This window comes from Anoplopoma fimbria, chromosome 17 (genome assembly GCF_027596085.1).
Source record: "Anoplopoma fimbria isolate UVic2021 breed Golden Eagle Sablefish chromosome 17, Afim_UVic_2022, whole genome shotgun sequence".
NCBI lineage: Eukaryota > Metazoa > Chordata > Actinopteri > Perciformes > Anoplopomatidae > Anoplopoma > Anoplopoma fimbria.
In genome coordinates this window covers 5,113,702-5,257,880 of record NC_072465.1, presented here as the reverse complement: position 1 = coordinate 5,257,880, position 144,179 = coordinate 5,113,702, and the positions used below count along the sequence as shown (strand labels likewise).

General features: G+C 40.9%; 1 protein-coding gene across 1 annotated transcript; it reads left to right on the top strand.

The window, feature by feature from the left end:
* The first annotated feature begins 31,110 nt into the window (after window positions 1-31,110).
* Window positions 31,111-123,749, top strand: suclg2 (succinate-CoA ligase GDP-forming subunit beta). Its single transcript, XM_054616804.1, has 11 exons — window positions 31,111-31,232; window positions 49,838-49,979; window positions 67,882-67,981; window positions 69,014-69,104; window positions 71,293-71,445; window positions 72,519-72,608; window positions 73,919-74,015; window positions 77,847-78,008; window positions 79,245-79,387; window positions 113,100-113,220; window positions 122,727-123,749. Exons 1-11 carry the CDS (start codon window positions 31,149-31,151, stop codon window positions 122,837-122,839), a joined length of 1,296 nt encoding a protein of 431 aa, XP_054472779.1. The 5' UTR covers window positions 31,111-31,148; the 3' UTR covers window positions 122,840-123,749.
* The last annotated feature ends 20,430 nt before the right edge of the window (window positions 123,750-144,179 follow it).

Sequence of the window (144,179 nt, the reverse complement as noted above, 5' to 3'; positions counted from 1 at the left end):
ACTTTTTTCTTACACTTTCTCATAGTCATCACTATACTTAGTGGAAAATCATTGAATGCCTCAAACTATAAGGATCTACTCAGTAGATTCTTGTCTGCCCCTGAGGCGTGTTTCCTCCCAGCTCAGTCATGGGTCATTTGAGTTGGTCGTTACACATCAGTGTCTTGGAAGTGGAGTTCCCATTTAGGGGTGTAATCTAGCCATATAATCTGAGTTAAAAGGTGACTGCAGATCCCTAAACAATAAGGCTGTTCCCCCGTGACGCGCATTGTACACCCGGCTATGCTGAGGAGTCGACGCAGCACTCTCTGTCTGTAAGTGGGATGCACTGATGCTCACTGACATAAATAGGTCCTGCATATTTGGTAACACATCGCCTGGATATATTTGGATGCATTGCAATAAAGCCTCTATTTTCTCTCTCCCCCTCGCTTCCTCTCTGCTTTTTATATAAGACTGTCACAACTAAAATGTTTTATCTCTGCACAAATGAATTGTAGCGGTACATATTCCCGTGCGTCACACATATTAAACTCTTGTGGATAAAGTGATCAGGTTCTAATTAGGCTAGAGTAAGTGGTCCTCTGTCTCCCTCTTTCCTTTGCATCATTCTCTCTCCCCCCATGTGATGTCAATACTGTAAGTAAGATGAAAGGCCTGTTTAGGTGAAATACAATAAAGACATTTCTGCCTCCTGCTCACTGGCTCGGGATCGATGTCTGCCAGGCATGTTTTCCATTAACTAACATACATGAATAACATTAGAAGATGGATCTGTACTTAGTCACGAAGGTTTTCCTCCCATGATTTGAGACCAGCCATGCATGAGGAGAACTTTATCTTGCTTTATTGTGATCCTTATGGTTCCGGCTGGAGATTGAGGGCATCTGCTAAATGTCAGAGAAATGATTCTTTACATAGACACACACTACATTGGATAATCTTTGCTTGCTATAGGAGCCTGTGCAATGATACACACAGCTCAGCACTTTGAAAAACATATTGATCTCTCTATAACAGGCTAAATACAAGTTCATTTGACAGCAGTTATTCCCTCTGGCTAAAAGCTATTCAGGTTTTTAAATGTGGTTACTTTGGATATGACTTGAGACCTTTCATGTCTGATTTGATATTTTTATAAATATATTTCCACTTTTGCTATAAATATCAACAATGCTGATCACATGACAGTGTCAAGCATTGCCTGGGTTAAAATAAGAAAGATTCGAAAAAGACAAAAAAAACATGCTCCTAAACATGCTTTCACACTTCTTCACTCTCCTCGGCTGAAGAATGCTGTGCCAAAACAAGTTTGCCTCAGAGTGAAATCAATATCAGAGATGAGAGCAGATACATGGCTGAAAGATACACAAAGGTTCCACCTCAACATATTGCCTTAGAAATGTACTGTAAGATAAAAGAACATGTTTTTTACAAAACATAATTGTATTACAGAATGGACTTGTTTACAACAGATCATTGTTGTTGTTGTTGTTTTTATATAGGTAATGATGCATTATACATTCTCCAGCTCGAGAAATATATGTAATACAAGACTAGTCCACTAAATCAGCTCATGTGTAAAAATGTACCCCACTCTGTAACCTAGTTCATTAAAATGTTCTAAAATTTGTAGTTTACTCTGTGAATATTTGTATGAATTAACATGATATAATGCATTAATTAATGAAAAAAAATGTGGCACAGATAAATGTCTTCATGCAAACTATTTAACAATGAAAAAGTAATTTAACAAGAAGGTTCACCGCCCTCCTGGGGACCCTAACATAAACTAAATTGGGATTTTAATCCAAACCAAGATGTTTTTCTAACCTTAACTAAGTACTTATTTTAAATGAAACCACGTTCTTTCCTTAAACTTAACAAAACCTTAACCATGGTGTTGTCACATCATAATACAGTTTTAGTTTTTCAACAGGGACAAACCGACATAGGACTAACACCAGGACACTGCTGTCCCAAAGTGTTTGTTGAGATATATAGAGTTGATGTTTCTGGCGTGTATTCCGTACTTATCATACGTTTACATTTTACTTAGTATTCATAATTATTTTAAGCCTAACCATGATGTTTTTCCTAAACCTCAGTAAGTGGTTTTGTTACCTAAACCTAATCATTGGGTTTGGTTTTAATTCACAATATTAACCAAGTTTAAAGTGACTACCCAGTGCCTTAGAAAGTGTGGGATCAGACAAAGCGTCAGTATGTGAGGAGTGACAATGTGTTGCCTACCCATTCTTGTGTTGAGCAAGAATGTGGTGCTTATCCACCATTTACTCACATGCAGTTTAGAGTCAAAATCAAAGGATACTTTAGATACTCAAACACAGATTTGCTTTACAGTCATGCTCAGATCATTTGATGTGAGTTACCACTACTAGCTTTTTACAACATAATCATGAAGAACAACTGAACGACTGAAAAGCTATGTTGTGCGATTTATGTTTTTATCCTACAACAGCTTCAGTTTATTGGCATCAGTCTCCGCTCCAGCAGCAGTCTGTTAATTTGAAGCAATGAGATGGAATGACTTTGGCTTGATGTCGGTGTGAATATCTGGTATTAAAGCTAAATATTTGTCTGTTGTCGTCTAGTCTAGCTTATTGTGTTTGTGTGCATATCTTCCTATGCATATTCCTGGGCATGTTCCTGTTCCTGTGGATTCTCCATTATGTTACTGTCTCTTTTTTTTTGGTGTGAATATTCTGTGTGCGGATATGCCTACAAGACACAATTCCTGTTTTTATTTCCATTTCTGCCGGCAACTGAAGACATCTTCTGAAAGCACATGGCTTTTAAATGAGCCGAGCAAATGTTTGATGTGTAAATGTGTATTCCAGACATGTCAATAGAATGCTATCAGCGTCTCGCCGCCTGTCTGTCAGAGTTTTTACTTGTCGCCGACGTTCTTCCCCTTCATCTATGCGCACGTCTCTCTTATGTACTTTTTCCTTTCTGCCTTGACAAGAAAGCAAACTGGCAAGTGTGGCCTGAGGCAGAGCAAGTGAGCCTTTGTTTAAAAGGTTATACATCTGGGCTCATGCTGATAGAGGAGGTAGCGACATAGCAGCTGTTTGAAATTGTTTCATCTAGGACAAAGTCATCACATATGCACCTGAACACGACTAAGAAAGCATAAAGGCTAGAGGTGTTCTGTCTTGTCATCAATGGAAACGTTTTATTACTAAGATTATATAAATGGGAATAGTTTTAATGAAAAGATAGTTTCACAAGTGTATGTGTCATCGTAAACACACATACTCATATATACTGTAGACACACATGCATCTATGGCCATGAAACTGACATTTGGCTAAACATCAAATCCTTGTTTTAACATCAAATGATTTCAAACCTTGACCTTAAAGTTACTCTCCACCCGTAAGTTTGAAAGCCTTTGCTTTCCTCTTGGAAAATGGAAACTGGTCAGCTTGGATTTGTGACAGTTGTAACAAATGGTAATGTTTTCCCAGTGGAAAAAAGTATTTAAATGGCCAAAGCAACCTCATTACAATGCAATTCCACTCTCCATCTGTGAATTCAATATGTGTCAAACAAAAAACGATACCACAGAGCAGTTCTCCTAACCAGTGAATGATTGAGATTGCCCTAAAATGCACAAACCAACACACAATCCTGCTCATCAGCTCAACATACTGGAAGGGCAGAGGAGGGGTGGATGATGCTTAAGAGAATTTTATGTATAGGTTTTAACTTTTGTGCAATAAAAAAATGTACCTATTGAAATTTGAGATGTTTCAATACCTTTTATTTCTTTCCCCATACAGATTGCAATACCTGAACTTCATATCAGCCGATAACATTGGATGAAAAATGCCACCATTTTGCTAGCTCCGGCTAACGTTACTCTATCTGCTATTGTCTGATCGGCACTGTGCGTGTGCAACAGAGACGAGATATAGGCAAGGTTGCTCACTAGTTAGCTACTTCCATTATCAACCTCGGACACAGCAGTTGTCTTTTTACGGAGCTGATAACTGAAGTCACTAACAGTTGAGCCATTCTTTTTTTCTCATCCCTGTTGAGAGTTGCACACGCTCAGTGCTGATTGGGCAGGATGTATCAATCAGGTAGTGAGTGATATGTATTGATATGACAACATATGATAACATGATCGGATCGGTGCATAGACCAGGGTACTTGCTAATACCCAATCAAGAACTTTAGGCTGTATCAGAGGCTTTTCCTACACTGTTATTGGTATAGGAAGAACTGTAAATAGTATTCATTGAAACTGACATGACCCCAAGGCGATCTATGTTTTCTATGAAGGTGCAAATTAAAAAAGTTTCAGATTCACCAAATGAACAGGAGTTGAGTGTCTCAAAAGATCAATTTTACGTTATTCATATATTCACAGCTATGAAAACGACTAATGCAGTTATTCTGACTAAGTCTAAGAAAATGTTTAAAAAAGAAATAACATATTATCTATTTCTTCGTTTTCCCATCAGACAGTCAGGCCTAGTTTTCAATATTTTAAATATTAAACGTAGAAATTTTACTTCTAATCTTGAGGACAATGTTGTTTGATCTAACACACACACATAGGCAACACACACTTATACACACTGTTGACATTTAAAAGAATATGAGTGAAAGGAAATTGTTGTACAGTTCAATTCAGAATTTCTTATTATTCATGGATATCTTTCTGTACACACAACCTTCCAGCCGCATTACTACAGCCCACTGGGTAAAGTTTTGTACAATTGCAATATATTTCCTCTTTTTCTCTGCATACCTATCTCAAATGAAAACTGAATGAATGCCCCTGTAATTCCCTCAGGGCCTGGTGCGTATGATATGTGTGTGTGTAGTGCCTAAAGAACAAGATTAAAACATATATGTCTTGTATTCTTGTATGCTTGTAAACACTTTCTGTTGTAAAACACAGCCCTGGGAAATAGGCCCATATGAGCAGAACCTCTGTTTGGTGATATGAAAAGCATATTAAAGGTCATAGACAGCCAACCCTCCCTCCCTCCAGAGTCACCACTGTGTGCTGATGTTGCTACCATAGCTGCTTACTACATAACCCAAAATATTTGTTCATTTCATTTGTGGCGTTTAGAGGAATGAAATATCCCAAAGATGTTTGGCCCTTTCCAATGTCTGATCTTACCACGAGCTCATTAAAAATACATGATCTGCATTCCAGCTTTGGCTGTTGAATAACTGCTTTTCTGTCTCCCTCTCTCTACCATCTGATGGAATGGTCTCATGGTTAGTTCTTATTAACATGACTAATTCCAACCTCAAGGGGATTTACAAACCCACAGTAGATGGCAACGTGTCAGGACGCACTAATAAGTGGCCGCTGTATGTATATGTGCAGTGATGTAAGTCCAACTGTGTCATGTGAAATGTACCATGAACTTTAACCAGGGCATTAAAAAACGCAATTTTGTTAAAGCCCTGCTTATAAATTGTTAATATAGATCCTGTGTGCGTTGGGTCCTCAGGATGAATCCACTGCAGCTAATCATTTTGTAAAGCTGACTTAAACAGTCAAGTGCATTTTATTTATTTCTAGACCACATTTAAAACCAACACATGTTGATTGAGTGCTTCACAGAGGAATTAGATATTAATTTTTATAATTAAAATGAAAACAAGTAGCTAAGTAGCTTTAGAAGTTTAGTAGACACAATGAAAGCCTTTATGTACAGGATCACTAAAGTCATTAGGATTCATCCTCTGAGCACAATATATATCTGCACCACATTTCTTAGCTATACATCCAGTAGTTGCAGAGACATTTCATTAGAAAACAAACATCATGTCAACGTCAGTGTTGTTGGCACCAAACAAAAAGACCAAAGTCATTAGGATTCATCCTCTGGGGACCATGGGTGACTGTACCAAAATTTCATGATAATCCATAGTTGTTGAGAAAATTGAGTTTAAACCAAAATGGTGGACTGACTGAATGACCAACACCACGATCTGCATACTGACCGACATACACGCTTTGCCATACCTAGACCTGTTTTGTGAGGGATATTCAAGTTCAAGGGTAAAGATAGATGTAGACCCACCTACATGTGTCATTGTGTTTCTGTGTGTGTGCGTGTGTGTGTGTGTGTGTGTGTGTGTGTGTGTGTGTGTGTGTGTGTGTGTGTGTGTGTGTGTGTGTGTGTGTGTGTGTGTGTGTGTGTGTGTGTGTGTGTGTGTGTGTGTGTGTGTGTGTGAGAGAGAGAGAGAGAGATACTCCGATTTCCGTATTGATATCACAGATTTCACACACCAGGCACCAAACTGTCTGAACACTTTAAAAGAAGCTCCTTGCAGCAATAAAGCCTCCGTCTTATGCCAACAGAGACTCATATGCGTTCAATCAATGTCTGACTTTTCTAATTGTTTGAAAAGCATTTGCTGCGCCCCCCTGAGGAATAGGACTTCTGCTTCTGACATCGATTCAAAGCAGATGCCTCCTCCTTTATTCGTCATATCATTTTGGTCGTTTACACACCCTCTCCAAAACAGGAAAGATCCCAGGTCAATGGTCTAAGATCAAATGTTGAAGGATTAATAAAAGAGTGGAGGGCAGGGGAACCTTTCCCATTTCCTTCTGCTGTGGCATCCATTATATATGACCCACTATCAAGGCCCATCATAGCTGAAAAAGACAGACTTTGTACAGTGCCCCGGTCATTCCAGGTCACAAATCCAGTAATCTATATTCCAGGAGTCCTCTTGTGAAAGTGAAGCCCCCTCTGTTGTTTATGATGAGTTATAAAAGATTCCTTTTTGTTTTCCCAGATACTTTTTTAATCTTAGTTTTAAGTGCCTCATCAATCTTTCATGAGGCCGCTCTTCCTGTCTTTTGTGTGATGGCTTTGATGTTGGCCTGCACTTTCCCTACCTGATTCCCATGTATTTTTCATATCCTCTCTGACAAGCAGTATGCATTCACAATGCACTCACCATTGTGTTGTCAAAAGTATTGGTTTATGATAATGCAGTACCGTACATATACACATTGATAACATCCAAGGAATTAAACAGGATACAGTTCCAAAAACAAATTGAATTATGCATAAATCAGGGTCAAAAGCCCCCAATTTCACAGTACTTGCCTTTTAAAATAAAAAAAGCAATTTTCCCAGCATGGCATTGCATCGACACTGAAAGTTGTGATTACTTGTTGCAACTAAAGAGACGATCACACTGAGAATAATAGGCAAATATTGCAGCCGTAAATTGTGGTCCATTAGTTCAATTCAAGGATGGATGCACCAAGTCCACGCAGTGCCAGGGCAATTCTCTGCTTGACGCTCAGGGCGCTCCGGCTGTTAGCAGAACAGCAAAAAGTAGTGCAGGGTCAGGTGGGGGTATCATTAATTAAAAGCATGTGCTCCACGGAAGCGCTTCTCTGCAATGCAATAAAACAAGTTTATAGGCCTCCGCTGCCCACATTCTTTTTCCCCCTCTTTTCATCTCTATGACAAAATGCCCTCTCGCTGGTCAGAGCATAACTCTCCACCCCCCTGACAGCTCCAGGATTACAACTGTGGGAAAAAAAGGGTGAGGTGACAACCGCGCTCCTCAAAGTCATCATGGCAGTATCCTCTCCCTCACTCGTCTTGGCAGGTGCGCATGCATGCTGATCAGTTGTGGGAGAGACGAGGCAGGAAGGACGGGAGGACAGGATCGTATGGCCTGGGACCTGCAAAGAACCGCCACCTGATCCCACAGCTGCTGGTGCAGCCCAGGCGCCTCTCACTCTCCCACTCAATAAGTGGAGACAGGACGGGCCGGCGTGAGCAGAGTGATGTGACTGGAGCCATGGCTGTGTTTCCATCAGCTCTTTGTGTCTGCGTTCACACCTAGGCTCTACACATCTGGCCACATCAGCTCTTACATATACAGTATCACTGTCAAAAGTCATCGGGGTCGCTGTAATCCTACAATCTGCAGTATGTGTCTATAAGATTTGTCTTAACTGAGGCTCTCCAAAAGCCTCTGAGGTCAGCTACATGACTTTCATTGCCTATGTTCTTCTTTATGGTCCTTTTCATTAAAGCAACCCTAAGGCCCGGGGCCAAGCTGCCTGCATGAGCAGCACTTGTGCTTCACAGCACCTGTTCTTTTTTATTTTTCCGCCCATGTTAACAGGTTAGAGCGTGCTGCGTGCGGTTCACAGAAAAAATAAAAAGCGAAATGATGACAGTATTTTAACATAATACCAACAACATTGCTATAGTTTCCGTTTTAAAATAAAAGCCTTCGAGGGTCTTTCTGTGGATAGGTTCCCTGTGAACAATGTTGTGGAAAATGCAGTGACATGCATGGCTCCATAAATTAATAAAGTACCAGCTTTTGATTGTGGATTGTTATTATTATTATTATTTTCAAATGAGCACAGACTTCTTAACTTTTTCTTCTACCTAATGTAAATTAAAATGGCATTTAAAATGAAATAAAATGAATGGCAAACTCTACGTTGAAAGCCGAACTAGCAGCAGGAGCAACACTGTCTGTGTGGACATATACTCTTGTGAGAGGGGCAGCAGTTCAGTGAGGCAGCTGTCACGCATGCAGTGCGGCCCGTAGCGTAAGTAATCCTTACTGAAGCAGTCACTCTTGTCACAAGCGCCACTTAAAGGATAAGTATAGGCTAAATGATCAAATATACCATAGTGTAACAGCAGAGGGGAGAACAGGCATTAAGTCAGTTAACTAACCCAGCTATGTCAGTTTCACAGAAATATCTTCTGTAAAGTTTGGTTTGTCATACCAGACCAAAAGCGGGATTTAACTGATGTCCCAGCTCATTGGTAGGTTTTAATTTAAAGTTCATCCCTTTAAAGCAACACTGCAACAGTAAATGTCAGTAGGCCATATCCTGCTTTAATATATACAATACCATAAATGTGTTTACTTTGTTTAGTTTAGTATCGGGGGCTCTACAGTGCCAGCAGTACTTAGGCTGCCCCCCACAGCCGGTTCTAAATTGGAACCAGTTCTGTATTTATAAGAACCAGGAGCATGTTATCAGTAGTTTAAGAAAGCAGTGAGTGAGATTAATGGATTGGAAAATACACACACTAACAAACATACACACTCTCACATGGAGGCAGTGGCGGAGAGAATTGAAAGATTTTACACTTTAACAACTACTGTGAGTGCAATAAGGCCTTCGCAAGAAAAAAGCAAATAAGTGTAATTTATCAAAACATCTGTAACAAAGCTTATCTTCAAGTATAAACTTGATTTTTTTTCAACCCCTTTGCCCACAGACTGACCCTCCTCGCTCTACCTGCCCAGGCAGTATTCCCACATCAGCAGTAGGAGGGAAGGTGTCAGTGAACAGGATTAATAATAATGACTGATTATTCTGATACTGGGTCCTTTTTTTAGGTGTTTATATGTCTGTCTGTCTGTCTGTCTCTCTGTTAAGAGATTTTGTCACTACAACAGCGATGCAAAGTAGATTCACAAAGTAACAAAACTGCAAAATGCAGGCAGAGTTCAAATACTGGTGTTGTCCCAGCGAGGATACCAGAAGTAGGATGGTAGGCAGTAGTGAAAGGGCCAACATGAAGATGAACCGGTTGCTTGCAGCTTACAGTGCAAACAGCGCTAACAGTGCAAACAGCGGTGCTGGCAGAGCTAACAGTGCTAGCAGCTGTAACAGCCATATGAGCACATTTCATAGCGGCAAGCCAGTGGGGCACGGTATGTAAACAAAGTACAGTGAAGCTTTGATTACAACACACACAGAGGGAGAGCAAATCCATTCTTTGCTCCACTAGGCATTACTACACTGTATCTTTACACAACAAATACTTGTTTGCTGCCATTTTAATGCTCTGAATCCCATATAGAGAACCTTGAATGTCACAAATTTTATTTAGAATTAAGATTTGTTCCCAGAGATATGATGTTATCACCAGCAAAGTCAATATATAAACTAAAAAAGTTTATATATTGACTGACTTCACTGTAAATATTGTTGCTCTAGAAAAAAAAAGAGCAGAGAAGACTATCAATAAGGTACAGGACCAATAGTATTGATAAAAGTAGGATAGTAGAATCACTCACATAAACGGTGATCATTGTGCCAAAAATTACAGCAGCTTCTCGTTTTTTGTCGGAGCCAATCGTCACTTTCATCGGTTAAAATGAAAATCATATAATATCAGTTATCGCAAACTAACCTTCATGCCAGGAATGACTTGATGAAAAAAAGAAAATTCAACCTTGCTCCTGTCGAGTTTGTGTGATCTCTGCAAAACAAATCTTGTGTCAAAGTTTTAAATGGTGTTTCAATCCTTATTTATTTTACCTTATTTCCCCCAAAAAAGGTGAGAGAAAGGGGATTGAAACAGATTTCAACTGAAAAGATTTTTTCAGTTGTTTTTTTTTGTTTTTTTTACATTTTAGCAACGTTTAAAGTTTCATCACAACAGGTTTGAAAAGATTCAAAATAAACAAGTGAATCGGATGCTGGATTCAGGTGGGATACAATGCTAAAAAATCTAAACCTAACACACTAGCCAGCCATGCTAGTTAGCTCAGTCACAGTTTATGTTGATGAGCGGGAATCGGATGCTGCAACAAAGCTTATTTGCTACAACAGCATCCTCCATTTTGGACTCTCTGGCCCTCTGTTTCCTCAGAGGTCAGCACTATCAAGACAGCTAGCTATTCGTCAACAGCACTAATCTGCATGTCAAACTTGAGCACCCCTGCAATAAATTGATTGAGCGGGCCTGTAGCAACAAAATGCCCCTTTGTACTGATATCAGTATTGCTTATGAGTGCAGCTTTTCATATTGTGGTATGAATGTGCTATTTATTAGATACATATCTTGCTTTAGCCCTAGCTCAGCCAAGCAGGCATGGAAATATCAGCTATCAGATGAATTATATACTTTTCTTATCGTCATGGCAGCACTGTCAAATTGCATGCCAGATGCATTAGAGCCTGGTTTTCTGTGGTCCACAGGTTCACACCAGAAAAAAGAAAAAGATGAGATGCGACTCTTTGCATCACATTGACTAGAAAAGTACAAATCTGTGCTACATTTGACATGTGACAAAAATCTGAATCCAGGAGCTTTCCAGCTGCAGTCTGAATGTGAACTTGTCTTTATATCCATCTATCTATCTGTTCCCTCTGTTGGCTGTAACTGTCGGCCTGCATCTTACCTGTGCCTGTCGCCCCTCATTTCCTCAGTGTCTTTTTCTCCCTCGAATGGTCTTCTTCACCGTCCCATTTGAACCAGTTTCCTCGCCTTTTCTGCCCACCTCCACCTCCTCTTCCCTATCTCCTTCTCTCTTTACACCATCATTTTGTCCCTTCAGAACCTGGCTCCCCTTCTACCGTTCCCAGATGGATTAACATACATTACACATTTCACAGTGACTCTGTAATAAAACACTGTATTCAGCTTGTTTCTCCGAGAGCAAAAACCAGTATGCACATCTCCCCAAGGTCAGGACAGACCTGAATAGCCCACATTAATTCCTTTCTGGAGAGCCAGTACTTTGGCATGCCGTCTTTTGCATTGCCTAGTGGTCCAGGTGTTGCTTTTAGATTACACTGTGAGCTCACACAGGCAAGGAAAAGGTCTGTAATCAGGTTAGTAAATAAAGAGACACAGCTCCTCTCCCTCTTCATAAAATTACAGCCATTTTGTCAACACTCAGGACCATTTATCCCTTAGGCTCTCTGACGAGCAACATGGAGCCGTGTCTGGCTGTGTCTGGCTGCGTCTGGCTGCGAGTGTTTCAAGGTTGACATGATGGTGCCGCAGCCGGAGGTGCACAGAGGTTGGAATAGACAGGACAGCAGGCCGCCGCGTAGGTGAGAATAGCCAGCTGACTCACCATCACGAAACGAAAAAGACATGCAATCATACGCCGTGTCTCAACACTCACCCAGACCCGACTCCCAACCTCCTAGACAGGTCTCCTCGGAGGCGTTCGGCAGACAGTAGAGCATCTGCTATTATCTCCAAATTTAGTTAGGATTCCCTCGTTCCCCCGTCACTGATTCGTCTGTCTGGGTTATGCAAATCGCCACAGCAACACACACACACACATATAGTATATTACAAATCAAAGCGTTGTCAGTCTGTCTATTAGGGGAAATCACTCATACGATCTGGAGAAGTGCCATTTCACACCATGACCTCGCCACCCACAGCCTCAAAATAATTGATAGTGTTGTGGGAAGACCAGGCACACATCATTAACGTTCATCACAGTGTTTCTGACAATATCATGTGGAAACATACAAATATCTCTCTCTCTCTCTGCCTTGGGAGAGTGGGGAATTTGGAATTATTGATATTGGCCCTGAGCTTGTACTTGCCATTCAAAAATATATTGAAGTTGCACACCAAAATGTATATTTAAAAATATTTTTTAAACAAACATGTAGAGACGGGGGCTCTAATACCGGAAAGGAGAGAGCACAAATCCTTTTGATTTGTAACTTAAAGGGGCAATGTGTAAGATCTGGACAGAATTTAAGTTTAAAACATTCAAACAATTAATTAACATTAGTGTGAAATATGTATGTATTGTGTTAAAGAGATATCTACTGAAATGAGCATGCTTCAAGCAAGCCCCAGCCCGTCTTGTTCCGGCCATTTTTTGTCAGGTTGTGTTATATCTCATGGTTTTTGGTAGCTAAAAACAAAAATATTAAATAAACAATGACATTGAGCTGTTTAAAAAGAAAGAAAAAACTACCATTCTTAACTAGACTTGCAAAGTCAGACTCAAGACATTACTTAAAAAAGACTTCTAAATGTTTTTGTAATTAACATGAAATAATTCATTCATTCATTCATTTATTCTTTCAAATGTCAATGGGATTTTGAAAGAGTTTGTACAAACAGTCCAGAGGCCAAATTTGCTTGAATAACAAAAGATGAAAATTGACTTTGTGATCTGTCTGAATACAAGAGCTGAAACAGACATTTATTTTCTCCTCATTAAGAAACATTTCATTTGATGGGCAGTCCAAACTTTGATTGGAGATGTGCATGCTAAGGGCGTGTTAACATTGTGATGGCATGTAAGTTATGAATCTATGCCTGATACTATGGTGTGCATGGAGGTGCTCTCATTTAAAATGTTGTGAGTTGCTGCTGAGGACTGTTTGATTTATCTCGGTAAAGATCCTTTTTTTCCCCCACTGGTTAATCCCATCTCATGAAAAAGTGCCAAGTTGTGTGAAGTGAGCTTCACCCAGCAGGAAACACGCATCTTCAACATTAAGCCTCATAGAACCTCAGGATGTTCACTTCATGCCACAGATGTCCCGCAGTTCTTACCTTTTCCCATCACACCTTGTGATCACATGAGCAGAGACCAAGGAGATCGCAGGGATTTGTTTTGCGTGAAGTGTTAAAGATTGTAAAAGAAATATGCATTCTGTTTTGTTTAAAGCACTAATGGCCATTCATTCAACACCTATAATAATGTAAAAGTTTGAAAAGGTGCTATACACACATCTTTTGATACTGTTGTAAAGATGTGCTGTATAAGGCATCTCGATTATGCATCACAAATTACATAAGCACAAGATCTGTATGCAAACACCACGCAGCCAGAGTGGCTCAGTAATTGGTTTTATGTAATAAAACTTTTTCCCCTAAAGTATTTCGTCTCCTTGTGTATGCAGTGACCCAAAGTTATCAACTGACAACCAGACGGGATCAGGGATTTAAGACGAATAACACAAATCAGCTTACTCACAATAACACAAAAGGTCTGCCGAATACAGAGAGGCACTGTCAGCACTTTGCGAGCGGCGGCGGCGGGAGGAAACGAGCTCCACTGACAGTGTAAATCATAGATCAGTTCATTAGCAAAATGGCACTGATGGATTTACATTGGGGTCAGAACATTACCAAGCGCCTGGAGGATCCTGACTCTCTACTACAACCTTGCGCAATGTTTCACCTCTGTATCCTTTTTCGCTGAACATTTCAATTCTCTGTTCCACACCTCGGGCACAAGAAGAAGAGATTTACTCTTAAAAAAAAAGGCCACGCCAGAGAGGAGCTTTCTCTCATTCAAAGTATAAAAGACAGGGTCCAAGCACAGCACAAAGAAAACTAAATCATGCAATGACATACATGACGTATTTGCATTCTGTCAAAGGGACATGCCTCTAATGTTGTCACATAATCTTTCACATTACTTCTCCATAGGAAGCTTGTTAGTGACAAAATATATCCGCAGATGTATCCAGGCAATGATCTCTGTGTACTGCTAATGTATGTTGATGCCACTGAGTCAGAGGCGTATCAGGCACTCCTGCCACCCTACAGCAGGACTGCTCAGGGCTCGTGAAGTTTTGCGTGTTCTTCCTGCATTAATGTTTCAACAGGTGGGCATCTCATTATAAATATGTGCGCTGCGCGGTGGATTGGCAACCTTTAAATCAACCTTTTGCAAGAAGGATGCTGAAAGCCAAGTTATGATGCAATTATGGAACATAGAATTCATAAGTGATTTGTGCTTCAGTGAAGAAAAGGCTTTGGGTATGTATGTGTGTGTGTATATGTGTGTGACAAGGAGTGGAAATCTGACTGTGAGTCACAGAATAGTTACTCCTGCCTACACAAAGGTTTCTTTTCTTTTCTTCCCTGGCATGAATTACCTTCGCCTGGAGCCCTTTCTTTTGAAAGTCAAAAAGGGCATTCATAAGACGTGCAGAGACTCTTCAACAGAACTGCATTTCCATTGTAAAATACAGTATAAAAGCCTTTGAGCTTTGGGAAATTCTTTGATTCTGTCGGGTACAGTTTCATATTGGGGAGGTCTGGCTGTGAATGACTCCTTTAATTCCACCGCATTACATTTATGCACAGCTCAGTGCTTAAACAACCACTGTATTCTAATCAGTTAGTTATTTATAACAGACCATCACCTGTATCTGAGCCCAACATGTAATATCATTCAACCTCCCCAAGCCGATGTGTGTCTCATCGTCTCTATCTGCGCCGCTGCTGCCATGGCTGTGGTCTGGCTCCCACTCTGTATTTCTTCTCTTGACGGCAGCAGCAGCAGCTTCCGGGCGCTGCCTGCTGAGAGCAACTTAGTCCATACAAGGTCAAGTAAAGGTGAAGCACTAGTCTCTTTGGCCACGGTGCAGAGTCTGCTTTGCTACTGTGTGAGAAGTGTATTCCGGGGTCTGCTCTCACTCCACCGGACTAGAGTGAGTGTCAGTCCCCCGAGAGGAGCTGTCACAGGCAGGAAATGTGCTCTGAGAGGAGGAAGGTACAGTTTCTACAGCGGCTGACCAACAGCCGACACACACTAAACTGTGAGGTAAATGAATGGGATCCGGAATAAGAGCAGAAAAAAGGCAATGCCTTTTATTTAGAAAGGTGTAGCTATGTGGCTTTTTATCAAATGTTGCAGCAGGTGTTTATTAGACATGAAATTGATTCTGCTCAGAGTTGAACGCTCCCCTTAAGGACCTGGAAGAGCCACAGAATTAAAATTACACACCTGGAAAATTCTGCACCGGAATTCTGTAAACATGATTAAAAAACATTGAATATGAGGCGGTCTCCCATGGATCTTAATTTTAAAAGCACTGCTATGGTGGAATTTATTATTGTATTATCTCAAAGTGGTTTTAAATGTTTGTAAATTAAGATCACAATCATCAATTTGATATTAATTGGTAAGGTTTACATTTCAGCTTCTGTTCAAGATTATATTCTACCTTAAATGCAAAAGGCCCCATTATTTATGTTGTGCACTGAATGGCTGTTACATATCTGTGGTATAATAAATGGGTTGAATGGGAGGGACATTTTGCATAAAAAAATATTTTAAGAATTTAATAGTATGTAATTGAACACAGAATTTTCTTACAGAAAGTCTACTGTTACCACCGCATCACAAACAATGGCCTTAAATCAAAATTATCTGAAACAGGTGTTTGAATTAAAACCTTTATGTTTTAAATGTTTTGTAAATGCTTGGCTGGGGACAAATTATATGCAGTATGTTAGTATGAGGGGGTGCTGGAAAAATGCTAAAGATTTAAGTATTTAATCCAGGGATAACCCCTTGTGACATCAACAGGGTTATTTCCCCAAACCTTTGAAACCTCCCTCCAGAACTGCAGAACACTTTTTTCATCACACTCCTCATTAAGGATAAAGATCTCTTCACGTTTGCATTTTGTGGACTGGCTCTTTAACTCTATTCATAGAACAAGTATTTAAGTGTGTAGAGAGGGCGCAGTGAATGGTGGCAAATGATAAGGAAAAGTACACATTATTAACAAAAGCCAATTGTGGACATGCTGCTGCTTGGTGACGTCATAGCAGGTGTGTTTGTGGACAAAAATAGCTGACATGTGATGTCACACGCATGTTGAGACAGGAAAAAACACAATTCACTGAGCAAAGTGCTCCTTACAACCCTGCAGGAGGGGTAAGAGGTTTTACAGCTCGTCTTGTGACAAAGTAATGGCTTCCAGGCCTTTTAGAGGGTTCACACTGAACAGTGTGTTTAAACAATATGAGGCCATGGTGAGGCCATGCTTTCCAGGTCGACCCGCTTTGTTCTGGTGAGGATTTACTCTTATAAGACTGGAGAGATTAAGAGAAATCATGCTGGTGGCCAGCAGGCATTGGTATTGCTGAGGATCGCTTGTAGCAGGACGAGTCATATAACTTTCCCTCTTGAGCTCCTGGTAGGTTCTATCATTGAACCACCATTCAGCTGCCACTGATTGTTAAGACTCGCTGGTTTGATCCCCTCCGACTTTTTCCCCATCTCGGAAATTCCCGGAAATCTCTACTTGCGTTCAACCAGGAAAAGTCATTGGTCCAAGCTGATTCACAACCCATGGTTTAGGCAATGTTGTTGGACAAGCCATTCAACTGACATAAGCAATAAGCTATTTTCTTCCTGCAGAGAGGGAGGACTTAACTGCTAACAGCCACACAAGCAGAATCATGTTGCTGCCAACTGACGCTGCTGCATTTCACTATCTATTTATCGCCCTGCTGCAGGGGAACAGGACGCAGATGATTTATGTGAACAAGCTGGTCAGAATTCATCCATAACATCTTCAGGCAGAAGACCTTTTCCCCCCACCAGCACATCAATGGAAGCGCGTTGCAGTCCAGACAGTCAAAGAGGTGCTTAGAGCCAGCGGCTTTAAATCCCATGCAGATGTCTGAAGTCTTTCCCTCGTCTTGTGCTGCCAGAGCGAATCTCCTAAACTGTTCTAATAAATTTTAATCTTTCCATTCACTTTGGATGCATTTATGCTGCCACACAATTTGTTGCCTCATAAAGTTTCACCCACGTTTAGCAATCTCCAGCAATGCAATCTTTATATTCAGTGCCTCAACAGGAAGTAAGGTTGAAAAACTCAAACCAAACTTAAGGCATACAGTCAAAGAAAGTGCATTGTTGCTTTCTTGCTGTCTCTTAAATCTGGTGAATAAACCAATGTCAATAATATCATAAACAGTATAGCATAATCTATAATTCATGCAAAACATAAATGTAAAAATTCTCGGTTTCGACCTCTGAGGATTTCTTAAATGGCTGTTTTTGGGAGAATATGTGCTCATAGTTGCATGTTCCTATTGGATTCACATATTAAAGAATGTGTGCCTGTGTGTATTCGCTGTGCACTGTAAGCAGGAGAAACGTGCATTGGGAGCAGAGTGGTGGAGGCGAGGGCAACACGACAGCACGCTTGGCTTGTTCAGCTGGTGACCCCACTCATCACCTACCTCCAGGCTCTCCCTCCTCGAAAAAAATATTTTACTCGGCCTCTCCGAGCAGTGGGCTGTGGATTGGCAGCTGCCCAAAACAATGCAACTTTAATAAAATATCTGTACGTGGGAGATTTTGTGCATAGAGGGGCAAAATAAAGGCATTAAGTGCTGGATTTAGCACCAACATTCCCATTTGTGGAAGTTGTGTATTGATGTGTGGGGGTTTACACATAGCAGGGGATCATTTCAATACTGACAATGTGTATTAAGGTAGATCGTTTTGCCATTTTGCCATTTCTTCATTCTTTTTTGAATGAAAAACATACTAATACTCCTAACTACAAGGACCAGGTGAATATTAGGCAGTATTTGCATTAATGTTTGAACTAAACTAGGGTGTTGGCTGTGTTTTATTTCTAAATCGTTCCTGGGAAAGAATCATCAAACAACTATGCTGTTAAGTAATTATGAATACCAAGATAACACATTAGTCGCAGTCTATGAGACAAGTGGCCTATGGAAGCGAAATAGAAATAAAAACAGTGAGCTATGTGCTGCTTTTATTTTGACAACACCCTGCAGGCCCTTCTTTGTGCTCTAAAAGGTTTTACTACCATAGCTTCTTCTTTTAGTTGCCTCAAATGCATTTTATGATGTATATTAATTACAGATCTTAAAGATCAAGTGACATACTTTTTATATCATATATTAAAGTAACTTGGATCTCATTCATTTGCCATGATAAAATATCATAAGGTAAGAATTATGGCCTCACTGGCTTCACAGGACCTCACTGCTAAAATTTCCTCTACATTATCTAACACAGTGGTAGAGATTTTGTTCACCTGTCACACCTTCTGAACTGCATGGCATTGTCTTGCAATAGCAAAGTCAACTGAAATGTCAGCCATACGGTGTAACTAAAGCTGAGTTTACATGAATAGAGAAAACTGAAAAATCAAAGGCAGATGGAGTGAGGGAGCGTGAGTGGGAGGGTGAGGGGAGGGTGCACAAAAACAAAACAACATAAATATGATAGAACCGCACTGGGATCCAATTTAGAGGCCTAATCAGAGCAATGCTAAAGGAGAGAGACGAGCCGAGCTGAGGTGGAACGGCGTGTCTGATGAGATTCTGTGAGCACACATCAGCAACCATCTCGCCCTGCCTCATGGATAAGATTGTACGCTAGGCTGTGAAAATCTCTCTATGGTGGCAAATCTGACATAGTTATTTAACACAAAGGGTCCATTGATATGAATCAGGGATTGGATTAGACACTCTCAGAGAAATAGTGCAGTAAAATTGTACCTTTTGGAGAACAAAAGCCGGTTGCTGGAGCAACCATTTACATAGCCTTTCATGCAAGTCAATTTTGTAACCCTACTATTTGTACCTTCTAAAGTACAATTATGTACCTCAAGGACCAAAATGTTCCTTTATACAGAACATGACACATTATGCAATGCTGAAAAATTATTTCATTCTTTTTCCAAGTACAGTCCCTCAGTTCTAGAAACTATGTTTATATTGAACCATTCTGCTCTAGAGGAAGTACTTTGCAATTTATGTATGAGTTGCAATCCCCTAACAAACCGACTATTAACGTTTGCAGTTTTATCAACCGCAGCTGCAGTGTTTGAATAACCTGCTCCAAGTGTTTTCGTTGTCTTACCCGAACCATACCTAAACCATAGCTTATTAGCCAGAACCATAATATTTCCTAACCTTAACCATACCATTCATGTTCTATGCAGATACTGCAGAAAGCAAGGATTTAAATAAAATACTGGCATTGGGCCTAGCCTAACTTTTCTTTCTCTGCCTGATGGATTTCCTGACGTTCCTTTGAAGTTTTTTGATGTAAACTACAAATGAAACGTGCACTGGCCTCAGTGTGTTCAACCCTCCAACACTCGGTCAGTTTTGCATAATCATCAAGTGTCGATGCCCTTTTTCTTGGCCTGGGCAGGGTGAAGGAGTTGTTAATGCTTCGACCGCAGGTCATGATCCCTTCCTGATTTCCAACCAACTGATTGTATTTGATGTGGCCGACCTATAAACACTGGTGCCTGGGGTTGACCCTCATGTCTCCAAGGTGATGGATGACTGCTTTGTTCCCCTGCACCATCAAGGTGCTCTGATCAATGTGCTTACTAAATGATTACAGTAACATTACCTCTATGTAACGCTGAGATGTTACCAGTTCTGTACTTTGAACAAAGCTTATTTGTACATGTACTGTGGATAAGACAGTATGCATCTAGGTCTGAAAAAGACCCATTACGTGTTATGGTGCATCTGTAACAAATGTACTATCCAGGATAAAAATGTTCTCCTCTCACTGGGCTCTCTGCTCAGCTCTATTTTTGAGTGTGTACCTTCTTATTTTTTACTTTAAGAGCTGCTTTGAACAGTAAAACCTTTCCCCATCATTATTCTCATGGGCCTGCTCTGAGAGTTCATCAATCAAATAGCCAATTTTCTTTACACATAAAGAGCAATAAATCCCAGGTTCATTAATTGGAAAGCAGAGATGCTTCTTCTGAAAATACATCAAATCAATTCAATCTATTCTTCAATGCTTGAATGCAATTCAGTGTGCCTTTAAAAATAAAATGTCCTCTTTTTTTTGTCGTCACAGGGTCATCATAGGAATAATATCATGCTGGATCCGTCACTGACCTTTCGTGTTGCCCTTATACTTGACACTGCATTAGAACTGGTTTTGTAACCGTGCCTTAACCTCAGAGAGCACCTCTTGTTAATGTGCTTGTAAGTGTCCTACAACTCTCCTGAAGCCGGATCATATTTCATGTTTTTATTGAAAAGAGTGCACATTTGAGTTCATAATCACCTCTGCATTACGCCAGGGGCCCATTCCTCTCTCGCTTCCCTGATTTATGTTTCACTTATCTCTGCTGTGGGCTTGTATGGAGTGTGAATGTAGCGACTGGCTGACCTGGATATCTCAGAGCGTTATAAAGCACTACAGGGAGTCTCAGGGTTTGAGAAATTGGGTGGTTGGGGCATTGCTGTGAGTATACTGTTGTTAATACGTCCTCTGCCCTGAGGGCCACCTCCGGGGGCACGTTAGGGTCTTCATTTATCTATTAGCTCCAACTTGTTGTCAGTGAAGAATCAAATCACACAGTGTTAAAACCAGATTGGGTTGTCTTGAAATGTCTATCTGCTGTATACTACATACATTAAAAAGGAGGGGGTTCAAGAAATGCTGATGTAGTTTTTTTGTTTTTTTTATGTGGTCCGCCTGGGGTCCATGCAGACTGGTTTGGAGGTTGGGATTCTGTAGACTTAGTCCGCTTGGGCAGTGGTTGTTTTCCTGAGTGTAATTTGCACATCAGGGAGAGCGTTCCAGCTGTGATGAAAGGAAACCGATTCATAATTCATGGAGTTGTAAATGTGGGCAACAGGCTAATGGGCTATGTGCTGTTATGTAATGAACCACAGCGTAATGAAATTTAGGGAATATTCTATGACCCCCCCTGTGAAAGAAACTCTGGTTTGCCTAATGAATTCTGAAGTTCTGGCTATACATATCAAGTTAAGTTAATTTCACTCTAATGCAAAATGACCCCCTCTCAGTTCAAGGTATCCGGCTGCCAGCTAGAAAAGAAATAAGTGTCACTGGAAACCAAACAGTCACACTTAATGGTTCATATGCAATCTTGTCGTATCTCTGTCACTGTCTAAGATGGAGATAATTGACGTGAATCTCTTCTTTTGAAGTGACACTTCAGCCTCGTGAGAGCCCAGGTTAGGTCATTCTTGCAAAATATATCATAAAAGTGGGACATAAAAGCAAGGTAGGAGAACAGATTGGAGAGAGAGGGGTGGATAAACAGAGGAGAAGGAGAAAGAGATGGCAATAGCATGCTAAGGAAGGACTATTCCTTTGTTCTCATGCCACACACAGGAAAAGGCCACATCAATGATGTTGGATGTTTCCAGCAAATAGCATAAAAGAGAAACGGAGAGAGAGCTAGGCGAGAGGAGGGAGAAAGTAAGCGTAATCCATTTGAGACTCTGGAGGGGACTCAGTCCTCCCTGTCACTCGTCCATCCTTCCCAGAAAACACAAAGAGCATTATGCATGAAGCCCAGAAGGTCTCTGAGCACGCACCCTTCTGTCGCCCAGCTCCAAGTACAAAGTCATTCCGACAACATTTCTCTGGCAATTCACAAGGCAGCACGACACAATAAAATATGTCCGAATCAATGAGGGGTTAAGAGGTGATAATTCTTACACTTTCAGCCTTGACCACCTCCTCTGTTCTCTCTTTGAAGTGTGACTAACAGCCAGGCACCTCTCAGATATGACATATCTCTCCTCGTGGGTGGAGGATTGAATAAAGAAGGGAGAGTTATAAAAGATATTCAAATGCACTGTGTCCTTTTCTTTTGAAGTTTCAAAGTGCTGTCTTGGATTTTTCAGATTTCTGTGGATTTTTCTCTCGGGTAGAAGTGCAAAACTTCCTTATTCTGCTGTAAAGTTTCGTGAAGGAAAGCGAGCGAGGGATGTGGCAACCCCCCAAACATTGTGCAGGTGTGTTTTGCAGATAAAGTAAAAGTAAAACACACTGTAGGGAGGGGAAATGAAGAAAAAGATAAAGGCTGCATCAGATCATGCACAGAACAAGCGATATGATGGCATGTCCTGATAAAGAGCTGCTGAGAGAGAGAGAGCCACAGTCACCTTTTGTATGCATTTTTTATTACACTTCTGCTGGCACAAATCCCAGCATGTCAAGCAATCTGAGATAAAGCCAGTCAAAGATCTTAACTTCCACCTGCTGGCAGGCATGCGTGTTTATGCTGACAGCTTTAAAATCTTAGAGGGATATATTTCCTGTCCTATTCCTGGATTCATCGGCACGACTGTTCATAATAGAATATGTTTTCTTTTTCGATAATTTCCATGTCCAGGTCCAAAAATATCATCCAATATACATAATATGACAGTTTAAATATTAATAAAGGAAAGGATGACTGCTTTAGATCTATATATTGCCTTGCTAAACTTTTAAGTAGGGTGAAAGAGCATTATTCAATATGGTGTGACAGTGACTTTAGACTGACTGACACCTTAAGCATCAATTGTATTCCATTTTCAGTAACACAGTATTTATATGGATATTTCTTTTCTCTGTGATGTAAATAGTTACCATTCAAGGACATGACACTTTGCCATAGTTCAAATTCCAGAGTCTGTGCCTAGTTGAATATATACAATCCCAACAGGAAAAGAAGATCACGTGGGCTGCATGCAGTTGGAGTGTGAATCATGACACAGCGTTTAAGAGGACACTGTTCACCAACCACGAAAGAAGATTCAAATCAATGAGATGTACTGTTCCCAATGGACCCCGCTTGAGAAATGCTATTTACATAATACCATTGGAATATGTGCAAAATAGGTTGAAAGATGAATTCATTCATGTGGGGTGAAAAGCTCTATGCTGAATGGTGCTTGGCAGTAAACCATGTCATCTCACAGCATAATATTCCTCGATTTGATTCCCAGTTTATGATTACACATTCTCCCTGTGTTCACACTGGTTTCCTCCTACAGTGCAGTAATGCAGGTCAGGAGGAATTAATGGATCTATAGAATGATTTCTTCAAGAATATGCATGGGAAAAAAATCCCCTTCTCATAATATAACTGCCGCTGAGAAAAAGGCTGTGTGATGGCTGAGCAGTGGGAGAGGCTGAAACACACATGTCACTTAGAATTCAGCTGTGTCACACCCCGGACCAAGCCAGTGCAGACACATATTGGTTTTGTGTCAAAAACCTACTTGAAAGTTGGATGTGTTAATCTTCCTGCTAATGGCCTGGCAAAGGCCTCCTTATTATTCCGGCCCAAGCCTCCCTCTACTGAGGGTGTCTCCACAAGGTTAATTAGTGGAAGGTCCCCTGAGGTTCCCCACACGATGTGGGCTTAGCATAGTGGAGGTGCCTCTACACAAACAAGGTTAATGGAGCCTCAGATAACACCCTCCTTCTCCTTTCCCTCATCCACATGCATCCACATGGAGAGTGTTACTGTGCCTTAGTTATTCATCAGCCTTTAAGGTGGAGGGGCTGGCTGCCTTGGGAGTCTGAACTGTAGGTATTAGCCATTGAGCTGACATTCACATCTGCTTGCGGTCATTGCATTATTTAAGTAATACTTCAGCTGGCAGTGGGAAATGGCAGTATGGTAAACAACCAACTGCTATTTCCAGCTATATTATGTGATGAAAACCACAAAGTTTAATCATCCTGTGTCAGTGTGCAGAAACAGCAACAACAGAAATACATTTTTGCTACTAAAAAATGCATTTGGATATCATTTCAGTCGGGAAACCATTTTAGGAACTACCATCCATCAATGATCTTGCTGCGTAGCAGCTTTTCTGATGTAGGCAATAATGTCGTATTGAGCTAATCCCGAACCCATGGGTGTATCTGTCATCATTTCCCCAGAGAGAGAGGCAGTAACGCAAGGCTTAAATCAAAGAAATAACTCACAGCGAGAGCGGGGGGCCCTGCAAAGGTCACTGTGTCACAAATGACTTTGCATCAAGAGTCACACTGTGAATCGCACCTTTGAATAAAGTGTGTCTCTGAGCCGTTACCTTAAGGCATGTGGTCGAGCGCTCACCACTTTGCCATGCTCACCCGTCTTCCCCATCTTGCCTGCCCCACCCTCCTCCTACCTCCCACCTCTGTGACCTCCGTCAGCAACAAGATGATTTATCACACCAGCATTCCCCCAGGCACCATCCTGATTGCTTTGATTTCTCTATTGACATTTCCGACCAGCCCACCTGAATGATTTTTTCATGCTTGACCCGGGATGGCGAGCGTGCATCCACAGATGACAGTCATGAAGACACCTTATCTCTCATAGCCTACCTGGCGATTCATGTGCAAACAATCATGTTTGCTTTTTGTTCCGTGAGTTTATAGTCCGGCCAATACAGCCTCGTCCATCCCTGCACGTCTTCTTCTCCATGTGAAGATATCGCCTTCAGAGAGAAAGAGATGAGAGGCATCCCGCTGCTTCTTCGAGGTCACAGGCAAGGAGGGTGCTGATATATGCTGGAGGTTTGTGAGAGGAATGAAAGGCAGAAGGGGAGCAGCTTAAAGTTTTAAAGCATGACCCCAGTCCTTCTTTGGTGACGAAGGTGGCACAGCGTGTGCTGAGAGGCTTGTGAAGGAATCTGGCTCCTCTTACTCTCTCATATGCACATCTAAGCACTTTCCTAGCCTCTGCTGGCCCTGCCACTGTGTCTGTGACTCTATGTGTGTGGGAGGGATGCGCATGTTCTTGTTTGTGTGTTTATCAGGTGCAGTGTTTGGTTTTGTTTGTGGTATGAATTCCATGCTCCCCAGTGCAGTGAACCATGCTGTGTGTGATACCGAAGCCTGGAATAAAACAGGGCCATCTATTGAAGCCAGCATCTCAGTTGTCACCTCTTCATGCTGTTGAAGTTGAGAATTTGTCAGCATTAGTTTTCCATTGTGGCAAAGCAAAAAGCCTCCTTAGCCACCTCCCTCTGCGGTGCCGCTGAACCCTTTAATGAATATTACCTGCATGGCATCTCTGTGTGGATGTTCTGAGAGGCTCACCAATGCGTCACATGCATACGTGACCAATAGATCAGTCACTGCCATGAGAGCTTCTCTCCCTTCCCACTATATGTAATGTCGCGATAATATGTCTCCCCTGCTTTGATCCAAGCTGGTGATTCCCATTCAGGGATATCTGCTGCAAAAAAAACCTACAGGAACATCACACACTCGCAGACCCAACACTTCACAAGCCCTGTTTGATGCATCTGTCTCCAAGCATGGAGACCCACTGACTATGTTATTCCATGGCACATTAATGGAGGGCCTCCAGCTGAGTGTGGCTGGCAGACAACCAGGGTAGACAGATAGCAAAGATGTGGCAGCTCCTGTCGCTGTATTGATTCACTCTCCAGTGCTGACATTCAGAGCAGACGCAAAGCAAGGTTTGACAATCCTGTGTTCTTAGGCTGTTGTGGGTTTTATAGTGGAAAAGTGAAAGTTATTGTGGCTGATGCCGAGGTATGGCATCCAGCACTGGGAGAAAGTCTGCCCTGCTTTCAGTCTGGAGAGAAAACCGTTTACTGGGTTATAATCTGTCCAAACTCTTTGGAAGCAAATGGAAGGATGAAAGCAAGGGCTTAGGCTCATACATATGCATGGATGTGACATTGTGAACTCAGAGGGTTAGCACAGAAGATGATGACTAATTATGTTTGCCGTCTGTCATATCAAAAGATGTGCTGAGCACAGGGTGGCAGTGACCGTCCCCTCCTCTGCCCATCTCTTTCACTTTCTCTCTTCTTGCGATCTCCGTCACTCTCAGGTCTTCTGGGTGTCTTTCTTGCCTATTTTTAATTTCCCTGTCAGGCAGTCTGCTTGCTGTCTGTGCGACTAAGCCGCCAGATTCCTTGCTTGTTGACTCAGCAGTTAAGTGTATTAATTCCCCATCTCTCTCACTCATTTGATATTCTGGCGGATAGAAAACAAAACTGTTCTCCGGCTTGCTAATGCCACATGAATCTAAATGTAAACATATCATAAAACAGAGTTAAAACCCCAGCTTTGAATAGAGTCACAGCACTGTTTCAAAGCTGAATAGCTACTTTCAGAACTTATTCTTATTCTTATATGCACTGCCTGTGCGCTTGACCTCAGTGCATCATATACATATATTCACAGAGGTCAGACCAAGTGAGTTGGTGCTTGGCCATGTCTGCTTTCCTTAAAGGATGAGAGACGGCGTGTGAGCGCATCAGCATTCAGTCAGAGAAAGGGTCATTAAATTGTCCAGACTCTGTGTGTGTGAGAAAGAGAGAGAGAGAGTGAGGCAGACAGACGGACGGAGAAGCAAAACCTTCCGGATGCTTGTGGATTCTTCTTTCTCTCTCTGGTCATCTGCTATGCCGTTCAGCCAGTCATGGTAATGAAATGGGCAGAGTCTCGCTGTCAATGTCTCATTGACTTTTGAGGATGGCCCTGCAGTCAGGATGGCTGTGCTGCATTCACTTTTGAACCCACATCTGGGAACCGTGGTTAACAGGCCGGTCAGAGAGAAGAGGACGCTCAGAGAGAGGAAGAGGAAAAAGGGAGAGTGAAAAGAAAGAGACCCCTGGGAGAACAACAGAGGGCAAGCAAAGAAAGTGAAAGTAACACAGCGAGCTGAAACACGCAGCGAGAGGGAGAGAGTTGAGACAGGAAAGAAAAAGAGACGGGGGTAGGCAGATAGACAGAGATCGACGTGTGGTCCAGGCTCTGGGCAGGCTTATGGTGTCAGCTCCTAGCAGTGAGCCCTGAGGGTTGTTAGCCAAGCACCACTGCTATTTAAGTGTGAGGGAGGGGTCAGAAGTGACCACACGGCCTGTTGGGAGCTTTGGCTCGCCGTCTCTGGTATTCTGACAGCTTGCAGCTCACTGAGTGGAAACCGACGATAGATTATTGAGGGAAACCTCAAATTAGTTGCTCTGCCTGCACATTTGCCCACTTTCCTCAGGGGAGGGGAGCAGAGGGAAGAAAAGATGGGCAATGCAGCATTATTATTACCCTCAGGCCCACTAAGAGTGTACAACCAGGCAAAATAACCAGAAAGTATGATGAAAATGGAGGCTAAACGTTGTAACTTACCATATGTAAGTTTGGTGGCTGTAATCGAACATCTTGATTTTCACAGTTACAGCAATGATACCTACGCACGCATTGTGTTTTGAGTTTTAGTCTCTTGTATTACACAGTGTTATTACTAAAACCTTAGCTATGTGCTGCATATATTGTTTCAATCCCATGCATTACTTTCTCCACATTCTGTATTGCGTGCTAGTTGTAAAAAAAGCTTTCTTTCCGTATAAATGATTGGATTTCATGGAAATATATTTGAGGATAATGTATCTTAGCAAAACATGTTCTACAATGTATGATTTAAGCCTTATACAGTGGCATAAACATGTCAGTTACACAAAAACTGAAATCATCTAAAAACGTAATCATAAAACAGCTGATTTTTTGACAATGGCTTGATGCTTACTTGGCAAACATCTTTAAGATTTAAGTCTGGTATTTAGTGGGTTGACTTAAATTTGTTTGATTTGATTTAATGAACACTTAAAGCAAGAGCTGAATATCTATATGAATAGCTTTTGTTTGCAGTACTGATAATGTTGTTTTTCTTACATTTTACTAATTCTGAGAATGAGCATATATCTGTAGTAGCGACCATGACATTTTTGTAGGAAATGGTATAAAGAAAAAGAAAGTAGTACCTTCTTTGTAAAGTGCCCATTGAAATCCAAAATTTGTCAGTAAACCAGAGAAGGCGGCACTAGTTGCTTTGTATTCTAGAAGAATAATTACATGATTGCTATCCCTTCAGACAAAAGAGACAGTTTTTGTTCCGCGAAACAGGACAACATCACAAATGAGAAACGTTGAATTGCATTAGTAAGGGCTATTGATATTCTGACGGTCCTGTCTGAATATCAATCCTCTTGAGAGGAGAAAATGTCCCTGGTGAGACAAAGAAAAAAAGAAACATAAGCCGGAAATGTTCAAGTGAATCATCTTTTAGTCATTCTGCTTGTCTTTGGCTCTCAGTGAATAGTTTTACTCAAGTTGAGCGCCACTCTTCACTGACACAAAGAGACACGTATTTATGTATTCAGAAAGCTTTGTTGACATGCCGAAATATTATGCCAGTGCAGCACTTTTCACTTAATTTGTGCTCTTAACCGTCAAAGAATATCTCACTGTGGAATATGGATCACTGACTATCAAAAGCTCTCACCCAAAAGAACGGGTTGAGAACAAAATATCAAATAAACATGAGATGGATTCCCTCCCAGCTGACATTAAAGTGGTTTACATTTGCACATTTCAAAAGTTTGTCATGGTTTTACAATGTAGATTTAGCTTTTTTGACCATAACAGGGCTCAGAAAAAGATCTCTTGGTTGTAGCTGTTCATCATCATCATCATCATCATCATCATCATCATCATCTCCCCTCTGCCTCGTCCTCCCTAGCCTGCTGACACTGACGGTTTCTAAGTGAGTATCTCATCCCTCTCTCTCTCTCCTTCTGTCATAATCACTGCTCTTTATGATCGGTTTGCCCTCTCTGCCCTTTCAAGATGTGGCATGTAATGAGGGCTCTGGAGGGCTGCGTGAGTGGGCTATTTAGCTATTCAGACAAGATCAGCTCACACATCCCACGCTCTCTAATTCGACGGACGACCAATACCTCTCAGCTGAGCACAGTGATTGTTTGTCCCTCTCACAAGGTCACACACTGGATGGAGCTGGAGCGGCTCGGACATTCAAAATCAATGTTGGGCTTTTAGCGTATACTCAGTTCATGACTATCACGTGATTAAAATGAGCAATTTGAATATTTAACCTCTATCACATTGCCAAATATAAAGATTAATTCTGACTGTTTTACAGAATTGAATAGCTACAAAGACAATTTAGAGGGTGTGTTTTTACCAAATTACAAACCCCCTATTAAGAAACCAACATCCACTCAGAAACAAATTGCGAACCTCACTGTCAAATGAATGAATAAGTTATTAAAATAATGAATGAATAACTTTTTTTATTGCGCTTGGGGTTACTAAGACACATTAATCAGCAAAAAAACTTTTTAAAAACCATTTTGGAAGAAGTACATAGATCTTTTACTAAAGTAATAGTAGCAATACTACTGTTTTGAAATACTCTGTATTTTACAATCCTGCCTTCAAAGTTACAATCCTGCCTTCAAATTTTTACTTTAGTAAAAGTACAAAAGTACAAGCATCAAAATATACTGTAGCGACCCTTGGTAAGGAAAGCTATGAGACATTATGTTGCTTATTCCAGTTTATTAGCGGGCAGTACACAGGCTACTGTGGGCCGTAGCCTACGCCAACACAACAGATAACACCGTTAAATACAGTCTTAACCGGCAGGACAAAATGTTCCAGCACACAGACTCCCTCTTTTAGGTTAGCAGAACAACACAAATACATCCTACCTAACTGTATCTGCCAATCCCAGGTATTCTCTCTTGTGCCACCTAAACCCCATAGGAAGCTCGAATGATTGACAGGTTTGACAGCTATACAGGTCATGAGACCTTCACTGACCCGCTGAACTCAGTAAATGTCATAACTCTTACTCTTAACTTGAACAACTTCTTCTTGTAACACAATAACCCTGATAACATAACAGTTGAACATTATATGTCCCTCAGTCCGTTACAAGTTCTCACAATGCAGAATGGCCCATTTCAGAATGATATACTGTATATCATATAATTGTATTATAATTAGTGATGCATTCATGTTCGTTAATGTTAGTAAAGGTGGAGATAACTTCAACTACTTCATATACTGCTGGGTGGTTTGTAACTTCTTCCCCGGGGATCAATAACATCCTATGCTAACATATAACATTACATCATCCTTTTTCACAAAGAGACAGATAGAAATGTAAACCTCTGCCAAAGTACTCAACACCACTTGTGTGCTAGTTACTGCCGCAGAAGTGGCTCCAGGACCAAATTTAGCTTTTTGGCCATTATGCCACACACAGACTCACAAGGTGTAAACAATCTCATTGTCGCTGTAGTGGTCGGTAAATACACTTTCTGCTAATTCCATCTCTCTATATACTGTTTCAATGGCTTCTCTTCAATGCCAATTATATATTTATGGTGGTGAAATACAAAATTGCTGTCTTTCATTTTGATTTTTGGTCTAAAACAGTCAAATTTAAGAATTTTGACTCTATAAAAATATTAAAACCAGGCTTATAAAACACACATTGAATGTAGTGTAATTGAAGAATATAAACTCCTCCTCAGGTCCATAAAACCCACAGATGACCTTGACATCACCTTGATGTCCTCAATGGACGCTGTACTGAACGAAAAATGCAAAATATTATTTTTTTTTTTTTTTAAATAAAAATAATTGGGTGGAAAACGAAATATAAACAAATAGAAAAATGTAACATTCAAATAATTTTAGACTGCTTGTAGCTGCTAATAGAACATTTTAAGTTTTGAGGGGTTTAGATGTAATTGCATTGTAGCCTGGATTTTCAGACATAAACATTTCTCATTTGATAAAGCAGGCTAACTTCATATTTCAAACTCTACTACTACTGCACATTTCAACTGTGCTGTATTTAAATATGAATGACACGCACACTGGGCCTGCACACATTTCAAGCACCGCCCACTTCTGCCGGATGACCTATGAACGGCTCCGTGTCAGCTCGCACATGCTCCCGACGTCATCTCTCTTTGGTCTTCCGTGTCAACATGGCGGCTTCCATGGCATCCCAGGCTGCAGCGAGAGGACTGAGAAAAGCAACCTCAAAGCACATACTTCTGGACAAAAGCAAGGTACTGTTACCAGCTCACATCGCCGACACAGCGGGTTGGGTTCCGCTGTCGTGAGCTGTTTGTGGAGCTGTTTGTGGAGCTACGTGGCTAGCAGGTTAGCATGTCTGAGCAGAGAGGTTTGACAGATCAACGTTGAACAGGGTGACAGTCCACTGGTGGTGTTACGACACTCTGTTCACTTACGTTACGTCATGTAACGACTGCTGTTTTTCAAATTGACAGTTATTCGACACGAGCTTTACTAAGGAAAACTTCACTTTACTGTTCACCAATGATACAAAATGTACAGCATAAGTACAGCATTTATCTGCCACTCTTGTCATTGACTTGCTATGCAAAGCCCTGTGTGTGTGTGTGTGTGTGTGTGTGTGTGTGTGTGTGTGTGTGTGTGTGTGTGTGTGTGTGTGTGTGCAATTTTAAGTTGTTTCTTCATTCTTTACAATATACATTTTGTCTGTTTAGATATAATACTTCTACCTTGGGCAATGTGAGCCTTTGGTTCATTATTAACAGCACATACATGTCCTCTTAGTTCTAAAGACCTCTATGTAGACATACCTGAACACTGCCATCAGCACAAAGCTCAAAGTTTTCTAACTGCCGATAAGACCACAGTCACAAAGGTTAACTCTTGCACTTTGATCCTCCAGTGTCTGTTTGTGAGCCGAGAACAACAGCACGCAGAACTTATCCGATTTAGGTTCGTCTACTTACACAGTGGCGAAGGATTACACTAAAAATGTCATCTCTTTTGCAAAGAAAGCGTTGGGCCTAATGTATAAAAACAGAATGAAAACAAAACTCTGCAAGAGCCACAAAAAGGAAGCACAAATAAAGCCCCCTGCCTTGTATTGACTAACAAACAAACAAACTCTTACTGAGAGGAAAGCAAGAGTTGTGTTTAATGCATTTCAAAGCTTCAGGAGAACTGGATAAACATATCAGCATGTTCCGCTACAAGCAACGCCTATTTTTGTTCTCAGACAGCATCCAAGATCTGGTCTTCATTTGGATTGTGTCTGTATAAATGTTTGTATTGTTAGTGGCAGATGTCCAGACTTAGCAGATAGAGCAGAGCAGGAACCTGTTGATACTGTAAACATTGGTCCAGTCAAGTTTGGCACAGTGTTAGCACTACAATGCATCTTAGCATCTCTGCCTTTCTATTCTTGCTTTGACAATTGTAACAAGTTTAAAATTGAGTGGGATATGTTGGGTTTTTTTGACAGCTGGTTGGTCCTGGAGCACACCCGTTATCATGAAACTCAGGATTCATATTGTGAATACCAATAAATGATAACATTTAGCATTCTGATTCTCCTTATCAGAATGGCATATCCCTAGCACAGCATACATGGTCATCAGGATGTAGCTCCTACAGTTTATTTTTGTTATTTAATAATTTATAGATATTAAGTTTAAGGGCTATTTCAAGCGTTGAGGTCATGGCAGCAGGACTTACTAATTGAATGCATCATTTTAACTATACCAACTAACTAACTAACTAACTAACCTAAAATCTGGACAAGAAATATCACAAACGTAGTTTATGACCTGAAGCATCTTCATCCAAAAAAGCTTTTTGAGTGACAGCAGTCTGCAACACCAGAGATTAGACACATTTCATGGAACAAGTAGTGAGACAATCAGAGAGACACCACTGCAATAAATCTAACAATGTATCTTCTTTTTTCCGGCATTGTCGCATCACACATGCAGTTGCTTTTTTTTTTTTTTTTCTGCATACTGAAACCTACAGCACAAATCACTATTCAGAAGACTGTAAAGGCTGCTCTGAGGCAAAGGGTGACAAAGGTAATTTCAGGTATCAAATTATATTGCTATTATTATTATAAAACAGATATATGTAGAAATTGTATGGACTGTGTAAAAGTTAGTAGTACTTTTGAATTCACCCCACATTTTCAAGCACTTTTAAACTCTCTTGATCCCACATCAGAAATTAATTTTATTCATTAAAAAATTATGTATGGTCACATTTAAACAGAATTAATCTATCATAGCCAAAGTAAATAATTACAAATACCACATGTAGGTATCAAATTCCTGTGATATCAGTTATTATTTAGGAATTGGTGTCTCAATTTAACCTATCCCCACCCACGTGAGGAAATTTCAAAATCCATCTGCTATATTAACGAGAAACAGCCTAGTGTCACTGCTGTTTGTGACTGTGGTTTGTAAAGTGCTTTGCAGCACTTCCGCGTCTTATGTGAACCAGGCACAAAATGTATTTCCCAACTTTGCCCACCTACTCTGTACCGTGTTCATTCATCAGCTATGCAAGACTCCATGCAATCTGCAGCAATCGGTAAGACTAGTGTTTCCAATATGTATTGTTTTACTCAGTGGTGTATGCAGTGGCATCCCATTAAAAAGTAAACTTTAGCAAAACTCGCTGTCTCACATTTACTGGTTTCTGTACGTCTCTTCCATTACTTTCATCTGTGTGCGTCTCTCCCACCTTTTTTGCTCTCTCTCTCTCTCTTCTCTCTCTCTCTCTCTCTCTCTCTCTCTCTCTCTCTCTCTCTCACACTCACACACACACACATTACATTTACATTACAGGCATTTAGCAGACGCTTTTATCCAAAGCGACTTACACAGAGCAGGTAGACTACTTCTACTCGTGGCTGTTGGGAAAATCAATGACTGTATCTAAATAGAAAATGAAGTTGTTGGATGCTTTTTCAAGAAATAACACTGAAAATAGCCACACCAAATACAGGTGCTTGTAGTAATATAATGTACACACACACACACACTCTTGGGCCAGGTGATAAGAGTACTGATCAGGGATTCTCTCTGGTTTAAAGCTGATTGACAGCTGTGTATCTCTGCAACAGAATCCAATCAGCTTTGGCAGTATGTCAGCCAAGCCGAGGAATTCAATTTGCCATGATTTGTTCGACAACAATACAAAGGACATCACAATATTCAGATGGTTAGGCTCCAGGATGCTCTTAAAGGGGGAGTGGGATGTTCTGTCCCCCCCCCTGTTCTTTATCTCTCTCTCTCTCTCTCTCTCTCTCTCTCTCTCTCTCTCTCTCTCTCTCTCTCTCTCTCATAAATCAAATCTCCTGAATTCTTGTCTGTGCAGCGAGATAATCCTCAGGCTGTTCTTCACTGTCGCTGCACAGTGGTGAATTTGTAAACGTTTGCTAAGTTTCTATTTTTTTGGAAGGTGTTCCTGCTTAGCAATAACCCAACAGTGTCGGTGCCCAGCATGGTTTTGAAGGGAACACACTGGGAAGAGAGGTGGCTCAATGAGACTCGGTCCTGAATATTTTACAGAGGGGGGTGGAGAGCCTTCCGCTTGCAACGGCTTCTTTCACTGGAACTTCAAACGGCGGGCGGCTTCCCCATCTGTCTCAGCAAGAACACATTTACATTTCCTCCCCGCAAGGAATACTGGAGGACGAAGTTAGCTCTAACTGGATTTGAATATCGCTTCACCAAGGTTAATAGCCATTTCTGTAGCTGGTGAGGTGCTTAGGCTTTTTCAATAATTTAGAAGGGCTGCAGTCATTAGGATATGTTGGCAGCCTCTGAAATGGGGAATGCAATGAGTGAATGCACTCCTATTAGCTTAACTTCTGCTGTTGTTTGAGTGCAGATAATGAGGGAGAAGTGGGAGTGATGCTGGAAATTAGTTGAGAAAACAATGCCAGTGATTGCTGACAGCTGTAATTCATTAAAAGTGGAGTATGTTGAAGATTACGTTCAGTTGCCATACAAGCTCATCCATCATCTTTGAAATTAGGCCTTCAAACATATCGTAAGTGGGATTTGGATTTCATAATTGAGTTTGCCTGAGGCCGCTCCCTGTAAACTTTTTTATTTTTTTTAAAGACATGGAGACCTGATTGCCCTTATCAATGTGAGGGAATTTCGACAGGGTCAATCCAGTATCGTTATTTTATGCTTTTTGTGTCGTAAAAACAGTGATGGCAGTTTTAAATAGTATATGTACACACTTTGTTACAGGGCAACATCGCTGCTGCTGGTGGCAATAAAGGCATTGATTAGGCAGCTACTCTCAAAGTAGTAAATTGTTTAACTTAGTTTGTTTGTCCCAAACAGGTTTGGCGTGATATTAAAAGTGGTGCAACATATTACGTTAAACTTTATTTGCCTTTTTTGATAGATCTAACATGAACCAGTCAAGGCCCAGGATAACCCCCTTGAAGCGCCAACAGTTGCTACTGTTGTGTTAGCCATTCATAAATGTGGCTCCAGGCTATATTCCCTGCAACCAAGGTCATGCATGTGGACTTGGATGTAAATAGGGGTTGAACTTTGACGTAGTTGCACATCCTTGTATGGCCTTCTCCTCATTACCGCGTTATCTACCCCTTTGACTTGACACCTTTGAATGTGACTCCGTACACCCTCTCTTATTAATTATGCTAATTACTGAAATCCCTATCTGTAGGGACACAACAGTCAGGTTTTCCTTTCTTAAGCCTGTCTGCAGGAGATTAGACCTGCCCTGCCTAAAGACCTGCCAATGATGCAAATCTGTCTCACTGATCTAAATCCTGGAGCCATGCTCTACTGCTCCCGCCTCTGTCTCTGCTCCTCTGTTCTATAACCAGCTCTCTAACAGGCACACGTCATTTTTCTCTCAATAGTCTAATGGTCTGGGCACGACCATAGCTTTGAAGAGGCAAGGACATAGAAATCAGTGTTGCCCAAAATATAGATTTTTTTTTTCTCTATAAATTGATTCTGAATACGTGAAACTCACTCAAAGTGCTGTCTTCTCGTCACTCATCTCATTGGCACCGGTTGTGTACAACATTTGCTAGTAGTCGTTGGCATTTTATGGCCTTCAGTGTTTCCCATTAATTACCTTGATAGTGTCGGCCCACCACAGTTTCATAATGAACCAAAAATATTTTTACACCTTGGTGGACTTTGATCACTGCACCTTTTCTTCTTGTGTGGAGGGTCAGGGCTCCCTGCTCTGTCTGTGGGGGCGGTCAGCACCAGACCCGACTTTTCTTGAAACATGGCCCCCGTCTCTTTTACCACGCTATGTGGGTGTTACTTTTTTTGCCTTGTCGTCACCTATGCTACCAATGTGTTTGTGAAAGATGGTGAGCGGTATACCGGTTTCACCACCGTCATGGGTGTCATGTTTGGCCACGAAATGGATTTGGCAACACTGTCATTAATATGATGAACACACATATGTTTTGTTCTAACACACACACACACACACACACACACACACACACACACACACACACACACACACACACACACACACACACACACACACACAGGGGCCGGCGGTGCTACTGCCAGCCCTCAAGAGATAATTGTATTTTGCCTATTTTTCCTGAACAGTGTGAACCACGCCAAATCTCTAGATGAGCCGCCCGCGGTGCTCAAGGTCTGTCAGTCCTCTATGTAGTTCTGGTCCAATATCGCTACGCTGTGTATTTTCAAGCTTTTCACATTGGTTAAGATTTAAAAGGTAACATCAGCTTTTGGTTCCTTCCGAGATGTAAATTCTTTCAAGCGTAATGTTATTCTTAGTTTGGCTGTGGCCAAGAGGTGAAATAACTTTGAAACAAAAGTGGTTGTTTTTCCTCTAATATTCTTTATTACTGAAGTTCAGGTTGCTCACTCAATTGACTTTACATTTACATTATGGGCAGACTCCTTCAGAAACATATTTAGGTCTATATCTCATTTTCATTTTCAGTTTGAGCCAATCAACACAGCCGTTTAATTATTTTGTTCTTTCTTGAGATATGTTCCGTTACATGGTCAAAAGAGTGAAAAAGGTAGAATCATGTTTTGAGTGAGTATCCTTTTCAATGTTTTAATACCTTGATAAAAATACCATAACGGGAAAAAAATACAGAGATAAAAACTTAAGGTCATACAGCCAACCCCTAGTTTATGATTAAATGTATTACAGTAGCACAGAGTTCTTTGTAGGTCTTGCCTCAAGTGCACCAGATTGATGCATTCAACTTTAACTTTTTTATAATAGGCCTATTAATCTTTTAATAAAAATCTGAAATCAAACATTGATATCATTCAAGATAGTGTATCGAAATGATAAATTCCAGTATCGTGAAAACGCTAATGAAAAGCTACAAGGGGGTGGTAGGAATGAGAGCAAAAAGTACATATTTTGTGCCACACGTCTCTGTTGTCTCTTCTTTTGCCTTTTTATAGCTGAATGGTAAACATGATTTTGAATCATCAAATTAATCATTCATCAATCAACACTAATACTAAAAAACACTTTTTCTGTAGCAGGTTAACAGTGAGTAAACTCTAATAGTTGTGAATGCTAAGTAACTCCAACAGTGTAAAAGTGGTCGATTAACATGTGGTGTTACGTTTGCGAGGATGAGTCATTATGCTGCTGTCAAACCAAACGGCAAAGTGGCCTTAGGTTTTTTTTAACCGGTATTCCATCCCCACAATCTTTGCCATTACTTCTCATACAATCCTATGGAGGCGGTGCCAAAGCTGAGGACAGAGAGAGGAACTTCTGCCATCAATACTCAAGTACTTCAGTAATTAAAGAAGACCAGGCTAGTTGGCTCTCTGAATTAGCCCACTAATGCTTCATGAGGCGTGCTCTTGTTACACGGTTGGCTTTAAGTGGAAATATGCCTGTGATTCACACTGGCCTGTTTATGCAGAAAATCCACATTAACTCTGCTTCTATGCCTCCTCCATTTCCTTTACTGCATGTCGCCTCTCTCACGGCTCACCACGTACTGCTTGTCTAATTGCAAAGCAGCCTGTATTTATGAGTTGCAACTAAGTAGCAAACTGCCACCTCATTAGCAGAAAAAACATTCTAGCACAATAAGCATGGCAATGATTTTGATAGTCGCTCTGAGTAGTGCTCTCTCTGATTCAGCCTGTTCCCATGGACGTGGACACTATAAAGTTCCCCTTTTAAATTCTTCCTGGATGGTTAGCTAAATGGATGGGGAAAAGAGACGAGTTCATAACCTGAATGGGAACAAATCAATTACACGGAGTTGGTGAACTGGCAATCTGTTAATTTCTTAAACATTTGATAATGCCCCTTAAGGAGCATTCTGGTTAATTAACTCTGCAGTAATTTTTCGTCACTAATAAGGCTGTGTCATTTCAAAGGGGTTAGGGTCTGGCCATGACAAGTAATGAGGATTTTAACCTCACCAGACATCTGGGGATACTACTGTGTAATATAAAATATTCAAAGCTGCAGTGGTCCACTCGCTGCGGTTAGTTAGTTTAGACCAAAATGCACTGCTTTGTGCCAGCTCTATCAGATTCATTATTGTGCCTATTCACACAAAAGAGTTTTATGTGTACTGAAAAAAATATAAGTTACTGCTACACTTCACTGATCAGTTTCTTTTTAGAATGCAAATCCTACAAAAATGAAAACAAACAGGCAAACAACAAAAGCACCAGATGCCCAAATGTAGTTAAAACAACAACAACCTTGAATAAACCTCACATAGCTGCTTCCAGTGACCCAGTGCACATCAAACAGTCCTCTTCCATGCTGGCAACTCAGTGAGGTTGTACTCAAGCAATGCAATTCTTTGAGCTAAATGCTACCATCAACATGCTAACATGCTGATGTTTAGCAGGTGTAATCGGTAACCTCCCGAACGAGCAACTCATGACATAGTCAAAGTTATTGTTTTAGTGTATTGTTAGCATATATATAGTAACAGTTGAAGTCCAAGAGTAGGAGGAGACATTCAGTTGCATTATTGTCAATGGGATCTTGGTTTTAATGGTGACATTGCCTATGATAATTAGATTATATTCTGTTGAGGATAAAAATCTTTTTTTCCCCCTTTGTGTCTGTGATAGATATAGATTTTAGTTTACTTACAATTGATCCATAACCCTTAGCCTTTTACCTTTCATAGAAGACCAGAAATATGTATATGGACATTATGGTTTAGGAGCTATTACTGATTAATGTTGTTAATATTATTTCAGGCTTTTTTCCAAAAGATAGTGATTATGCTTAACAGCCTGTTAGCATGCTAGAAATAGGTTATTATTTCTCAACACAAAGTATTTTTTAAAGATTTGCAGGTATTTAGTCATAAATCTAAGTAATGGACAGATTAAACATTTAACCTGATGATGGTAAGGATTAAAAGTCTGGGATCCCCAATGTTATTACAATTAATCTTGAGGGGAACATCAAAAGTGTGTGCCAAATTTCATCGCGATCCTTCCAATAGACGTTGAGATATTTCCCTCGAAACCACAAATGTAAACGTCATGGTGGTGCTAGATAAAAAGTCAGGAGATCACCAAAGTCATGAGGATTCATTGTCATTGGACCCATGAATGTTGATTCAAAATTGTACTAAATGTCATGGCAATCCATCCAAGAGCCGTTGAGCTATTTCACATTGGAGCAAAGTAGCGGACGAAGTTGAATAAGAATATACTCAATTGTCTTCTCTGATAGAATTTGACTGGGAAAAGGCTGCCCTATGTTTCTGTGTTGCTTGTGCTACTTTTCTAAAAAAATCCTGGCAATTAAGGAAAAAATTCCAATAAGGTAGGCCTTCAGAGATTTTGGTCGGGGAAGAATACCTGTTGGTCATCAGAAGGACAATAACTAGGAGGATGTTCAGAGTTCTAATTCTAATTCTAATAATTCTAAGCAACAGCTTGCATTGACTCTTGTAAGAATTCCTCCAGGATTGACATATTGAGAGTTTTCCCTAATGGAGCTGCACTTTGTCCAGCCATTGAGACTTGGTAATGATGATAGCCTCTGTGTGTGAGTAGGATGGCGTCTGGTGCTCCAGGTATACTCTGAATACCTATTGTTCTTTAGTGCCTTAATGCAGCTCCTCATAAGGCTTTATCTTTATTCATAATTCATAAACTGTCCCTATAATCCATAAACTCCATAAAGTCATTTGTTACTTTTATTATTATCCTGAGGGGTGGTGAGTGATGAAGGCTCTTGTTCAGGTGTCCTATAAGGTATTGATTGGCTCATGCAGCAGCAACCACTTTGCATGTGTCTTCCACATCATCAATCAGAGCAGTCTTTTCAACATGACCGCTGATGTAGTTCATCTATCAGAGCACTGCATACTCTAGGTTCAAAGAAAACACAGGCTGAAAAAGGCCGGGGCTGTCGTATTGGTTTGCATACGCGTCGGTAGAGCTGCACATGATGACTTTTTCCATTATAGATGAATCTAATTATTATTTTTTCCAGCTTAATCAAATAATTTCTGTCTATAAAATGACAGTAAAAAATGAAAAATGCCCAGAGCCCATGGTGATTTATTCAAATTTCTTGTTTTGGCAAACCACTAGTCCAGAACCCAAAAATATTCCATTCAATGTCATAGAATAAATATATTTCTTGCAAATTGATATTTGGTCAGTGGATTAATCACATAATCATTTCAACTATATGTAGGTTTGTTTTAATTTTGTGTCCAACCCGTTTTTACACTGCGTAATATCGGTGAAATTAAGATCACAATTAACAATTAATTCATTATAAAACATACATCACAAAACTCCTTACATATGCACACAATCACATGCTGAGTAATCAAAATAATAATTGCATTTCAACCACTTGCCATCTTATGTATGATGATTGGATGTATTCATGAATTAAAATGAGCATGTATGAATTTAATGGCATTAATAAAAGATAGTCTGGGCTGGATTGTTGAAACCACTGATGTCCCCAGTTGGATAAATAGCCTGTTTTCAGAGATAATGTTCCCTCAGTGTTACAGTCGGGGCAGAATCACACATCTTCACTCACTATTGGCTGGATCCTGTCGGGCTTCACTTCCAGATACAAATGCGTTTTTTGACCTGCGGCGTCGACTCTTTGAGTATTTTGAGTGACAGATTAACGAGGAGTGCAGCATTGACTGGCTGCTGTTTATGGCCCTGATCAAAGGTGATTGCCTGCTTTGTAACCTTCCCCTGTAAATTAAGGCTTATGGCTCTAATAAATTTCCAAAGGAGGCAGAGCTAGTCTGTCGCATGGTGACTTTTTGACATTGTTCCTCTCTCTCTCACTCATAGTGATAAAGACAACTGCTTTAAACTAGCCCTAGGATATTGACTCCTTAAGTTGAACAGAAGGGCAAATGACAGAGTAGTGGCATGCATGTCTTGAAATGACTTTGGAAAGTGCCACCATCAGACATCCCCTCACTGTGATGACACTTCTCACAACAAGTGCAGTTTGACATTGCGCATGCTGCTCTCCACCAAACATGAGACTGCACAATTTTGAGCCTCTTAGGAGAAGTCCTGATGTTGCACGATGCAGTGCTGAATACCATATGGACCGGCCGAAGAAGTGTTTCGGAAGAAGTGTTGACTGTACCATCATTTTGTCCTTCAGTGCCACTCGTGGATCAGTACAGCTGCGACAAGGACTTTGCAATCTGATGCAGCTGCTGCCATAGCACTGTGTGTCCTCTCCGTGTCTTTGTGTGAGGGCACGGCCGCTCTGAGTGCTTTGTGAAGCCGTATGGTGGCATATTTTATTTAGCACAATTTAATGTTCCAAACATTCCCTTTTTCTATTCCTTTTTTTTTTTTTTTTTTTTTTTTTTTTTTTTTTTTAACTTGTCAACACAATTTAGTTAAAGAAAATTGCCTCTCTGAGTTGGTTTTCTTTTAGGTCAGTTTTGCAACTTATCTCTCATAATTTTTTAACCACAGTTTTTGGTCGTCAAATTGTGTTTATGACGCATTGTTTTCAATATATTTATTTTTAAAACATTCTGACAGAAGGATCCTGCTAAATTGTTTTCTATTTTCTTTCATAAAATACTTTTTCATTGTGTCAAGAGATGTGTGTGTGTGTGTGTGTGTGTGTGTGTGTGTGTGTGTGTGTGTGTGTGTGTGTGTGTGTGTGTGTGTGTGTGTGTGTGTGTGTGTGTGTGTGTGTGTGTGTGTGTGTGTGTGTGTGTGTGTGTGTGTGTGTGTGTGTGTGTGTGTGTGTGTGTATGTATATATATATTTTCTTTCATTTTAATGGACTGGTTGAGGCAACTGTGTGAGCGTTCTCAAAGTGAGACATTTTGATTAAAACAATCAAAACCATTACGTTTTGACGGAGAGCAGGACTTTTGTTTTTGGCTTTAAACTGAAAGATGTTTCCCTGAGGGGAAAGAAAAAAAACCAAGTTAGTACCCACCTCAGCTACGCTGTATTTCCGTGACATTTTGTGATCGCTCTCTGAATGTCAAGACTCTTGCTACAAGCCTGCTGAAAGCAACATTCTCTCACAGAATAAGTTCTTCCTCACTATGACTTCTTTCTCCTCTGCCTCATTTGAATTTAGTTGTAAAGCTTTTTTGCATCCAGCATCAAAAGTGAAATGCAGTTGCAAGGGTATAAAACATAATGGACAATATGACAGGCTGTTATTGGAGTGTTGTCCCATTAATGCTGAATCTGTTCATGGGTTTAGTGTTGGCGTGTTTTTTCCATGCTGGAGATGTGTGTATTCCTGACCTAAAGGGAAGGGCAGGTACATGTTTTTGGGGCCTTTTTGGAACCTGCCTCTGTTGTTTTGACTGAATGGCTGATTTGGACAGAAACTGGAAAGTGAAAGGAGACAGAGCTCTGCTTATTGATTCATAAATCCCTAATGTGAACGCTTGCATTTCCAATTTACAGTTTTTTTTTCTTTTTGTGTTCTTTGGCATTAATGTCTTGGAGAAATGCTGTCTTTTTTTATTTGCAGAGACCTGCTCCTTAAATGGGTATGTTGCCTTGTTTCTCATCATCTCCATATATTAATAGAGAATAAAGCTGTTTATCATTGTCACCGCTCCGACTCTCTCTTTGCCACTGCTCCCCGCTTCTCGTCACTTGGATGCACTCATGAGAAAGATCTTGAGTGCTTTTGTGTGTAGAGGAGTTTGCTGTGAATATTTATGCCTTCCAACTTTGTTTGTGCCATGGTATGTCTTCACCAGTCTGAACAGCACATCTCATGTGTGTCTACTTTTTTTGTGTTTGTGTGTGTATGTATGTGTGTGTGTGTGTGTGTGTGTGTGTGTGTGTGTGTGTGTGTGTGTGTGTGTGTGTGTGTGTGTGTGTGTGTGTGTGTGTGTGTGTGTGTGTGTGTGTGTGTGTGTGTGTGTGTGTGTGTGTGTGTGTGTATTAGGAACAAGTAGAACAGTAGTTCAGTAGAAAGACTGGGTAGGATTGTCTCCAGAGTGCTGCTGATGATAATTACTGTAGAGAGAGGGTCTCAGAGGATCTCAGGCCAGCTGGCTGCCTGCCTCGCTGCAATACCGCCATTCGCCACTTACTGTACTGCTTTCTTCTAGGGCAGCCATGTAACACTTGGATTATTTCTTTCTTGTCAAGTCCTCAGCAGTATTATCACTTCACTATCTGATAGCATTAAGCATGACTGGGAGTCACCGAAAGTATAATTGTGCTCTTGATTATTGAAATGGGAGTAAGAGTGTATTTTTTTTAAGAGGGATTTAGGAGGGATCTTTTTCATATGTAATATCTAATCCTAATCAGGAGCTTTTTGATTGTGGACAGCGGTAACTGGAAATTAGTGTTGCAAAATTCCAGGTATTATCAAGGTGGAAACTTTCAATGAGAATTAACAGGAGTTTATGGGAATTAACAAGAAAAGAAATACAAATTAATTAATAAAACAAAATAAAAACAAGTTATAAACTGTGTGCTTCCCTTAATGGCTACTAAATGCTGGCTTACTGAAATATAACAATAAAATAGAAAGACCGTGCAGTATTGTACATGCAGAGGGATGTAATTTTGCCAAACTTCTATTTGATGGGATGCTGGCAAGGGATCTGTACATGTGATGGAAGGGTGTGCTGCAGAATGCAGTGCATTGTTACACTTTTCCGACCCTTTGCAACATTCGGGTAGAACGACAGGGAAAGATTTGTCACAAATGTCCCCGGCCAGAATGAAACCCGATATATGTTATGTGTCTATACCACTTACCCACCACAACACCCCAGAAACCGAGATTTTCCATTTTTACTGACAATTTCACTTCAGCTGCCAGGAAAAGGACTTTTCCTTTTTGTTAGCCTGGAAGCCTGAAATATCTCCTAACACTTTGCAACTTTAAAGAACATCTATAACACTTTCAAAGATATTTTGGAGGACGATTTCTTCTAATTAGAGATGTGGCATGTGGGGTTGTTTTATGGGTTAAGTTCTATTTTTATAAATAATGAGAACATCTCTTAAAATATGGGTAAGATGCCGCCTTTTTTCTTATTTAGTGTTTACCTCTGGAAGGTGTCGAGCCAGATGTGCCTTCATGCAGGTTGTATTTCAGCATTGCCATGACAGCTGTAGTAATACCAAGCCTCACTTCTTCTTTTTAATTATGCTGTATTATCATTACTCAAGCAGTCAAGAATACCTTCACATGTCAAAAAGTCAAGGCACAAGAAGAAAGAAAAATAGACTTAGTGTTGTAATTTACAGCATAAACCACCATAACCATAATCATCAGAACATAATGAATAATACAACATTCACACAGGGATTGTGATTCGCATGTAGGTGACGTTCAACAACTGAATTCAGTTATGTGTCATCTGTCGGATCGTCAACATTGGTATTATCCTTAGATTTTCTAAAATCAGTCAACAGTTAAAGCATTTACAATATATAGTATAATGAATATCAATAACTACATAATTCATCACTTGAGTATTATCATCATCCATGTTTTTTTTCGCTTTCCATCTATTTATATGATCTTAACACTTACAATCAAAGTAAGTGAATGTGTCAGCCAAGTGCTTTTTAATGCACTTTGAACATAGTAAAAACAACAACAATTACTAATATAAATGTAACAACATTAAAACATGATGATATTAAGACACTTAGGGGACAATTATAAATAAAGAGTTGAGTGTAAAATATAGATGACTAGAGTTACAGTGTATTTCTATGCCATTAATATTACAAATTAAATTATTCTTTGGATTTAATATGTATTACACTCTCAGCTGCTTGTGGTCTCCATATATTTGTAGTTAGTACTAATTTTAAATTTGAAGTGGCAGATTGGAGATGAAGGCAACAAACAAGCAAAAAACTTGCTACTCTGAATGGTTTTTTGAACCATTTTTTTCCAATCTTGCACCAGAAATGTTCTAAATGATGTCTCAGCTACAAATGTATCTCTCTGAGACTTTGTTTTTTGTCTTATTTAAATAAAGTTTATAATTAGCAATATATTTGCTTGATATTTTACACCTATTGGCAACATTATAGGTAACACATCAGCAGACTGTTCAATTAATGTAAAAATACATCACTGCGTGACTTCTCCCATGCAGGCTGCATATGAGGTGAAACTGTTGTTAGAGTGGCATCTTTGATACAAACTGTCTCTGGGTCTGGTACACACTAAAAAGTGCTCTGGTGCCTTTCCATTCCTCGGTGTTTTGCCCAAGGTAACTGCCAGAGCCTGGAGGGACACCTCCAGCCCTACTTGACTTCTTCAGTAAGCAGCAGCTGTTATTTTTAGGAAGTCTGCGTAGCTCTCATCCCCAATCCTCCCTCTTTCTGGGTGACAGGGGAGCTGTTTTAATTGATATGTATTGGTTTGTCCTAGTTTGCTGGTTTGGAAATGCAAATGGCAGATTTACAGGATTGCTGCATTTCTCTCTACAAAGGTGTGTCCTTATTTTGTTAGGAGTTGAGTTTTTTTTTAGACTTGTCTTGTCTGTTTAAACTATGGGAACGGCTTTCAGGTCCCATTATTGTCATTTACCAATAGTTTAACAAGATTTTCCGATGCCCTTTTCCTCTATCTAGTGAGTGTTTTGTGTATTCTCAACTTTACTAGGACTTTCTTTTTGTATTGGCTAACATGGTTTCCCTTCTGTTTTCAATGGATTTTTGGTGATCAAATGTGCCAGGAGTACAAAACTGCTGTACTTAGGCTTATTTATTTAGAATCTGTGTTCAGATCACATTAACATTTCCAAGCAATTTTATTAATAATTTTTGGATACAATTAGGGATGCATGCAATAGTCGTGACGGGGCCTGCAGCCGGCAAGGGATTTATCCTGCTTATGTTAACTTGAACCATTCTCAGTCTAAAAGTGGAACCATAATTGACGTTAATGTTTCGTCACTGTTGGATTGTTGGTGAGTTTCACATTGCAAAAGCTTGGACCAGAATTGTTGTAAAACATCTAGTTTGTCCGTGTTGAGCTTAAACTGTTGTTGTTCACTTCTTGCCAACATTTGATTTCAGTGGCAGCTTGATCATATTTTGATGTTTTTTGGGGTTCAGGGTTCAAAATCTAATCCTAATTGTTAGACCTGTCAATTAATATGTCTCGCTGTGATCTTATGATACTTTACTGTCGGAAGTAGTGCTTACCTGGTGACAGACTCTCATCTGCCATTTTCTTTAGTCAAAGGTAGAACAAAAGATAGACTGACTGATGGAGACATGTACCCAGGCAGCAGAGCTGATCCTCCCAAGGCAAACACTTTAAATGGCAGGGGAAATGGATTATTTAAAGAGAGGAGGCTCTGCATTTACCTGAGTCCACAAAACAGAGAAAACTTGTTCTGCAGCTTGGCCTGTTAAGGCTGTGGGGTATGTTCCGTTAAAGTGGACATGCAGGCAGAAAGATAAAGATTGCGTCACACACTGACTCCAGGTTTGACTCAAGATAAGATAAGATAAGATAATCCTTTATTAGTCCCGCACGGGGAAATTTGCAGACTTACAACAGCGTAGAGTAAAGTGCACACAAGAGACATAGTAGAAGAAGACAAGCTAAGAATAAAAAATAAAGAAATAAAAATAAAATAAAACAAGTATTATAAATAAGCAATAAAAAAACAGTAGAAAAAAAAACAAAAAAAACAACAATAACTGAAATATTATATTTACAGACAGAGAAAAAAACAACAACTATTTTAACTATTTTTAACTTTCCTAACTATTATTGACGGTGTAGTGTATTGCACAGGTTATTATTGTCATGTGGTCTGCTGCAGAGCTGGTTGTGCAGCCTGACAGCAGCAGGAAGGAAGGACCTGCGGATCAACCTCTCCTTTCACACTAGAAAACAGCCCGGTGGCTGAAGGAGCTGCACAGAGCTGCCAGGGTGTCCTGCATGGGGTGGGAGGTGTTGTTCATCAGGGATGATGCTTGGCCATCACCCTCCTGTCTCCCACCACCTCCACCGTATCCAGTGGACACCCCAGCACACTGCTGGCCTTCCTGACAAGTTTGTTCAGTCTCTTCTTGTCAGCTGCTGAGATGCTGCTGCTCCAGCAGACCACTGCATAGAAGATGGCTGATGCCACCACGGAGTTGAAAAAGGTCTTCAGGAGTGCTCCCTGCACTCCAAAAGACCTCAGTCTCCTCAGCAGATACAGTCTGCTCTGACCCTTTTTATACAGTGCGTTAGTGTGATTAGTCCAGTCCAGTTTATTGTTCAAGTGAACACCCAGGTACTTATAAGATTTCACAATCTCAATGTCCTGTCCCTGGATGTTCACTCAACAGAAAGACACATCCCTTTTCTCTAAATCTGTTTTAGTTTTTCCCAATGTGCTGATCTAACTTTGTTTGCATTTTACTTTTTTCAGATTTATCCTCATTATTTATATACTTATGCAGATTTGTATGCAATCCTGCAGTTCATTTCTTGCCCTGTCTTTGAACCCCTACAGAGAGAGTCACATCAATATCGTCTGGTGTTGGAGATCGACTTTAAAGCAAAGCTCAGTATGCCATGCACACATACAAACTGCAATAACTGAAACATATGAATAGTATGGTATTGCAGACGAGACTGCAGAGGTGACCTGCAGATGCCCCTCATTACCGTATTCAGTTATGCAAGAGAAGAGGCCAATCCGGATCAACATGTACTGTTCTTCTAGAAAACAACCCATTTGACTCTAATGAAGTCTCCCAACCGGCTCTCGAGAGTTGAAATGGAGAAAGCATGCTAATACAGTGTGCTTTGTGGCACAGAGAGCCTTGGTTTTGGCAGGAAAAGTGAATCGCAAATAATGCAGATTTGTTTTCAGTTGTGGCCCATTGATCATTGTGCCTAGGTCTGGATAAAAATAAAAAAAGCTGTGCCCCATTAGAGTAGCCATGTCAAGCTCATTAGCCATTAATCACTGATAACTATTAGGCCCAAGGGTTAGTTATGGTTACAATTCACTTCCTCCATCACTAAATGGTTGAGAGATGTTGAACAAATACACACTTCCTTCCAACCCTCTCACCGATGCGTTCCTATTTTTCCCCCTCTCATGGATGATTAAGTGATGGACGACTTTAGAAGGCACACACATTGCATTTACATACACACACATGTACAAAAAACATTTTTGGTTCCTGTTGTATGTAAGTTGGTAGTACCACTATGTTCATCTTGTAAAATTTGGACAGGTCTGTTTGTTTCTGTCTCTGTCTGCTTTTTTAAAAATAATTTCACTTGACTGCCAAGATTTTTCTCAGTCAGTTTCGAAGGACGCAGATTCTATTTCAAGGCGTGGTGCACTGCTTGATGCTATTGCCAGATTTTAGGTTGCATTTGTCCCCACAGAAATGTATTTTTCCCACTGTTAAGCACAAAACCCACCGGGGGGCTACTTCTTTTAAAAAAATTAATGATTGTTGTCAAGAGCAGACTATCGACCGTGCAGACTTAAGCACAGTTGGTGTGATGGAGCATTTGATTTTTCCTCTATTGACGTGGCATTGACAATGTACCACAAACCATATTTTGGTAGTATTAAAATTTACAGTTCAAAAACATATGAAGAGCATCACAAGATGTCATTATAATGTGCAGATGTGCCCCTTATGTTCATACAGATAAAGATCTAATGTCTTGTGTCGCTCAAACAAAGTTAAAGTGGCAATCCTGATGTTGTTATCACGTTAGTTTAATCTTCACTGGGTAAGGAAATACACACACTGGAGAATAATTTACATGCTGGGCCATAATTTCCCTCTCAATCCTTGTTTTCCTTTTACTTTAACTTTCTCTTCTTAACGACTCCCTGAAGATTTTTCCTGTGAAAACAGTTGCACGTGCACGCACATGCCCACACGTGCACTCATACGCACACGCGTGCACGTGGCGGTGTGTGTGCTACTGTGGAGGGATTGTAACTCTAATACAGCCTCAGTCTCTCCGTCACATTAAAAAGCCAATTTCCTTTTAATAGCAACAACAGCTGGAGCTGACACGGCCTGCGTCTGCTGATGGAGCAAACAGCTCCAGAGCTGTCCTGCAGCTTAGGCCCGGCTGCCTGCCTCATTACAGGGGAAGGACAGAGAGAGATGGTGGGAGGGAGGAGAGGAAAGGATGTAGCCTTTGAACTAGAGGCAGGTTTTAGACATGTTTTGAGGTGGTGTTTGAGAGATGTTGAGCTGAAGAGGAAATATTGTTAATATTAATCATGATGGAACACTCAAGATCGGAACACAGGATCACAGTTTTGACTATCATTTACTTACTAAGTCACAAATACTTACTCTGCCTCCCTCCTCCCTTACAGTGCACCTGGTTGAGTCCCAGGAGATGGCTGAATCTGCAAGAGTACCAGAGCAAGAAGCTGATGCAAGAGAGTGGCGTGGCGGTCCAACGTTTCTATGTGGCCGACACAGCTTCTGAGGCCTTGGAGGCTGCAAAGAGACTCAGTGAGTAGAAAGAAAGAACACACACACACACACACACACACACACACACACACACACACACACACACACACACACACACACACACACACACACACACACACACACACACACACACACGCACACGCACACACAAGAGCCATGCAGTGCGCCTATCACCACTCGACCTCAGGGAAAGGAGCAACCTGCATAATGGGATGTTTTGTTTTTTTATTCTGGTGTCAATAAGATATCTGAGTCAGGGTAGAAATAATTAAAATCCGGAAAGGAGGAAATACTGTTTTCCTTTGAGTCTTTTTTGTTTATTTAACACAACAAGGCAAACTTCTCAAACAGCAGTGTTTACTGTGTTATGAACACAAGCAGCCATACCCTACAAAGTTTTGTAAAACAGTCAAACTTATTACTTAAATCAGAAAATATTTGATTAAAGAATTAAGAAACTAGACCCATCAAAGCATCCAGTGCTCACTGTTGGTACTTCACAGTTTTCTACACTCTATGCAGTGTCAATTAAGTGAACTGTGAATTTGGGTCGTCAGTATTGAGCTTTGATTCTTAATCGTATTTTTGAATGGTTGATTAGCTATGGGATAAATAAACCAAATAAACCAACCTGCGTGCTAGTGATTGTTTCTGTTCTGGGTCAAGTAGCACGACTTCTTTTTCAAACTATTTTAAAAGGTCATGTTTGCTGATCTTAGACTTATGATGAGATGGTTATATGATCCAGAATAAGTAGTTATTAAGAGTTCTCATTATTTTGTGGTGCACTTTGCTCCAACAACACGTGAAGCTTGTTGAAATACATAAGAAATCATGCGTCCCTTAAGCACGTTGCAACAACATTGCAGAGCTGCACAAGTGTTTTCCTGTTGTGTAGATTTACATGTAAAATACTATTTTATTACCTAAATGTTAATAATGAGATGGTTTTGACCTGTGATTTGTTTGTAATTACACTATAATTGTACTTCTGAACATTGTGAAACCTTAACAGTCCTATTTGTGCTGCATGGCTCTGCAGACCTGCTACATGACTTGCACATGGCTGTGCTTTATCAGGGTCGAAGTTTATCTAGTCCAATCTCGTCTTTATGCTGTTTGCTTATGTGTGGAAGCCTGTTTTTTTTTTTTTTTTTTTTTTTTTTTTATTAGTTTAGTGGTTGTGCCTTCTCAGTTATTCATCACACACTCATCCATGCTAATTTGTTTCACAACCTCTCGTGTTCAGTTTCTCACGTTTTGCATGTTTTGTTTTTCCTTTTTTACGTGTTTATTTTTAATCCTTGGTTACAATTTGGATTATTGCCCCCACACAAAGCCTTGCAAGGATCTGCATGAAACGCTTACTTAATTCTTGTCACACAAAAAGATTATACTCCAATGAACAACAACAATTTAACACACATGGCTATGCACCCACACATAGCTTTCTATTCCATCTCCTACCTTCCCTGTTCTACCTCCTTCCCACACACCGAACTGCCCAACACATACAGCATATATTTCCACCCTCAGCTTTATATTTTATTCAGCGTCCTCTCCAACTACAGCAGTGGCTTTCTGAGTGCATCCAGGTTGGTTGTCAGCCAGCAAGGTGCCGCTCTTGCTTCCTTTGGGCTCCAGGGCCTGGGGCGCTGCTTTCAATGGCCCTGGTAACGATGCAGACGAAGATAAACTGAATAGGAGGAAGAGGACATATATTTTCATGACAGTACCTATATCGCTTGGTAGGAGAAGAAATGGAGAGACAGAAAACTCAGGACTAAGGAGTTAAAAGTGAACAGACAGCTTAATAAAACCCAGGCCAGACTCAAGTGTTGGTTTACTTTAATGCAGGATTTGCGGTGCTTTTTTAGATGCTGACAAGTCACATAGCTTTTGGATAGTTATGCCAAAGTTATGGGGCTTTTTGTCCTGACAACTGAATAGCTGCAAAATTGCATGTATGGGTTATTCTACAACAAATTTTGGGACATTTTTTATGTTGAACTACATAATACTGTATGTGCAGAGGGAAAGGAACTTTATCCAAATGGTGGCTGGAAGTGATTTATCATTGCGGATTGTCCACTGCAGTAGAGGGAGTTGCACGGCTGCAGTTCAGAAATGTTTTTATTGGTTTCTTCAACCAATATTTCTAGCTCAGTAGCAGAGAACTTACACTTTTCTTTTGCACTCTATTACCTTCTAGAAAAAATGACAAGACACTTCTTTATTGGCCCAGCATCCATTCTTAATTAGCAGCAGTGCATTCAAGTGAACTTGACTCAGGCTGTGACCACTTGCATCTCGACTTTTAGTTAATTCCCAGCTAAATTGAGTCTTTGCAGCTCGGGCAGTCCTTTTCGGTTGGCTTAGTAAATCAACCCCTTTATTCCCATAGCGTGCTTCAGAGCGGCCGTATCTTGTCATCTCCATTTATGCACTAAGCTTTGGTCAGTGTCCGAGTACATGTGTGTGTGTTTGTGTTTCTCACACTTTGTGTATCCTGTGACAATTGCTGGCTCGCCATTTAAGCAAGCGAGCGAGCATCTACTGACGCTTCATTTCTTCAGAAACACACATGCTGTCACATGAATGTGTACGGCTGGCTCTTGGGCCATGTTAGGTGATGGAGAACGAGAGAGAAGGGGAGATCAGTGACCTCTTTAGTTAAGATCTGTTGGGCTGAAATGCAAACTGGGAATATCGAGCTCTGGCCTCGGGCCGAGGGGGGAGGCGAGGTGTGAAGCCAGCCCCGGAGCTCTGTTTCATGGCTTTCCACCGTAGAGGACACGGGATATGGCTCTGTACAGGGGATGTGGAGGGTTGGTGTATCAGAGCTGACCAGAAGCGACTCAAACAGATTTCTGTGTGGTGCTGATATCCTGCTGTGAGCCCCTGTTTCCCTGCATACACAAAAGAATGAATCAGTCAAGCATGGAGGCACAGACACAGATGAATGACATGCGTAGGGTGAGCTTGCCCATATGAAACACAGAGACACTTATACACACACAAACACACACACATGCACACCAACCAGTATTCTCCTCTGCGTTACACTCACTTAACCATGAAGTGGTTAAGTTGACAGTTCAATTGCTGCTATACTATATAGAAACTCTTCTCACTCCTCTCGTGTACTTTAAAGTGGTCCAACTCTCCCAAAGTGGACACAGATTGATTTGTTCTATTACCGCCCAGGACAAATAGCTTAAAATCTTTCTCTTTCTCTATCAAAGCATTAAAAATAAATCCGACATGGACCATTGAATCCCTTAAACTTGAATGACAACTCAGGGGAGAGTTTACATCGTGGCAGATGGGTGGCTCACAAACAGCTAATGGCTCATGGAAAGTAGGGCCCCATACTGGGTGAGCTGTGCAGGGAGTTATCAAAAAGTCCAAAGTTTTTGTAATGTGCAATCCACTGGGACACTGAAAGAATGGCACTCTTACTGTTGTTGTGTGTCCAAAACCAATGACCCAGATCTACAAGTTTCATGCCCAAGCTTTTAATTTTGGTGTGTATGTGACAGCCAAGGACCAAGCTGAAGTTTTGAAAAGTAAACTTTTGGACCTCGAAGTTAGATAACTTTAATATAATATTTTTGATTTAAAATGTTAAATATTCTTGTCCTTTTTCTGTTAAGTTGTCACATTTGTGGATATTATCCACCTTTCAACTGCTTTTAAGGCTTTCAGGGATTTAGTTGTTTTGTCTCGTTATAGAGCTGTAACAATTTCTGTAATCTGGTTTGCTCCTCAGCAATAAATGGGAAAAGTACAAGTAGATGTCTCTCTGGCAGAATCAATTATTGATGTTTGTAATGCAATGCTACTCCAGCATGCGGCAGTGAACTTTCACCAGCTCTTCTGTTCTTCTTTGCTTCCTAAAGTGTGACCAAAAAGAGGTCAGAGAAATTAAGCTACAAATGTTTGTGGTACTCACCCAACACTCAGCCCATTAAAGATGGATATGATCAAGTGTCTTTTGCTGGCACATTTCACTCAGTGCTCCACCAGGCTCATGAAACAATCAAGGACTCGAGTAAGAGAGCACTTAAGCAAAAGAGTTCCCAGGTTAACACTGTCAAACATTATAAATAGTACCCATTAGTGTAAAAAAAAAAAGAAGCACAATGTCATCAGATGGACACATAAGAAGTATAATAATGGTTTACGTTAAGGCATATCATCAATCCATCTCAAAGAGAAAACAATTGTTAAGCCATCTGTGAAGGAAAATGTGGCCATTGAATGATGCATATCTAAGAGGGTGATGCTGGTTTGGGAAATGGAGCAAGAATTATTCCAGGAAAATAACTTTTTGTTATGTGACACTTAATGCATCACTTGTACTTGGAGACACTATTCAAATAACCCCATATTTGAAAAAAATGATGGGTGATATGGATTTGGAAGAGGTTGTTTTGTTTGGCAGGTCCCATTCAGCATCGGCTAAATATGTTATCAATAACGGTATATAGCTTCAGTCAATGCAAGAAAACTGAATTGCCTTTTTTCTTTTGCAGTGATGCGAGCACTCACATTTACACACAAACACAGGTTTTCCCACAAATACCTGGTCGCTATCAAGCAGTTTTGAGATATCAAAGCAGGTCCAGTAATGAATATAGATTTCGTCTTTGCACGGCCACGCACACGCACCCATATAAACACACACACATACCTGTGCCCTGCTACAGCCAAAGAGAATGTGATTATGCAGTCCACTTTGTGTGTCGCCAGCAGCTTGACAGATGCATCTGTTGAGCAAATCTTGATGGATTTTCAGTCTGAATTTTAAATCAAAACCACATTTTCCCTCCCCTTCCTTGCTGCGAGAGCCCCTTCATGTCTGTCATGGCGCCTGCCTCTCCCGGCAATCATTCACTGACAAAGCAGCGATGGAAGAAAACATTGCTTCAGATTCTTATCTTGACCGCATGTTGAGGCGGTGTGATTAATGGGAGCAACGTATATTCGTGTATGTGTACACCTCATATCGGATGAGTTTCAGAATACGTTGTCTTATATCTTATATCTTAACCAAACCCGACTTTCCTTTGAAAAAAATGTGTTGCGATTACATTTTCTCTAGCCTTCTGTTTCCCTTCTCTCTGTCTTGTGCTCAGTTTTCGAAAGTTACCTAAATTTCTTTCACTCCTCATTCACCTCGGTCTACCTCTGCCTCTCTTTTTTTTTGCACTTTGTGCTTAGCAAAGCCTCACTGCCAGAATGATGATTAACAGAGGTGGGAAGCATTTTAATTTATTTCACCCTGCTATGAATATTCAGTGTAAACAGAGCCGTTTTTATGCATGGCTGTCAAGTCTCATGTGTGCTTATTAGAGGGATAGTTAGTTTGATATGCTGGCTTACTGAATAATAGCGAGCTACCTTGACATAAGCCAACTCATTGATGGAGCAGGTGTGTGAGTGTGTGTGTGTTTGCAGGTGTGCAGATTTGGTTCTGCTTGTGCTTTTTATGATGGTGTATGAGAGAGAAGGGGAAGAAAAAATATATAGAATCTACTCATCTGACAAATGTGTCTCCATCAGTTTCAATCTGCCACGCTTTGCTGTCTAAAGTCAACGTGCTTGAAAGCACTCCAAATGCAGTTGGCTGAGGTAAACATGAGTTCCTGCATTGACAAAAATAAAACATTTTCTTTGCCATGCTACATACAGTACATTTATTTAGTGGTTTCTTCTTTCCAGAAAAGGTTCTTTTTCGGATATTGTGGATCATCAATAGCCCTTAAAATGAAGCCAATGAGGCCACAGATTTTTGAATTTTTAAGTAGCTCAAGGCCAGGGACAAAGTGAATTTCATAGTGATTGTTTTCTGCTCATTTGGTTGTGGCAGCTCAGATCCCCACTATGCCTCTGGCCTGTGGTCTTCAAATTGAGACGGATGTCTCAGCTAGCATCTTCTTCACACAATACTGGCTTAAAAAATGTTTGGTGCCATGTCTTGCCAGTTTAAGCCTTTAGTTTCAGACAGCGTATGAATTAAATGTAGAGTAAATGCCCTTTTCTTATGATTTATCGATGAGCGAGTATCTTGTACAGTATATTATGTCTGCCAAACAGGCAGCTTCTAACACCACCTCCAGCCTCATCACAGAAAATCCTCGTGTGTGGCGGGTTTTTGTCTTGTCCAATGTTGAATTCTGAATTCAGTTCACATTTTATTAATAAAATGATATAGGATCTTCATGTAAACCTAAATCAATATGGGCTGGTTCATTCAGTTTGAAGTTAGAGACTTCATGGTGAATTGTATCTGCTGAAAGGAAAGCATGTAGAGATTGCAACAACCTGACCTGCAGACAAACCGCCCAGGAGCCGAGGTGTGCACCATCAGACTGAGGGTTGGCTGAGATAATTTGATCTCTCCCTTCATGGAATCCAGTGATATGAGTTTCCCATTGTGCATTGAGGTGCAGAGGAGACTCCCTGCACAGCAGCCTCTGCTGGATGGTCTCCCAGACACATCCAGCATGTTTCACAAACGCTAACAGTGTAGAGCGACATGTGATATACCAGACACAGAGCCATGGGCATGTTGGAAGGAGCCAGTGGCCTAGAGGGTGGGGTCAGCTGTGACTGTGACAGCCACTGGGAGGACATACATGAAGTTCCATGCGATAAAATCCTGCATATTTCTGCTTTGGTGTGAAATGTAAGGCATGTAGGTTTTTGGATAACTTTCCTTCTGCCAGGTAGAGGATAATCCTGAACCTGCACTTCAATGTACTGGAGTTCTAATTATCCTTTAACCACAGATCTATGGAGATAATCTACTGACCTGAAACATATGGTCAATCTCAATGATGTTGTGGAAATAGAATTCCCTGCTATTCGAGTTGGCGTTCGTCCCTATTTATAAAAGTTTTCTATTCTCAGCGGTGGTGACACATTATAATGGTTTGTTGGTAAGGGTTTGAAATAAATTTGCTTCAGTCGCATACGACATAACGCCCATGCTCACACTTGGTGTGCCTCCACATTTATTTTGCTGGTGATATCAACAGTGGCGCTTTCTCTGGCGGGTGGAGAGAAGCATTTACACCTCCGACTGGGCCTGGTGGTGGTTTATGAGATCATCTAGGGAGAACCATATGCTTCTTCACTAACCCAACACGCTGTCTAGCATGTACCATCTGTCATAGAAACGTTCCTTCCCTACATGGGCATCACCACAAGCCACTCTGAGGACTTCCCTACCCATGCGTGACGTTTGCATCTCTCCCATGAGTCCTCCCTCAAACTCCCCTCGGAGATGCTGTGCTAGGCTTTCTCAGTTGAATTAGTCTCAGATGTTATCCTGTCAGTAAACTACTGTCAGCTATTTTTGTTCTCTTAACACAATATGTAGGAAACAAACTTGTATCAAGTTATATGTGGAAACATTGTGCGGAACAATTGTGGATAAAATTTAACATTTTAAAACTGCTTCTGCCTTGCAGTAACATTATCACAACAGCATGTCTGAAGTCACCTGTTAGCTTGTCACAGACCACGCCAAGCAACAACAATTCTACAACGTAGTATTGGATTAGACTGCATTCAAATGAATTTTTTCTCATTCATTCAAACATGATTAAAAAGCTCTTAAGTGCTGTGAAATGTATGTGCCAATCAAACTTGCTTAGTCGCATTTTAAGTTATTCACAACCTGTTCATGTGTTGGTACTCATTGAATTTCAGAAAGCGTGAACTGTAGATATAAACAGCTTCTAAACCTACATGCATGAGTATGACAGAAGGTACACTAACAGGTTTCCATGAACATTAAAGAAACAAAAGTGCGTCTTAATTTGATCATAGATGATTAGTGCTTTGCATTTAATTGTTTTTTTTCTAAGATAAATTATATAAAATGCCTAAATGTGTTTTATTAAGGCTGTTCCATGCTTTATTGAGCAGCGAATTTGTAAGAAGCAATGCAGTGATATTTGTTTCTTATTGCTTTCTCTCTGAGTGCCTTTTCTTTGTATTCACTCCAGTTCGGTTCCAGTTTTTGCCTTCCTACATTTGTTTGTACAACAGTCTTGTATAAGGCCTAGGTCCTTTGTCATCGAATTCTATTATGCTCAGCTCTCAATGTGTGCTATAAATCCTGTCTCACCAATGACTTGGAAAATGTTTGGACAAACCTAAAATTTGAATGTGTTGTGTTGAATGAGAAAAAGGAAAGTCGTAGCTGTGCTATACACCTTATGGACACATGGGACCTGCTTTCTAGAGACGGACAAATATATATTACTGTCAAACATGGTACATGGTCAGGCCGATCCTTTACCACGCATTCCCTCCTTCTCATTCACAGTCCCCACTAGAGCCGCCTCGTGTACTTCAACACTTCAAGCGCCTTTTAAGACCACTTTCATCTTCCCCCTTCAGAAAATGAGGCAGAGTCTCTGGTGGAAAGCGCTGACAGTAGCAGTTAGTGCTGAGTAAAGTTGGTTCAACCACGGCCCTTTCACTTCTGTCTTTGTCTGAAGTAGTGTGAGGACCCTCGTAGAGCTTTGTGCGTTTGTGTGCATATGTACACCAGCTGGAACCCATGTCCTCTTCTCGATGGTCTACTGGACCGAGGCCACTGAGGCAGCTGCTCATCTATTGATCTTACAATTGGTTCTTGAACTTCAAAAGAATATGCAGCCTCAGTTTCACGGAATATTACACTTGTGTCATTGCCATCTTTTTAGCCACTTGCCATTTGATTTCCATTGGTGAGCGGTTATAATTATCAACTTCGTTGTTTCCAATGTAAACACGCGGTAGTCTGGCTGTGAAGGCAACAGTGTCAAGAAGAAAGAGGGTCTGTTTAATGATGTCCGTTTTAAATGGGTGCCATTGTGGGAGGGGAAGGATACTGGAAACATGAGACCCAATGGACTTTGTGTATATGTTGTCAAGTTATACAACATTACATTACATTTCATTACAGTCATTTAGCAGACGCTTTCATCCAAAGCGACTTACAATCAGTAGTATATTACATATCATTCACCCATTCACACACTGATGACAGGCTACCATCAGACTCTAACTAACATTCATGCAACATCCAGTCCACACCGATGGCAAGCCTTCGGGAGCAACTTGGGGTTAAGTGTCTTGCCCAAGGACACATCGACTGCCGAAGCCGGGTATCGAACCACCGACCCTCTGATTGGAGAACTACCTTGCTCTCCACTACGCCAAAGCCACCGCCATACAACTATGCGAGAAGCTTGCAAGCTCTTTTTATAATGAGGTGACCAGCAGCAGTCATGGTATCGGGACTAAGGCGAGAAAGTGTTAGTGCCACTTGGTTGTCTTTGGTGGTCCAGTAGAGTCACTTGGACTTACAGTGTTTATTAACTCCAAAACACTTGTCATATGATGCATCATGACGCTGCTAGCAATCATCAACCGACACCTACGGCATAGTTTATGCATTTAAGTGAATTGTTGTTGTGAATTTTGTGGGTATTTTAGCAAAATTACTCAACTGAGATAAATATTATCCAAATAATTCAAGGGCGGAGGGTTGTGGAGCTACGGGTATATTATTGCTCGACAAAACAATTCTCTGCATCCATTTGGACAGAAGATGTGCTCTCACTTGACAAGAGAAATCAAAATAAGGCAATCTGAATGCAACAGTAGATGGGTCAAGAAAACAATTAGCAACGATAGTCATCAATTCTTTTCAATATGACAGCGCCTTTGTCACTGTGTGGATGTCTCGGTTTACAAGGACAATGATTGGGGCTGTTTTCATCAACATACTTATGCCCTGCACATTAAAATGTGTTGGTAAATTTGACCTGTTAGCAGTCTTTGGAGTGCTTTTGCAGATATATTGCTATCTGCGCTCTAATTGCATCAATTATTATAGTTAAATGGAAACTTTTTAAATCTCTTAACATTACGTGACACAACATTGTGTCTCTCAACAAACAATCCAACATTTCAAAGAGGCTTGTGTTTGGATTTGATTTGTTCATTAATTTCTTGAGCCTTTGGCTTCCACTTACACTGAGATTACTTCTTTTTACACTACTGACATGAGGACATTTTGTGTTGGACCACTTTCTACAGCTATACACTGCAAATGGGCAATTTGCAAATAACAAAGATATATATATATATATATATATATATATAATACCAGAATAATAGATTGTTTTAATTCGCATCACTGTTCCTTCTTCATCCGTGTCAAAGAAATTTGGAAATTGTACTTCTTATTTACACGTATGAGACTGATCTAGTATGTGCACACTAATAAAAGAAAATCACTTGGCAAATGGGTAACCAATAACCATGCTGCTGCTGTTTTTCATGGCAAGAGTATGAAACCAGTATTGTGTTGGGTTAGTAACTTCTACATAAATGGGTTGAGGGCCATTTACATAGTGATTAACTGGTAATGTCAAGTCAAGACAACATAGTTCTTTCGTCTGCATTTCACCCACAAATTTTAACCTTTCTCTTCTCGTTTGCTTTAGTCCCGTCTCTTTTCTCTTTTCACATTCCTCCAATTTGTTCACTCACTCACGTCTGCTCTTTCATTTAGCCTTTTCTTCAATCTGTTGTTCTCTTGTGCTTACCGTTGTGCTCTGTCTCTGTCTGCAGTGCCTAACGCCCCTCTGTTTATGCCCCACCCTCCTGTAAAAGAAAGCGAGTACTACAGCAGTACCTCGTTTGCCACTTTGATCACATTATAGAGGAACTAAATGAGTGCATGGGAGTTTGCTGAAGAGATCTGCAGGTATCTCCGTCTAGCCACACGACTCCCTGCAGGGCTCCTGCTGATGGACGGAGCAGCTCTGGTCCTTTTCAGAGGGCTGACCTGTCTCAGGAAGACAGATGTTAGTCTGCAGTTGTCCTGTCTCCAGTACGTGCCAAGATAACACGAACTGGATGGGGAGAGAGGATGGGGATGGTTTGAAACATAATGTTATTAACACAGGGAACAGCACTAGGTTACTGACAGACACTGCACCAACTTCATTCAGAAACACTTCTCTCTCAGGTTCTCTGATAACTGCAGTCCCTTTCGTAAAAACATCAAACATTTTGAGAAGATGCAAAAACGCACTGAAGTACAAAGTCAGTCCAAGCACTCTAACACAGACACACAACATGCAGGCCTCTCCAAGGACATATTGTCTTCCCATACATTGGCTTGCTCTATGGGTCTCTCGTTTTTTGCAGGAAAAAGCCATGCATCTGAAATTGTCTTAACAGCTGTAAATAGGCTTTGCAGGCTAAACCAGCCTGTCTCTCAAAGAGCTGATTTATGTAAGCAGCTTAGTGTTTCCACCTCCTCATTACGCACCCTAACCTATTCATGTTGTGGGTGAGACGTCGAATTACTTCTCACGCATCCAATATATCGTTTTAGGATGACACTAATGTGCCAGTAGAAGTGAACATGTAGCCTATTATTTGTTCTAAGGGCACTTTGCATAAATGCGGGTGTCCTATCTGTGTTTGTATTAGTTGGAGTTAAGAGTTAAGTCAGGTCCAGAAAAAGGGAATAGTACTAGTGGAGTGAAATGTACAAAACATTGTTGTGCTTTGTTGTAGGGACCTCCAACCGTTAGGCAAGCTTCATTACTCGTCAGTAGAAATGGCGTCACAAGTAGTGTTCTTGCCCACCAGTGTATCAGCAGCAGCAGCAGCAGATGTTGTTGACTTTTGGAATGGTTTGATCTGCTATTGTCCATGCTGAACTGAAGAAAAAATGGTGAGTCAGTAATGAGAAGGGAGCAGCTAATGTTTGTGTCACTTTATTTAAAATATTTTCAGGAACACACCATTGTGTGCAACCCAGAGTTAGTAAATTTCTAGTTAACCGTCTCACAATGTGGCGTGATACAAATAAATGTCTTTGCAGAGACTTTTTTTGTCAAACAGAATGCTTCTCCCCACTGATATCCCTGTAGTCATTAAGCACCCATCGTTTCACAACACCATTATCATTACTCTAATCCCTCTGGTTGCATGGCAGAGGGAATCTCTCAGTCAGGGATTTGAACTGCACCTCTCTACCAGGGCCATCGCAGGATATCATTAGAAGAGCTGTCTATGTCTGAAAGCCAGGTGGACTTGTCGTCTAATGAGGACTCGGCTGTCATGCAAGCGGCGACTGGAAGAGGTGTCACACAAAGGTGCCAATCTCGGTCTGGGATGCTGATATTCTCCTCCACTGAGATGGCATCATTAGAGGGAGAGACGGACACATTGACAGCCGGCTTAAACAGACAAGACAGTGAGATGGTAATGATATATTTAGTTGTATCGAACAAAGGGGTCAAACTTGTTATACAAGTCCCAACATTTGGTCGTACAGACATGCCAGTAGCAAGATGACTTTGAATAGCGTGGTCAGGTTTGACCAATGTTTGTTGACTTTTTCAACCTCAACTGAACAGGGAAACGTATTAAGCTTGAAGAATTCCAAGGCCATTATATGTCAAGGTAGATGAAAAACTGAAGGTTTTATTTTCTTATCTTTCCTTTTGGTTCACCTGCCTTCGGTGCATGAATGGACAGTCAATTTCCGCATGACATTTTCGTGGCTTGGCAGAATTGGAAACGGTAAAAGTTCATGGAAAGCTGCGCTGATCCAAGATCACTGCTGTGGTTAAAGGAAATCATCACACAAGGAGTCTAAATATCAAACACGGCCATATCATTCAAAAATTCTAATTTTGGGTTGTCCTTATTATAAGAATGTCTTAGTCGAGTTACGCCCATACGATTTTGTCGACTAACCAATTAGTTGATTTAATCGACAGATGTGTAAATATGATATTTTCCAAAGAGAATCAATCAAAAGCACTTGGAAATAAGTAATTCAGCATGAAAAACCACTAATCAACTCAAAAAATATTTGTGGAATAAGACCAAAACGCCCAATTAGTTGACTAATTGGCTAATAGGGGGCAGCCCTAGTGTTAAAAATATATTGTGAAGGCTATTACACTGAACATTGTTAGGCCATTATTTTGACCATTTTAAACACTCTGTATGCAAGGGAAAGCAACGTGAACATTTTCAGTTTTATACTTGCCTTTGGTACTATTAATCTACTTATATTAGGTTATTAGTTAAATGTTCTAAATATCAGTGAGTCATGGATGCGACCCTGTGGCAAAGTGAGTCAAAAGCAAGAGCGGTCTGAAGCTATCAGTATGCAGTTGACGACATAATTGACGTTATTTAAAGAAGCGCCATGTGTCACTAAATGCAAGCAAATGGAAGCACAGATTGTTGTTCTCTCTACTTATTATGCTGCCCGGAATACCCCTGAATTATGAATTATGTTTCAGCTTGGATCTAATTCCCAAAAACCATTGGGATATATAATAATTATGCGTCTACAGTACGTTATTTGTTATAACGGTCTTCTACACTGTCATTTCAGACCTATGTTTTTTCTAAAGACTATGTTTGACAGCAATCAACACTCTCCTGCAACATAACCAGGAGGTTTACTGTCATGATGAGCACAGATGCTAAATGTTGAGAGGTCTTTATTTTTTTCCCCCCCATCCCTCTGGTTATAATGGCATTTATCCATAGCAAGGCTCAGGCTCTCTGTGTTATTTGATTGTGGCTGTGTGTGCTCGTGTTTGTTTTCTCCTCCCTCCCAAGAGTTTGATTAGTCGTCTCCATTTAGCCGCCACATTACTTTCATTACAGCACACATGCACGCCGGGGAGGGCCGTCCCGATCCTTTTCTCTCTCCATGCAGATGGTAGCCACATCTTACTCACTCTGGATTGGCACACAGCCTACATCTGTCCCCAAACCAGCCAGCATCCCCCTCATGGCACAGCCCTCGAAGGCTTAATTAAATATCAGACCAAAGCTAACTCTGCTGCTGGCCACCCATGGACTACGTGGGGAGGGAAGGGGGGGGAGAGAATAGGCATTTCAAAAGTGCACAGACAGAAAAGAGGGTGAAAGAGACACTGATTGTAGACGTTGCGTTCTCCGTGCCAGCTGCTGTCACTGGCAAGCAGACTGGGAGTTGATTTGCACTCATTACTGGGAAATGAGTTAGGCCCGAGGATGATGACCGCATTACTCCGATTGCATGTGATGTGATTGGAGATGTTGTGCGATGTTAATCTCCTCCCCCGTGTCCCCGAGATATAGAAAATAAATGGAGATGAAAATCTTACTCTGCATCTTCACAGTGGGCCATGCATGATACAAATGGAAGCGGAGAACTGATTATGCAACCCCCTCCTTGCCCATATAAAGGGGTTTTCATCCAACCAATGATATAATAACCAAACCACCTTCTGCTGGAGGTGTTTTTCTAATTTCTGTGGCTGCGACAAGTAAAATAAACGAGTTGTTGTGTATCAGGTGCAGATATACACTCTGCGTATTGCACAGTAATGAAAACGTACTTTCAAGGAAGCATCTTGACCAGAATCTACAATGTATTGCCGTCTGCTAGAAACATAATCAGAATGCGTTGTGCATCACCTTTTATTAGCATGACCTCCCAGTTTGCAGATTTAATACAGAACCTTTTTCTTGTATGAGAACCTTAAGCTCTGACTCTCCAACCGTGCTCGCTGCTGCCTTTACCGCTTAACTTAAGACATTTGCCCTTCTTTCCCCTTGCTCAACGCGGTGTCTGGGTCGAACATAAAGGCAAGACTTGTCTCTGATTTTACATGCTACTACTCCTTTTCCATCCGCCCCCCATTCTGCTCCGCACTCATTAGGGACCAACCTTTGTCTGAGTGTTAGAGGCCATCTCATGTCTGTCTTACTACCAGATAATGGTCACCCTGCTCTTTACAATGCAACATGTTCACTCTGATCTATGAGGACATCATTATCCTCTCCATGTGTTCCAACAGAGAGTGGACTCAATGTTAAGCACAGCATTTGGTATTAGTCCTCAGAGTTTTGTTTTTTCATGAGAATTATACATATTTTAATCTTAAAGTATTTTAGGTGCAGTGTGCATGCTTTTTATTACAGCAGATTTTGTGTTCTACTGGTTTTGTCTCTTCTTTTATAAAATATCTTCTTATTAACAGCATATTGCTCTTACAGCACCCATTCATATTCGCTGATGCCGCTACAATATCTTGTTGCGTGCCGCATAATAAGCAGGTTTGCTATCAATTACTCGTGCAGCAGGAATGAACACCTGCCTCGTTCTCACTCCATTACCTTCCCTGGCACATTACATGCCTTTTAATATATTTAATATATCCTCACTTTAAAACCATAACTTGTTTTTTGGGGGTTTTTTTCAAGGTCCTCATCAATTTGTCAATACTCTTACCTTTCTCCTCACCTCAAACAATGCAATCTCCCTATTGGGCTACATCTTTGCACTTGTTTTTCTTCTGTTCTTTCAAGCAAAAGCCATTTCCTCCGTGCCGTCCCTCTCTGCTGCACATGCCCACAGGACACTCTATTTCATCTTGCTTTGAACTCTTTTTAATTTTGCGCAGTAGCAGTTTTTTATTAACATATTTATTCATTTATGACTCCTCTCAACGCTCTTTGCATAGGAGCACACCTTCATTCTCTCATTCTCCATCTTTCTCTCTCTCACCCCTCTCAGCTCTTGAATCTCCACAGAACACGGGCCTCACTAATGCAGTGTTAGTTTAATCCCTGCCACCCTGTCAGAGGCTATTTTCTCTGGGTCCTTTTCTTACTACAGCAGCGGTGAGCACGGCCAGGACAGAGTTTTTCAGGCTCCCTCAGCTCACCAGCTCCTGTCTATACGCTCTCCACACTGCTCGTAGAGTTTTGTTTTTTTGTTTTTTTTCTGCGCTGTCAAAAGAGGGGGCCTGTCTCCAGCCCTGAAGGTCAAGGTGTCTTTCTAGCCACGGCACGGCAGATCATCCCATTCCACTCTCCCCAACACCCACTTCCCACCCTGATGGCAGCCACCTGTCAATGGCTGATCTCCCCCACCTAGATAATAATAACCTAGCCAGAGACCAGCTTTCATCAAGTGTCCTAGCTCCATTTGAATAGAGGCCGGTAGTGAATAGACAGCTGAGGGGCCTCCTCCTGATGTGCGAGTTCCTGCAAGGTGGTAGTGACAGCGAAGGAGAAGCAGGGCGGTTATATAATTGGTGCAAGGTCACGTGAAAGTTTCTTTTGTGCAGTTGCTTATTTCCCTTCTTGGTTTGAGATGGTAACTTGTTACCAGTTTTATGGGAATGCACCATTTAAACAGTTTAAGTGTGTATTGTATGTGGACGATATATTTAGCCGTGTTTGCAGCATAGTTTTACAGATGGCAGTGTTGGTCTGTGGACTGGTCCACCACTTTGTTCCAGACAGAATTATCTCTCTCAACTATTCGATCGATTACTGTACGTTTTTGTACAGACATCCATGTTCCCGAAAGGATATCCTTTGGCTATTGTGCCACCATGAAATTGACAATTTTTGTCTAAACAGCTATTGGACGGATTGCCATTAAATTTTGTGGGATATTCATGGTGCCCAGGCGATGATTCCCAGAGATTTTTGGAGATCCTCTGACTTTTCATGTTGCACCACTAAGAGGTCAAACTTTTCACTTGAAATATATCTACATCGACCAGGTGGACTCGATAGCTATGAGATGGATCGCCAGGGAATGTGGTTCAGACATTCATCCTCTGACGTTTCCTGTAGCGTCATTTGTCAGGTGGAAATTTAAACTTGTTAATTACTTGCAATAGTACTTGCAAAATTTGTTAAATTCCCAGCACATTTAGCTTTTCTAGCGCTGTGGGTAGGGCTTATAAGCAAATGTTAGCAAAAGGGCTGAAAATAGGATGTTAGAATAGTCGTTCTTTAAAAAAGCAAAGGTTCAAACTATTTGAATATCATTTTTTGCGCTTTATGTCCATGGCACTGTGACCTAACGGGCCGTGAGCAACTCAGCACTGAGCAGCGTGACTCGGACAGCCCTTGTGTTTTTTTACCATTCTGGGAAACGCAATCTGCATAGACAGCTGTTTAAACCACGCATATATCCCGCTGTATTTGTGTTTTGAACTTATCAGCCATATTTATATTGATTGATGAAGGCTCCAATTCTGTCTGTGAGCTAGCCTGTTTCACTACAGGTGAGGAAATAAAATCAATGAATCTATACTTTGGCCTAAAAACACAGATTTCTTCCCATGGAGTCGACATAAAAACTATTTTGGTTCAGTAAATGTCTCCTGTCACTCAGCCCGGGGAAGGCAGGTTAGCGAGCCGCTGTCCCCAGGAGCTGCTGCTGGCAGACGGGCAGAGACGTTTATCAAAGATGGAGTCAGTTTGGATTTGAGACAGAAGGCTTCTTTGCTTTTCACGTCCTCTTACTGTGGGGATTCCTTGTAAAACCCAACATTTTATTTTCATTTAAGGCAAGTGATGCTGTGATAGTGCTTTTTTTTTTAATCTTTGTTTTTAATCACATATTCATTTCCATATACAAATGTTTTTTTTGGACTATTCCATTATTTGTTTTCAGAATTAAGAATATTTATTGATAGCTGTAGTTAGCATGCTAACACTGTAAACTAATTGTTAAACATGGTAAACATTCTACCCGCTTAACATCAGAATGTTATATTTGAAAGATATTTGATGTCCATTTCAATATGGGTACAGTTATTCCTGTACTTCATTGTAATTGGTAGTGCGAGGGTTATTTTCCTTGTGGATGGGTGCTGAACACTGGATTATAAACTTTTTCCTTCCATCCTGACATAATCCGTAATCTTATCACATATCACACTCACCCCTGCCTCATTCAATTAGATGGATGGATAAAAGGCAGACTCAAGGGGGTATTTAAGGTGCTGAGCCCATATCTTAAGTGCTCTGTCTCTCTCTTCCTCTCTCTCTCGCTCTCTCTTTCTTTCAGATGCCAAGGAGATTGTGTTGAAAGCTCAGATTCTGGCCGGTGGCAGAGGCAAAGGTGTCTTTGACAGTGGCCTTAAAGGTGGAGTGCACTTAACTAAGGAGTAAGTATACCCCTATCTACATTTCACGCTGCGAGTTACTGCAGGAGATAGATTCATGTTATTTCTCCTGTGACAGCGACTTTTAGAGTGAGGAGGCTCAAAGAGCTCTCTGAAGTTGCTCCCTTGGCACTTGTCAGGATTACTTGTGCAGCAAACAAACAGTTTTTCTTTCTTCCAGTGTCTCGTTTTTGAACAACTACCCTCAATTAAATGTTGAAAAAGGGGATTTTAAGGTCTGCAGAAGCGTTTTGCACCCCATACTGAGTTTTCCTCTCTCGGGTTGATTGAGTTTTGTGCCGCTGCTGAGACGTATTTTGCTTTATCTTAGAATTACAAAGTGTGATGGGTGTATTCCTCCAATGAAGGCTCACTCTGTCAAAAGACTAAACAACAACTTGAAAGAGTTCTTTTTTGCTCAGGCAGTGCGTTTCCCTCTGCCAAGTTTTCATGTACTAAAACAGCGCTATCTTTTTAGTAAAGGTACCTTCCACTTATTGCCGCCTTAAAGGCAAAAAAGTGATTTATGACAATTGTCCCAGATATGTATCATCGTCACCCTACTTCAGGGTTCAGAATGGCCGGAAACTTTTTTTCAAAGTGAAATATGCTGAAGTTCATCGTCCCTAGACAGTGTCATGAGCGCACAGTTCACCTTCCTCTCATTTATCAAAGGATGACTACAACCCCAGCTTCATATTTATTCACTTACAACCAGAGCAGGCTAACAGAAGCAGCACCGGCATGTGGGCTGCTTTTAAACAGAGTATAAATAGAGGTTCAATCACAGCGATGTGTTGATGTACCAAAATGTATCCAAAAACTGTGCTTTGTCAGAATGTTACATAAATGCCTAGAAAATGCTTAGGCATATCTCTCTTCAACAAAAAAACAACTCTAGAGGGATAAAGAAATTATTTTCGGATTTTTTCATCTTTCATTTTGTAACTGTTTGCTTTTAAGTGTTTGTATTTTAATAGAAATGATGTCTGTTTGAAAACGGATTCTGTTTAACTTAATACCTCTTTCATTCAGCCCTGCTGTGGTTGGTGAACTGGCCAATAAGATGCTGGGTTTCAACCTGACTACAAAGCAGACACCAAAAGATGGAGTGAAAGTGAAAACGGTGAGCCAATGCGTAAACTGAAGGAAAGAAAGATGTACTTTACTCTTTCTTCTGGGGTTTTTTCTGACCTCATTTCAAGGCATTTTGAGTCCAGTAATGCAGTTCTGTAAAATGAATGACTGTGAAGGCAGTCTGGCTCGATGGCTTTGTGTGTTGTTTTTTTTTCAACTAGGTTTAAATAGTAGGCGTCCACTGTTGTTTACTGTGGGTTTGCGCTGGCTGGTGTTATGGCTCATTGCATAAATTGAACCGAGCCCACTGTGAATTTAAAGTGTTTGGTAAACAACTGTTTCTCTGTGCCACTAACAAGCAGGAATATAATTTTCTCTACTCGCATGCTGCATGCAGTACCTTCTCAAAACAGACATTTCCAGGTGATGAAGCCTTCTCAGTCTGCAGCTTGTGTGTGGTTCCCGCTCTCTGTCTTTGTCTCTCCCCATCTCTGTTTACCCCTGCTACCTAAGTTCTGCTCCTGCTCATACCGCAGAGTTTAGGTGGAATCAAAGGAGTGTCACACATGTCATTTTTATAGAAAGCACCTGCAGACCAGGAAGTTCACAAGCTCACTGTGTTTTCGAGACAGAGGAAAAGGTAAACAAACTAAAACTGGGCAAAAGTTGAATTAGATTTGAGCGGGAAGAGACATTACCTACCTGGCCAAGTTATTTTCCTACCAAGAACATCCTCTTTCGCATGCGGCACTGAAACAGGACCCGGGAGGAGCAGCTGTTGAAGGACCTGAAGGATTGAGAAAAGTAACAGTGTTGTCATAATTTGGTCTGTCAGATGACAGACAGAGTTTAGCTGTCAACCTGCCAATAGAGCTTGCGTCAACCCTCAACCCTTACTGCACCACGGAGCAGAGAACAAAAACAGGGAGCACTTCAGCATCTACATGGATTTGTTCTCATGGCACTGACGGAGGGATGAGGAGAGAAGATAAGGGGTGATGGGACAGGGGGTGTTAAAGACGGTTGTTGAAGTAGGCCAGGTTTGAGGTGAAAAAGAAAGCTGGTGGAAATAAAATATGTAAAGTCTGAGCGAAGAATCAGGCGACAAGTCGATCTACAGGGAACTTAAGAGAATGTTTGAGTGACTGGAGAAGACAACATTTGGACAAGGAGATAGGGCTGCTGTCTGTGAACACGGAGTGGAGAGAAGGCTATCCATCCTCATCAGCTGTGCGGCAGGGTGTGAGCAGAACATAAGGGCTGTGCATGTTCAAACAAACACTTCATCCGAAAACCTGCAGCCCCATTAACCACCACACATCAGATCTTTTTTCTTCCTCTCTTTTCCAAATGACCCTTTTGCTTGCCTCCTCTTTCTTTTTATCTTCCTGACTCTCTGCATTAAGGTCCCTGTCTTTCATTCACAACATATGAGATTTTCACAAATCTATGCTTCATAGATTTTGCAAATATATGGACCCTGTTTATTTGCCTGTGTCATTATGTTCTATGTATATTTTACGTTTCAACATGCATTTTAATGTAAAATTGTAAAAAGTTTGCAAAGGTTTACCAAATACTTGTGGAAAGTTGTTTTTTTTTTTTTTACCCTTTATGTCAGATGTCTCAAACTCAATTTGGCTTGGGGCCACTGCTGGTATTGTGGTCTCATAGGAGGGCCACTTCAACGTTCAAGCACTACAAGAAAGCACAATATTTTTAAAAATGTACTTTTTTATTTCCATTACTAACATATTTTCGTAATATTTAACTAGAAAATCTACCAAGCAATTATTATTATATATTATATTCTATATATTTAATGAACAGGCTGCGTGAAATGAGCTACTTAATCAAAAAGCTGGATTGGTTATCGGAGACTATACGGTCTGATCTAGTATCGGACATCATTATCTTTATAAATAACAATTCAGTGCATTTATATCAATGTATTCATTTAATACATTTTGTACTACAAAATTAAGAAAGCAATGTTTAAGTCAGGCCTGATATTACCTTAGGCATAAAAGAATGATCCCAGTCACTTTGACACAGTGAGGTATACGGCTTATTAATTAAACTCTGGCATGGATCACTACTCAAAATCAGCCGATACCAAAAGCCCAGTTATCGATATTGGTATTATGAAAAAAAAAAAAAAGGCGGATCGGTGCATCCCTCAAGTTAGTATGTTCGCTACATTCAGCCCCCTGTCACTCATGCTGTGCCTTATCCAGGTGATGGTTGCTGAGGCCCTGGACATCACCAGGGAGACCTACTTTGCCATCCTGATGGACCGCGCCTGTAACGGCCCTGTCATGGTAGGCAGCCCTCAGGGAGGTATGGATATCGAGGAGGTAGCCGCCAGCTCCCCAGAACTCATCTTTAAGGTAAATGATTTGTGGCCCATACCCATCTCTGCAATATCTAATGAGAAGAATATCAAAATGAAACGTATCTGCCTCAAGAACAATGCAGAATGTGAAATGGACTGATCTTGTCTGGTACAGTTAAGAACTCTTAAAAGAGTGCAAACACTCCGCTACCTTGCTCAAAGACGTTGCCTTTAAATCAACAAAAGTTTAATTTGGCTTGAAATCACAACAGGGCTCAATTGCCCAGTGGGCTTAACGGATGAAAGCTCTGCTTATTTCGTATTATTAGCTAAATCCATTAAATGTATTTTTCCTGCCTGCATGTGTACCGCAGCAGCTGAACATGATGCAGACACACAGCAATACACTGAAGCTTGACATGAACAAATACACAGCATTCTATGCTTTATTTAGCTATTAACTAGATTCCATTTCCAGAACATAATCCACTGTAGTCACTTGGCTACTTGGCAATTGTTAACAGATGTGTAATTGTTAACAGATGTGCAATTTAAGCACTGCAGATTTTCTATTGTTGTATATCTTCCTTTAGCTAGTGTCCACAGATGTTAGAGCGGATGGTAAAGATCCAGCCGAGACTTATGTCCATCATTATTTCAGCCGAAGATTTCAGATTGTATATGCAATACACAGCTGGAATGTTGCTTGTCCAACCCACGTGATAGCCCTTCACACGTCTCATTAAAATCTATATGGTCCTGACGGAGTTTATACAGAATTGTTTACACCAGCTAACAACAGCTGTCAGTTTTAGACTTTATTTTCTACAACACTGTGCACCCTGAAAACCCTAGTCCGTATATATTCCTTTTTAAAAAGATATAAGCAACCTTCTCATAATCGAAGATACGAGGGTCTGATTAGAAATCCATCTTTTCACCCCCAAGTCACCCTTTCCTCCATGTCTGGCAGCTTGCAACAACTTAATTATGATGCCTGTAGATTGTTATGAACATCCGCTTTGTGTCAGATTATAGCCCAGCGTTTGAGCTTCCTGCTCTCTCTCACTCCTTTTCTCCATTTGTTTCCCACCCTTTTTTCTTTCACTTTCACTGCAAATCTTACAGGAAGTCATAGATATATTTGAAGGGGTGCGAGACGAACAGGCACTTCGCATGGCAGCTAATTTGGGTTTCAAAGGACCTCTGCAGAGACAGGTAACGGGCGCGCTGGCTTTAATGACACAATGCAAAGAAAAGGCAGAAAAATCTACAATGCATTACACACACACACACACACACACACACACACACACACACACACACACACACACACACACACACACACACACACACACACACACTGATAGATGTGTCCTCATTGACAAACACACCAAACTTTGGCTATTATTAGGGGTTTTTTACGCAGACAAGTAGTGAAGCATCATTACACAAGGCTCACTTGCCAGGTGGTCTATTGTCATATATCTGGCAGGGACTTTGCACAGTGCTGTGCCAGGCTGAAGCATCACTAGTGGTACCATTATTTCATACAACATGCCTCTCATTTATTTTGTGAATGATTCATGCATGAGTCAAAACTCGTCACAATGGGCAGCCTATCATTTTGAGAACAGGGAAACATAAAATGTTTTCTTGTCACCTCAAATTTTGCAAATCTTGCTCAGGCAGCATTAGTTAAGAAAATGAGGTCAAGGAAGAGCAGTGCAGAAACACTCTGAGTTCACATTCATATTGAGTATAGAGTTCATTTAAATGCCATTTGTCTCTTGGCATCAGATCACTGATTTGTTTTCTCTTCCACAGGCACCGTGGCATAAGAAATCAGATTAGCTCAGAATTTTAGCACATGGAATACGTTTAAATCAGCCAAGTGTATCGGCTTCAATCTGAGAGTCAAGGATATTTTGAGCTTTGTTTGCATCATATTGTATGCAGTCCTTTTTTTGTGGGATACTGAATAGGCATTGATTTTAAACAGGCAAGGAGAGGAATAGAAAGTGAATGGTTAAGTTTCTTCATTGTCAGTTTGCTTTTCCATGGTTGCTGCGAGTTAGCTGCCACTCTGTTTAATTCAGAGATAATTACAGCTCATTCCAGAAGGCAAAATACCTTTGCTGTCTGGAACGAACTATGAGAACATAAAGAACGTTTGCAGCAATAGAGATCAATTGAATTGGGGATTTTTAGAGGGACTAGTTAAGTCGTGGAATCTACTAAAAGTGCATTATAATTGAACATATACTATATTCTGTAACCACATTAGAATGTGCTGTAATTCATGTCCTTTTTGCCAGTTGTCAGGCCGTTTTGAGCAAAAAGAGAAATATTTTAACTTTTTAGCACAGAGACAGACATATTCAGGCAAAACAAACTCAGACAGCGCAATGTTGAAGGTGATTTGCCATGTTTTATGTAGCCTGTGTGGGAGGCTGAGCGGCCTTGGCGGGGGCTGGCTGCTCAGAGCCCAACCATGAGGTAATTACTGTCCTATGTGGTCCTCACAGGCGGCAGATCAGATTAAGAGGCTCTATGATCTGTTCCTGAAAGTCGACGCCACTCAAGTCGAAGTCAATCCTCTCGGAGAGACTCCCGAAGGACAAGGTAACATGAAATGCTCGTCTTTGTGCGTGTGTTTGTGTGTTTACTTGGCCTCAGTCTCAGTCGGTGTGCGTAATACGTGTCCTTGCATGTGTGTTTTTTCCTCTCATTCATTTTCTCTCCAAATCATGTTAAACAGCCACAATATTTCGACACTTTGAATATAGAGCATTTTTATACAAACATGGAGTTGGCTGTTAATCACTGACTGTGGGATACAGGCACACTATCTCCTCGGGTCTGAATGCGTTTAAGAATGTGAAATGTAATTGCAACACATTGACGTCAGTTTCTTGTCAGTGTGACTTTGTCTGGATTAAACCCCAAACGGCTTCAGGGAGCAGAGATTTCCATATTCATAGCATGTTGATGTTTGTTGATGAGTCCTAGTTGCTGATGATTAACTGAAGGCGTACAGTCTATCATCCACTAGTAATGAGGAACTCCAATGAGGGATTACAGCAGCAGCAACATCCTTCATTTACTCCACGGCCGTCAAAGAGTAACCAGTCAGGGATACTCTATGAATATCTAAATATAAATACATAAATAAGAACGTCTTATAAGATGAATGCTTAAAAAAAAAATTCACATTGTATGTCGGGCCTTAAAAGTGATTGAAATGACTTGCATTTACTTCCATCAGCACTAAATCTACATAACAAGGTTTCGTTGCTTATGAAACCAGAAGAAATCTTATTATTTGCTACACATGGCTGTTTGAAAATGAGCTGTTTTTTTTCTTCAAATTAACCCAGCTACCTTTGAATAGAAATAAATCCTCTAAATCCTAGTACTACTTTTAATAATTAGCAATTGTTAGATTTATCTTCACTTACCCTATTGTGTCCTAAAGGAACCGTTTTCTCTTGAATCTTCTCATTATAGGTCTACCTTATTCTGATAATTAACACTAAACTGAATCAAAAAATACTTTGATACACTAATCTGGAGTTTCTCTGTTAGGAAAGAGATATTTAGTGTATTTTAATAAAAAAATAATTCAAAGGTTAGGAAATGATCATCTTCCATTCACTGACTTTATAGCAGCCCAGCCTAGCCTATTACAGGTTCAGTCTAATGTATTTAACTTGAGATAAATATATTTTGTTTTACAATCAAGCAATAAAAAATGTCTCTGTTGTCAGTCAACTCTAAATACGTCAAATAAAAATGATCACTGTGAGACTGAACTCTGATCATTGCTATGCTTTCTTTAAAGGCTGTGTAAAATAGTGGTAGGGATGTCACATTAATGTATGAGTGAATGTGGCTCAGTGGGTAGAGTGTGTTGATCTTTAACCACAAAAAATACCTAGATGGGTCACATTTCATGGATAAAACTGTATAAATGTTAAGATTGAAGATTTAAAATGAAATATATGGAGGTTTAAATTTGTCTTTCTTAATAAGTGACTCTGTTAAACCACATTAAAAACTATCCCAGAGTTGCCCGTTTTCTCATAAAACTTTAAACTTTCCACATAAATTGTGGAAAACGTTTTATTAGATTATTGTTTTATTTTATGATTGTCTTAAAAAGGTCTTTGATGTATTATATGTGACTCCAAGTACACATTTTATAAGCTGTTTTTTAAAACCGTCTCCAAGAACAGCTGGAAGAGCGGAACTTAAACGGTGTGTTTGGTCTGTAGGGGCGATTCAACAATTCTGAGCTGTACCAGGCTTCTTTTGTGTTGTTTGCAAAAAGATAACTATTTACCATAGCTACGGTTCCAGCTTCAATTCATGGGGTCAAAGCCCGCATCAGTCTAATTTCTATAGTTGTTGGATGTGTTTCTCTCTCTTCCTGTCAAGTATTCCCTGACAAATGAAAACACTTGAAAATCCAAAGAAAAACAGAGAAATGTGTAAATTTCAGTCCCTTGTTGTCACTTAAATTGCATAGCATGTGGAGGTTAGCAGGTAAACATTTCAAACGCTCATCATTCAGATGAGAAAGACATTATACATTGTCACGAAGCATATTCTAGCTGTTTTGATGCTGCTTTCGTTGAACTCGTACTGAACTTTGTTTTTCTCCCAAAGAAATAAGAGAGATTGTCTCGTCTGTGGCGTCGAACAAAGATTGACTGTGATGTGTCCTATCGAGACGCATTACAACATGCTGAAGATACATCACTTCTTTGATGTTATTTAGTCGCCGCAAAAACAGATACTTGTTCAAAGTATGCTTTATCAAAGATTGAAAAGAGGTGTTTGTTGTTTCATGATTTCTTATGAATATTAATGAATAAAATGACTCCTTCACTGAGAGGTATGAGTTTCCTTTTGCTTGCAGCAGGAAGAAGCATTGGCGGTGATTGAGGCAAGCTTTGTAGACAAGCTTCAAATTAAAATCATCTCGGTTTTTTTGGTTCGATTTGTTCACATCACAAGTGAGAGCCGCCATTTTCCAGCAGGCATTCGGCAGACGTGTATTTGATAGGCAAATTTCTCAAGGGTGGAATTTTTTGGTAATATCAGAATTAATTTTGTAGACGAACAGCAGTAATGCATGTGTTGAAAAAAAGAATTGTGTGGTGGGAGAGCGTCTATATCTGGAAGAACCAGTCAGTCTACTCCCCAGTCCCAGCAGAGTGTTTGCTGTTTGTACCATGTGTCTATTTACATATTTGTTTATGTTTCTCTTTTTGTGTATGGCACTCAGAGCCAATTCCCATTTTTTCATATTTTATTACATTTATTCACTCTTACTTGTGGTGGTCTGTTTACCTGCAATGTGCTCATTAGAAAAGTTAATTAGAAAAGTTGATGCTGAAGGTTTTATAGAAATAAATAGCAATATAATTGATACCATACTAGTTGTAATTTCAGTGGTTGAAAGTATACAGATAACTGATTTATATTTTTTTTTATTTTTTTTTTAAATATGCTTATTTGGATAAAGAGATTGATACCACACTAATATTTTTTGGGGAGAAGCTCGCATCAGCAGCCTGTGAGCTTAGTTTAGCACAAAGACTGGATTTAGGGGGAAACAGGTGCAGTTTTACTTGTGGTAATGTGATCTGATATTTATTGGCCAGGCACCTTGATTTCCTGGAGTTTCCAGGAGTTGCCTGGCAACCTCACAATAACGAGACTCACTGAGCCTTACCCGTTAATACGTCAATGTGGTTTTACATGTATGATTTTGCATGAATTATACAAGATATGATTCATAAGTTAGTAAACTTTAAAGTTGCTGGTAGACTTATTATTATTTTGTTACATTTGGACCGATCCAGGCTTGGTGTTTACCCCTGTTTTCAGTCTTTATGCTAAGCTAAGCTAAGCCGCTGTTGGCTACAGCTACATATTTACTGTACGGACAACAGATGACAGTGGTTTTGTTCTTCTCATCTAAATAGACTTTTCCAAAATGTCCAACTGTTCCCTTAAGTGACAGTCACTATTTAAGTGTTGTTGTGTAGACAATAGCCCTTTGACTGATTTATTAGATTCTTTGTCTGCTATTTCTTCAGGTAGCTTCATGAGTGTGCACGGTCTCTTTGAAATGCACTCTCTTTGAAGTGTAAAGGAAATGTCCATTTACTATAATGGTCTATCCCTAAGAGGCAGTGTCAAAAACACATGCCTTAGTGAGCCAACCTCTGAGATAATTAAGACCAGAAAGCCGAGGGGACACCCCTCAGTTCATTAATTTCAGGTTTTAGAAATGATAATTAGGTGACTTTTTTCGTCTGAAGTCCTCCTCCTCTTTCCTTTTCCCTTGCTGTGCTTGCCTTCTCCCTCTTTCTTACTTTTGTGCTTCCTCTGTTGCGTGTCTTCATTCCTAACTCTGTCTTTATCATCTCCTCATTCCTCCAGTGGTTTGCTTTGATGCTAAGATCAACTTTGACGACAACGCCGAGTTTCGTCAGAAATCCGTGTTCGCCATGGACGACATGAGTGAAAGCGACCCCACAGAGACTGAAGCAGCCAAGTGGGACCTTAAATATATCGGACTGGATGGAAACATTGCCTGCTTTGGTATGGAAACAGAACTCAATTCCTGCACACACACGCCAGCCATTAAAATAATTCTCCCATACGCGAACCTCCTGGCATCAGGATTTAATGCGTCTCTCAAGTCGCATAAGTGAAAAGCTCGGACACAGTTAAAACTTAGTCAAAAGTAAAGGCAGCCTGGGCTCTCCCCCAGTCCACATTACAGGCAGCTTTCTGAGGAGTCCAGAAGGAACGCTCCTGTAACCAATGCGTTCTAATTAGCTATAATCCGCCCAGAAAGTCTCCAGTGAGCCAGATTGTTAGCATTCTCATTAAGGCCCCCTCTCTTGTCATAAATCAAAGCTTTTACAGTGTGCAGCAGCACTAACAGGTGCTCTCGCGCCTCACCCCGTAGCCTCATAAACACATTAGATGTCTGTTAGCGCTACCCCCCCCTTCTGAATCCCCAGCCCGCGGCCTCTTTTAAAGTAACAGCAGCTTTTAAGGCCCTGCAGCTTCCTTGAGAGCTCAGTAAGTCACCAAAGTGGCAGCTGTTAAAGCAAATTTCCCTTTTATTGAGACCTCGGTTGGGGAGAATCGCAAAGACACAAGTCTAGCTTGGCTAAGACAAAAGGAGGTAAAACGTTTTTGTGCACTTGGCTCCTCCACAACTCAGCAGGGTACCCGAGCTGGCAGTTTGCTAAATTATGACAGGCCGCAAAAAAAAGCGTAGCAGAATCTCTTTGAATCGACTCTTTTTTTTTTTCTCTAAAGTTGGGAGGTGAGTCATAGTCAAATTTTCTCTCTGTTGCTCGACTTGAGGCATTGAATATCTCTGATTAGAAGATTTCCAACCGATTCACTTTTCCAGTGTGACATCTTTTTGACATTCTTCTTTGGTTGATGATTTACTGCTGGATTCCTTTTTGAGTGTCCGTACAGTACATGTCATCTTTCCTTCAGCGGAGGTAATGTTTTTTTAATTTACTCAAGGCTGCTGGTGTCACACTTTCCTCTCAGGGACTTTTAATTATTTGACATTAACCTGTACTTAATGGTCAGATTTAACTTGATTATACCTAATAAATACATCATGCCATTGTACAGCTATTGTACCATTAACTCTCACTAAAAGTATAAAATGGTTACACCGGACACCATAATTCTTTCTCTGAAAAGGCAACTTCCATTTGACTAAATAAGTGTCTGTTTTTTTTTTATATATATTTCAGTGTACATTTTTGCATATAAATTGAACTGACGGTTAATTTATTCCAGTGAATGGAGCCGGTCTGGCCATGGCCACATGTGACATCATTGACCTGCATGGAGGAAAGCCAGCTAACTTCCTGGACCTGGGGGGAGGAGTCAAAGAGAGGCAGGTGTACGAGGCCTTCAAGCTGCTGACTGCCGACCCTAAGGTAGGAACAAACTGTTCAAAGTGGTTTTTTTCTGGCGACGCTTGATTGTTACAATTGAACACATGAGCCAAATGGTTCCCTTATCTCAAAGCAGATTTACAAAGAAAAAGTCAGGGTAAAAAAAACATATTTTACCACCTGTCGAATAGTCTTTGATATTGCAGTCATGTATCTTGTCACAGAACATTCATAAAGCCCTGTCTGCCTGGTTAGTGCTTTGTCACTGAGACAACAGCGCTCATTAGACTAGGGACCTTGGCATATGTTCATGTTTCACTGAGAGAGTCTGTCTGATTATGTGCCATCATTTTCAGTTTCAGAGGCATGATTAATCGCTGCTCTGCTTTTAGAGAGTTGTCATCACATGTGCATCCGCACACACGTACACATGCATTAAAAACCCACCACAGAGGCTCATATGTAATTCAAACATTACTACAAATGTAACTCAAAGCATGCTTCTGAAAATCTTTCAGCTCGGGATGAGTGGCAGCTTGAGGTGTTTTACAAGTGATTTTGCTCTATGTTCAGAAAGCTTTTTAACTCCAAACTAAACAATATGAGCCTTGTAACAATACCTCAGTGCAGATTGTTTGTTGACAGTCATCACACCGCTAATTCCCCCGCTGTTGTCACTCACCACACCCCTGGACTGATCTCCGGTTGCCTCTGTGTAAGCGTCTCTGGCAAGGCGTGGTTGTAATACAGAGTAGCATTTGATACCAATTCAAATTCTGCCCCTTTTTTAAACTGTTATTTACACATGCTGATTTCACTTGGCAGGAAATGCTTTCAAAAATTATTTTCAATCTCATTTAAAAGAAATCTACTCACCTGTAAATTGACATATTCAACTGCAATCTGTAAATCTACTAGAGAGGTGGCATCTCACAGCTCTCACACTTTTCCATTACATGTCTGCTTTTCTAACCTTATTAGAATAATGCTAGCTTCTTTAATTCAAACATCCAGAGAACATGGAGAGAGAAGCTGTGAAAACAGATACAGTCTGCTCTTACATACATATTCACTAAAAAACTAAATTTCATCTAATACACCATTGTAAAATTTCTCATACGACTCAGTGTTAGCTGTGCAGGTCTGGAAATGGAAGCCTTTTTTCAAAGGTTCTGCCTCATATTTATGGCACAGCAGCGAACAGACCCATGTTGCACACCTTTGTAGATGAATGTTAAAAACCTACCAACCTTAACACCCCAGCAGGTGATACATTGCCTCACTCCGATTTCGACTGTGTGTAGATTCTATTTGGCCTCACGTGAATACAACTCGATGGTCTGTGGAGGGAAATAAAAATGAATATGGTGGATAAAAAGAAATGCGATCAATAGGGGAGAAAGAAACTACAAAGGCTTGTCACTCTCGCTCGGTATGGGCCCCATCATCTATTGTTATTATTGAACCCTTTTAAAAGGTGGAGGTCCGCTGAAGCAAAATCAGTTTTTAAAGTCTGCATTCATTGCATCGCTCTAAAAAAACATTTAAAAAAGAAACTCCGGCATTGACAAGAGGATACTCCTCTCTGTGCCTGTTCCTCCTTCTCTCTCTGTCTTGGGCTGATTCCCTGGATCCAGATGGGGGAGTAAGCCTGCTGTCTGTCCCTCCTGCTGCTGTGTATGGAAATAGAGACAGGGAGCTCCTCCCTAACAGGGAAAAAAGTAGAATAGGATTGACATTAAGCTGGGTTGGAAGCACCATTAGCATTTCAACCAAGGGAGCCGAGAAACCTGCTCTGATCTGTGGAGGGAATGTTAATCATTTCACAATAAGAGCGCGAGAGAGAGAGCTGCTCATTAGCATTACGCATTTTTTTTTTTTGTTCTTTATTCCACTAATTAGGACTCCTAAACTCAAAAATATGAGCAGAATTTGAAATTAAAATCATTCCACAGGGTAGGTGAATATGATAAGGCAAAATTGTTGATTCCATGTGCCAATAAGTTATGGGGGGGGGGCAATCAGTGCATATGAACTTTAACTGTGCAACCCTTTGTTGTGAATCTATTCACTGTTTGAATGTCCCAGACGGACTGGTTCACATGTATTTCACATCATTATTGTTCCACCTTTTCAAAAGGCATATGTTATGAGGATGCTCATTTCCAGTGGTACTGCATAAAGTGAGTTTGATGGCGGCTGTACGGAAAGACATTAATGTTCTGCTGCATACATGAAAATATGCTATTGTATGTACAGTGACTTTTGACTGGGAGGTGTGAATGGTTTATATGCTGTGGAAAAGTGCATTCAGCGGCCAAGCTGGCGGTATGGTAGAAAAAATCCTGCTCTAATGACTGCATATATTTCCACAAAAACGGGTATTTTGAGGTCCGTCTTTTCTTTCAGTCTTCCTCCTTCAGATGCTTCTTACTCTTTTGTCTCTCTCCCTCCGTCTCTCCCAGCTCTCTCCCTCTCACTCTCCACTTTGATGTCTCAGGCTCATTGTGCTGAGAGGAGTGGAAGTGATGCGAGTGTACTGCTGGCACTGAAAAGCAGAGACGGAGTCTGAGATGACAAAGCCTCCTTCTTCTTGTTTGCTAATTTCTCCAGTATCTTCTCTTACAGCATTTATTACCCTTAAACATTATTATTCTTTTGCAAGAAAGGGAAGAGAAAACAGATGGAATGAAGGTGCTGTATGTGAAGTGAGAACCAAATGGAAACAAAGAAGTCTAAATGAAATGATAGGGAGAGAAAAAAACAGTCATAAAGCAGTGTCTAGCCCAGCATGTTTAATATGTGAGATGTTATGTAGCTCAGCTGGGTGTACTCGACCATTCAGTTTCTTGTTTGAAATTCGGCCCCCGGCTTTTTAAGCGGGACATATTTATTTTTCATGCTAAAATAAATAGCTCCACTTTCTTCCTATCGGAGTGTAGAACAGTCTGTTGACAGAATGGCTGAATTTATTAATGTTTTCCTCACATCACCTGTAGGCACGAAGCAGGAACAGGCAGCAAATACCAACAGCCAAATAACCTCGTTATTGCCTTGTGCCTGTGCCGCAAAGAAAGTGGCAGATGGATGTTTTGTCCAACTCGACATCCATTTTTTTTTCTCAAGGCTTAAGGCAGTTTTCTGTAATTTTTATAGGCTAGAGTAAATGATGACATTTTTCTAAAACACACCCTTGTTGTTGGTGTATGTCCGTATAAAGCTCACCACTATATCATGTGTATATATATATACACAGTTCTCTTTCCAATGTTATCATATTTTGTGATGCAGTGTCGTCACACCTATATTTTACTTCCATTCAAACCAGCGATCTTAACGTCTATAAAATATGCAAAACCATTAATAACCACATACAGAAGAATGCTGGTAAAAATACAGGTGTGAGGAACTGCGCTGGCTTGTGTGTGTGTCTGTGTGTATATATGTGTGAGCAGCCTGATTATCAACCCAATTTAATATAAACTAAAGTCTTGATTAATATAAACTAAATTGCCACAACTTCATTTGGCTGTAGTAGGATGACAATGGGGATCAATTGTATCTGCTGACTATCAGAATTTGTGTTTCTATTCACAATCAACAAAATCGGTCTTTTTTTTTTTTTTTTTTACAGAATCCACAGTATTCCTACAACACTGAGTAAAATGGTTTTGAGGGTGGGTAGAGTCTGTCCCTCTCAGAATAACGTTTTGTTCTACTGAGGATGTTGGCGGAGAGCCAGAGTCCCATTTCTGTCGTTGTGAGAACGTTCTGCTCAATGCTTCTGTGAGTGCAAAAAAGGTAAAATTAGGTGGAGGAAGAATAAAAACATACTGTTAGGAAAAAAAACTAGAGCAAGTTTTAATAGTCAAGTGGCAAATGTGCATCTGTTCACCATTTTCATATGATATTATCATATTTAGATAATCACAAACTGGGATTTTGTGACTGCATTCATACAATGCAGTATATGATTCTGTGTAAAAGTGCCCATTTTTGCATTCTCAGTTGTTACCTGTAGGCTTGTTGCATGCTGCTCTAGCTCGCCGTGCTGCTGCGTTGCTTAAGGGCAAAGCAGGCGTGCAAAGTGGGAAGGCTCCTCTCTCAGGAGAAACTGGCACAGATTGGCACATTAGCATTAGTTCAGCTGGGTGACCCACCTCCGGGGCAGATATGGAGTTGTGTTTATAAGCATGTGTTAATGTTGTTGCATAATTGTGCTGTTGATCACGAAACATCTTTTCAGCTCCCCCTGGCATGTGTGTGATCTCAATTTGGAATGCTGAAGCTCACCTGTGAGTGTGTAATCTTTCGTTTTTCTCTCTCATTTGCTGCTGCGTTTAGGGATTATTATGCATGTCCCCTAGTGCTTCAGCCACCATTGCCCTCAAGCAAAACTACATACATTATTTTCTTCTTTCCAGCTCAGTGGTTCTGCTTTAACTCACCTTTGGTCCCACTTAAACCACTTTCCTTCTTGTTGCAGTGACTCTCCTGAGACAGGCCAACTCCAAGTCCCATCTCCCCCTCTACATGGAAGGCACAAATATTGCTGTATTTCCAACTAGGGCTGTACAGAATAGTTTAAAGCTTTATTCAGAACTCCGACATTCAAATAATCATTAATAACTTACAGAAGCATTGTGTGCCATATAGTCCCAATTTCACTTTTGTTCTCTTTCTCTCTCACACACAGCGAGCGACGCTGCACTCAGTCTTTGTCGCTGTGTCTTTTCTCAGTCCAGAATTCAAAACTTACTAAGAAAAGATGGATTTAATCATTTCCAAAACTTCCCAATTATTTATCATACTGTTGGCTCTCCGGCTTGCTTCACACAAAGGGTGGCATAGTCTGAATTAACTAGTCAGCCAGGTAGCAATCTAACAGCACCATTAATTACATTTCTATAACCACAAGAACACAAAATCATATTTTACCCATTATTTAGGGTAATGACACAAAATATGGCAACAAACATTCAAAGCTTCATTCGAAAACCTAAATAGAAGCGTTGAATGTAAAAAAATATTATATTCGATACAGCCATATTTCCAACACCATCTTCTGTTTTCTATGAAAGTATCTTTATTGGTATTATTCAGCACTACTTGCATGGTGATACATACCTGAGCATTTATAGTGGTGCCCCAGTGCATCTTCCTGCCTGTCTGCCATCTAACTATTTTCTCTTTTGCTTTTTTCCTCTCCTTCTTCCAGGGACTCAGTCTCCCTATCTGCTTCTTTGCATTTCTCTTTTCTTCCCTGTAGCCTTTCATCTAGCTAAATCCTGTTAAAGTCAATGTGAGGAGCTTCCCTCAGTTTCATGCCTTCTAGCTAAATCCCACAAGAGCCCATGGCACTGCCTTTTTTTGTCCCCATATGGAGATGTCTGAGTCCATGTCTAATGTGCTTCAACATGTGTATGGAGTCGCTGAAAGGCGGAGGCTCTAGTCAAGGCCAGGTGAGCCACAGAAATATGTTGTTTAAAGGGCACCATGCTGTATTCATGCTGCACAGGAAAGATGGACACTATGTTACAGGGCTGTGGGTGTTACAGCACAGCTCATTCAGTCATTGTGTAGACACACAAATAAGTGCAAATACATACTTGTATTGTTGCAACCACATCATACACCATTGTTACCCACATGATTTTGTGAGACTTTGTTGGGTGGACCACGGATCCTCTGGGGTCTGATACATTCAACCTGTACCCTCAGGGGCCCCAACAACTTTTAATCACAAAAGGCACCTGTGATGTGAGCGGCCCCATGGTGTGTTGTTGTAGAGGGAAAGAAATCACCTTCCCGCAGGAAGCCGAGGGCCAGTGGGAGATGCTGGTTCCCTGTGTAATAAACAGAAGCAATGCAAAGCGGTTGAGAAAAGGAGGGAAAGCAGAAAACAAGTAACCATGGTAATGGAGTTCATTCCCAGTGTGCAGAATATTGCAACAGGACTAAATAGGAGGCCAGCAGTGAAGGGGCGAGTACTTAGTCCGGCCGACACACTGGGGCTGCCATGTTGGGGTCAGACCACAGAAAGAGTGAACATTGCTTGTAACCGGCAGACAGCGTTGGGGGGTTTGTGTTCTTTAACGGAGAAGTGGCTCTCCAGGTGATAAATTCCTCTTTTTTTCAGTTATATGCTGTGCAGGTCATTTTATTGGTTTGACATTATAAGAAAAAGGCTCTACCTTCTATTATAGTTTTCCTGCAGATTTGCTTACAGTGCATTAAAAGCCTATGTAGTGACAGATATTGTTTTGGGGTTTTTTTGTCCACTGTGGGACCTCTTTTACTCTAGTACATTCAATATCACTGCAACAACGAGGGAAGTTTATGCTATTGGCTAAACCCAATGCGCTGACCCTGCGTTAGTCCTTGACATGTACTCATTAAGATCCAGATGCAATGTAATTGGTCTTGGTGTGGACACATGGACACACTCTTTATGTATTGTGTGTTTTCTTTCAGTTTTGAGCATATGTCTTTTGTGGGTTTAGACTTCAAGGCTGTACATTGAAAGTCTTGAAGGTATAGGGCAAAGGTTCAAAACTCAGTTGTGCAGCCTTAGTGAATCACACATCTATAGACGGTCATTGCTCCGTGAAGTCAGAAACGTATGTGTCATGTAGACATATCAGATGAACCGCTCACTCATATTTCTAGCAAATCATCTACTTTAGTGAATCATTTCTACTACTGCCAGCATCCATTGTGTATTTTTACTGATTTTAACTGATGTCTGTTGACAGAGCAACAGTTTTAGATTAAGACGTATATTTGTTTACCAAATATCTTATTTACATTGTATGAATAAGCCTATAGGGGCTGAAAAACTGAGTGATTCTACTTTAAAGTGACAGTAGGTGCGGGTCTGTTGCTTAGAAGTGTTGATTGGCAGAGCGGTTGAGATGGTAGTACTTAAATAAAATCTATTTATTTATTTTTTATGGATACATGATTTATGTAACAGCAATTGTTTGCATTATATTTTGTGTTTGTCTGTACTGTTTTTATAATATGATGGAATCATACTGTAGATTTTTTCCGACTTTGTTCAATAGATGCAATGTATATAAAGAATTTCCATCTCTGCAACCTTTATAGCTGCTTTATAGTCTTTTTACAATCTAGCCTATTGGTTGTCAGCACAGTTACATTACATTACATTACAGTCATTTAGCAGACGCTTTTATCCAAAGCGACTTACAATCAGTAGTATATTACATATCATTCACCCATTCACACACTGATGATCAGTGATCAGACTCTAACTAACATTCATGCAACATCCAGTCCACACCGATGGCAAGCCTTCAGGAGCAACTTGGGGTTAAGTGTCTTGCCCAAGGACACATCGACTGCCGAAGCCGGGTATCGAACCACCGACCCTCTGATTGGAGAACTACCTTGCTCTCCACTATTGCCACAGCCGCCCCCATATGTGCCACAGTTAGGTTTAATAAATACAGCAGTGCATATGAATGCCACATTCATTCATTTCTCTTGACTTTCTCTATGTTATGACATCCACCCTTCAATTGTAACTCAAGATAACATTCCAGATCACACTGAAAGTATCTCTTTGTGAAGAGTGAATGTGTAGGGCAGGTCAAATTGACTTAACAATGCTTCCTTAACCTTTAGATTCAATCCCACGGGATTTTTTTGTTGAGAACAGAATGCCTCATGAGGCAGTTACTAATATAAGGGGTGGTTATGTGATTTTATTTTTGAAAAAATTGCTATGATACTTTTGGGATGTTATTAACTAAGATCCAACTGGTAACCGGGAATAATAATTTTGACAGCTTGATTGTATCAGATAGCAGTCATAACAGTTAAAATAAATATTGGGAATTTAAAAAAAAAGCCCACCATACAGTTACTGTGAGGAACTTTTTACTGTTTATGAAACAATGTCAGTTAAACACTGGTGCCTATTTATGACCAAGAGAAGTAATCGAGACCATCAGCGAGAAGATGGGCTCTTTTTATATTGTTATTCTTAATGCTTGTCATCTGTGCCACTGGGTTGAAAACCACGCTAAAACAGACCCTGATGCAGTCAAATGAGAGATTTTCTTTAGGGACTCTGATGCTCGGAAACACTACAGGGAGCTAAATTAAACACCAAATGAAGTTCCTCGTAGTAGATTAAAGTGAGCCTGAGTCAGAGTTGTAGCTAACTCCGGGGTCAACCCCCTTCTCTTTAATCAACAGTTGGCAAGCAAGACGCAGAAACTTGGCTTGGGTCTTCAGGGGACTTCATCTATAATGTCACAGTTAACTTCATACTCGCTGTCTTTCTCTCGACCGGATACTCTGTCACGTTGTGCTAGGCTTGCAATACAATGGCTAAAACCATGACAGAGAATGCCAGGAAGACACACAGCTGACAACATGGCAACTAAACAATTTGATGGGTTGGAGACTTACTAAGAAAGTGTCTGAATATGTTCGGACAAAGCACGTAATATGTGGCTGCTAACTCTCCCGGACATTTGACCTGAGGACTGCCTGTTTTGCACATACACTGCAGCTGAATGATTGCAATGCTGGAAGAATGATGGATTAAACACGGCTGTGGATCAATTCTTGTTGCATTTGCGGCTTGTTAGGCACTTAAGCAACAGCTCACTCATTTTGTCAGTTAAGGGTTAATGATCGTTGAACGAGTATCAACTATTGGTCAGAAAAAAAATATCAATATCTGCAATATCTGTTGGTTTATTGTCATACACTTCCCTTTTCACTACATCAACTTAATCTTCAACGTAAAATTATTTCAGTTATGGAGCAGATTTACTAACTTTTGAATGCAGTGTACATATGAATATATATTAAAGTTAAACATAAGCATGCTAAATAGCTGAACATATTAGATTACATTATTACAGTAATTATACTGGCTAGTTGCTTTTTATTTTAGCCTTTCAAATATTAGTATTTTATTTTCTACAATAATTTGCCTCAGGCTAGTTCATTGTCTTCTGGGGGACTGATTACCCTTTTAAAATAACACTGTTTCAGTCAATCCAAATGGGTCAAGGCAACGCTGCTCTTGACCAGAGTGTGGGTTGGATGGCAGCTGGCTTGGTGAAAAGGTGTTTCTAATACAGAATAAAGAAGTTCCAGATAAAGACAGAGAAAGTATACTAGAGAAACAGAGAGCATGAATGAGATGAATTGAGACACAATTAGTGGTATGCATTTGAATCAATTTATATTTCCAATTTCACAGGCCCCTTTGGCCTTGTGGCAAGTTACATACTTCTAGTTTGAATAGTTGTCTAGTGAGACGGGCAATCACAAGTGAAGGGACAACAAAACTGGCTAACTATCTTTCACACATGTGTCGCCGCTCTCCCCCACTGACATGTATACGCAAGTTACAGATTGCCTAAACTCTTGAACCCAAACTCATACAATACATAGTCCTCACACATCCTTGCAATGTCATGGTCCATATAACAAATGCATGCACATGTTATGAATTTGGGCAAAAAATGTACACTTTGCACCTAAGGAGGGTCATGCCATAAGCGAAGGATTGTCAGAATCCATTCATTCTCCCCCTCATTCCTCTTGTGAAGGTTCATTTGAGTAAGTGAAGGTATTGTCTAGAGATGCACCCTGGAGCTGATGACTTGTCAGATTGATTTGCCCTTCAGGGAACCAATGCCTTGTCTGGCTTCATCTCCATTTGTTCTGAGTAAGGACAGCACGGCAGGCTTTTAAAGACTCTTGTCATTTTCTACTGTCCCATCAGTAGACAACACGGTTACTTAACCATCATGTATGCATAAAGACTATGGATTGCTAATGTATTCGCATCATTCCAGCACCTTATCTTGGCACCAATTTGTCCCCTGTTGACTCACACACACACACACACACACACACACACACACACACACACACACACACACACACACACATACACACACACACACACACACACACACACATAGAGACCAGTCCCATGGGCATGTCTGATTGAGCTTTCTCCTGTCTGCCATTCCTCATCCGTTGGAAATCAATAGAGGATCTGGGATTGGAGCTCGAGCTAATTGAGCTCTGCTCTGTCTGTTCTCTTATTGCTGCCAGGAGCGATTTGTCATCGCAGCACCTGCTTCACACCATGGGGCCAGCGGGAGCCAGCCAGCGATCAGATAGGGCCTTTGGATGCCACAGGGAGGGGAACTGCGTGTGATTGAGCGCCCTTGTGAAGTTGAGCACTCAGAGGAAGGGCATAGCAACGAAGACCTTCATTTATCCTCATGTGCCTCTATAAGAGCTGTTTGATGTTTCTTCCTCTTCACCTGATGACAGACAAAAAATAAATTTGACTTCTGTTGCACAGTTTTAGAAGTCACAATTGTTGCAGTAGTGGTTATCACTCTCTACCAGACGTTGCCTTTACCTAATAAAAAATGAAGGAAAAATCTGAAGCCGTCTGTCATTTTGACGGACTGGAGGCCTTGGAGTGCATTTATGCAGCGGCGCTGCAGCTGCGCCACTGGTGCGAAAAGGAGCACGTGTGAGTGCTTAGAAGATGGAGAAATCCTGTGTTCTGAGAGTCTGGTGAACACAATTATAATGCCCATGAGAAGTTGTCTGCGGGAGGCAACTATGGGAAAAAAAAATTAATAATCATAAATCTGCTTTGCATGTGTTGACATGTAAAATAACTGCATAGGCAGGATTATTTTTCATTGCACACACAGATTGTACAGTTATATGACCGTAAGGATATATCTGCTGATTTTGGCTAAGTGTATTGCATTAAAATCAAAGGATCTGCCTTTAAATAAGCCCTTATTTATAATAATAAACAATTTAAATGACGGGAGATAAAAGATTAAAGTAGAATTTCTACAACCCTTTTCCGTCAAAATGACAGACAATAAAAGTCTAACGCAACCACTGCTCTCTACTCTATTTGCTTTTGTACTTGCTGCTGAGGCAGGTCCTGTATAATGGTTATTGCATCCATTTGCATGTATTTCCAATCCCACCACTAACCAAGAGACGCTCAGAGAATAAATTTACTTACACCAGTGTTCTTGGCAGTATCACCAACCCACGATTCTCTCCAGCTATAAATATCATGCCATTGGAACGGCGGTTCTGCTGTGCACCTCACACATGGTTTCAGCACAGTCATGGATCAGAAACCCACGATAATGCATCATGCTATATGTGTCATGCTGCTGCTAGCCAGTGTTATCCTTACAAACTGCTTTTCTACCCTTCTCTGAATTATAAATGGAGATTCCTTCCATCCAAAACCATCTGCTGTCAACACTCCACCCTTTGCCACCATTCCAGTTCTCCATCGCTCCATCTGTCCATGCTCCAAGACTTGCGGGAGCATCACAGACAGCCATATCTAATGCTAAGAAGAGAGATTGCAGCAGACGTGTGACTATACGACCCCCCCTTAGGTCATGCTCCCCTAGCGCTTACTTTCTGTGTGCACATGCTGGGAGATTATGTGAGGCCACTCAAACACCCAGTTGATAAAATCATTTGTGCTCTCTGAGCCGTGTACTGACACCACAAACAGTGTACCCTTTCCTGTCCTCTAGGGCTGTTAATGCGGGTGATATTTTTAAAGTTGTATGTAGCGGTTAAGCTTGCGTCGTTGAAACACAGGTGCAATGATAGCTGTTGAATGTGCCTGTAAATGAATTAGCAGTCTAAATGAAAGCCAACTAAGAAAAGTCATAGAATTTAACCAGAGCTCAGATATACTCTTGCATCATATCGGCTGTTGAGGATTGAAAGGAAGATGAATAATATCTGATGCCCCTGTCGACTTCCATGTAAAAGGATGCTATAACAATTTGTGGACTTCCATTAACTTTGGTGACTCGCAGAAGAGAATAATTAAAACCAAAGCATGCCCAGGCCCAGGTATCCCTCCTTTGTCCCGATGGGTGGCGCTCCTTAAATGTGGTATCCTACAATTCCGATAATGCAACTCAATGGCGTCTTCCATTGGACAGGGTTATTTTTGGAAAGCTCCTCCAGTGCCACAGAAGACATTATACAACAGTTTTCACGGTCCAATTACAAGTATACTGACCTTTATATGTAAAATCAGTTGAGCGTTAAATGCCAAATAAAAATGCACAATTTATTTGACCGTGGAAAAAATCGTACTGCTCACAGCGCAGACATAACCTTACTGTACTATCCTCAGCATATCGTATGAATGCTTTGTTTAAGTGGAAGATGATGAAAAACAGTTAATGCCAGTTGTAAGTAAATAAATATCAAAATAAATGTTGCATATCACAAGGTCACTAACACGTTAGTATGGAGAAATCAAAATGAGCATTGATGCTTGGTGCCAAGCAACTCTCAGAATAGAGGAGTACATTTAAGATTAGGTTGGGATTTTTTTTCTGTTTTGTGTGTTTATCATTGTCTGCCATGTGGACATATTTAATCTGCATCACTTAGTATCTGTGTATGAATCCAGTTGTTTTCTTATTCCAGTCTGTGGATTATATGCTTGTGCTCAGACTCCTGAAGTTTGTGTTGGCTCCAACTGGGCCCAAGGCTCCCTAACAACCCACATTAACCTTCTGACTTCTGAAATCCAAGAGCCCTTCTGCCCTTTCTCTTGTTTTAGCCCCCTGGCTTTCTGGGCAGGGTTATGGTTTGAGACACCGGCCCTTTTTAAACCAGCGCTTCTTCACTATGCGCCTCCATAACACTCTCAGTATAACACTTTCAAGGGCAGCAGTAATGTTTTGCTTCATCAAATCTTTGTCCTGTAATGGTGAGATTAAGATTATCTCACTTAGCTGAATTTTCCTAAATATTCAATAGACCAACCAGAAAGAAAATCTAATTCTGGCACCAAAAATGTGTCTTCCTTTCTGTGTAGCCTGATGGGCAATCATTTATAAATCTGTTTTGTTTCTTTAACACATGCAGACACACACAAACACACTCTCTGCGTGTTTCAGGTATTTGTTGCTTTATATGGCAAGACATGCCGGCAGCAGTACAGTGAGAGATTATTGTCAGTGTAATTGGCTTTTCCAGGCCTGATTTGATACGACCTTCTTGTCTGATCCGCGCACTTCTTTATTGTCGAGCATAATGGAAAGACGCTGTGGCTCACATGAAACGTTCACTTCATCACATCTCCAAAGAAATCGCCATTGATTTCAATGCTCAGGGTCGGCACTCACAGCATACCCACGTACACAAACACATATTAGCGTTATACATAAGCTGCAGACAAAATAAGGAAAATGATCTTGAATATACTTCATATTTACTGCCTGTATCAAACCGTCCATGCATTTACACAGTCATAGATATGCAAGAATGAAGCAAGAGTTTATATTTTCTTTGTTCAACCATTATGTACCGCCTCACATTTCCCTTATCCAGATCTTATTGTCCCCACATTCCTGATAACTGACAGCCGAAGGGAAGAAGTGGTATCAGATCATATGATCCAGTTCAGTACCTAGTACGCTGTCCAAGTTGACTGAGTGCTGCTGCAGCAGTCTGCCTTGTTCACCAAGCAGCAGAGGCAATGTAGAACATGGCTCTCCTACACTGTTATCTCAGTCAATATCTGTTACTGCCATCGGAGGATACAGATGGGTGAGATATTTGCAGTGGGAAAACTGAGAAGTACCATTAAGGAGGGGAGAAGATTGAAAGGCAGCAGAAGTAATGCTAAAAAATGACTGTAAAAGTAGTTTGAAGAATACATTTTTTCAGATATATTTTACATATTCACAAAATTTCAATATGTCAACACTGCATATTTACAGTGTACTTTTAGTACTAGAAAATTGCATGAAGAAAACTATGCCAAACAAAACCCAAAAAACTGAAGTTCCGTTCAGGCTATATTATTTCTAAATATACAACCACAAATTTATTTCCGTCATTTTCTGAACTATATTGTCCTACATTTAGAATCCACACCGTCCTTATACTTAGTACTTCCTAGTACCTTTTACAGAGTGCCCCCCGTCATTTCCTCTTATATCATCTTGTTCAATGCCATTCCAGTGTTGGTATGGGTGATACTCAGATTTATTTTCAGCCCTATAATAGACAATTATCAGTTCTCGGAATTATTAGTTAATTCCTGATAAAGGTAAAGGGCTGTCTGAGACTTGTGAGGATGTAACTGTGCACTAGTGCACCCACTATTAACTAAATGTTGTCTCACCTTAATGGGTTCTTAATGGATCCTGGTAAATGCCTTTGTTAAAGAAGTTCAAGTTTCCATTTGGATACCCACTCCAGTCTTCATTTGGAGCATCTACCACACCAGTGTAAGTGATTGTGAATTATATGTCTTTGCTATTATAGCGTCCCTCCTGCCAATCCAGACTTGCATCGACCTCATTGGATTGTCCAATCAATCGCGTAGCATTACATTTCAAAGAGCTAATCAGAACTTTGATCTTGTCTTGCTATTTTACGTCCGCTTGAAGATACCCTTATCATGTTTGAGGCTAAGGTGCGGCACTTCATTTGCTCAGGCTAAAGTGAATTGCGTATTAATTACCTGCAGTCTGATAAAATATAATCGATAAATAAATAATGATGCTATTACACCACTCGGGCTTTATTGTTCCTCAGGTGGAAATTCACAAGCTTCCCAGCACTTTGTAAAGTAACATAAGAAATGTATACAAAAAATATGAAAAGTAGCTCCACATTTACCAGCTTCAACATTAAAGCGATAGACAGTCGCTTTTAATCCACTAATAAAATATATTATTCTCAAATGGGCCATACAACATAATAAGAACTCTAATTTTGGTACTTTAAGTATATTTTGATGCTGATACTTTTCATGGCGCTTGGTCGTGCACCTCTGAATTTTTGTAACTTGGCACGCCATCCCTTGACTTTCACATATAGTTCAATGATAAAATCACTATTTTGAGGTCTAGGTTTTATACAAAGAAGGCCAATTCGTTTTGAGATGCTTTGGAAGCAGGAGGTCTTAAAATTCTTCATTTAAGTAAATAAAATCAAATTATTTACAGGATATTCAACCTTCTTTTCTTTATAATGCATGTTATACTTAACTTGTGTCTTTATTGGTCTTGTACAAAGCCAATAAAGACGTCCATAAATATAAAATATGATGTAAAGATAATAACAATCCTTCTCGACATTGTGGAAGTTGGCTTATGGCTTATGCCGGTCACACCTACAGCTATGGGTTACATAGGTTAAACGCGTTGTCTTTTTGTTTCTCCGGAGTATGCAGGTCTGACTTGTATATAATAAGTAATGGAGTGGAGAGAGATGAGATTTGACAGAGAACAGCAAGTAACTGATAAACGGCAGACGAGGACATGTTGATATTTCCCTGGCATGCAAATGGAATGGGACAACAAGATGGGATTTTCTGCAAATAGAATGACACGAGATGAGTCTTTTGACATTCTGCTGAAAAGAGTTCAAGGATGTCTTTTTTCAATTTTATGTCCCTCAGGGACAAAATTTACAGCAATTACAGGAAAATCTTAATAATATAATTAAACTCTTGCATTATAGGTTATTAAACCAAATAATGCATTAAAATCGGTATCTGCCATCCACAACATCAAGCAAGCTGTAGTAACGTAGTAACACCCCCCCTTTAGCTGATACTATGGCTGATACTATACTTACTTAATAATATACTTACAGCCATCTGAAGACAAAAATGCTGATGCAGGTGTTCCCTTTGTAGACTCTGAGAGTTGTAGTTTAAAATATTTAAGAGTGAATCGCCTCATGAGATACAGTATTGAATAATCTTATTTTAATTGTCTTCGCTGGTTGAATATACATGATTATTTTCTCATAGTATTGTTTACTGAACATAGGGCTGAACAAAGAGATTTGCATTTGCAGTGTTTAATGGCAATATGGCAGTTGCAAATTAAATTGTGGTTATTTTCTCTAAATTGAATTATGGGATTGTATTTGCAATCAACCCTAAACAAGATTGTACTCATTAAATTCAACAATGTAGTTTGCGTATTGATTAATGGAATCAGATATTGATAGGGCAGCTAGAAGATTCTCTATTGTAGCTGCCTGAGCCAACATTAGTTTCACATGCTCTTGATCCTGAAGGTCCACACTCAGATCATTAGAGGTGATAAGTTTGAAGCTGTCTTTTATTTACATTCAACAACCATCAAAAATGCCAGCTAGCTAGCTGTCCTTGAAATTCCTGAAGCGATAAGCAGGATTGTTAATGTAGAAAAAGCGCTTTGCCACTTTGTTGGTCTTTTATGAAGCCTAATGTGTAGTACTGTGTCAAATAATTTGACAGATTATTGCTTCAACAATACCATATTTCGCCAGGCCTAAAAAACACAGACACTAACATGCCGAAACCAACCTTTTGTGAGTTATCATTAATTAAATCCCCTATTTCAATTTTAGTCAGGCTTAAAGTTAGGCATAATTGCAGTCTCAGATTGCTGGCCGCTAGCTGTCTCCTCTGCTGTGTCACCCGGGTCAGCTTCAGCTTCACCATTATCCACCTCTTTGCCCATTTTTGGATTAGCTAGGAGTTAGGCGAAGATGGTGACAAAGGAGCCACCCACTTTGAGCCTTAAACCTATGGGTGACGTCAGGGGGACTATGTCCATATTTCAAAGAGTGCACAGTTGCCGTAAATGTTGACCATATAAATGTTAGATTCAGTCTGTAGACGTCAGCAGCGTAACATGAACTTGCTCCTTTCCGCTGTCTCTCCTATTTCCCTTTGTTTTCCATACGTCTTTTGTACTGTTTGATTGTTTCCTTACTCCTACAAAAGGCTATATCATTTTTAACACTCCTATGACATTCATTGTTGTTGTTTTTATCCTTTAGAGCCACAGAGTCCTTTATTGTTGTAGCAAGCATGAAATGAAAATGACTGAAATATTTTGTAGAGAAAGGAGAGGAGTAGAAGAGCACTGACAGAGAGGGAGTGAGTGAGAGAGTTGTGTTGAAAACAGCGATAAAATGAGAGAGAGAGAGAGAGAGAAGAGTGCAGTGGGTGAGGAGACGAAACTGGTGTAGAGAGCGGTAAAATGGGTGGAGGAGTTGGGGATGGAGGGGTTTCCAGCAGTGATTACATTGTCCATCAGGCCACAGGACGGCCTGCATCAGCCCACAGGATTGATGTTTGACAGAATAATTAGAAAACTGTCCCAGCCTGTAATCACTGGAGCTCATCTTGCTGGAGAAGACTTCCATTCGCTTTCTGCCACAAATGCACCCACGCACACACACACAGCCGCACACACAAAAGCAGGCTTGTCCAAGCTATCCATGGTTGACTGGTATATGGGACAGTGGGTTGATAGAGTGGTAAGATGGGGGTGTTCCTATTTATTCTCATGGAACCAAAAGAGTTTATTTGCAGAGGTGAGGATTGGAGGCGAGTGTGGCACCTCACTCACTGGTTCACTGAAGGCAGGAGTGGAGAACACACCGATGATTTTAAAGGTGCTAGAGGTAGGGTTTATGGACTGGAAAAAAATGAATTAAGTGGAGTTTTACTACAGTGGGTGGCAGAACGAATGAGATGTGGGACTGAAGACACCCCTGACCCTGCTTTGACTCTTTCAGAGCTATTGTGTGTGCTTGAGGAGTCGGAGGATTATATCGATGTGGTTGCTTAGAATGCAAGTCAAAGTCGTAGTTAAAATGTTAAACAACATAGGGTACATGAAGCCAATATACTGGACAGTGACACTCTCCCCTGCAGCAGTGAATAACCCCTAATGTACATCATTCACATTTCACAATTCTGTTTTCAGCTGTAGAACTGTTTTAATGTTCAGAGAAAAATTTCACTTTTTGGGCATTTTTTTCTGAGGACACATGAACATTGAGATTGACAGTTCATTCTTGACCTTGGAATCAGTAGTTGACAAAACAATCTAACCACAAGATAAAGGTTTATGAGTCCATAAATATAGTCCATAACTTCTTGAACAGTTATTCTCCATTGTATTGGAATATATTTTCAAGTGTACTCCCATATTTCATATTTATTGTGATCATTTATTGTAATGAATTTCAGCTCAGCGTAGTTCCACACATCCTTTCCCAACACTTCTTTAGTGTAATCAAACATCATCGCCATCAGTCACCATTCACATGAAAGAGCAAAAATGTGTGGATTTTTGATTTTAATAGGTTCCAACCAATTAATTTGTTTATTTATTTCATTTTTTTGGCATTTTTAGAATTTTTACACATGATTGTACGGTGTTCTAACCCTGGCTAGGATAATGCAACAAAGAAAAGTAAGGATGGATTATTTCTCTAACTAGGAATAATGACCTGGTACATATCAGGTTATGGATAGTTACCAGCTCGGACGTACAGTTCTCAAACGTTCACAAGAAAAACTGAAAGAGTTAAATTACTGAAGGTCTAAGGTTTTCATTAGGATAATGGCCTAAGCCTGCACCTGCAGTTCAAAGATCTCATTATTTGTCCACCTTGTATGCCCTTACTGGCATGGGGCAAGCCCCTAGATGAGACCTCCATCGATCTGGAATCTATTCAGCTGCTTCTTGTTCCTCCCGAGGCTTTTATTGGTTTCTCTGATCCCTCTTAATACCTGAGCAAACCCTTAATGGCTAATTGATATGCTGCTCTGTTCTGGAGAGCTCCATCAAAACTCTGCAGGGCCAAATGTCAGCCTTGGAGCCATTGGTCGCCCCCCTCCCCTGAAAGATGACTTAAAGTCCTTCACATTTGCATATGAGAGCAGACCACTTCTCCATTTGATGAGATTTGAGGACATGGGAAAATTTCATTCAATAGCTCCCACTGCATCAAGAATGTGTAGGATAAGCGTGCCAACATACCCAATCAGTGTATCTATCCATGTCTGGCATTTTTTTAATTATATCCTCAGTGTGCCCATCTGTTTCATCCAGGTTTGGGCGTTCTGACAATTTAGAGCCTCATTACCTAGACCTCGCAGGTCTAAGTAATGAGGAATAAGAAGTCAAACAAAAGGAAATGAGAAGCCTCGGGTGGAAAGCAAAGTATGTCTATTTTATCGATTTCTAAAATACTAATTGAGTGACATCAAAACATCTGTCATTGCCTTTGGATGGCTGCCGTGGCTTAGATGGAACCGGCAAAGATAGAGAATTCCATATGAAGATAATCTCTGCCCCTATAAAATCAGTTTTATGTTTTTCTTTATTCTGTTTTCCATTAGAAATTTTCAGAATTCTGTGATTTTTGATTTAAGCACATTTTTGACTTCAGGAAAACTAGCTGATCATGTGATGGATGAAAATAATTTAAATTATTCACTAAGAAAATATTAGAAATGTTGAAATTGATGAAACTTTGTATTTTTTTTAGGGCTCCATATTGTTGCACGTCTGATAGTTTGTTGAAGGCTTTTGCTAGTCCGCTGCACTTCTCATTGTTTGATGTGGGATTTGGATTTTAGGTGGTCACGGCGTTGGTCTCAAATTCCTCCGTTTTTTCTGCTGATTAAGCAATCTCACATTCTGTTGTTGTTTTTTGCATCGCAGAAATCATAAGGCATAGTTGTCCAGCCCTGCTTAATTGAATCTCAAGCTAAACATCAGGTTGCAGAAGATGGATTATCACGTGAGGGGAAATCCCACAATTCTTGCGTGATCTTCTTACATTGTGAGAATCCACCTGCCCTGCAGGATAAATTTCCTTATGCCTGCGATGTGAATATGCAGACTATAGTCTAATTTGATATTACTACAGTAAAATCTGACCAGATTCATCTTTAATCAGTATAATACCTTCCATTTTTTTGTATCCAACCTTTTTTGTATCCAACCTTTAAAAGACGAGATGATGTTGTGCTCACTTTAATAGAACCACAAGGAAATCTTTATTACCTTTTGAATGCTTTTGGTCAAACAAGCTTAAGGTGTCTTTTTTTGTAGCAGTTGACCATAGCTACATCTACTGTATACAGGATCTTGTTCTGTGGCCTTACTCCTCCTACACAAGTTAAATGCTAAGTTGTTTATCCGTTAATGGAATGCACTTCACTAAAGGTGAGTAGATAGCCTGCACATTTAGACATGCAAATGGTGAGGAGGTGACAAAAAAGCGGGGTGGGTCAATAATTTGCCTTGCAAAGCACACCCATCTGCCCTTTCGATGGCTCATTGGCTCCCAAGATCAGGTGCAATCTGAACTGGAATCATTTGGATAATTGACCTTCTGTGTGCATACATTAGAATAAATTAATTTTGATTGGCCGTGCAGCATTAGGAACAAAGCGGGAAATGTTGGCTCTTTTATATTCAGCTGCTGGTTTGTTGTACCCAGTCTCCGAGGTGATTATGTATGCCATTCCCCAACTATTATGCATTTCCTCAGTTAAATAAAATAATTCATCCTTTGAGCAGAGTAAAGCACACAACAGCAAGACAGAACCACACTCAACTTTTTAAGTTAAGCCTCAGTCTGAATTAGCAAAAAAAGTATCCACTCAAATTTGTGTGGGTGCACAGAATTTGCATGCATATTTCAGCTGTGTGGGTGGGATTTTGTATTTAAATCCACGTATCTGTGTCCATGTAAACATGCCGAAGCAGAGTGTCTGTGCCTGCCTCATGAGGCTTCTGCTCCTCCCTTATTTTTCCCCATTTCCATAAGTGACCTTGCTTTTCCAATGAAAGTGCCCATACTGTGTGTGTCTACACCAGTCACATGTGGGCCTGTATGTCTCATTGCTGCCTGATGGACAGCCATTAACCCTTGGTGAAGAGGGTGAGAAATATTTATGTCTTCCTGTCAGCAGTGACACGACACCCTCTGGGGATGAATAATATGCCTGACCTACACTGGCTCCAATTGTTGAGTCCAATTCATAGCAAAGTGGTTTGTGTGTGAATGGTGCTGTGTGTGTGTGTGCCTGCTGATAGGACGTGTGTGAGTTGGTACCTGTACAGTAAGTTGTGTGTGGGTTCAGGGGCATCGGATAGCCTGAGGTGAGCAGCAGGAGACTACTTCTGTATCCCTCACTGACATCTGACAAACCGCCTGCTCACCACAGATGTCTGTGTCTCTCCTCCTCACTCTGCGTCATGCATTAGATCCTAGAACATTGTAGTTTCAGTGGGCCGGTTTCAGAATTCATCAGTCATTGTGGTTTTTGCTTAATTAGCCTACATGAGTATCTGCTTCCTACCAACCCTTTCTGTTAACCACTAATATAGATTGGCACCCCCTGGGGACTGAAACATTCCTCGTGGTCGCATTCGTTTATTACGGCCTGCTCCCAGCAATAAGCTTTAGGAGCACTGTAGACCTTTTTTTTTTTTTTTTGCCCCTGCCTCAGGCTACATGCACTTTCCTAGCCTCTGATTGATGGAGATTATTGGGCTTAACATAAATGCCTGCAGCTATTATTCAGAACTGAAAAACGACTTATTTAAATTGAACAATGACAATAATTTGATCTATATTTTTATTTACAGTTAACTTTAACTTCCTCTTAAATTGCAAGATACGAGATTGGGAGCATTTCGATTAACTCTCAACGACTCCCAACTGCTCTCAAAATGGTGACGGTGAGCCACAGCTAACAGCAAACGGTGTTAACAGCGCTAACAGTGCAAACAATGTAGAAAGTGCTGACAGAGCTTGAGGGGGAACCAGAAGGTGGATTATACGCTTATGCAACAATGCTGTCGGCCAGGGCTGCTTTATAAGCTGTACCCGCTGTATTAGAACCATGCAGAGATTCTATTTTCATAGAATTTCTATTTCATCTTTTTGACTACCATTATTATTGGAAGAACAATAATGAATTGCATCATACTTGTGTATTTTAAAGGTATTCCCTGTGCCCCCAGTTCTGAAACTAAATGTAAACCCTTGAACTGATATCATCCATCTGATGAACTGATATATCCATCCATCTTCCGTAACCGCTTATCCAGTTAAGGGTCGCGGGGGTGCTGGAGCCGATCCCAGCTGTCAATGGGCGAAGGCAGGGTACACCCTGGACAGGTCGCCAGCCTATCACAGGGCTGACACATAGAGACAGACAACCACTCACGCTCACATTCACACCTACGGGCAATTTCAGAGTCATCAATTAACCTAAGCTGCATGTCTTTGGACTGTGGGAGGAAGCCGGAGAACGCGGAGAGAACCCACGCTGACACGGGGAGAACATGCAAACTCCACACAGAAGGTTGTCTGGCCCGGGAATTGAACCCGGGCCCCTCTTGCTGTGAGGCGACAGTGCTAACCACTACACTACCGTGCAGCCCTTGAACTGATATGATAATAATATATATATAATAAAAAGAATATAATTTAAAAATACATTTTTACTACTTTACAGTTTTACAGCCAGGTGACGGGCCAGGTAGATAACTTGGCCCTTTAAGGGTGAAACAGTGTGTGTGTACTCTGCACAGCTTTTTTTATTTCTTCAGAACCACCACAGCTATGGTGCTGTGGGAATTCATCAGGGCCAATCCCAGCTCTCCCAGTTGGTTAAAAGCTATTAGTTGGTGACAAAAAAGAATGACAAGAGTAGCAAGTGGCACATTCAAAACACGCTGACTTACATGACAAACAGACCAAAAAAAAAAAATTGGGAGGTTGAGGTATAAACAGTAAAATGAATAGGATAATACCGTTAAGGAAACTAACTTTAGACAGGAAATTTGCACTTCTGTGCATTCCCACAATATTGTAACACCCCTGCTAAAACAACAATGCTAACATTGGTCATGATAATTGTCCACAATTTTGGAAAATATAAGTGGAGTAACACAAGCTCTAAACAAAAATTGGGCCTGAATTACCTTATATCTTATATTTGGAGGACTTCATCACTGATTTCCATATATTTTCCCAGTTTTCATTATTTAAGGAGGTATTTAAATCCTGTTCCCATGCAAGCTAGGTGGATCAACGGGTATGATGTGCTGCACAGGTTAATACACAATACATAACTGTACCTTTTGGAGGTGGTTACCTTTATAGGGCATTGGTCATGTTCTGAGCAAGAGGCAGGGGAAATACCATCCCTAAAACTGTCAATAAAAAAATATGAATAAAATGTATGTTTTTAATATTGGTGAAATATACACACATATATGTGTGTATATAGATAGATATAGATAGATAGATAGATAGATATCTATATCGAGATAGATATAGATATAGATATCGATATAGATATACAGCGGGTAAAATAAGTATTGAACACATCACCATTTTTCCCAGTAAATATATTTCTAAAGGTGATATTGACGTGAAAGCTTCACCAGATGTCGGTAACAACCCAAGTAATCCATACATACAAAGAAAACCAAACAAATAAGTTCAGAAATTAAGTTATGTGTTATAAAATGGAATGACACAGGGAAGAAATATTGATCACATGAAGAAAGGGAGGTGCAAAAAGGCATGGAAAGCCAAGACAGCAGCTGAAATCTATCAGTAATTAGAAAGCAATCCTGCCCCTTGTCAGTGAAAATTAATATCAGCTGGTTCAGTCCCAACTGATGGCCTATAAAAAGGTGTCTCATTACCAAGGTGTCACACAAGAAACATCTCATGATGGGTAAAAGCAAAGAGCTCTCTCAAGACCTTCGCAACCTTATTGTTGCAAAACAAACTGATGGCATTGGTTACAAAAGGATTTCTAAACTTCTGAATGTTCCAGTGAGCACTGTTGGGGCCATAATCCGGAAGTGGAAAGAACATCATTTCACCATAAACCGGCCACGACCAGGTGCTCCTTGCAAGATTTCTGACAGAGGAGTGAAAAGAATTATCAGAAGAGTTGTCCAAGAGCCAAGGACCACTTGTGGAGAGCTTCAGAAAAACCTGGAATTAGCAGGTACAATTGTTTCAAAGAAAACAATAAGTAATGCACTCAACCGCCGTGGCCTGTATGCACGCTCACCACGCAAGACTCCATTGCTTGTTTGCTGCACAACATTTAGACAAGCCTGTGAAATACTGGGAGAATATAGTCTGGTCAGATGAGACCAAAATTTAACTCTTTGGATGCCATAATACACACCATGTTTGGAGGTCAAGTGGCACTGCACATCACCCCAAAAACACCATACCAACAGTGAAGTTTGGAGATGGGAACATCATGGTGTGGGGCTGTTTTTCAGCATACGGCACTGGCAAACTTACTTCAAAATAATTGAAGGAAGGATGAATGGAAAAATGTACTGAGACATTCTTGATAAAAATCTGCTGCAATCTACCAGGATGATGAAGATGAAACGAGGGTGGACATTTCAGCAAGACAATGATCCCAAACACACAGCCAAGGAAACTATCAATTGTTTTCAGAGAAAGAAAAATAGAATGGCCCAGCCAATCACCTGACTTGAATCCAATATAAAATATATGGAAAGAACTAAAGATCAGAGTTCATAGAAGAGGCCCACGGAACTTTCAAGATTTGAAGACTGTTTGTGTGGAAGAATGGGCCAAAATCACACCTGAGCAATGCATGCGACTAGTTTCTCCATACAGGAGGCGTCTTGAAGTTGTCATTACCAACAAAGGCTTTTGTACCAAGTATTAAATACATTTCAGTAAGCGTGTTCAATGCTTTTTCCCTGTGTCATTCCATTTTATTACACATAACTTAATTTCTGAACTTATTTATTTGGGTTTCTTTGAATGTATGGATTACTTGGGTCAATAGCACCTTTAGAAATATATTTACTGAGAAAAATGGTGATGTGTTCAATACTTATTTTACCCGCTGTATATATATGAATGGCTATTAAGCTGTCATAACTTTCTCTATCTAAACCAAAGTATTGATAAAATGCTTGAATTGAAATTGTAAGGCAGCAGTAGAGGCAAGATGAGCTACATTACCAAGCACATCTTCACAGACATTCAGTGTGCCCTGAGGCAACAAACGGCTGATCCTAAATTCAAACTGTGTCAAGATGAAAGCTTGTTTTTTTATTTATATGTGAATCATGAAAATGTCAATGGAGACTAGATGTTTGCACAGTATGTTTTGGGGAATTTGTTCCTGGCGATTGCACTATTTTTGAACTCCTTGTCACGTTGTGTCTGATAAGTTCCTTGACTCTCTCATTTGAAGTGAACATAAGGTTTGAGAAGATTAAACGAGAACATCATGACAGTTGTGGTTATTAATCCCTAAGAATATGGACAAAGCTATATGTGCACATGATGATGATGAGAGAAGAGAGGATATGCCACTGTTGGCATGTTGATGGCGGGTTAAACAGCATGAATCCACTAAAGCATTGTGCTTGGTCACAGCAGTGTACAGTCAGTGGTGTTGTGGTGCAAAGACTGTTAACTTGGCACCCTTTTACTTAACACTGTAACAGCTTTGACTTGTTGCATCCATTCATGGCCACCATAAACCTCAATTACATCCATGAAGATAATGGTCCATGTTATAAAGCACAGTGTGCTTCAATACTCAAAGTCAAACTCAGTTGACTTCCTTCAACTTTTAGCATTTTTCCAAGCAGTTAAGAATAACCATGCCGTGCCCATGGATGCAGTGAGCTACTGCAATCAGAGCTTGTGAGCTTGTGCTCGCAGCGTGATTTTTGCACACGGCATGATGCCAGTGTAAAAGGTGTTATTTACCATGATGTGTTGGAGCTGGTTCACAGTGTAATACGCGTACACATAAAACTGGGAACAGTACCTGAGGTTTTCTTTTGGTTTTTTTTACAGATATCTTTAGTGCCTACCATCAAAAAGAAGCACATATTGAACAATAAAATGAACATAGTGGTAAAAAAAAACTTTAACTGCAAAGCCAATGATTCATATGTATCACTAGGCAACCCCCAAATCCCATGGGGACAAAAATGTTACTTGACTGGAGCCACCTGGATTAAACAATGAACTGATTCGATTTTAGCAGTCAAAGGGCACTGTGACATAACATCCGACCCATTCTCGTGATATCTCGAGAATGCCTTGAGTAATTTCCTCAAATTTGGCATAAACGTGGCACTCACACTGAAGGATGAACTGATTAGACTTTGGTGATCCAAGATTGCTGTCACTGTCACCTCACCTCTTTCCAGTTTTCATGCAATATCTCAGGGATGCCTTGAGCAAATTTCTACAAATTTGTCAATGTCCACTTGCACTCAAGGTCGAACTGACTGTGACCTCACAAAATATTTCGGCCACAACTCAAGAATGAATATGCTCATTAAGGCAATTTCACACAAATGTCTAATAGGATAAAACTATGAAGAGATGACATGAATGCAAACTGCCACATGACTGGTTGGTGGAGGCATACAATCATAAGGCGGTGTTTCTAGTTGTTTTTCATTTGCAGCCAGAGATTTCATTTGGTAATGAGTAAATGTTTGACTGCATACAGAGAAATCTTCATACTGAAGCTGTGTTGTTATTAGACACCAGGCCCCTACACCATCAAGCTGACAATCTAAACTCATCCATAGCACCGCATATCCTTCAAGATGCCCAATCAAATGTTTCGTTCCCCTTGCCAACTTCACATCTTGGACTTGAGAAGAACTTTAGCCTTTATAAGCCTGTAAAGCCCATCCTGGGCTATAAAAATACACCTGACTTGACTTGTACATAACCCCACTGTGCAATGACTGATTGATTGAAAAGCAGTGAAAAAATACTGCCATATTTCTATGATAGAAGATAGTAGCAGAATGGTTAATTAGACACTGCTGCAAGGCAGCCGTGAAGGCCCATGACCCCGCTGCTCACTCACAAAGAATGGCAAACCTTAAGGCTGTAATGGCCATCTCAAGAATCCATTTTCTGGTCACATGGACACTTTCAGATCTCCCCTATCCTCATCCCCCCTCCCTCACCCACACCTTCCTGCCTTGATTGGTTTCTATTCTTTGGCCTGTTGAGAAAAATGGTGTCTGATGTGCCTGGAGGTGTGGAGGGATGGCTCATAAAGGACTCTAGGACAGCGCAAGTGTGAGAAGATTCAGTGATGTGGATAAATGTGAGCAAGATATATATGATTCAAGTGATCAAATGGTTTTGCTCCCCTTAAAGAACATGAACACTCAAGAGTAGTTTGATTCTGGTCCTGGTTAAAAAAAAAGGATCAATTAGACGATCAGCGTTATTTGTTTTCTGAAAAGGGCCTTCAGTTACCTTGCCCACAGCAACTACAGTATATATTATGTGGATATATTCAGTATGTAAACTGTTCATGAATAAGCTGGGTTACATATTTGAGTCCTTTTCATAACAGAAAATCAGTCCAAAGGCTTGGAAATGTTAATGGTATGTAAACAGGAACAAAAATCAGGTAATGTAGATGGTAGACTGAGTTTACTTATTACATCTTTATGTTCCCCAGATGAAACCTTGTCTACACCTGGCATCGATCAGACATGTATCTAGCTGACTGTTGCTGTGGGGTTTTTTAACCATCAAGTGAAACTTCAGATGCCACTGTCTGTCAAGAGGTGTCTCCAATGGTGACATGGCCAATCTTTGACATAATGCTCAGTCTGTGTCTCCGCAGTCCCAAGAAGAGGCTGTCATGCTTCAGCAGGCCGGATAATTATTTCCCTCTTATCCCTCCTTGCCAGGGCCAATCCTAGCCTTCAATAGAAGCTAGGGACCGCACCACTTCCCATCACCTCTCGCCGTCTCTTTTCTTCTCCATCTCTCTTCTTCCATCTGTTTCACTTCGCCTCACTCTCTGACTTCAAGACCTTGTTTCCCTCAGTCTGTCTCTGTGTCATCCTCTCTGTCTTGTTCTGTATCCTCTCTAAGAATAGATACGCACACGCCAAATAGCTCCTCAGTTTGACAGAATTGATGCTCAAAGTAGAAAACGTAGCATACAAGATTGCAAGATGAACATATATATTTTTTTCATTGGTTGCCTTACTCATTTGATGCTCCCTACATATATGACAAAGAACATATGGAATCTTGTTCTTCCTTTTCATACACATAGATAATGTTGTGTATTCAGTACTTCCAACAGTTTGTCACGGGTCCTGATGTATCTTGTTCTCACGTCCCTTTCGGCTGTCCCATTATCTAAATTAAATGGTGGGTAGCTATGCTCAGTATTTTCTGGCTTTGGATGCAACAAGACAGGCGGACACTCTGGCATCAAGTCGAAATAAAAGATATGCGAAGAAAACCTAAACAACAAATTGACCATGTAAGGCAGTTTACTCCTATCTTGCTTCAAACCAGGACAGAAACAGAATAATCGTTTCCGTACCGTCATTCCAAGAAGTGTGATTAGAGCCAGCAGGCCTGCCTTGATTTGGAAGCTGTGCATGTTAACCTGTGGCCCCAGGGCCGAGCACGGGGCTCCCTGCAGAATCGAAAACAAATAAACAAGGCCTGCCAGAACAGGCGGTGACGGTACAGGCTGTCTTCAGTAGATAAGACGGAACAATTGCCCTTAATAGGCCACAGAGAGACAAACACCCATCTTCAGCCCTGCCTTTTTCTACTCCTATCTGCTTGCTGGTAACAAAGGAAACAAGATGCTTTCCCTCTCCTTTCTTTCCTGCAGAGAGATTAGCGGCGCTTAAGAGGGGTATGGGCATGAAAATGTGTATTTGAGTGATAATTCAGCGCACGCGCAACTCGTGACAAGGAGCTGTGCAGAATGAGAGGGAATATAATGCTTTTACTCCCCTCAGGGTTGAAACTTAGAGGAGAGAAGTACAACATGTTTGTTTGCTATTTATCAGTCTATGAAAGGACTATGAAGACTTTCTGAACACGTGATGTTGATTTCAGATGTTGTCTTAATATTTCCGTCCAAACAGTTTCCCATCGATGTATAATTTGACAGTTTCATAATTAGGCATGCCTTTATCAACAATAACAGCACACACACACACATTTTTTCAAACATGCATCCCAGGCACATAAAAACAAAGGCGGGGAGAGTACAATACAGGGCCATGTGACCATGTCAAATTGTCTGGGTTACATTTCTTACTTGTCCTGAATGCACTTAGTGGGGCGTATAATAGCAGGCAGAAAAGCCTGTTTCCCCTGTGAAGGCCCTTTTTTGACTTTGACGCAAAAAAGAGCCTTGGCAGGGATTCGGAATGCCGGCAGCAATGATCCTATTTTGTAAAATTTGAATCATTTCACCGGCACCCAGGTAGAAGGCAGCGGCACATGCCGTAACACTGCCTGAAAGAACGCACAAAGATCTCTCTAAAAAGAGCGAGCTGGCACATTATACCTGGTGCCTTATGCTGAGCTCTGATGAAAGAAATCCACCCCGCTGCCAAGTTAGCTCACCTGAAATGAATGCCTTTAAGGAGAGAGGCAGTACTCGCTTCTGTGACAGGAGGTAAAATGCTACAGAGTGTGTTGTTGGAGATTTTCAACGGATTGGAGTGTGCAATGCTATTTCATACCTTAAGGCTTGATTTCTGAGCCGCTGTGAGCTGAATAGTTCAGAGCAGTTGTTAGACTTTTGATTGGAGAGAGGGTGTCAAACCAAAGAGATTCACCCTAAAGTTGGCTTCCAATCCTTTGGCCAGTTTGTCAATGTGGCATTTTAACCCCTTACAGACCAGTACTTGCATAAAAAAAGAAGCAATATACTGTATTTTAAGACCATTGTGTACTGCACAGTCCACCACAAAAGGACCAATATGCTTTACCAATGGTATATATTGCATTTAAGAACTGAATGAACTGTCCTTGCAGAGAACATGATTAGAGAGATGAAAGAATATGCACACATTTTTGCCTTTTACCTCCAGTGTCTTTGCATATTTTCAATTAAAGGCTGTTTTCCCTCTGGGTTCACAGTGAACGACATGATCTTACTTCAACTTACAGTTACGTGTGGTGTTGTAACTCTGGATCTGTAATCTTTACTTGGAATAGGCAGAAGTGGTAGAACTTTAACATTAGATGTATGCTTGCTGTCAGTTTGTACAGGGTTAGTAATGTCCCTTAGGCTGTGCACTTGCTTGTAAACCTAAACAAGAGAAATTATGAGAAAAACTTAGAGCAAAGTGCAACTCAGTCCTCCTCACCACATCCATATTTCTATGAACAGCATTTACTTCTTTGCCAAGAGACATAAATCATGTCTTACGTATCATTAATATACATGGGTGTCAATAGGAGATGCATGAATGGAAGAAAAATGGTTCTTCCCAATAGAGACAGAGTTGAAAAATGGGCTGCAAATAGGGCGAGAATAGAACCTTCTCTAGTGAGGCTGCAAAAAGGCATCTAAATCTCTGCTGCCCCCCAGTGGGGGCTAGATAATGCTGTGTGTGTGTGTGTGTGTGTGTTTGTGAAACCCTGAGTCAAACCCTGTGGTACGGTATGTGAAGTCTCTCCAACCTCAAACTCTGTTATATAGTCAACATTATGTAAGTACATTGATAAGGTGTCCCATATTGCTGTGGCTTAGTGTCTACTATCTAACATGAGGAGCAATGTTGTATTACATATAATCCATTGTTAATTCATAGGGCATATGATGGTAATACAACTACAATCATTTCCTTTAAGTACTGTATGTTTTCTTGTTTAAAACACATGTAAAACAGTATACACACAGACTCAAAGCTAAGAGACTTGGTCAGTAATACTCAGATACTTATCTCGCTCCTACATGTCTTTTTAAATTGGCTTTGTACAAATTCATAGTGGCAGTGGCAATGTTGAACTCGTGCCCCTGCTGTGGGCCACACCTGCACAGGGCAGTGGGGCAACACACAGTCCCACAAATGCCCTGAGGCAGCAGCGAAGATAGACACACACACATACGCAAACATAAACATGTGTGAACTGGAGATCACACCTAACAGGCTGTCAGAAGAACTGTTTGAAACGCGGCTGAAGTTTGAGAACCAACGAGCCGGTAACATTTCACACCTCTTTCCTTCAGTCTGCTTTTCTACCACCGCTGAACTCTCACGCAGTCTCCTCACTGTCTGCCACTCTTCACACATGTAAATGAATGCCAACCATTGACTAATACTGTAGTTTTGTTTAAAAAGTGTGTGAATGTAGCTTTTTTTTGGATGCATATTGTTCATCTGTAGTAGAACTGTACGTACATCTGGCTGTGCACCTTGAAGCTATGATCACCCACGTGCATGCCTGCTGCATTTGCCAATCATCACGTGCGTGCAGGTCGTACACATCAGTGTGGTAAATGCGTGACGGTTGCAGATTCCCATCAGTAGTGTGGTCAGTCCCAGAGACAGAAATGGATACCTTGAGGCTACACTTGTCCTTTATATTTGATACCCACTGTACATTAAAGGGGCGCTCCACCAATTTTACGCATGAAGATCAGTTTAATTGTCACAAGGAGTGCTGCACGTCATCTAGTGTCACCTGTGTCTTTTTTTTTTTTTTTTTTTTTTTTTTTTAACTTAGTACAGTTTAGGAACCCTGTTGAAGTCCTCACGGTTATCTCAGATTGGGCTCGTGAATTTTTTCAAAAGTAGAAACTAACTTTTAGTCACCTGTCTCTTTTTATTTAGCCAACTTGATAAAAGTTCAACACTAATTTGCTGGAGGGACCCTTTAAGATGGCTAAAATAACAGACAGTAATACAAAATATTATTTTTCTTAAACAATGACTCTCATATTATCCAAAGAATTATACAACAATTGGAAACTTCAAACCTATTTTTTTCAAGGGTTTAGTTATTTGTCAGAATTAGCACAGAACATACTGTATATTAAAGTACAAGTAACCATAGTGACAATGCCAACTCACTGATGAAATGACCCTTATGTACTATAAATTGATTACAACACAAACTTACAAAATGGATGATAATTTACATGTCCTGGGTAAATGGCCATTTTATTTGTGAGAGCAAAGCATGTTCTGCTCTGCTATAGAATAAAATGGACTGCCATTCTTTGCCTCTACCTCATCCTTTATTTAAACAAATTAGAGCACCTCATGATGTATTATTACATGATTAATCAGGAGGTCGTGATTCTTTCTGTTTTTCTTTGTTTTTCATTTGATCATCGGAGTCGTGTTCATTTGCAGTTTGGGGTTAATGTTTTCCTGCCTTTTCCACTTTTTTTTTTTGCATTCCTGGTCACATCATTGTACTTCATCAGCATGAAACTGTTCTCTGGGTTTACCTAACAGCTTGCTAAATTTCTTGCCATGACGTCCGAGTCTTTATGCTGCTCCTACCTACATCTGTGTTTGTTTTGGACTCTCCCTGTCTTGTGTCGTTCTCTGCTGTGTATAAGGAGATGCTAATTTGGATTGCACGTAGAGGACAATGCTGTGGCTGTCGCTCTGATAGCTATCCAAGTCCTTGATCTCCTCTTCCTATAAACATCATTACCACACACTGAAAACATACACGTTCACGACAGGCACACACAAACACCCACAAGCTGCTCATCCAGATCGGCGCTAACAGATTATCAGTGATTATAAACAAACATGGAGGATTAATCCTGTGTGCTCTGTCTACTTTTCCACTGAGCTAGCCAGGGTAATTACCAAGTGCTAGATTGTAAGTGTAATTGTGCACGCAAACACATATACACACACATTCACACAAATACTTGCTGCCTTGCTTCACTACTTAGGGATATCAGCTTCATGCTCATTTCGTAAGAAAGTAAAGATATCTTTTGCAAAGAAAATGCAAGACAGCTAAAGGGGAAACGGTACAGACAGTGAGATTGTTTGGCACAACTTGGCGTGTTAAAAAAGTTTGTCCTTGATAGCTGTTTAGAAAAATGTGGAATCATGACAGCAAAGGACATCTTAACATTTGCGAATGATAGCTATTGAGTTTGAATTGAGTCTCTAGCAGAGTGGGATCTGTCTAGTTTTAGCTCTCTACTGCCTAAGACCTCCTCCCTTTCTGTTTCCCGTGGGATTCAACCTTCAGCTTCCTAGACAACGTTATCAGCAACTTTTGATTCCCAGCAGACAGAGGAAGACAGATACTATCTAGACATAAGGTTGTATATCTCCATACAAAACACTGTGTTTAAGGACCTCTGCCAAGGGTGAGAATATGTACAAGTACCTTAATCTGAACTTCATTCAGTATCTCTTTCCAGCCTGGCAAAGCTTGGAGATCCGCATCTGCAAATGAACCCTGTTTATTGCAATATAAAGACAAAATATGTTCTCTGCAAATTCATGTTTTATATTCTATTAATATAAAAGTCTTAGTTTTATACTGCACAGTCTTAAAGGCCTAATATGATACATGGCTCAGCCACATTAGAAGGTGATATGAAATAAGCCAGGTGTGTAGCCTCTCCTTTTGTCATGTCACCACTTCCCATTGAAATATTTCTTTATTATTTGGCCCGATGTTGCCTTAATCACATGCTGCTGCCCTCTGTACTTCAACAATACAATACTTTATTTTACCTCAGTCGATAGTGTTATATATACTCTTGGTGCACGGCATATTGTACACAAAGTTGGTGGTGAGGCTGCTCTACTAAATGTTTTCCTTAGTGTTGAGATTTCAATCTTGAAACAATTACTTTTGCACTCATGTGTTTCGTGCTGTACCGAACAAAGAATATGAATAATTTTCTGTGCTTCTGTTTGGAAAAACCTTGTTTACCCATCATGATGAAAGTTCGACATTAGAAATGTACTTCCTTTGCACACGGCCACTTTGCTTTTGTTCACAGTTGTGTTCAAGCCACTGGATTTAATCCTTTATTTTTATTGTTTCACAGGTTGAGGCCATCCTGGTCAACATCTTTGGTGGAATCGTCAACTGTGCCATCATTGCCAACGGCATCACCAAGGCTTGTCGAGAGCTGGAGCTGAAGGTGCCGCTGGTGGTCAGGCTTGAAGGTAGAAATGGGCTCTCTCTATCACACACACACACACACACACCCACAAAGAAATCTAGGTTTAGCCTGTCTGACCCTCTTAGCAAGCCAGGCTCCCACTGACACTCACCATTACACAATGCGCATCATCTCCCTTGGAGACATGGGCCGTTGACCTCCATTTAGCCCGAATTGAAAGGACTTGAGCTTGATGAGGATTTGATGATGCTGGATAATGACACTGGCCTTAAAGCTACTATCTGAAACCAAGTTCACACCTCCAGCCCTTGTCACTCGTCTTGACGACCGTTGTGCCTTCAGATGACGTACATCTTAAGGTAGAGCAGGGGTGTCCAAACTACGGCCCGCGGGCCAACTGCGGCCCGCTACAAATTCTAAAAACATAATGGAATATGGCCCACACATGAAACTTGCACTTAATGCTGCATTCACACCAAAAGCGAAGCAAATATTTTGCGCGTCTAGTTTACATGTAAAGTCAATGCACAGACGCGAATATTCGCGAGTAGATGCGAACTCGAGCCTGCGGCGTGAATCAGGTGTGAAATATTCAATCAGCGGAGCTTCTCCTCCTGTCACTCTGTCATCGATCAGCCAATCAGCGTTGAGCTTCTCCTCCTGTCACTCTGTCATCAGTGAAAGGAACAGCTCCTTCCTATCTCCAGGCCTTGGTCAAGCCCTACACCCCCGCCCGACCACTTCGCTCTGCTGCCTCGGGCGATTGGTTGCCCCGTCGCTCAGAGGTCCCTGCGGCCGATCCACCCGGTCACAGCTTTTTTCTGTCCTGGCCCCTCAGTGGTGGAATGAACTCCCCACTGACGTCAGGACAGCAGAGTCGCTGCCCATCTTTAGGCGCAGGCTGAAAACTCACCTCTTCAAGAAGTACTACCCTGAGCCTTCCTCGTAGCACTTATTGCACTCGTATTAGTTGTTGCACTTACTGTATTCGTATCAGTTCGCTGCACTTATTGAATTCGTATTTGTTTACTGCACTTATCCTATTTGTAGTAGTTTGTAGCACTTATTATATTCGTATTAGTCTGTTGCAATTATTGTTCTCGTAGTAATTTGCCTCTGCACTATACTTTTGCTCTGGTTTATGCTTTTAGATGCTTGTTTAAGAAAGGAGATGCACTTATGACTTCTGGTGACTAGTAGTTCTCTTGAATACCTATGTTGAATACACTTCCTGTAAGTCGCTTTGGATAAAAGCGTCTGCTAAATGACTGTAATGTAATGTAATGTAATGTCATCGATCCGAGCTCCGTTCACAAAACAGGCATTTTAAAAGTGATTTCCTTCTCCTCCTGCAGAGAGAACTAACAAAACATGAATTCTGACTTTTTACAAACCACCATCATTATATTGTTATTTCAGCGTCCCTTTTTGTACATTTATTGCAATTAAATCACAGTAAAATTGTTTATTTTCGGTTCATACGGCTCGAATAAATCCACAGATGATGTTATGAACTCAGACAAGACGGCGTTTAGTTTCCCAGGATATCTGGGACTGCCACAACAAGTATAAAGCAGAAATAGTATTTATTTATTGCATGGTTGATGGTGAAATAAATGGATTTGTTGACAGAGGTTTCCATGGAGATAAGCCCCGCCCCCTCACCTCTAGTGAGTGGCCCAGCCTTTCGTATATTTTTCTATATGTGGCCCTCAGTGAAAAAAGTTTGGACACCCCTGAGGTAGAGGTAACCAGCATCTCCAACAGTCTATGGTCTCAAAAATCTGTATTTGAAAAAAACAAACAAACAGTGTTAGCACCGTAGTCACAACCTATATGGTCCCTATCTCCAACTTCAATGAAGTAAACCATACAAACACTAACAAATGACTGATAATAAAGCTAGTTATATCTCATTTTTAATATATTTATTTACCATTTTTATAAGTGACAAATGTATATGTCATCTCTTTGTAGTGTAATTGGTAAAAAATCAAGTGCTGCATGATTTAAAGCACCTATTTTCCTTCTTGTTTTAAACTTTGGAGCCATTGTATTATTGCTGCTGTGCTCTCCGGAGCCTATCCATCTTCATTGTGGCCCAGTGTCCCAGTAAGAACAGCAGTGCATTTCTCATACGTGTCACATTGTGCCGCACCCGTCATTAGCACCAGCCAGAATAACAGTAGAGATGGCACTGATTGGCTCACCTTTCACCTGTATATGCTAATGAAACCTGCGCAGTTCTGTATGTGTGTGTGGGATGGCAGCGGTGACTCCCGGAGGCGCAGGGGCCAGTTGGTGGTTAGCTTAATTGTCAAGATCCCGCTGAGTGGTGTGTCCAGAGCAGAGAGCAGGTGTGTGTGTGTGTGTGTGTGTGTGTGTGTGTGTGTGTGTGTGTGTGTGTGTGTGTGTGTGTGTGTGTGTGTGTGTGTGTGTGTGTGTGTGTGTGTGTGTGTGTGTGTGTGTGTGTGTGTGTGTGTGTGTGTGTGTGTGTGTTAGTTAGCACTTCATACTGTATGCCCTCACACACTCAGCTAATATGGTTTGTAGGTCAGGGCACGTAGGCTGTTTCTAGAACCCAACTGTGCATCGAGGCACAACAGTGCATTATAGACATGGCTGTTCAGAGTGTGAGTGGAAATTGTTAGGCATACACTAAGAAAAGCATAATGATCACCATCCCTTAAGAATTTGTTTTCAATATTTTCCCCCTGAAAACAAGCAAATGAAATTTAGGTCTGTAAGTTAGGGACTTTTTTTGTCTTTACCCCTGAACCAAAACTGAAGCTTTCACAAGGACAGATGTGTGGCTTAAACTTCAATCCCACAATTTACCACTGCACACAAATTTAATTTGCACAATTTCAACAATCTTCATGTTGCCGATTGACCATGTGGCTGATGATTGAGCACAAAACTCCTGAAATGCGTCACCACAGAAGCGACTACATTGGCATAGTATCAAAACAGACCCCTTAATTAGTCACCACTTATTTATCCTACTACACCATGTAATGCAACCTGACTCACAAACAGGCTGAGTCCAGAAGGTCACTGCTGGCGGTTGGGCCGACCACGTTTTCCTGGCCCGGGCCTAATCCAAGCTTTAGCTGCGGGTCATTACATCCTGGGCCGCAGTCTTGTGGAGAAGATTGGTTCAGAATCAATCAGCTCAGCTCACTAGGCTGACCGCTGGGCAGTGAGAGCGGCCCAGCGCTCTTCAACGGGATCAGAATGGATTAACTGGCACACTTTTAATTGGGAAGGCTCTTTTTAAAAGGCCTGGGTTGATTACATTGGTGGAGAGTTATGTATTCCCAAATGTGGAGGAGAAGGGCCATGCTGATATGGTTGAATTAGTTGATAGAGTTGCTTGAATTATGGGCTGATAGAGAGTCAAACTAACACACACCCAGTTTGTGGGTACAATATAAACACTTTTATTCATACATTGTGAATGAATGCAAAAGAATCAGCACAGAATGTATACACACACACACACACACATCACACACATGTTTAAGGTATTGAAAAGAAGAGATACATGACAAAGTACTGTACTGCCCCCTACGGCCACACTGTGAACATATTGCTCTGTGAGGATGCTATCTGCCACAATGGGGGGATCCCCTTGAATAGTCCTCAGGGTCCAAGAAAGAAAGGTGACTGCATTCGCTTAACTCTGTTCCTTAGGCTATTGATTTACTGAGCAGTTCCCCAGCTGTCTCTCAAACAGTGGTGGCTATTTTCTCCTTAAAAGGTGATCCGGCAATATTTCTCTCATTTAAATAAAAAGAGATGCAAGGTCAAAGAGTATGGTTGGAATGACCCTCTCAGTCCCGACGGTATCATCATAGCTTAAATAGCCATCTGCTGGAACTAATGCACACAAAAACAGGTATCATGTACATATATACACACACACACACACACACACACACACACACACACACACACACACACACACACACACACACACACAGATATACCGAACATAAAAGAGCAGACACTGGCTCGTTTTTACACTGATCTGACATTCTGCTTTTTTAGCCTTTGAAATCTATACATTTATTTATCTATACAGTTAAACAATTACCAATGTTTTCTTACTTTCATATATTGTGCATCTTATTCTTACTCTTTGCTTCCCAAAAAGGCACCAGACAAGAGCTGGAAAGGTAATGAGATTAAATGCTGTACAGTTGCTTCAGTTACCCGAAAAAAACGAATACTGTGATGGTTTTTGTTAATACAATGAGGTTCAACATGACTGGAAAATCTGAATGACTAGATGCATTTATATATAACATGAACTGTCAGTGTCAGATATGCTCTGTTAATCTAATATACTAAGCTATAGTGTTTGTGTCTCTCTGAAACAAGATTCTAGACAACATCAGAAACATGAGAACTTTGATTAATGACTGGCTAGCACATCAAAGGAAAAGCATCTGCACTGTTCAGGACTATCTCTCTCAGCGTTCAAATGAGAAGCATTTGATGTTTGACACACAGGATGAAGGTGGGAGGAGCAGGCCTCATCCATTTTTGGCTGAAGGGAGAAATCCAACTGTTTGGTGCTGAATATTTTGAGGATTAACAATCAAAGTTAGAACAAGTATGATGACATTAAGTGATGAAAGAAAAATGTTTTTAAACCAGTTTTTCAAGTTAACTGGGCAAGACACCAAGCCAAGGTATTTTTTCCGTGCTTGCAGTGACAAAAAATCGATGAAATGCTATAGTGTCTGTTATTTTTTTCCTCTCTTTATATATATATATATATATATATATATATATATATATATATATATATATATATACTTCTTGCAGCTTGTATGTTACAGTCACCAACCCATGGTGTTCAGAGGATGAGGACTACTCTCATTGTTAATAAGATATTCCTTTTTTTCTTTTAATGTAGCCAGGGCATATTAATTTAGAGCGGTGAACACACAGTTTAACTTGAACTACTAAATAGGTGTCAGAATTATTTGTTTGTGAAAGCAACACAAATATTAAGCTGATTATTTTTTTATGTACCTTTTTGTGTTGTCAAAAAAGCTATAGAAAAACAAACTGTTGCACAGGCTATGGAACTTTTCTGAATACCGGCCGGAGTGGCGAAACGTGATAATTTGGATCATTTTGATGAAAACACATCACAGTATGAAAATAAATTGTGTAAATAATAAGATTAATGACAGTAGAATTATTGTGCAGGCTGGCTCGTTGTCACCTGTCATGGCTTACTGGGAGCAATTGTTAATGTAATTAGTAAAACTTGTGCTTTTTTCGCTATGGCAAGGCAAAATGTTCATGAAAAAGGCCTATGGTAAGTGCTATGACAAAGCGTCACACGTAGCACAAGGAGAAAAGAGTCATAGAGTCAGCAAACTGTCTCACTAATGTCCCAGGATTTAGTTAAAGTTTGCCAACATTAGTCACCGCTATCCATACCACAGCAAGTAGGGCCGCTACAACAAAACCTCTTCAGTGTATTAAATCGAGCTAAAGACTGGGACATTTTCTACAACAGTCACAAGAAATTTTGCACATTGGTGAAATGTGTTGTTTGGAGTGGTAATTATTTAGATGGGAAAATACTTAAAGGAGCTGTATTTAACATTCAGAGCATGAAAATAGCAGCACACAACTATTATCTATGTAAAGATAAGGTGGACTAGTGTCTATCTGAGCAGAGAATGAAGTCACACTCCTCCTTCTCCTTGCTTTGTTGACATAGGCGGGCAAGGCACGTGTACAGTTAGCTCATATTTGTGCATGTGAGCGTGCCCCACTGGTTGGCTCACGGCCACTGCTCTCATAAAGAGGTTACAGCTGATGTCTCGACAGACAGCGTCGTCGCGGAAGCGTAGCACACATCCTCCTTAAGTTAATCAGTGTCAGCTCTTTCAGATATCTCGCCTTAGTTTGCACTGTTGGTGCTGTTAGCACCGTTAGCTATGAGCCGCCGGCGTGCCGTCGAAATGTTGAGAACAGCTGAGAGGCGATAGACATTCTTGTCGACGATCTTGCACCTTTAAAAGCTTTATTTTTTTGGCTTGAACAGTGTGTTCAAACATTTTAAACAGTGTGTTAACTTATGTTGTTATTATTAGTCATTATCTCCATGAGATGATTGTCATCCACAATCAAACATCAAAACATCAATTTCACTAATTCTTCCATGCATTATGCAGGCATACATACATCTCTTTTTTATATTTATATGTGTTGGTGTAGTGTACATTACATTACATTACAGTCATTTAGCAGACGCTTTTATCCAAAGCGACTTACAGTCAGTAGTATATTACATATCATTCACCCGTTCACACATGATGACAGGCTACCATCAAGGTGCCACCATCAGACTCTAACTAACATTCATGCAACATCCAGTCCACACCGATGGCAAGCCTTCGGGAGCAACTTGGGGTTAAGTGTCTTGCCCAAGGACACATCGACTGCCGAAGCCGGGTATCGAACCACCGACCCTCTGATTGGAGAACTACCTTGCTCTCCACTACGCCACAGCCGCCTGTACTGTATTTATGTATTTTTGAAATGTTATATTACACTAATTTTAAAAAGATGTTTGTTAAAAAAAATAAAAAAACAGAACGGAAAGAAATTTCCAGTAATTAACTGTCATTGGCAGAGATGAATAACCGCCTAAAACCCTGGAGATTGTGTAAATCAATTTCTGCTATGGGGCAGTAAAAAAATATATATATTTTGTCTTTTCAGTTAATCTCATGATATTTCACTTTAAAATTAAATAATTTCTTTGTTTGAGTGCATTACATTACTGTATGTGTCTGGGTCCAGGCTGTGAGTAGATCTCTGGCAGCACCTAGTGGCTGCAGGTGAACACACACATTCATATACTAAGCATACTCTGCAAACACAGATGCACACACACCTTGTGGTGCTGTTTCCAGCTGGGCTCCATCCTTTCCTCTGCTGCTGTGAGCTAGCATTGCTCCCTACTGCTCACAGTGGAACTGCAGTCCGATCTCTCTCTCTCACACACACACACACACTCACACACACACACACACACACACACACACACACACACACACACACACACACACGCATATGCAGAGGAAGACCCACGTCAAAGCATGACTCTTATTTCTCACTCCCACAGATGTGTTATCCCCCCCTCACACATTACAAGGATAACACAGGTAGCACAGATGCAGTGTCTTAACAATGCCGCCACACTATTGCCTCTCATGAATAATTATGGTTTGAAAATTGCAGAAGTGCATGTGTTGTTTACTTTATTTCAGTGTTATATACACTTTCCATAGGGATATTTGTCTTTTCAGAGTATTTCTTGCATTATGTATTATATGCTGTGGGCACATATGGCTGCTTCCGCCGGAGGTTTATCTCATGTCGTTTCAACTTTGTTGTGCTGCAACTTTGTTTTAATCATCCGATCATTATCAGTATGATAATACGGATCTGTCAGTCCCAATGAAGGTCAGGGGTCAGCCTATTGAATGTAAAGCATTCAGTAACAATATACCTATGAGCGACAGCATTTAGACTATAGATTTGTCGGTGGACACACACAGAGAGATAATATTCCATGCTTCAGTTTTTGATGAGAAAATGACTTGGGACACCCAATCCTTTGTTTATGTGCCAGAGCAAGGTCTCTTCCTGCTTGTATTCTAATTAATTACATCACAAAATTGATTGTTTAGAGTGTGAGCCTGCAAAAAAAAAGTGTTTGGAATGACTTATTACCTAGCCGGACAAAAGAGATGAAATATTAGGCGTTAAGTGGCGCTGGTAATAGAATTCTTCATGAAAGGTCTATTGATCAGGGTGGCTGGGCCTCCAGAGAATTCACATATCATGCAGTCTTAATTACACGCCAGCCAGGAGAGCTAAGGTCAACCTGTAAGCGTCTGAGCATGCACACACTCACACACATACACACATACACACACACACACACACACACACACACACACACACACACACACACACACACACACACACACACACACACACACAGTGCCATAACACACATTTTGTCCAGAGCGAATGCAGAGGGACACCAATGCAAATAATAATTAGCAGCTAATTTTACATCAGATATTTGAATACCACACATACAGTAAATACTGTACTCTTATGTAAGACTGCAACTGATTATTATTAGCAATATGGATTCCACTGCAGATTATTTTCTCTTTTAATCATTTGGTCATTTCAATGTTAAATGTTTTGTCTGACCAATGGTCCAAAACCTAAAAAGATTCAGTTTACTATCAAACTGGAAAAATACTTACATTTGACAAACTGGAACCAGTGATGTTTTTCTAATTGTGCTCTAAAAAATGACATAAACGATCAACTGATCATCAAGAAAATTATTACTTATTAACTTTCTGTCAATTGACTAATTGTTGCAGCATACTTGTAGGGCATAATCTATATCAATATGTAAATGCATGGGGTATAGTCTTCAGTTTTGAAAAATGGTGCTTGATTGGTAGAAAGGTTGTTATTTGATACACTAAGCACAAAGTAGTCAGATTACATTATGTTGTTTGACTTCTTCAATGGTGCAGTATATGAAGACCAAATGATTATTTGAAATAAGATGTCTTTATGGATCCCCTGGAGGTATTCAGGTGTTGCAAATACATAAAGACAGAAGTAATCACAGATGAAGAAGATATTTTTAAATAAGAACTGAAATAAAAATACCAAGAAAAATGAATTGGATGTGTTTCAGAAAAAAATGAATTCCAAGAGCAGACAGAGTAGAGAATTGTCAATACCAGATCAGACAGTTTCTGCAAATGGCCTTTTCTTTGCCATCATGTCTCCATGTGTGAAATCAGTAAATGCCACAGAAACAGCTGGCTCTTGTTGTTTTAGCAGCGTGGGTGATTGTGCCTCATTTGACCTTTGTGCTCTAATGCCCTCGCTCTCTCCATCTCATTCGCTCCCTCTTTTCATCATCGTCCTCTCCCTCTCGGTGTCCTTCCGTCCACTGCGGTGCCCCCTGCTCTGTGTTGTGACAGGCTTGTCAGGCTCGTGTTTGGCTGTGTGGCAGTGTGCTGCGCTGGGAGGCAGCCAGTTTAGTGTGTGGAGCCTTGGGGCTGCGGAGAGTGTCTCCGGGTGTCTCTCCATCTCTGTGTCTGGTTGGTTGGGGGTCTACCGGGGCATGGACGCCACCGTATCACCCAACACCTGCTACCCCTGACCTCGCTGCAGCCGGGGAACACACACACACACACACACACACACACACACACACACACACACACACAAATTGTCCTCTTGCCTCACTGACAGTGTTCACAGAAAAATTCTACCACCGTTCACCCATAACTCCACCCATCTGTCATCAGGTGCATTGATTCCTCCAAAGGAACTCCTTGTCTTTCACACAGTGTGTTTTTTTTACATCAGTGCAGATGGCTCATCGGGTTCAACCTTGTTAAGCCGTTTTTTTGTCACTGTTGTTGTTGCCTGTTGTAACAGTGTTTTCCCTTTGTCTTCTAGGGACCAACGTCCATGAGGCGAAGAGGATTCTGAGCGAGAGCGGCCTGCCCATCACAGCAGCAGAGAACCTGGATGACGCTGCCAAGAAAGCAGTGGCCGCCATCAAGAAATAGAAAAACTCTCAGTGTAACTTCACCACACTCTGTCCACTTATCATCATCATTCATCACCGTGAGCCTTTTCTTACACATGCAGACCTCCAGGACCTCAAGCCTTCTGCTCACATAGGCCTTTACTGTTTTTTAGTTTTAACACCAGCTTCCCAAAAATACTTTCCCTGCCAGCTGTGTCGTCATGAAAAAAAATAAAAATAAAGTGTTAATTAGCAGATTTAACCTTTTTCTTAATTTGTAAATCACTCTTTAATTTTGAAGGTTTCCCAAAATAATCTCGTCCTGGAATATCATACACCTTTAGTGACCCCCGTCAGAAAATTGGAAAGAGATCTAACACTTTGTGCATTCCATTTTCAAAGGCGATAGACGCCGCTTTCTCTCAGCATTGTGTGGCATTTGTGTGGAATATTAGTTAAGAGAGATTTTTAGCTCCATGGTCTTTAAAGGTACAGTATGTCTGAAAACCTGCTGTTGTGAAATCACTAAAACAGCTGTTACGAAATGGCAGCATCACAGCGAGCAGTTAACTTTGGATAAATCTCTCTGTTTTCTTAGTGACAAACAAATCCCTTAATCCATCCAATGCCTTATCTGTGTGTCAAATGAGGTGGATGAAGTACTCACGCTGTGAATATTGTACATCATGTCTTAACTGTGAAGTGCTCTAGGGCAAACAGTGCGTTAACTGCTTTAATCTGTGCCTATTTCATTAAGACTAAAGGGGTTTGTAAACTATCTTGCCAACTCCTACCAGAGTTCTTTCATACAGAGGAGTTGAGAAAACAGAATCAAGAAAACAATTGTACTTAGCTTTTTTATAATCATGAATGTATATTAAAGGGAAACCTTGAAGACAGTGTCAAAACTGTGTATATAATTTGAGAAATTAAAAAAGAATATTTCAACACTAAGGTCTGGTTTATTTTTTCACCTAACATTAGAGTATCCTGGCGGTAAAGACAGAAGACGATGGAAAGTAAGTTACACGGCATAATCAAAATCTACTAATTCTTCTGCTTTTTACAGGAGAGAGCAAATTTAAAGAATAAATGTGATGGCATGGGGGAAAGCAGACACTCGGCAGTTTGTAAGGTTTCGTTCCTTTTTGCCCAAATTCATTGACTACATCAGCAAAGAAACACACAGTCGAGCAGTGAGATAGCCTTTGAATATACAGTAGGTGCTTATTCCAAATAAATTCCATGTTCTCTTTGCCAACATTGCTCCTGCATTATGCCATACATTTTTGCTTTAGATGAACTGGCTATATGTTTAGTCTGAGGGTCACATAGCCTAATAGGTTTTGTTTCAGACTAAAGAAGTATACTGTTAATTTTGTAGTAGTGTAAAAAAAGTTTGACAATGGACCGAGGTTTCCATTAACTTGCTCAAATGTGCTAAAACATGCAATACAGCCCATTATATACGAATTTAAACTATTTTCCACTCTGGCTTGCTTTTCTTCTGTGTATTGGTACACACACACACACACACAAACACACACACTTAAACTCCTTAAATCACACACCTTCAGTCCTTTAATGAAACTCAAGTGTAGGTCGTCCCAAGAGAGATTTGAGAGGAGAGACTGTCCTTCATAGGCCCTGTGTGAGCACCACAGAGAGACAGAGAGTTGACTGAGACCTATTCCTGTCAGACACACTGACTGCGTGATGGATTATCTGTCAGGCAATCTGAGAGGAAGCCCAGACACACAGGATCGACTAACACCTCCATGAAAGACACACACACGAAGCGTTTCTTTCCTCCTCCTGTATGCACCAGAAGGTTTTGTCTGACAAGAACACCCCGAAGAAACTAAGTCTCAAACTGGAACCGCCTTTAAAACACTAGGAACTAGTTTTCTAGTCAAGAGGACTCCAGTTGGGGGCCTTCTTGTAATTGTGGCGGTTACTATACAACTTTGCTTTTCCATATAGTTAGAAATGACATGCTGTGTATTAACTGCCAACCTTGACCCAAAGTGGAGAGGGGTATTGAGTGAAATTGTTGCCTTCCAATTATAATTCATTTTTTATTTTCTAATTTTACGAGTCCCTATCACCAAGAGTCATCTCAAGACACAAAGTCGAGGTCTGTGTCTCTGTGCTGCACCGTGCCAGCAAGCCAAGCCGTAGAAATGGGCTGAAGGGTTCAATAATTGCCTTATTTCATGCTCTTCCCTCAGTGTGTCAGAAATATCCCTGCTGATAGATTGGACGGAGGAATTTAAGGCTTGTTAGAGAGGGCTTCTCGGGGCCCTGATATTGTTTAATTCGGTGTCAAGCTGGAGGTCACAACGAAATATGCACACTGATTTACTTGGCAAAATTAGTGCCGCTCCTTCATATAAATATAGATGAGGGGGAAAGAAGCTTTGGAGGTCAACCTGAGGACTTCATGTCGCCCGCTGCCGTTAACTCTGCTAATACCTCTGGAGGTGTGAGTGGGGGGGTCGTTGTTTTAAAAGACCCTTTGGGCGGGCTGCTCCTTTAATTAAGCTGAATTAATATGCCAGGGGAGTTTTATTTTTCACCCTTAGTGGCTCACTTTATTTGTCTCTGTAATTGTCTATTTTGCTTTCTCAAAACGTGGCAGTTTTTTTATGTGGTTCTGTATTGATGTCAAAGCGGTAATTGCCACTTTATGAAGCTGCCGTCAGTGTTTAAGCGTGTTGTGAGATGCGGCGCTCGTGAAGCGCATTCTCTCAGACAACAGGGTCAAGGCTGTCTCTCAGGAAGTATTGGATATTTATTGAGTCATTCGGAAGCGACAACTGTGAACATATTAGTTCATAATAAAGCAATGGCAGTATGAATTGCCCCTGGCTATTGTACTTCATCTTTCAGGGACAAGGGGTTGCTCAATATTTACAATTTTCTGCCTGTGCATCTGTCGACCAGACAGCGAAGAGATAAGGTGTGTGTGTGTGTGTGTGTGTGTGTGTGTGTGTGTGTGTGTGTGTGTGCGCGCGGTCGATCGATACTGTCCTGATTTCTGTGCGTGTCAGCATATTGATGTTTCCATTCCTGTGTGCATTATGATCATGTTATTATTTGTGAGTTCTTTGTATAAAGATATTGAACATTTTGTTCCCAATGGGATCATCCAAACCTGGCCATGTTGCTCAAATGTTTTTTTCTTTTCTTAGTCACAGAAATATAAAATGAAAGAGCAGGTCCAGCCTTACCTCTCTACAGCTGTTATTGTCTTACTACCAGCCTGAAATCATAAAAAATAGCTGCTGGCAGGTTTTATGGGGGCGAAGCAACACAGAAACTGAGTGAGTAAAACATCATGAATGAATGCGGGGGGGCTGTCGGCAGCACTCTGCCGCTGTGGTCCTCAGATTTGGCCTTGGTTCGCAGATGAGCAGAAAAATCCATTTCCATCTTTCCAAACTGTTGTCAGTTTGTCTGTAATTGAAGGACTTGGTATCGATTTGAATTACCTTGGCTGTCTCGAGAAATTGAGCGAAGAGGAGGCAGATTTAAAAAGTTGCATTAAGCAATGTACCCCCTGAATCTTCCTTTTTCCATGACAATGTCTTGTTTTCTCCCAGCTTCTCTCACAATCAATACAATTGGAGGGTGTCTTTTAGTTTCAAGTGCAAAGTTTGAACACACAAGTTTGGTTTTGGATGTGTCCACTACAGTTGCTCTGCTTTCCTTCCATCAATAAATTCCTAATTTAGGTCTGGACAATATAGAAAATCAAATAAAATCATAATATATTTGACAAAATACCTCAATATCGATATTGTGACGATATAGTAAGGTTGACCATTGGTGTTTTCACAAAATATTTACACAATGATGTGGGTAAGTGAAAGAAATGTAAAGCTAGAAAAGTCTTGAGTCACTTCAGTGTAAAGCAGCCTTTAAAACCAGGAAAAGACAACACTTATGCCATATTACAATATTCAAAATCCCAAACTATATCTAGTCTCATATCATGATATTGATATATTCTCCATATATTGCCCTACCTTACTTTGTCCCCTCTTTTCATTCCTCATCGATCCATTTATCCCTCCAACGTTGCTTTGTTCCTCTTTCCATCCTATCTTCTTTCATTACTTTTTCCTTTCATTTCTGTCTCTTTTCGTCTCTCTGTTCAGCATCCTAGTTCCCATCTTGCTTCTATCCATCCCTCTTCTCCATCCCGCATCTTTTCTATTCTGCCCATCACTCCTGCCTCAGGCCTTACTGCCCGCCATTCAGACATTCATTCCTTTATTCGTTAATCTTTTTGTTATTCAAGTTGTTCTCCGTTCATCCTGCCATTATGCTTCCTTCCTCTCAACTCCATCTCCCTCACGTCGTCATTCCACTTCACTGTGCCTTCTTGCACTTTTTCTTCTCTTGCTATCATGCAACCTTGAGTCCTTGCTTGTTGTCTTTCATACTTTTGGTCACCTTCTTCTGTATCTTCCTTTTGTTCATCCATAAAATCACTCATTCCCTCCTTGCTTTCTTGCTTCCTAGCTGCCTCCTCCCATAGGATTACACTTTGAGTAAGCTTGTCTGGGCAACAGAAAGAAAGACAGGAAGGTGGGTAAATAAATCCTACATCTTTTAAATATTCCTTGGGTTCCATTTGCATGCTAAACTTTCTTCACGCTACGTTGTTGTCTTGTGCGAGCTGCCCGGGATCCAGTCGTTGCTTCGGGACATCTGCCTTCAGTAAGAATAGAAATCTTCTCCTAGAATGACAGTAGTTAAAACCTCATTTGGTTTGACCTCTGAAAGCCAACGCCCTCTAATTAAAACAGTGGCAGAGGCAACAGAATGCTGTTTCAAATTGCTTGATAATTAGGCTCCCGAGTTATCCTGGTGGAGCGCTTGGCAGGTGTTCAGATACTCCATTGTCCCACAATGCCGCGCTTTAATGCCGTCTGGCAAGTAAAAATAAAGGTGAGACGCAATCCTGAGGGACGGGCACAGGGATGACAACACCATGCAGAATATCAGTTAGATGCTGTTGTTTGTTTCTCCTATATCCATATACTAACTTTTCTTTTTCAAAAGAATGTGCACTCCCTCTATCCTTACTTGATCCATCCACTTCCCGAATCATGCTAGTTGCAGCATACGAATGTTTGTGTGCATGTTTGTTTTGTGTGTTCAGTGAAGGCTGTGCCTCGGGGTGAAGGTGACTTTGACAGTTAATAGCGACAACGGTAGCTTTTCACTGCTTTCTTTTCTTCCTCCACCGTCTCATACTCAGGCTGAATACATGAAACCTGTATGTGTCGGGTGCTATTGCCGTCAAATGACTCTGCCCGTAGCGTGCCCTGAGAGGACGGTTTGCTGCCGAGCGCCTGGGAAAAGTGGCCTGTCACCTGTGATTTTGGCAACAATATAAAGCGGAGCGGTAATGGCGAGATGAAGGTTGCTGCCGCGCTGAAGCACTCTCACCCATCCAGTTATAAACAGACACAGTAAACAAGGGGATGAAGTTTAGCGTGTTAGATCTGCCTTGTTGAGGATGCTTTTTGAAGCGGGAGCTGTGGGTAATCAGAGAAGGTGTGTTTGTGTTTATTTATAGTTGTGTACTGAGGATGTGTGTAAAATATCTACCAGAACCTCATGTCTGTGTATGTGTGTGTGTCTGTTTATTCTTTGTGAAAAGATGTGATGAGCTGTTTGTGTAGGAAAATATGCTTGAAGGTTTGTTTGTATTCTGGGTTGCAAGTGAATTGCATTTCCCAAATAGGTAAACTCATGCCAGCTGAGCTCATCTTGGCCCAGAACATTCAAATCATATGGCAGCAATTTGCATGAGCCGAATCCGTTAGACAGCACAATGACTAATTGTAAACTTTGTCTTACCTTTGTTTACCCTGTAGCACACATTCATTAGTTGGAGCTTCCACCTACTGTAGAGCACAGCCCGCCTGTTCTTATGTTGGCTGCTGAGGAGCCATGGTGGGGATTAAATACCTGATTAATGGGCATTGTGTTGCTGGTAGCTGGTCAACGCAGTGTTTATTTGGGTTGGTTTATTAGGTGCACAGTCACATAGTTACTGGCTATTCAGACCAGAAAAACCCTTTCTCAGGTGAACAATAGAAAAACCTCACCGCCAGTGTTCATTGGTGGGAAGGCAGTGAGGGATTGTCTCTTAGCAGCTCTGTTAGGGTGCAAACGCCAAAAATCTGAGTATCTTTATTGCTGGGATGTAGCTTCTTTTTTAAGTGTTGAGCAATTAAAAATATTGCCTTGTCCTTAAGACTAAATGAAATACATACAAATATCGTCTATTAGCAAGTTTTCCTAGTTGATTTTTTTCTGTCCACATTCACACCCTTCTTCCCCCCGTAGATATACAGTACCAGTCAAAAGTTTGGACACACCTTCTCATTCAACTACTTTGAAGAATCTAAAATATAAAACATATTCTGGTTTGTTGAGCATTTGTTTGTTTACCACATAATTCCATATGTGTTCCTTCATAGTTTGGATGTCTTCAATATTAATCTACAATGTAGAAAAAAAAAAAATAAAAATAAAGAAAAACCATTGAATGAGAAGGTGTGTCCAAACTTTTGACTGGTACTGTATGATTAATATTTATTTTGCTTTTTTTATTTTATTTATTCATTACAATTACAATATTATAGGGTGTTTTGGAAAGGATGAGGTTTTCATTAGGCAAACTGTCCCACCACCCACCATCAAACAACCAATGTCTCTAAACATACAAATAGGCTGCCCTTGAAGGACACTTGAAAAAAAAAATTAACTAAAAACTATTTTTTCAAACAGTTATTTTTTCCAGTAATGGGTTCACTTTTTATAACTTCAGTAGCAAACCATGTGGACTTAAGTTTTAATTACCTTTCCCTTCAAACTCTGCAGAACCTGCAGAAAAACTGAATGTTTCTGCAGCACATTTTACCAACATGCTCATCTGTGAACATCCCATCATAAACAATGTTATGCATTTGTACTGTATGATCAAAACTTGAAATTAAACTAAAATAAGTCTATTTGACCACTATAGAAACTGCAGTATTATGTTATACATGCACGGGCTGTGTTTTTGTGTGAGAGAAAATGTGAGGCAGATAGTTCAGGAATGAATGCAGGGCACGCTCTCATAGATGAACACATTACCTACATCCAAAGGATATTTCAAACACTTCCCCTTGTAAAATTCTCCATTACATGGGTCAATAGAGGGCAAAGGGAGAAGAATAAATACCCACACCTCTCCCAAAGACTGCGGCCCTCTCCTTTGCCTGCACACACACACACACACACACACACACACACACACACACACACACACACACACACACACACACACACACACACACACACGCTGACTTGAACGTCGCTGTCAGCCCTTCTGATTGCCTGTTAGGGAGTCTCACCCACCACGACAAGTACCCATTTTGCCAAGAACCATTTTCCCCGCCATGTCAGATATGGGGATATTAATGAATGCACAATGACAGTACTTAGGGAGCCGAGCAGCTATCCTGCCTCTGCAAATTTACCCGCAGGTCACTTTTGTTCAAAAGGAAAAAAGAAACTATGGAAACAAACAGGTGCGGGTCAGAAACTCATCTTCTCTCCCAGATTAAAAACTCATCTTTCAAAGCAGCACGGCGTTATTGAGGCTGAATTCTCGGGGCTCTCCATGCAAATGGAGGTGTGATTAGGCACATGGGGGGGGGTTGGATTGTTACACAGGAGACGGAGCTGTTGGAGAGGAGAGCGGTGTGTTCCTCCGTCCAATTACCTCTGTAAGGATAACTGAGAGAGAGAGAGGCCAAAGGCTGCCTCTGCCTCTGAAACACTCATTAACTCAAGGTTCTGTTCATTTTTTGACAAACTCAGTATGTTGGTCGTGATAAATTAGCAGTAAACATGATGTTTGTCATGCTGTTCTGGACATTCTGTATAATTTGCTATGCGATAGGTTGCATTTAAGCAGTATCAAAGACTGTGTTACCTTTAACATATCTTTCAAAGGCTATTCAGAGCTACTTGTACATTTTTGGATTTGTATCAACACATTAGTGGAAACCCATCTGTAGAAAATGCATGTAATGTTACGGTATATGAGCTGTAGTGGATGGAAATATTAGAATATTGACTGGGGAGAGATTGAGAAGTTGCTCCATGTTTGCTCCACTGATCCATCTATAACCAAATAAGGCAGAGCGGCTCTTTGAAAGGGAAATATGCTCTCACATCCATGTTCATGATGTTATATGAAATGAGTGGAAACTTTGATGAATTCACAGGTCATTAAAGCACTGCTTCTGATGCATTTTTAATGAAAAACACCCCGGTAGAGTTTAGCCAGGGATAAAACGAGGCACATTTTATCTGCCGTTGTTTCCTCATTAACCTTAAATTATGCAAACTAGTCCAGTTCACATTGAAGTTTCTGGACTGCTCCGATTGCTTGTTCTTACAGTACCATCCCCTCCCTTCCTCTCTCTTCCTGAGAGCTGAGCGCTTTCATGTTGGCTCAAACAATCTGAAGGGTCATGTCTGCTTTCATTGCCACCAATTCCACTGCTGCTTTCCTCTGTAATGAGCTCTGGTAAGCCAAAAAGGTCCTATGGCACAGCAAGATGAAAATACAGTTTCATTTTTGTATCTGCAGACTGCATGTGTTTGCACAGGCTCATTTCGTCCATCTTTAGACGTGTCTGCTTGAGTGTGTTTGCGTGTGTAGAAGCCACATTAAGCCCCAAAGCTGCCACCAAGGTCGGTATGAACAGAAACTCATCCATCCCAACCCACACCTGTACCTTTAACTTTAGTTACCTACTCTTGCTGATATCAGGTGGAGGCACCTCTTCAGCCTCAGGGTACAGCTTCATGATAAAGTACACATATTTATCTGGTCTGCTGCCCTTGATGATCCTATTTGGATTGATGAGGAGGATTAGTATTTCACACCAAATCAGATGACACCCTAAGGCCTGCACAGTGGCCAGCTGGGATTTAAAGGAGTTTATAATAGAGTGGAATGTGTGTGCATGTGTTCTGTGGATGTATTGCTACATTAGATTAACACTTATAATGTTGTACTAACTAACGGTAAGTATGTCCTGCAATCTTAGGCAAAAAGAGTTAGAATGGGTCGCCCACTTAGAGAAAAAACTACAAAGACTGCCGGTTAGATCTCCACCTCACCCAGTAATCTAGTCAAACTGTCCTTTGGCAAGATAGTAAACCTCAAATTGCTCCTGACCATGGGTGTGTGTGAATGAGCTTTTAGCATACTGATTATCCTTGTATGGCCTCTGCCAGCAGTGTATAAAAGTGTGTGTGAAAGGGTACATTTTTACATGTAGTGAACTGTGCTTCGAGTGGTAGCAAGATTAAAATGCTGCCGTACAAATGCAAGTCCATTTAGCATTTACAAAATGTTTCACCGTTTGGCTTAGTTTAATATTCCAAATAAATTTATTTAACTTGGGAGATAAAATCATCAAGCAACTTGTATGTCTCCGTAGCAGAGGTGCAGCGTTTCTAGATCTTTGCAACTGACCCTTTGCGATGGAAGCTTACTTACTGTTGCTATGCAATTTGAATTGTTAACGTTAGCAATGTTTGAAATATATAATTTGTGAAATTCTTAGTAATTGTTTAAATGGTAGGGCTTACATTTTACACCGAAGTAAACAAAAGCAGGCTTCTCAACATCATTTCGTTTTTTGTCTTTAGGCTACACCCAGACAGCAATTAATAAAGCAAATGTTCCGACGAATAAAATCGGCTATCTCTGTTGGTCATAGGTCTGTTATAAGCCCGTCCCATAATTTCAGTCAAAATTTAATAGATATAACATAATCCTGTTGAACGCTCATTTAAAACATAAGTTTAAAGTAAAAAAAGTAAAATACTGCAGTAGTCCAATGACGATCAATATTAACTGTTATAGACATCCAGAACACACAGCAAAATAACCCTTACCTGTCAGATCTTTGGATAAACGTGTCTGCATCACTAACTGTACTTCATGAGTTGTTTCACTGACGCTCAACAGAGTAGGGAAATAGGAATTTCTAAACAGCTCTGTCAAGCAGTGAAACAGCTGTCAATTTGCCGTTTTGGTGGAGCCACAAAGTGGTGGCAGCGAGCTGGGAGATCCCTCCTGTCTTCCTCCACCTGGATCCATCGCCCTTGACGCACACTTTCAAGGACACCCAACAAACACCTTGGTAGTGTTCGATCACAGGCAACGATCCCCGAGTTCCCTGCGCAGCAGCTGCTTAGGCGTCTGCTTGGGGAGACGTGTGTGTGAAAGACAAACAGGGAGAAAGAAAAATAGCATCTATCTGAAAGACAAAGTGTTAATGGCGATTTATTAAGTGATCTATAAACATAAAAAATAAAAGGGTCCCAGGAGTTGCAGATAAGTTGTCAAAAAGAAACTACAGAGCTCAGCCAGCACCTGTAAGAAAATAAAATAAGATGATCATCATAAGCAATTAAAAGCACACCTGTGATATGAGAAGTCTTTGTCACATCCAGTGTGACAGTCAGCCTATACCACGCCATCTGCTTAACTGCACGTCTTGCAGGTATGCTAGTAAGTCCAGCCAACATAGGTTAATAAGGTACAGTCTGGGAATGGCCATAGAGAGACAATATATATATATATATATATATATATATATATATAAATATTGAAGTAACAATTTACTAATTTGTGATGAGATATAATTTGTGGCCTCAATTTAATCAAATCGTTCGAGCGTTTTCAATACATTTTTGCACACAAAATAGGTGTATATACAGAAGTCAGCACTTGCACCCCGATGCGATATCTAACTGGAGGGATGCTGCGCGCTATCACGATTACGCAGGGCAGATCCACTTTTTGGATTTTGTGTAACGGCATCAAATTGAGTTAAAACCACAGAGCCTCCCGTGAATATGTGCACATGAAACGTGTCGCGTTGATCAGTTATTCTACAGTTTCTATTGCACATCTAGAGGCATTTAGCAAAGAATTCTTAGACACCTACTGTAAAACTTCTTGCTCAGCTTATAACATTAACCCTATAGGTAAATGTATGTCTGCGATGAGCAACATGATCTGATGGATTGCTTGGGTTCAAAACAGCCAGTGCGTCATGACGGGGATAGTGCTGTGATTAAAGGGGGTGAAAGTAGTGAATGCATTTAGCCATGATTGTCACAGTCTCTATTGCACCCGCCTATAATAATGCCTTCTTTCTGATCACACCTTGTCCCCATGTGCACCACAAGTATGCCAAATGAGTCTCGACACGAAATTGGCAAAAGTTTGCTACGCCCCTGACGCACATGGCGGGGCGCATCTTGCAGCACCACTGTAATAGTTACCACCCCTGAAAGTGGGGAAGTCTTGTCCAGAGACTGCAGATTGAACAGAGACCTGCTGCCTTCAGATGGCAGTAAAGGCAAGGCCTTCAGCATAGTACAAAGGTGCACCAGAGATTTGTCTTTATGGCCCTGGTTACGTTGAATATCATTTTTCAGAGTAAAAAAAACGTATATACGTTGGGTACAAAAAACTTTGTCTCCTGTCCAGAGCTCTACAAATAAAATCTGCCACAAAAAAAGCTTCCTTTCAGCTGCTAGTTATTATATAGAAATTCTAAGTCAATTTTATAGAACTGTTTAAAAGAAATGATCTGTATGTGTTTGAGAGCAAGAATAAGAAAAGGGAAGAGAGGCTGTCCACATGTAGTGTGTGTGTGTGTGTGTGTGTGTGTGTGTGTGTGTGTGTGTGTGTGTGTGTGTGTGTGTGTGTGTGTGTGTGTGTGTGTGTGTGTGTGTGTGTGTGTGTGTGTGTGTGTGTGTGTGTGTGTGTGTGTGTGTGTGTGTGTGTGTGTGACAGCCCTCTTCACACACCCCCTTTCAGCACCTCAGAGCCCCAAATGACATTTCATCAAATATTTATAAAAAACAATCTCCGAACAGCGTAATTAGAGGCCGGGTTTAATGTTGGCTTAATCCTTGGGCTCCTATTTCGCCGCCATCCTCGTTGTGTGGATATAGGAGCCAGTGCCGCAGTGTCTCCTGCCAAATGGGTGGCCGATGAGGACCTTGGCGAGTAATGTCATGTACAGCACCTCGTCGGTGCCTCACCTTTGCATCAACATTTGATTTCTTCCCCCTCTCCCCTTTCTACTGTCATTCCTATTTATCTCACTCCCAGATTTACATAAAGCAGCTGCACTGTACACACACACACACACACACACACACACACACACACACACACACACACACACACACACACTGACTTGGCAGTAGCCACTACATTTCCCCTGAATGGTTTGCAGAAGAGGAGCTGGTGCTGAGCACATTATTATATTTTCAGGTTATTAATTACTTTCCAATTACTTACACAAATATGCTACATTGAGTGCCTAATTTCCCTGCTAAACTGCAGCAGATGGATGTGGCTTTGGCTCGAGCCAACTAGCGCTCTGTACCTCAGCATAGAAGAAAAGCACAGAGACGGAGAGGAATATTATGCACTGGTAGCTACTGACTGCTGTCTTAGCTGTAGCACATTAGTTAATTAGTGAACCCTATAGCAGGGCAGCATGACGTGTATGTTTTCTCTGTAGCCTTGCAGAGTAGCAGCTGTTATTTATCATTCAAGTACTTTAAAGCATAAAAAGTTGGCATTTGTGAACACTTTTATACAAGCTGTATATTTTAGGAAAAAGGAGCAAATTTGCACACATGCGCACTCGCCTCACATAGTGGCCTACATTTGTGTGTGGGTTCATCTGTTTACACACACACACACACACACACACACACACACACACACACACACACACACACACACACACACACACACACACACACACACACACACACACACACACACACACATGCACACTGACTCTCGCACAAAGTAGGAGCCAAACTCTTAAGCCACATCTAAAAGCCTAATGGGAAATCTCTCCCCTAATTAAGATGCATGAATAATTCAAGTAGTGGCATGCTAATTAGTATTCCATCAGTCCTCTGTGGCGATGACGGCCTGTCGGGGCACATCGCAGCTAGTTACGCGAGGAGGATGGCTGAAGTGAGGGAATGTCGACACCTTGAGAGCTGCTTGACAGAGTATCCTGTCATTACTGTAGAGAGGATGACAAGCTTCCTATTTTTCTCAGTCTCTTTAATCAACAACAACATGATTCCTTTCCCTTGGGAGAATCTGGAGAATAAGATACAATTTGGGAGGAAAATGAGCCTCGAGAGAATTACTTTTCTTTCCCTGCAATCAGGCAAACTTCAACCAGACAAACGCAATGTTATGTTTATTTGTCTGAGCCTGTGCAGTTTCTAGTCACCCTGGGTGTAGTGAAACCTCCATATACACATTGTATGTCTTTAAATGCATGATTTAGCAGTGTTATGGCTCTGCAGTTATTGCCTCTCTCAGAGGGGCTGTTTGATGCAAGTAAAAGCAATAAAGAGGTATTAAGATGGAAATTAAGTCCGGATAAAACACAGAGGTTAACTCAGCTTTGGCTTACAATTACAGTCTACCTTCAACAAAAATGTTTTATTTTATTTACGACCAGATTTTTAACCGTTTGTGAATTTGCTAATGTAGCTCTCATATAATCCTTCTCTGATTTGGTTTCAATGCGAGAAGTCCGACCCAATACCATGTTTAATTTGATTACAGCTAGTTCTTGTATTGAAACACACTAATCATAACACAAAATAAATGAAAAGTTAAGTAGTAGCTTCTGTGCAGGCCTGTGGATGTGTCACGATATTTGAGGATTCACTGTTTCTCACACACACACACACACACACACACACACACACACACACACACACACACACACACACACACACACACACACACGGAAAGAAGAAAGGGCTCCTGTGGGCCTTTGCCTGTGTGAGTGTATGTAGCCCCGGGGAGGCAGGCTGAGGTTTTGTGGCGTCTTTGTGCTGGGTTTAACCTTGGCTCTGGGCTAAACACACAGGGAATGTTCTGAGAGGACCTTCAGCCATCAACAGCGGCTTTTCATATACTGCTCCACTCCTGTGGGAGCACCGCCACAAACACGACTATTGATCCACTGTCATACTCTCACACACTCCTCCCCTCGGCTTTTCTCTTAGCTGCCTGGGTATTGGTGTGTGTTTGTGTGTGTGTGAAAATGCTCTCCAAAGTGGTCACAGATCCCATGATGTGGTATTGGGGCTATTGATGTGTTATAGGCGTCCTGTGTATCCTGTGGGCTTTGGCTCTTGCATTATGTTTCTGTTTATTTTCATCTGTTTCTTTTAAATATATTAATAGCTATCCATACCATGTGAATGTGTTCATAATATGAACTTTGATCGTTTATGCTACATTATATGGGGACTTTAACTTCCTGGAAAACAGTGAATCATATATGGTGACCTCATGCTGGACAAAACAGATTACTTTTTTCTTCCTTTGTGGCAATCCGTTGCTTTACAATGTCAAATGATCCTTTTTTTATGTTGTGTTACATTACAACCCAACGTCTTGTTTGCACTTTCACATCAAGTGAAGGTGCAAAGATAACATTTTCGTACACACTAAGAAATCTTTACTTAAAAAATAAGATACACTGCTGTACACTGACTGAAACACCCTCTAAATTACACTAGCAATTAATTGTAATACATTTATTGTAAGAGTAATAATTGAACAGTGTCTCAAGTTTCACTCTAATTAGTACCAAATTGCACAGTGGAATATCAAAAATTATTCATATTTAGGAGATTACAGACCTGTAAAACAAAGTATCACTGAAATATCATAGGTTACTTTAAGATCACTTTTTTTGTTTTTGTGCTAATCCAGACTATGGTTCCTTCAAACTTTTTGGAATAGATTGGAACATCTGTGATCCACTGTGAGAAAAATCCTCTTCCCAGTCCCATACAACCATACAATGAAACAAATCTGTAAAATTTAGAGACGGATCTGACTGAATATTAGAGCAATACAAATATTTTGGTAAATAAAGTGTGAAGAAACAATTCAATGATTTTACAGCTATTTCATACTAATTTCTTAGCGCCAAAATATCAGGTAATTCTAACAATGATATCTATGTAGTGAAAAATCTCCTGGTGCATGTGATACAATAAATGTATTCATATTCACATTCTCACTCCTCTCTAACTAGCCAGTTTACACAACCTTTGTTTTTAAAATCACATAAGCACCTGACCACTAGGTACACTTCAGGAACCTCCGATTGCAAGTCAACCTGTGCAACAATAATAGAATTAACTTAGCTATTAAGTACAGGGGGAATTGTTGAAAACATGGAAGAGGAAGATCCTGACAGATAGTGAGACAGAAAAATAAATACAGAATAATTAAACGCAGAGGAGGAGGGAAGAATTGTGAAGAGAAAATAAAGATGGCGAGAAAGAGGAGTCCGAGGGACTTCGATCCCTCTGTACGCTGAATAAATAGCAGGCCATTTCCACATCATAAATATCATCCCCGCTTAATGTGCTGAGCTCAGAGAGGGGCCAAGACTGCGCTACCCTGGGGGCTGTTTGAGGCGGGGGCGGTGCTGGCTGCAGGGAAGGATCCTTTACCTGCAGCCGCAGGAGAGAGGGTGAGGGGCAGCTTAATCCCTGAAGCATGTACCATATCTGTCCTGGTCCCAGCGGGGCAGATGTGCTTGAGATGCCAAGATGGACTAAAAGTGGCATTAATCATTTTCAGCCTGATGACTCTCCCCTTCATCTCCTCAACCCAAATGAGTGTGTTTGAGGGGAGGAGAGTGAGTGATAGACATGAACACACACAATGTGCAGTACTACCCAAGTTCCTTGTTATAGAAATGCCAAGATGGCCAATCACAGGGGACCAACTGTCAGAATTTGAACAAAACAAGAGGAAGGTACTGTACAGATACACATCTCTTTTATCTCTTTTGAAGGGAGACCTCTCATGCTTAGCGAGTCGGTGACATTGGGCTCCGATCTGTCCTGACGTGTGGAGGGTTTAGCTCATTTTTCTGGATGTCAGGCCTTGTCCCCTCTGATGAATCCTGCGGCCCGAGGCCTGGGCGCAATGGATCTCCCGCGCTGGCTGCAGGCAGGTGATTGATGACTGGAGGAGTACCCCTCAGCTTCTCTCTGATTTCCCCCGACCTGCCTATCTGACAGCCCCAGTCACCAGGCGGACATCTGAATCGGGCCTTCTGCCATCCAGTGCCACAACCAATGCCACCAACCTCACAGCTTCCCTCCTGACAGTGCCTTACAGTGTCTGTGGTTTGAAATAGTGGAACATCTAAGATAGAAATACCTGGGCAATGAAAAACAATTGCTCCTTTGGAAGGCTGAGGTGTTTTACACCCACGCAGACATGAAATAACAATAAGATGGCTGTTTTCCACATTCAAGTGCAATTTAGTCGGATTTTGTAGTATATCTTGGGTCCCATTCAGAATAGCTTCTCTCAGCATCCTTTCGGGCAATGAAAGCCGTGAGCCAATGCCTCACTCCACAAGCCCCTGCCTCAGCTATTTGGATGAATTCTTGCCTTGGAACACACAAAGGTGGTGCATCGCCTCCTCAATTAGCACCTTGTCCATAGCCCCCCATGTCCCATTCCCTCCCACAGCATGGGTGTGAAATTTAAAATCCTCAACCAGCATGATTGCTCTTCTCTTCAGGGCACCGAGCTGCTGAGGCAGCATAATGACAATCACCATAGTGGCCCAGGATGGCAGAGCTACAAAGCAGGGGTGTTTACGGGGGGGAAGCACTGTGAGCCAAACCCAGCGAGGAGAGAAGGCAAGACAGTGACTTAACAATGGAATTATGAGCGTCGTACTGCGTTTCTCGGATGAGTCATCAGGTTTGCTCAGCCTCACTTCTCCATGCCAGTCCTTACCGTCTGTTTGTTCCACGAAAATATATTTTGTTCACTTCCAGCATTCCCTCCTGTCTGACTTCTCCCTACCCCTTTGCGTCCCATGGCATCTTGCCAGCTGGGCAAAGTTGTGCCTGACAATTACCGCCCACCCACCTGGGAGCGAGGGTAAACGTCTGGCTGGTTAGAGAAGGCGTGATTGGCTGCGCCTGTCCCTGCTGATGGATGGCTTTTTGGGCACTTGTCTCAGTGGAAGAGGTAGCAGATGATGGCGGGTGGGGGATTTCTTTTTGGATGTTTCTTTATAGAGGCATTTTTGTCTATTATTCAAAACTGGAGCCACTATTACCAATTGGTTTCTATCTTTCAGTCCTTGGAGCCATTTGGCTTTGACCCTGGAGGATGAACAAAGAAAAGACCCATTACAGTTTAGAGGTCAATTCACTTTAGAAAAGTTACGATAACGCATCTCATCAGTGGCAGTCAATTCTATTAGCTCTATCTAGCTAGCTAATTTAGCTAAGGTAGCTGTATGCAATTTTGGAAGACGCAGTCTTCGACTGATTTTTTATTATTTCAAGCTGACCCATTATGCGATTTTTAATGAGAACTCTGAAGTGTCTTAAATAAAATAATAAATATAGGGCTAAAGCTGCATGTCCAAAAACTTTATCCTCAATGGTTGATGATGTTTTTGGTAAATGTGACATTGGCTGTGGTTGCTGGAGGGTTAACTAACTTCTTCAAATCCAATAAAGAGCTAGACAGAGCTGCAACATTATCCTAAAGTCTAATAGCGTCCTGGCTTCTGTTCAATGAGGAAAACGGTTGGTAAAGTAAGGGGGACTAACACTCACTGCACCATCCTATGAAGTCCTGGTTCAGTCCTTAGTTAGCATCTTTCTGAAAGCCCACAGGAAGCGCAGGAAATTCCTGTTTCCGGGCCCCTGTACCCCTGGGCTGCAGCGCCAAGTAGCAAATATTATTTAATCACAACCTGCAGCTAGACCAAAATGAAACAGGGGGGAAAGGGGTGGAGGGACGAAATGCATACGTCCAGCCAAGCCCAGGCACATTATTATGGCAGTCTTCCCAGTGTTCTGCCCATCAGAGCCCAATCAAATATTCTATTACATTATTCTCCAATTTCTGCCCCCTATCAGCCTCGGGGGCCCAAGGGCCTCGCTAGCACCGCCGGCCGAGGAAATGTTTCCTCTGCAGCCATCTGTGGTGACGGGAGGACATATTGGAAATCAAAGCAGGAACTGGAGGAGGGTACAGAGGGCAGGTCCCACGGCTCTGGAGAGGCTCCTCTCTGGCCAGGAATTACTACTCTATGCAAGGAAGGAGTAGAGGTGATCCTCTACACTGCATACACACATCGCTTACTGTACATATGTGTCAATGTATACTATATTGAGGAACCTTATCCATACAGGAGTAGAAATACAAGCCAGTCACATGGGATTTCCCGCACATTCACACCAGGGAAAATAAACTTTCAGAAACGGGCCGGGATAAGCTGAGTCAGGCCTCTTCAAATTGAGGAATCAAAAAGCAGTTAAGTAACGAAGAAATACCAAGAGAACAAAACTGTGAGCAAAAGTGGAGGTCAGAAAAGAAAACTAAGAAACTACTGATGCCAAGACATGAGAAAAAAACTCGGTAAAAAGCCAGAAAGACTGGCGAGGACACCCAGTGAGGACTCTCACCAATTAATCTGTCCTCTGCTCAGGCTGCCCACTGCCTCCCTCTGAGCGGGGTTTACTGAGCACTCTGTAATCTACCCCCCCAAAAAATACCCCTTCAGGAGACACTTCCTAAGGCCTCACCATATCTCTGCAATACAGTTGGTCCGCATTGTGGTCCCGACTTAGAAGCAAAGCTGCCCAGATTTTGGCTGCACATTGAATAAAGATCATTGGTGTCTCTCTCTGCGGAAAGAAAGAGCATTCGGATTCTGGCATTGACAGGAAGGGAACGTATAATGTATTTTTAGATATTTTAATACAGTCAAGAAGCACTTGTTAAAGATATGCCATGTTTGGATTGATACACTGCCGTTGACAGTGAAGCAACGTATCATTTATTGATATTTGGCATTCATTTCTTAGACTGAATATTAATTTGAACTATTACTATTGTACAGTTTATGATAATCTAGATCAGGGCTTTAACTTCCTACAGTTGGGACCACAGCAACAATAATTTCGGAATAGGAAAAATAGGGTAATCAACAAACCATTAAACTATTTCAATGTACATATGAGCTTGTTAGAAATGTTTTACGGTAGACTTAAAGATATGTAAACATGCCCTTCAAACAAATATTTAAAGGAACTGTATTCAACATTAACATTGACATTAATATAGTAACGAACAACTATTTGCTATGTAAAGGTAATGGATTAATTTCTACTTGAGCAGAGGATGAAGTCGCTCTGTTGTAATCCGAGCTTCTCCTTGCTTTCATGTTCGTGCATGTAAGTGTGACTCACTGGCTAGCTCACAGCTTCTGCCCCGCACTGCTCTCATATGGCTGATAATGCAGTCCCGACCAACAGCGTCGTCATGGAAGCGTAGCACCCACTCTCCGGTTGCCCCTCAGGTAAACACTGATAGCTCTGTCAGCACTTTCTCATAGTTTGCACTGTTACCACTGTTAACACTGTTACCAATAAGCTGCGGTCTCGCCCTTCACATGTTGAGAGCTGCTGAGAAATACTCCCAATTTTTAGTTATTTTAAACAGATTTGCAATTTGAAGCACTTAACATTAACAGAATTAAGCGTGTGGAAGACTTAATAATAATATTCTGCATCTATCAAGGGGTATAGGGTCTGAGTGAGACATTACTTGGTAGTTAAACTCATAGGGGAAACGTTAGGTATTGGAAAAGCTTGTAAATGGTTACACGTAAACATTTCCCAGAAGAGAGAGTGAGAATCCGATCTGCAGTTTGTGATCGGATGAGAAAGAAGAAAACATGTCAGGGAGCACAGGGAGTGTGGGTTGCAGGAGCTTTTCTCACCTCTGGACCAACCAGCACCACCGCAGCTCTCCCTCTCTTCCCCTTCACTACACTGTGTTGGTCACTCTACCTGCTGCCAGTGGGGAGCAAGTTATCACATGACCTGCCCAGAAGCTTAATGAATTATGCAGCCTGGACAAACATACAAGCCACTGGGTCACTCGAGGAGCAGACTGTTCCGTCCCCCCCCAATCCTGTTTCTACCTTTGTAAAAAGACAGACTGGACGGACGAGGAAATGAAAGAATAAATGGAAAAGTGGAATTATTGACTGATAATGGACAAGATATCAGCTGGTTTTCCACTATCGCGGTCCACAGAGACGTGACATTCTCCCAGTCCTGTTTTCCTCCACCTCACACACACACACACACACACACACACACACACACACACACACACACACACACACACACACACACACACACACACACACACATGCCCCCAACTCTGATCACCACCTCCTGAGTGCCCAGCAGGAGACTAGGGGTGATCTCACAGCAGTGTGACAGGACAGCAGAGGCCCCGAGGTGGGGGGTCAGAGGGACAACAAAGGTTAGTGGATGGTGGGGCATGATCAAAATGTTCTTATGTGTGAGTGTCTGTGTGTGTGTGACTGTGTAGAAAGCGGGTGGTGTGGATTCACTGTCTCCATTAACAGTGGCCAGGCCTGAAGATCAAGCCAAGGGCACTCCAGCCAGCTACTCCACACCCAACCTTGTCTCTAGTGGCTCACTGTGTGTGTGGGGGGGAGTGGGTCTGTCTTTGTATCTGTGTGTATGTATATATGTGTGTGACTCACCTATGACCAGCTCTGCTAGCTCGGAGGCAGCTCTTTGTCTTTATGCTGACAGGGTGAAGATGATTGAACGCTCTGCTCCTCCAGTTTTACGCCACAGAGACCAAGAGCTTTACACACATTTAGTTTATACACATTTTTCATACTACGCACTGGAGCCTCACTCGGTTTCCGCACATCAGCGCTTGTAACATATTAATTTCCACATGTAATGCAAGTAAATAGTGCCCAAATCCTGATATCCAACAATTGAAATCAAGCTGTGGTTCCTATCTGGGTGAGTGATACCCTCAGCCTGGAGGAATTCCAGTATATTAGACTTTTATTTGTTTTATTCATCGACTGGAACTCTCAGAAATTCAAATGCTATTGTGGACATAACTGATTTTTATTTGGAATGCATTCAAATATATTTGATTTAAGATCAGGGAATAATTGTTTATGTATGCTTCTCTGTGTCCAAGCAAAACTTCTGTTCACAGTGTGATTTGTCTTGTGATTACACAGAGAAATAAAGAGATAAAACAGAAATGAGGCACAAAGAAACAATAGTAAAGTAGGAGATGAGAAAGGGGAAAACACTCTGGAGACAAAATCAACAAAATAATTAGCTTCTATTGATCT

Coding starts and splice junctions, on each gene's coding strand:
- suclg2 (XM_054616804.1), top strand. CDS start 31,149: ATGGCGGCTTCCATGGCATCCCAGGCTGCAGCGAGAGGACTGAGAAAA. Junction 71,446..72,518: donor CCCCAGAACTCATCTTTAAG/GTAAATGATTTG, acceptor CAAATCTTACAG/GAAGTCATAGATATATTTGA. Junction 113,221..122,726: donor GCTGGTGGTCAGGCTTGAAG/GTAGAAATGGGC, acceptor TTTGTCTTCTAG/GGACCAACGTCCATGAGGCG.